General features: G+C 36.1%; 1 protein-coding gene across 1 annotated transcript; it reads left to right on the top strand.

The window, feature by feature from the left end:
- The first annotated feature begins 34,885 nt into the window (after nt 1–34,885).
- Nucleotides 34,886–143,260, top strand: RASGRP1 (RAS guanyl releasing protein 1). The gene is made up of 17 exons (XM_051977053.1): nt 34,886–35,124; nt 44,262–44,443; nt 101,272–101,377; nt 109,019–109,081; nt 109,678–109,809; nt 113,863–114,016; nt 117,140–117,313; nt 118,935–119,051; nt 119,487–119,762; nt 121,740–121,820; nt 124,570–124,674; nt 126,235–126,344; nt 128,421–128,565; nt 130,160–130,196; nt 132,505–132,657; nt 135,583–135,965; nt 140,409–143,260. Exons 1-17 carry the CDS (start codon nt 35,084–35,086, stop codon nt 140,544–140,546), a joined length of 2,397 nt encoding a protein of 798 aa, XP_051833013.1. The 5' UTR covers nt 34,886–35,083; the 3' UTR covers nt 140,547–143,260.
- The last annotated feature ends 919 nt before the right edge of the window (nt 143,261–144,179 follow it).

Below are 144,179 nucleotides of genomic sequence, written 5' to 3'. Positions count from 1 at the left end.
GTCGATTATTGATGTTTAATATTGCCCAATTGGTTTTATGGCTGTTACTACAACCATAGTAGACTAAGGAAAATAAGGGATGAGAAGAGAAAAAAAGGCAACAAAAAGATTATTTTCTTTTAACTAAATCTGATGCTAAACAGGAAATAATATCTTCTTTTAAATGGCAGCTGACCTACCTACAGAACTATTTGTGTTTCAGGTAACATTGTTCTGTAGATTTCTCCCTTTTGAATAACACTGGTTTAATGAGGGTGAAACTCAGAACTGTAGGGAGTGAAAGGGGGCAATGTGTTAAACAATCTTTTGAAATCTTAATTTCCTTTAGTCCTTCTTATTATTCATGCCGCTCAACAATGGCTTACTGTTCCATGGCATCGTCATCTGCCAAAAAAGAATCACGTCACCACTAAATCTCAGGAGAGATCTTACAGGGCTTGAATTACTTATAACCTGGCAATAGTTGAGCCATCATAGAATACCAGGACTGAAATGAACCTGAAAAGATCCAACCCCTTCCTCCAAATGGAAAGTTGTGGAAGCCAATTTATCATGATCACTAATGAACAACCATTCTTATTAGTATTGAAAATGAGGTAGGATGGGATGAAAAGCCATCATAAGCTTTTATGGAAAAGCCTGAAAACCACACACACACACACACACACACACACACACACACACCTTAAAACAAATAACCACAGAAGATTGGTAATAAAACATCTTACTTTTCTTGTTTAGTCCATGGAATCTTATTTCTTAACAAAAAAGCATATAGGTATTCTTGGATTTTTAAACATATAGTTACTTCTATTATTCATTGTCAATGATAGTATTTCTAGGGTTTAATTTATAATGTAGGTAATAGTCTGGGTTGAGGGCATTCCAGCTTATAGCTAAGTCAAAATAAGTTGTTTTTAATTTAACAAGAGAGAAAATATAAAGTAGAACTAGGACATTATGATCAAAGAACAGGAGAAAATGAAGAGAGGAGAATAAATGGATGAGCATTTAGAAGTCTGCTGCTGAGGGAACTGCCTGGAATGCCATTCATTCTGTTTCCAGGTAAAAGAAAACAGAAAGTGGTCTGAGGAATCAATAAGTAATTGTTTTCTGTTTTCTCAAATGTTTTCTATTTTCTCAGATCTACTTAAGGGATGCCCTACCTAGTGCTATGGGGAAACCACAGTATATTGAGACAGAAAATAACAATTTCTCAGATAGAAAGAAGGGAAGGATCTGAGCCAGAAATTTCAGGACTTAGATGCCTGGGTAGAGGGAAGACAATTCCTAAGCTGTAAACATTTACATTTTTAAATTTTTCTACACCTAAAAACTAAGCACTCTTAAAAGTCACCTATTGACAATTAATAATTGTTGTGATCAAGATGAGATTTTCTTATCAAAGATACTGAAGTGGTCTGTCATTTCTTTCTCCAGCTAATTTTACAAATAAGGCAACTGAGGCAAGTGGGCTAAGTAATTTGCCTAGGGTCACTCAATTAGTAACTGAGGTCTGAACTCAGGTCTTTTTAACTCTGGGCCTGTACTCCATCCACTGTGCTACCAACTGCCTCAATACATGTATAGACTCTATTCATAAGAATATTTGGGATAGATTGGAAAATGGATATACAGATGAGTAATCAGCAGTGTTCTCTCAGTTGATTTGTTTTGGTAGTAAAAAGGCATATGTTTATTTGACTTTTTTCCCTATGCCTTTAATATGCTTTTGAAGAACTTGTAAATCAATTCAACAGTCTCAAAATTGTCATCTCCACTGAGTATACTGAATGTAATCTAACAACTTTTCTCATCTGTGTTTTCTTCAGTGGTATTTCTACTTTTCCATATAGTATGTTTGAACCTAGGATGTCTAAACATTGTGTCTTCATGGTCCTTGATGGTAAAGTTTGCCTGATTTTTTAATCTTTATGGATATTTTCTATTTTCAAAAATATTTTATTTTTTGCTATTGTGAACTTGACAAACATCTACATATAAAGAACAGAAATTGAGGATTTCATATGAAATTTGTTTTTAAAAATCTCTATTACATTCAGCTTGTGTGTTTTAAGGATATAATATATTCATTGTGTTAGTTTCAAAGCTATCCTGCTTGTCTCTCTCTCCTTCTGAGCTCCCTTCCGCTCTTTTGGTAGTTTATTTTTTAAATAACGAAATAATATTTAAAAAACAAATAGCTAAATAATTCTCTTTTCTTACTTTTTTTTTTGGGGGGGGGGGGAGAGAATCACTAGTTCCTCTTTCCCCTAACCCTCTCCCCTCAAATTAAAAAAAAGAAACATATATTCTAACAAATAAGCATAGTCAATCAAAACAAATGTACACAGTAAACCATTTCCCAAAATGGTTTCTGTACCTATAGTCTATCACTTCTCTGTCAGGATGTGATAACGTGCTTCAATATCAATCTTATAGAGGTATAAGTAGTCATTGCAATGATAGTTACTACATTTTTGAAAATTGTTTTTCTTTATAATGTTATAGTCATTATATAAGCTGTTCTCCTGGTTCTGCTTACTCATCTCTGCATTTGTTTAAATGTCTTCTCAACTTTCTCTGAATCCATCCCTATACTCATTTTTATGGTGCAATATTATTCACACATTCATATACCATAACTTTTCAGCTGTTTCCCCAAACCCTAGTTTGGGACTTATTTCTACAACAAAAACTGCTGCTAAATTTTGGTACAGATGGAGCCTCTCCCTCTCTCTTTGATCTTTTTTGGGAAATATGAGTAGAAATGATATCACTGAGTCAAAGAGTATACATAATTAGTGACTTTGGGAAAATTGTTCTAAATTGCCTCCCAGAATGTCTGATAATTCACAACTCAACCAACATTGTAGTACTGTGTTTATCCTCTCATAACTCTTCCACAACTGTAATTTCCTTTTTGCCACCTTTGCAAGGGGTGTATGTGTGTGTGTGTGTGTGTGTGTGTGTATTTGTGTGTGTGTGTGAGTGTGTGTGTGTGTGTGTGTGTGTGTGTGTGTGTGTGTGTTAGAATTAAGCCCTATTTGGTTCTCAATTCAACTACCTGGGCTTCTGCCACTGATTTGTACCTACTTTGGTGTATTTGTGCCCAGAAGACTAGCAGATTTCATATGAGTTCAGAGTACTTTGGTCTTCGGGGTCCTGAATTATTTCAGATTAGATTGTTCATCATGGATGATGAGATTATTCCATCCCTAAACCAAAGGTAGATAGGACACAGTACTGACATCTCTATAGTCAAAGTACTGAGGACTTCCTATCTCCCTGATCCTTTCTCCCTATCTCCCTTTCTCATCCAAGAATTCTAGAACTTCTCTCCCATCTCCTTCCTGCAGAATACTTCAGGCTTCTCGTGGTCCTGGAGCATTTCTAATTTGATTGCTGGCAGACTTCCAATTTATTTACATATAATAATCCTTGTTTTCTTTATGGAGGTATCCTACAGTTTCTAGCTGTTTTTTGTGCCATTCTAGGTTTCAAAGGGGCATTAATTTTTCTAAATTCTACTCAGACTAATTTTTCATTTTATTTGCCCAGAACAAACTATGCAATCATCTGTTTAAACACCAAAGAATTGTAATATATGCATTAGTATAGAGACTGATTACAGTTTTGGAATCAAAGACATTTTGATTGTGAATATAAATATTGAGGATAGGAAATAAATAATGGGATAGAACTATATCTCTAAGGATACAACCCATAGGAAAAAGTACCCAGATTAGAAACCCTTGCTCTAGAAACTGTCTATACTTCAACTTCTAAATAATTTCAAGGTTTCAAAAGAGAAGGCATCAGGAAAATAACACCTTGTGATTATTAAAACATCTAAAGAATTCATTTCATTCCGTTGCTACATCCATCACTACAGTGTTTTTCAGCTACATTAACACAGCCAAAATAGTTTAACCATTATCCCTCCTCTGGCCCAGGAAATGAAAACAAAGCATTTAGTCTAAATACTGCATTTACATAGCCATCTGTTAAGTTTACCGGGCATTTTTCAGAGATAGAAATCTTTCCACTCTCAGAAGTTGTATAAGGCAAAACCCATTAGCTGATCTACCATGAAAATGATTTTGAGAGACTTGAGAGTATTTCTCCTAACCATTCGTAATCAAAAAACATGATTTGAGGAAAATACCTAGGGCATCTTCAAAGAGAAAACTGATTAACATCACCTTCTACTGCCCACTTCTACTGCCACAGCCCAAGGGACCAGCAGCTGGTATAATGGATCAGGAGTTAGGATTCAAATCATATGTGAAGTGTTCAAATAGATACTATCTGTATGTTCCTGGGCAAATCTGTAAAATGAGAGGCTTCACTAGAAAGTTCCCTTCCAGAATTTATGACCAAAGAAGAACTAGAGATCATTACTGATCACAAAATAGAAAATTTTGATTATATCAAATTGAAAAGTTTTTGTACAAACAAAACTAATGCAGACAAGATTAGAAGGAAAACAATAAACTGGGAAAACATTTTTACAGTCAAAGATTCTGATAAAGGCCTCATTTCCAAAATATATAGAGAATTGACTCTAATTTATAAGAAATCAAACCATTCTCCAATTGATAAATGATCAAAGGATATGAACAGACAATTCTCAGACAAAGAAATTGAAACTATTTATAAACATATGAAAATATGCTCCAAATCATTATTAACCAGAGAAATGCAAATTAAGACAACTCTAAGATACCACTACACACCTGTCAGATTGGCTAAAATGACAGGGAAAGATAATGCAGAATATTGGAGGGGATGTGGGAAAACAGGGACACTGATACATTGTTGGTGGAATTGTTGGTGAATATATCCAATCATTCTGGAGAGCAATTTGGAACTATACTCAAAAAGTTATCAAACTGTGCATACCCTTTGATCCACTACTACTGGGCTTATGCCCCAAAGAGATCTTAAAGAAGGGAAAGGGACCTGTATGTGCAAGAATGTTTGTGGCAGCCCTGTTTGTAGTGTCCAGAAACTGGAACCTGAGTGAATGCCCATCAATTGGAGAATGGCTGAATAAACTGTGGCATATGAATATTATGGAATATTATTGTTCGGTAAGAAAGGATCAGCAGGATGATTTCAGAAAGGCCTGGAGAGACTTACATGAACTGATGCTGAGTGAAATGAGCAGGACCAGGAGATCAACAACAATATTATATGATGATCAATTCTGATGGATGTGGCCATCTTCAACAATGAGATGAAACAAATCAGTTCCAATAGAGCAGGAATGAACTGAACCAGCTACACCCAGCAAAAGAATTCTGGGAGATGTCTATGAACAGAATTCCCAATCCCTCTATTTTTGTCCTCCTGCATTTTTGATTTCCTTCACAGGTTAATTGTACACTATTTCAAAGTCTGATTCTTTTTGTGCAGCAAAATAACTGTATGGACATGTCTACATATATTATATTTAACTTATATTTTAACATGTTTAACATGTATTGGTCATCCTGCCATCTGGGGGAGAGGATGAGGGGAAGGTGGGGAAAAATTGGAACAAAAAGTTTTGCAATTGTCAATGCTAAAAAAATACCCATGCATATATCTTGTAAATAAAAAGCTATAATAATAATAATAAAAAAGAAAGTTCCCTTCCAGATCTACATCTATGATCCTTAAAGGATCTCTTGCTAGGATTCTGTGACCAAAACTTTGTTCCCTTTCTCCTGTTTTGTATCCTTAGAAACCTTGCCCCACCTTTTTTTTAGTGACATTGACACTATCAGAGGAAAAAACCTGATAAATAGAAATATGTATAGAATAATTATATATGTGTGTGCATCTGTGTACATATATATATGTATATATATATACATGTGTGTGTACCCATTTATGTCAAAAGGTAGCTATCTCTAGGACAGAGTGCAGGGAGGATAGAAAAAAAGGAGAAAAAAAGAAATTTACATTATAATTTTGCTGTATATTTGAAAAGAATAGCAAGTTATGCATAGTAGATTTGTAGCTTCATATACAATCTTTTTTATTAGACAATAATATGGAAATGCTTATTTTATTCCATAAATATGTATTATTGTAATAAAAAAATAAAAAAGGGAAAAAGACAGTAGAGAAGTTTAAAGTCTCTGTTCTTTATCTGTACAGCAAAGCTAAGTAATAAAAATCCAAGAACTCTTTTTTCCTTCACTGCCTCCCTTTCCCTCCTTCCCTCCAAAATGGACTTGTGTCAGTGCCTGGGAAATGGCATGAAATAAATTTCATACTTGGAAACTACTCTCCCATTGTGCTTAATACTAAGAGCCTTCCAGGTTACAACCCACCTCATCCACTCTTTTCTGATTCCTCTAGTGCCAGACCACTGCTGGGGAGTTTTGGACATGTTGGCCAGCCTCTCCTCCAGGCACTGACTATTTCTCCATTTGCTGGCAACAAGTGGCTCTGTGGTACAGCTTTTTAGATAGGGACAAGTTTAGAAACAGAAAAAGCAAAAATAGCCTATCCATTGCATATCCGTGTATATAAATTGAATAAGAGAAATGTTTTTTGAAGAGGGTTGGAAGGAAGAGGAAATAAAGATTTGTTAACTAAAAAGGAAAAATTATAAAATGAAAAGAAAAATGTTTATTAGTTCATAAAACATAATCAAGATAAACAATGTAAAGACAAGCAAAGCAAGAAAAACAAAAAATTCAGTCAATCTCTCCTCTTGCTTCATTTTTTATAACTGTTTTGCTTTTTCCCCTGCTTTGTTTAAAACAGGAGAGAGTGAAAGAGATTACCCCAGTCTCCTCAATCTTTTGATTTTCTTCATATCTCTTCTTTAATTTCTTTGCTTTGAGCTCACAAACTTTATTTTGGGGGCTGTATGAATGGGCACCTGAAAACAGCACCCTAACTAATTGTTTAAGTCAATGGTTCCTTGTAGTCACAGAAAAAAAGATGCATCTCAATTGATTCTTGTGGTAAACTCTAGTTTTCAGTTTTGGTTTGTAATGACTGCTTTTCAAATTTTCTAATTTCTCAACAATGACCTCCCAAAATACCCAACTTTTTTTTTTAACCACCTGTTTACAGAATATTCAAAGTACATAAAGATTGGCTAGTCTAAAAAGAACATACATTCAGATTAGCAAAAGGTACGGAGACAGTGTGCTAGACTTGGAATCAAGAAGGATCTGTTTAACTTCTGTCTCAAATATTTATTTATTTGACCTTGGGAGAGTGATTTAATCTTTCTGAGCATCAGGGTCTCCATCTATAAAATGGAGACAACAATAACACCTACTTCACACTGTCATTGTTAAGATCAAATGAAATCATGTATTTGAAGCATCATGAAAATCTTATAAATTTGAGCTATAATTATTGAGCTATAATCTCCCTGATTTACAATCAACAACCCAGACAATAATATTGGTTATGTGCTTTATTGTTATTTAGTTCTGTTCAATTCTTTGTGATACCATGTGGGTTTAAGATGGTTTTTTTTTGGTGGGGGATAAGAAAAGGGGGAGATGTTTGGTTTTTGCAAAGATACTAGAGTAGTTTGCCATTTCCTTCTCCTGTGGATTAAGGCAAACAGGTTAAGTGACTTATCCATGGTCACATAGCTAGTGTCTGAGGACATATTTGAATTCCGATTTTCCTGACTCCAGGCCCAGCACTCTATTCAGTGAGCCAGCTAATTGCCTTTTTATGTCCTTAAATTTTTATTGTTCAGGACATTGGTTTGGCAAGTATTCTTTGAGCTTGCTATCCCAAAATCAGATTGCTACCCCAAACCTGAAAAGTTCTAGAGGACCCCAGAAGAGTTAGAATATTTCTTTTCTAATGCCATTGGCTTGAGCACCTACTGGTTATACTTTCGCTACTGTTTTTTATCAGTAGCATCTCAGTTCCATTTAGCCAATTAATATCAATTAGCTTTTTCAAAGGAATATTTATTTTTGAAAACAGTGAGAGCAAATATATAAACATTTCCCTCTTCCCAACACTTTGAAGGCATGTACTCATCTTGATCTCTAGGAAAAGAAAACTGAGCCTTACCACAGTTTCTACTAGCATTGCTGTCATCACATTCACATCCAAATGTGATATCACAGCTGGATGATATCAGCTATTTATATTCCCTCCTTAATTCTTGGGAAATTGATTCTAGGCTAGCTGCAAAGCCTGATGTGGATTCTATTTCTATATTACATTCCTAACTCCCAGACTCCCAGAAGTTTTCTCTTCTGATCTTTTGAAATTCCCAAGGTGAGAACTTCCCTATTAATCTCTTTTATTTAAAATGAAAGAACAGAAGCTGAGGCAATCAAGGAACCAATATCATAAAACCACAGGTCCAGTCTTAGAGAAAAAGGGTCCAGGGCCTCTCCCTAACAACAGTGTCTTTTACCAGACAGCATCTTTGAAGTTATCAAACCCAGAGAGAGATCCAACCAAACTGTGGTTAAACTAAACTCTTTTGAAGGTACGTTCATTTCAGTTCCAAAACTGTAGTCAATCAAAGAGACTGCCATTTGTTAAATGATTAGCAAATAGGAACCAGACCAGAACCATTTACTACAAAGTGCTATAAAGCACTTCCATTGTACACCATCATGACTATCCTGGAAGCAGGTCCCTTACCCTCTTCCACATAAGGAATGGCCTCTGCCGGACTCATTGATGCACTCTGTACAATCTTGTAGGAACTGAACTCAATGGACAATTCTCAGTTTAATGGGAAAAGAGTATGGAAAGTCCTATAATATCTGCATCAGTTTCTGTAAGTAAGTTGATATGAAAGCTATAAAGTTAAGGGCTAAAGTAGTCTATCTGTTCATGCTTTCTTTTCAGAATGACTTGAAAAGTGACCCTGTGGTGAAACTCTAAGACAGTGATTTGCATCTCCACTTTTCAGAATTATTTCCTGTTTACAGCACACATCTATTTATACCACTAGCTTCTGATTATTTGTTTCTCTTCAAAGATGTATGATTTCAATGACATTTGTTTGAACCTAAACAAGGAAGTCCTGAATAGGTCATGGATCTACCATGGAATGGAAGATATATATAGATATATATAATCTTATTTTATAATTTATATATATAATTTATTTATAAAAATATTTTATAGATATTTATACATATATACACACATATATATGTATATGTATATATGTATATATATGTATATACATATATATATATAAAATCTTCCTCTGAAGAGTTCTTCAAGGGTGGGGACTGTCTTTTCTTGTTTTTTTTTTTTTTTTAAATATCCCCAATACTTATCACAGTGCCTGAAAAATAGTATGTCCATAACAAATGCTTACTGGCTGACTACACAATAAATTAGGCTACTAAGATTTAAATAATTGAATAATACTAATGTTTTCCCATTCCCCAAGTGTTTTGTAGAGGTTGAATAGAAATTGTTGATGGATTGAAATGATTTTAATTTTTAAGTTATTGCTCTTCCTTGGTGGCAATATCATTCTTGTGAAAGGTGGCTTCACTGGGAGAGTATGGAGTGCTAATTTCCATTTTTTTTTTTTGCAGGTATACATTTTAAGTCTCCAGAAGAAAAGTTGAATAGAGTTGTTAATTTATTAACAAAATGACTGAAATAAAGAGCTTTACCTCACTAGAGACTACTGGAACTTTGTAAATCATTTCAGGCCCAGTAAATGCTTTCTGGATAGCTTGGGGATGTGGTGTATAGAGGACAAGCACTCAGAGTTAAGAAGACTCATCTTTCTGAGTTAAAATCAGGCACTTACTAGTTGTGTAATACTGAAAAAGTCATTTAACCCTTTTTTGCCTTGATTTCCTCTTTTGTAAAATGAGCTAGAGGGAAAAAAAAAGACTCATTATTTTGTTGCTCATTACATTTACTAAAATCCCAAATGGAATCATGAAGAGTCAGACACAACTGAAAATAACTGACCAACAACAATCTTTTTGTAGAGGTAGCAAGGTGTAAAAGACAAAGAATTAGTTTTAGAATCAGAAACCTGACTGAATTCAAGCCTTGCCTCTGAAGCATTCTCACTGAATGATAGCAACAAAAACAATACATATATATATATCACTTTAAGTTTTGCAATGTGCAGTTATCTCATTTTGTCCTTGAAACAACCCTGTGAGATAGGGCCTCTTACTGTGACCATTTTACAAAGGAAGAAACTGAGGCTTGATTTGTCCAGGGTCACATAACAAATTTCTGAGATGAATTTGAATTCTGGTCTTCTTGACTTCACATCAATAATTCTTACACACTGCACCACCTATTATGAGCAGTCTTATAAGCTCTTGGTGTCCTAGGCAAACATCCCTAAGACTACAATTTAAGAAGTAGGTAGAAAAAACTAAGCAGAATCAATTTATGTCTTGTACTTGGGTGCCTCATAAGTGTGTTGCTTGAATGAAATTAGATGGCATTTCCCTGGACAAACAAGGTAGAAAATTCTACATCATACCTGAAAATTTGCTTTATGTATTATATAATTTAGTGCAAGTTCCTAAGAGTGCAGGAAATTATATTACATCTGGATCAAATTGATTCACCTCAATCTTACATCATAGAAACCACATTTAAATATAAATATAAATGCCCTAAATATCTATGTATACATATATACATATATGGCAAAGCTCAATCATTTGCTGAGTAGTTTCATTAGAAAGCAAGTCTCTCCTAGGCTTTTTACTGTAATCACAATGGAACACCAAGCATGTTCCCTATGTCAAAACTCATTAGGAAAATTTTCTCAAAGGGCCAGTCTTAAACAGAGGAGATTTCCCTTAGGAAGGGAAAGCTCTGATTGAGATATTACAAAGACGTACAGGAATGAATTGTCATATTCAGACTGAGTGGTTCCAAATCTTTAGATATTTGTTTGGTGGATCTGCAATCACATTTAAATATGGGTGATACCATCCCAGTAGGCAACACATCCACATTGTCTATTTGATGCTTCTGTTGTCATTCCATAAATCTTATATGGGAGCTTTGGAGGTACCCCCATCATAATGTGACCCTCTCCTAAGTTTGCTGACATTTCAAGAATATTACTAGCACACAAAGTTGCCAAATGGTTATTCCTCATATTTACTACATGGCCAACTACCTCCTCCCTTTCCCTGCCATGTTCTTTTTCTCTTTTCTGCTCAGACATGTCTGACGAAATCCTTTACATACAATTCTTCCCTATCATATTTTGCAGTTTGCTGACACATGCTCTGTACCTTTCTGTTGCCCTTTGGATAACATTCAATTTTAATTCTTCAGAAACATGTATTTCGTGTCATAGCAATAGAGCATGTCTAAAAAATATTTTTTGTTTATTTGTTTGTTTTCATTCTAATCTGCAATTTTATTGGAACTACTGATGTGGAAGCTACCTGTACCAATATTGATCAGAAACTAGGACACTGAAGTTGGTCAGTACAAATTTTCAAATCTAGAGCATCTAGAGAATTTTATGGGCAACTAGGTGGCACAGCAGATAGAGTACCAGGCCTGAAATTGGGAAGACCTGAGTTCAAATTTGACCTCAAAAACTTATTAGCTGTGTGACTCAGGGCAAGTCATTTCCCTCTGTTTTTCTCAGTTTTCTCATTTATAAAATGAGTTGGAGAAGGAAACAACAGCATACCCCTCCAATATTTCTGCCAAAAAAACTCCAAATTGGGTCATAAAGAGTCAGATATGGCTAAAACAGCTGAATAACAACTAAATTGACTTTTCAGTCAATTGTGATTCTAAAGACATAATCTGTTGAAAAAAACACTATTCAGCTTTACAGAAAAGATCTAAGAAAACTGGGTCTGCTTATTTAGAAATAAACATATTGAAGTTCCTCCATTTATAAGTTTGGCAGCATTACTACTAAGAGCTATACCTTACCCCTGTGGTTTTAGAAACAAAACTTAATAATTTAAAATAATGAGGTCAATTTTCTCTTTGGAGACAAGGATTATGCTACAGAGTATATAATGAATCTTTTTGTCTTCTTAATCTGCCTTCATTTTTTTTTTCACTCTTGCTTCATTCTACTATAATCTTCAATGGTCCTCTGCTTGCCTATAATAAGGCTCAGAGGCATAGTTAGGACCAAGTTACTTACTTCAGAGATTCAGAAGTAGTATTCTCTCTTTCCATTAATGCCCATTTGAAATTTTACTTCCCAAATGACCTTAAATAGATCTTTTCAAGCACTGATGGGTCAACACTATAGTGGATGACTTGGCCAAGATCTTTAATTTACCTTTCTGAAAGGAAAATGCCCTATGATGGAAAGAGCATGTTTTTTTTTTAAAGTCATAGGAATTAAATTCAGATCTGACACCTCTGGTGTTTACCGTGTCACTTTGGGCAAATCATTTAATATACCTGGGCCTCAGTTTCCCCAACTGTAAAATGAGGGAGTAAATCCTCTAATCAATTCTGATTAACAGAAGATTCCTCTAAAGTCCCATCCAGCCCCAGATTGGCTATCCTAGGATTCTACATGGTTCTTCACTTAGTGAACCCAAGTAGGTATAAAAAACCTCCTTTGGAGATTCTACAGGGAAGACAAGATGGCAGGTAGATTCTGTTTCCTATATTACTTTAGTTCTCAGTAGCTAATTTCCCCTCACTTAATATGTTTGAGTATATTGTGGCAATATAAATATATATGTATATTATGTATATATATATATAGTATGTGTATATAATGTGTTATTTATGTGTATATATGTGCATCATATATACACACATGTGTATATTATGTGTTATTTACACAAACATAGAATGTGTGTATTATAGATAAGTCTACCTACCAAAAGAACTATAATTAGAGTCAGAAGGACTTAAAATCTGACCTCAGACACTTCACCTCTTGCTTGTCTGCCTCAGTTTTCTCATCTATAAAGTAAGAATAATAATAGCATCTATCTCTCAGAATTGTTGTTGTGAAGAACAAATGAGGTCATAAATATGTATGTGAAGTACATGTATATAATTGGTATTCATTTTTTTTGAAGCAGATCAATGACATCTTGACTTGCTAATGAATTGGATTTAAGTGAGACAGTTACAAAAAGTCATCAGTCTCAATCTCTCTTCTAGAATCATTGCAGTCTAGTGGAAAGACAAAGTCAAGATGACAGGCAATGCTCACAAACTCTAAGCCCTTCTTCAGCTGCCTTCATGGCCATTGGAACAAATTGTCCTTATTCACCCATTCCACTGATTGGAGTAGACATCCTCCTAACTTACTACTGAGTTTCAGGCCCATAGTTAAACTCCAAGCTGGTTTAGCCTGTCCACTAGGACAGTTTATCAGGGTGTAGCCACTACACACACTACAGTTTCTTGGAGCCACAGGTGAGTTATGTCACCAAACATGGATGAGCAGCCCTCAAAGCAGAAAATTTGTAATCATATGTAAAGTGTTTTACAGATCCTAAAGCTCTCTATAAAAGCAGCTGGTATTATTTATATTATTATTTTATGTAATCCTATGCTTATCCAATCTGTGATCTCCTTAGTATTACTATATCCTTCATTGGAACAGACTAAATTTTTACAGGTCTTCTCATCCCACTTGATTCCATAAATTTTCCATAGAGGTCCCATCCATTATGCCAGAGATTTCCCTCTAATTCTTTTAATATTTTAGAAGCTAGTTCCTTTAGAAGTATGTCAATTAGTTGGCAAAGATTGGATAAGGACCACAAGATGAATGTCAATGGTTAAACTAATATTTTCAGATAGTCTAAGAACTGAGAAATTCTTAGAGTACCACAACTCAACAGCCTAGAAAAATGGAAGAATTCTGGATTTGGTTTTAAAGTTTGGGGTCAAATTCTGTCTTTTCTACTATAGTCTTGGGGAAATCACTTAATCTCTCTAGGCCTCAGTTCCTTATCAGTAAAAATAAGAGAATTGGGATAGATAGACACCAAAATACATTCACACTATGACATGTTTTCTCTTAGTCTGACCCCCATCACTGGGGAAATAGGATATTATAGAGAACTGACATTTTAAAGTTTTTTAGTTTTTCCCATAGAAATTAGAGGAAAATCTCTGGCATAAGGGATGGGACCTCTATGGAAAATGTATGGAATCAAGTGGGATGAGAAGACCTGGAAAGAAAGAAAGAAAGAAAGAAAGAAAGAAAGAAAGAAAGAAAGAAAGAAAGAAAGAAAGAAAGAAAGAAAGAAAGAAAGAAAGAAAGAAAGAAAGAAAGAAAGAAAGAAAGAAAGAAAGAAGAAGAAGAAAAGAAAGAGAGAGAGAAGAAGAAGAAGAAGAAGAAGAAGAAGAAGAAGAAGAAGAAGAAGAAGAAGAAGAAGAAGAAGGAGGAGGAGGAGGAGGAGGAGGAGGAGGAGGAGGAGGAGGAAGAGGAAGGAAGGAAGGAAGGAAGGAAAGAAAGTGAGAAAGAGAGAAAGAAAGAAGGAAGGAAGAAAAGAAAGCAAGAAAGAGAGAAAGAAGGAAGAAAGGAAGGAAGGAAAGAGGAAGGAAGGAAGGAAAGAGGAAGGAAGGAAGGAAAGAGGAAGGAAGGGAGGGAGGGAGGAAGAAAGGAAGGAGGAAATCAAGAAAGAAAAAATAATTTCCTAGTAGCCCAAATTTTGAACTAAACAGTTAATTGAAAAACTATTCAATTTTTAGTGACTATTTAGTGAAAAACACTAATTGAAAAGTGTTTAAGTATTTACTACATATAAAGTACTATGCTAAGCCCTGGGGGACAAATACAGTTAAGTCCAAAGACAACCTTTGTCTTCTAAGACCTGACATTCTATTAGAGGAAAATGACACATATAATGCACAAAAGTTAGATATGGCTAAGAAGCCCAGAATCTGTAAGCTTGGTAAAAATTCACTGATCAAACCTTGGGGTGCCAAGGGGCTTAGTGTACATTCTACATGGGAAGAGAGAGAGGAAACTAGAAGGCAGGCAGCAGAGTTTAGAGATGGACAGGAATGGTATATGACAGTGACTGAGCCTCCTCATAATTAGCAAGAGAGTCAGCTGGTGGCAAAGTAGATACAGTGCCAGGCCTGAAATCAGAAAGAATTTGTTTTCTGATCTTAGACACTATGCTGACCCTGGGCAAGTGATTTCACCCTATTTGCTTCAGTTTTTTCATCTGGAAAATGATCTAGAGAAGGAAATAGCAAACCATGTTAGTATCTTTGCCAAGGAAACCCCAAATGGAAACACAAAGAGTCAGACAAGAAAGCTTATTGCTAATTTCACTTGTAATCATTTTTTTTTTTAGTTCTATGAAGTCATCACAATGAGTTGATGACTGAAATGACTCAACAACAGTTGTCAATCAATAAACATTTATCATTTGCCAGGCACTGTGCTAAGTACTGGAGTTACAAAGAGGTCAAAAATAATCCCTTCACTCAAGGAGGAGACTATATATATACATATATACACACATGCGCACTCACATACACAAAGACAAAGACAGAGACAGACAGACATAGATACAAAGAGAGACAGAAACAGAGATGGATGGACAGACAGTGTGACATATAGAGACAGAGAGAGAGAGAGAGAGAGAGAGAGAGAGAGAGAGATGGAGAGAGGTTGGGAGAGGGAGGGAGAAAGCTATAGACAGGTTAAATAGGAAATAACAGAGAGAAGGCACTAGAATTAAGAGGGTTTGGGAAAAACTTGCTGTGAAAACTGGGATTTTAGATGAGATTTAAAGGAAGCTAGGGAGGTTAGTAATTAGAGATGAAGAGACAGAACATTCCAGAGATGAGGGACAGCCAAAGAAAATACATGATTACCTCAATGTCAAATGAGACTTTAAGAATGAGAATTTGTAGAAGTCACATAATCATATTTAAGTTAAATGATTATAATAGCTAATTGCTGTTGAGTAAATAAGTAGTTTTTTTTTTTTTTCCTGGTGTTCTTCCAAATAATTTTATATTCAGAGAATAGTAGATCAAGGGGAAAATCAAATGTTAGAGTAGAGGCAGAGGACAGAAAGAGAATAAGAAAACATAAATGCAAGAAAGTTGTAGAAGAGATATGAATCTCAAATAGAAATCAAAAGATTTCAGCTGAACTCTCAGTCTAGACCAGGATCAAAATCAGAGTGAAATCAGAGGGAGAAAGTAGATTTTTAAGAAAACTAGAAGAGTGGACTCTGCACAGCAAATTGGTCTGTAGTCAAAAAAGAGACAACCAGACTCATGGAATTTAGTAGAGCTAAATGAACCCATATTCTTGATTCATATAAGTCTCTGCCTTTATGTGTAGATTCTTATTTGGATAGGGTTTCCAAAATTAGAAAAAATATTCTATGCAATGATCAGTTGAAGAAACTGGAAACTTTTTTTTCTACATAGAAGACTTAGGAGGAGTATAATAGCCATCATAAAGTATTTGAAGGGTTGTCTGTCATTTGGAAGAAGATTCGATTATTTTCCCTGCTGGGCCCCAACTATCAGAATTAAGAACAATGGGCAAGAGTTACAGTAAGGCAGATTGAGTTTCCAGATAAAGAAAAGCTTCCTAGCATTTAAAACAGGCTTGAAGTGAGACAAACTAACAATTAAACAGCTCTGTAAAACACTCCACAAATTTTATCTCATTTGATCCTCATAACAATTCTGTAAGGTAGTTACAATTATGATCAGGAATCCATTTTACAGATGAGAAAACTGAGGCAAAGAGGGTTAAGTCCCTTACCCAGGGTCGTAAAATTTACTAAGTATGTGAAGCCAGATTTGAACTTCTGGCTCCAAGTCCAATGCCCTATCCGCTAGGTTACCTATTTTCTAGTTTCCCTACAACAAAGGTTTTTAAGTTGGGGTTAGTTGTTCATCTGTCAGGAATTAATAGATGGAATTCCTCCTCAGATAGAGGATAAACTAAATTACTTTTGAAGTTACCTCTAACTGGGATTCTTTGATTCTGCATCTATCTTTTCCATCACAGAAAAGACATAATTGGGGATTTATAATAAGGAAAAGATCAGAAAATAAGTGGGTAACCAAATCCTTGTTTTAGAAAAGCCTTCTTCAAAGAGAGTGATTTTCTTTTCTTTTTTTATTATAGCTTTTTATTGACAAAACATGTGCATGGGTAATTTTTCAACATTGACCCTTGCAAAAACTTCTGTTTCATTTTTTCTCCTCCTTCCCTCCACCCCTTCCCCTAGATGGCAGGTAGTCCCATACATGTTAAATATGTTAAAGTATATGTTAAATACAATGTATGTATACATATTTATACAGTTATCTTGCTACACAAGAAAAATCAGATTTAGAAAGAAGGTAAAAATAACCTGAGAAGAAAAAGAAAAATGCAAGCAAACAATAACAGGAAGAGTGGAAATGCTATGTTATGGTCCACACTCATTTAGCAGTGTTCTTTCACTGGGCGTAGCTGGTTCTGTTCATTACTGATTAATTGGATCTGATTTGGATCCTCTCATTGTTGAAGATAGCCACTTTCATCAGAATTGATCATCATATAGTATTATTGTTGAAGTGTATAATGATCTCCTGGTCCTGCTCATTTCACTTAGTATCAGCTCATGTAAGTCTCTCCAAGCCTCTATATTCATCCTGCTGATTATTTCTTACAGAATAATAATATTCCATAACATTCATATACCACAATTTATTCAGCCATTCTCCAATTGATGGGCATCCATCCAATTTCCAGTTTCTAGCCACTATGAAAAGGGCTGTCACAAATATTTTGGCACATACAGGTCCCTTTCTCTTCTTTAATATCTCTTTGGGATATAAGCCCAGTAGTAACATGACTGGATCAAAGGGTATGCACAGTTTGATAATTTTTTGAGTATAGTTCCAAATTGCTCTCTAGAATGTTAGATCCATTCACAACTCCACCAACATGCATCAGTGTCCCCCATTTTCCCACATCCTCTCCAACAGTTGTCATTATCTTTTCCTGTCATCTTAGCCAATCTGAGAAGTATGTAATGGTATCTCAGAGTTGTCATAATTTGCATTTCTCTGATCAATAATGATTTGGAACATCTTTTCACATGAGTAGAAATAATTTCAATTTCTTCATCCAATAATTTTCTTTTCCTATCCTTTGACCATTTATAAATGGGAGAATAGCTGATTTCTTATGAATTAGATTCAATTCTCTATATATTTTGGAAATGAGACCTTTATCAGAACCTTTGACTGTACAAAAGTTTTCCCAATTTATTCCTTCCCTTCTAATCTAGTCTACATTAATTTTGTTTGTACAAAAGCTTTTTAATTTGATATAATCAAATTTTTTTTATTTTGTGATCAATAATGATCTCTAGTTCTTCTTTGGTCATAAATTCCTTCCCCCTCCACAGGTCTAAGAGATAAACTATCCTGTGCTCTTCTGATTTATTTACAAGCTTATTCTTTATGCCTAGACCATGAACCCATTTTGATCTTACCTTGGTGTATGATGTTAAGTATGGGTCAATGCTTAGTTTCTGCCATACTAATTTCCAATTTTCCCAACAGTTTTTGTCAAATAGTATAATTCTTATCAAAAAGTTGGAGTCTTTGGGTTTGTCAAACACTAAATTGCTATTCACTATTTTTTCCTGTGATCTTAACCTATTCCACTGATCAACTAGTCTATGTCTTAGCCAATACCAAATGGTTTTGGTGATAGCTCCTTTATAATATAATTTTATATCTGGTACAGCCAGGCCACCTTCATTTGACTTTTTTTCATTAGTTCTCTTGAAATTCTTGACCTTTTATTCTTCCAGATGAATTTTGTTGTTATTTTTTCTAGGTTGTTAAAATAGTTTCTTTGGAATCTGATTGGTATAGCATTAAATAAAAAGATTAGTTTAAGTAGTATTGTCATTATTATATTTGCTCGACCCATCCAAGAGCACTTAATATTTTTCCAATTGTTTAGATCTGACTTGATTTGTATGGAAAGTGTTTTGTAGTTTTGCTCATATAGTTCCTGATTTTCCTTTGGGAAATAGATTCCCAAATATTTTATACTATTGACAGTTATTTTAAATAGAATTTCTCTTTGTACCTATTGTTGTTGGATTTTGTTAGTGTTGTATAAAAATACTGATGATTTATGTGGATTTATTTTGTATCTTGCAACTCTACTAAAGTTGTGGATTATTGGAAGCCAAGATGGTGGAGAGGACACATGCTTCATTCTGAGTTTCCTTCTACCCTTGCTACTGATCACCAAATTCAGCCTCTGAAATAGTGCTTAACTGGTAGAATCCATGAATATTGGGAGTACAACAAATTACGAGCAGAAGATAATCTGGAAGATCCACAGAAAAGATCTGTCTTGATTGGGTGGGAGGAGGCCAGCACAGACAGGGAGGCAGAACACAGAGGTTACCATATGCTGAGTGGACCATAGGTGGGGTGCAGTCTCCATAGATGGAGAATTTGCAGGAAGGACTCTACCACAAGTTGGCTGCTCTGATTTGGTTGCAAAGCACTTGATCAGCAGAGAAGTTACATAAATGTCAAAAGTAGAGTGTACCCCCAAAAGCCAGAGTTTCACAGGACCTGGCCACACCCACCCAGCACTGAAGTGACTCAGCACAATCACAGCACAGCTGCATTCTGCAGATCGGAGATCTACACAGGACAGTCACACTTCTGCTGCTCAGCCGCTTGATCCAGGCCAGCTGCTGTTCCCCACAACAGGGCATTGCCAAGGGCAGTCACACTTCTGCAGCGCTGGGCTCTTCCCAGGGCAATGGTAATTCCACAGTGCAGGATCTCTTCACAGCCTGTTTGCAGGACAACTACTGTCCATCCCTGTTCTGTAGAGGAAGCTAGGAAACTCCTTGCCCTGAAGGCAGACCCCAAGGGCTTAAAAAAAAATGAGTAAAAAAGCAAAGCGAACTCTAAATATAGACAGCTTCTATACAGAAAGAGAGCAGACTTCCAATCCTGAGGAGACTAATAGCAGACAGTCTCCAGACAAAAACCCAAAGGGGGATATAACCTGGTCCCCATCACAAAAGGCTCCCCTAGAAGAAATTATAAAAGATCTTAAAAGAGAGCTAGAAGAAAAATGGGGAAAGGAAAGTGAAGCTCTGCAAGAGAATATGGAAAAGGCATATAACTCATTAAAAGAAAGATTTCATAAAGTGGAAAATGAAGACAACTTCCTAAAATGTGAATTGGAAAAGGTAAAGAACCCCCAGGAAAGTAGGATATGTGAATTGGAAAAAGAAAATAATTCATTAAAAAAAAAATTAGTGAAATGGAAAAAAATTCCATAGAGCAAAACAACTCATTTAAAAACTCAATTGAACATATACAAACAGAAGTTTTTTAAAAAGTTAATGAAGAAAATCACTCATTAAAAATCAGAACTGAACAAATGGAAATGAATGATTCATTGAGACATCAAGAATAAGTCAAGCAAAACCAAAAAAAAAAAAAAAAAAAAAAAAAGGAAAAATAGGAAAAAAATGTTAAATATCTACTTGGAAAAACAACAGACCTGGAAAATAGATCTAGGAGAGATAATCTGAGGATTATTGGACTTCCTGAAAATTATGATGAGAAAAAGAGCCTAGATACTAGTTTACAGGAAATTATCAAAGAGAACTGCCCAGATGTGATAGACTCAGAAGGTAAAATAGGCATTGAAAGAATTCATCAAACAGCTTCTGAAAGAGACCTCAAAATAAAAACTCCAAGGAATATTGTGGCTAAATTTCAGAATTATCAGACTAAGGGAAAAAATATCACAAGCAGCCAGAATAAGCAATACAAATACTGAGGCACCATAATAAGGATCAGTCAGGATCTAGCAGCTTCCACATTAAAAGATTGAAGGTCTTGGAACCTGATATTCTGAAAGGCAAAAGAACTTGGAATGCAGCCAAGATTAGACTACCCAGCTAAGCTGAGCATTTTCTCCCAGGAAAGAAGATGGACATTTAGTATCTCTTTGGGGTATAAGCCCAGTAATAGCACTGCTGGATCAAAGGGTATGCATAGTTTGAGAACTTTTTGAGCATAGTTCCAAATAAGCATAATATATTCTGCTCCAGTCTTTTACTTTTACTCTTTATGTATCGCCCTGCTTTAAAATGTGTTTCCTGTAAACAACATATTGTAGGATTCAGGCTTTTGATCCAGTCTATCTGCCTCCGCTTTAAGGAGAGTTCATCCCATTCACATTTATGGTTAAACTACTAGTTTTGTATTTCCTGCCATCTTATTATCCCCAGATTATACTTTTCTAAAGAAGGGAAAGGGACCTGTATGCACCAAAATGTTTGTGGCAACCCTGTTGGTAGTAGCTAGAAACTGGAAAATGAATGGATGCCCATCAATTGGAGAATAGTTGGGTACATTGTATATATGAATGTTATGGAATACTATTGTTCTGTAAGCAATGACCAGCAGGATGAATACAGAGAGGCTTGGAGAGACTTGCATGAACTGATGTTAAGTGAAATGAGCAGAACCAGGAGATCATTATACACTTCAACAACAATACTGTATGAGGATATATTCTGATGGAAGTGGATTTCTTTGACATAGAGAAGACCTAACTCAGTTCCAATTGATCAATGATGGACAGAAGTAACTACACTCAAAGAAAGAACGCTGGGAAATAAATGTAAACTGTTTGCATTTTTGTTTTTCTTCCCGGATTATTTTTATCTTCTGAATCCAATTCTTCCTGTGCAAGAAGAGAACTGTTCAGTTCTACACACATATATTGTATCTAGAATATACTGTGACATATTTAAGATGTATAAGACTGTTTGCCATATAAGAGAGGGGGTGGAGAGAGGAAGGGGAACAGTTGGAACAGAAGTGAGTGCAAGGGATAATGTTGTAAAAAATTACCCAGGCATGGGTTCTGTCAATCAAAAGTTATAATTATGAAAAAAAAAAAAGAATCTATTATGCTTCAGGTGAAATAAAAAAAGCAGTGGTAGCCTTCCTTATCTCAGATCAAGCAAAAGCAAAATTTGATCTAATTAAAAGGAAGGAAAGGAAACTATCTTGCTAAAGGATAACATAGACAAAGAATCAGTATCAATACTAAACATATATGCACCAAATGGCATAGCATCTAAATTCCTAAAGGAGAAGCTAAGAGAGTTGCAAGAAGAAATAGACAGCAAAACTATAATAGTGGGAGATCTCAATCTTGCACTCTCAGAATAAGATAAATCAAACTACAAAACAAATAAGAAGTTAAAGAGGTAAGTAGAATATTAGAAAAGTTAGGTATTATAGATCTTTGGAGAAAACTGAGTGGAGACAGAAAGGAGTACATTTTCTTCTCAGCAGTTCATGGAACCTATGCAAAAATTGACCATAAAATTGACATAAAGACCTCAAATTCAAATGCAGAAAGGTAGAAATAGCAAATGCATTCTTTTCAGATCATGATGCAATAAAAACTACATTCAACAAAAAACTAGGGAGAAATAGACCAAAAAGTAATTGGAAACTAAATAATCTCATCCTAAAGAATGAATGGGTGAAACAGCAAATCATAGACACAATTAATAATTTCACCCAAGAGAATGACAACAATGAGACAACATACCAAAATTTGTGGGATACAGATAAAGCAGTAATAAGGGGAAATTTTATATCTCTACAGGTTTATTTGAATAAAATAGAGAAAGAGAAGACCAATGAATTGGACTTGCAACTTAAAAAGCTAAAAAAAGAGCAAATTAACCCTCCCCCCCAATCAAACACTAAATTTGAAATTCTAAAATTAAAAGGAGAGATTAATAAAATTGAAAGTAAAAAAAAACCTATTGAATTAATAAATAAAACTAAGAGTTGGTTTTATGAAAAAAAAAGATAAACCTTTGGTAAATCTGATTAGAAAAAGGAAAGAGGAAAATCAAATTGTTAGTCTTAAAAACAAAAAGGGAGAATTTTCCACTAATGAAGAGGAAATTAGAGCAATAATTAGGAGTTACTTTACCCAACTTTATGCCAATAAATTTGATAACCAAAGTGAAATGGATGACTATCTTCAAAAATATAGGCTGCCCAGATTAACAGAGGAGAAAATAAATTGCTTAAATAGTCCCGTTTTGGAAAAACAAATAGAACAAGCTATTATCAACTCCCTAAGAAAAAATCCCCAGGACCAGATGGATTTACATGAGTATTCTACCAAACATTTAAAGAACAATTAACTCCAATGTTATATAAACTATTCGAAAAAATAGGGAATGAAGGACTTGTACTAAATTCCTTTTATGACACAGACGTGTTACTGAAACCTAAACTAGGTGGATTGAAAACAGAGAAAGAAAATTATAGACCAATCTCCCTAATGAATATTGATGCAAAAAATCTTAAATAAAATATTAGCAAAGAGATTACAGAAAATCATCCCCAGGATAATACACCATGACCAAGTAGTATTTATACCAGGAATGGAGAGCTGGTTCAATATTAGGAAAACTATAAGCATAATTGATTATATCAATAACCAAATTATCAAAAACCATATAATTATCTCAATAGATGCAGAAAAAGCATTTGATAAAATCCAATACCCATTCCTATTAAAAACACTAGACAATATAGGAGCAAATGGACTTTTCCTTAAAACAGTCAGCAGCATCTATTTAAAACCAACATCAAGCATCATATGTAATGGTGATTGAATGGAACCATTCCCAATAAGATCAGGAGGTGAAACAAGGTTGCACACTATCACCATTACTATTCAATATTGTATTAGAAATGCTAGCTTTGGCAATAAGAGAAGAAAAAGAGATTAGAGGAATTAGATTAGGTAATGAGGAAACCAAATTATCACTCTTTGCAGATGATATGATAGAATACTTAGAGAACCTAGAGAATCAACTAAAAACTATTAGAAGTCATCCACAACTTTAGCAAAGTTGCAGGATACAAAATAAATCCATATAAATCATCAGCATTCTTATACATCACTAACAAAATCCAGTAACCAGAGATACAAAGAGAAATTCCATTTTAAATAACTATTGAAAGGATAAAATATTTGGAAATCTATCTGTCGAGGGAAAGTCAGGAACTATATGAGCAAAACTACAAAACACTTTCTACACAAATCAAGTCAGATCTAAACAATTGGAAAAATATTAAGTGCTCTTGGATAGGTCGAACAAACATAATGAAGATTAGTTTCTACCTAACTACTTAACCTAATCTATTTATTTAGTGCTATACCAATCAGACTCCCAAAAAACTGTTTTAATGACCTAGAAAAAAAAATAACAACAAAATTCATCTGTAGGAACAAAAGGTCAAGACTTTCAAGGGAAATAATGAAAAAAATCAGATGAAGGCCTAGCTGTATCTGATCTAAAATTATATTATAAAGTAGTGGTCACCAAAACCATTTGGTATTAGCTAAGAAATAGACTAGTTGACCAGTGGAATAGGTTAGGTTCACAGGACAAAATAGCCAATAACTATAATAATCTAGTGTTTGACAAACCCAAAGACCCCAGCTTTCGGGATAATAATTCACTGTTTGACAAAAACAGCTGGGAAAATTGGAAATTAGTATGGCAAAAACTAGGCATTAACCCACACTTAACACTACATACCAAGATAAGGTCAAAATGGGTTTGTAATCTAGGCATAAAGAATGAGATTATAAATAAATTAGAAGAACATAGACTTGTGGAGGAGGAAGGAATTTGTGACCAAAAAAGAACTAGAGGTCATTATTGATCAGAAAATAGAAAAATTTGATTATATCAATTTCAAAAGCTTTTGTCCAAACAAAGCTAATGCAGACAAGATTAGAAGGGAAGTGATAAACTGGGAAAACATTTTTACGGTAAAAGGTTCTGATAAAGGTCTCATTTCCAAAATATATAGAGAACTGATTCTAAGGATATGAACAGACAATTTTCAGATGAAGAAATGGAAACTATTTCTAGCCATATGAAAAGATGCTCCAAATCATTGTTAATCAGAGAAATGCAAATTAAAACAACTCTGACATACCACTACACATCTCTCAGATTGGCTAGGATAACAGGAAAAGATAATGCTGAATGCTGGAGGGAATGTGGGAAAACTGGAACACTGATACATTGTTGGTGGAATTGTGAATGCATCCAAACATTCTGGAGAGCAATTTGGAACTATGCTCAAAAAGTTATCAAACTGTACATATCCTTTGATGCAGCAGTGTTACCACTGGGCTTATATTCCAAAGAGATCTTAAAGAAAAGAAAGGGACCTGTATATGTCAAAATGTTTGTGGCAGCCCTTTTTGTAGTGGCTAGAAACTGGAAATTGAATGGATGCCCATCAATTGGGGAATGGCTGGGTAAATTCTGGTATATGAATGTTGTGGAATATTATTGTTCTGTAAGTGACCAGCAGCATGATTTCAGAAAGGCCTGGAGAGACTTACATGAGCTGATGCTGAATGAAATGAGCAGGACCAGGAGATCATTATATACTGCAACAACAATATTATATGGTGATCAGTTCTGATGGATGTGACTCTCTTCAGCAATGAGTTGAACCAAATCAGTTCCATTTGTTCAATAATGAATAGAACCAGCTACACCCAGCAAAAGTAATATGGGAAATGAGTGTGAACTATAACATAGTATTTCCACTCCTTCTGTTTTTGTCCATTTGCATTTTTTATTTCCTTCTAGGGTTATTTTTACCTTATTTCTAAGTCCGATTTTTCTTGTGCAGCAAAATAACTGTGTGTGTGTGTGTGTGTGTTTGTATGTGTGTATATATATATATATATATATATATATATATACATACATACATACATACATATATTTTAACATATTTAACATGTATTGGTCTACCTGCCATCTAGGAAAGGGGGTGGGGGAAAGAGGGGGAAAGTTGGAACAGAAGATTTTGCAAGAGTCAATGCTGAAAAATTACTCATGCGTATATCTTATAAATAAAAAACTATAATAATTTTTTTAAAATTAAAGTTGTGGATTATTTCTAATAGCTTATTAGTAGAATCTCTGGGGTTCTCTAAGTATACCATCATATCATCTGCAAAGACTGATAATTTGGTTTCCTCATTACTTACTCTAATTCCTTTCATCTTTTTTTCATCTCTTATTGCCAAAGCTAGCATTTCTACCACAATATTGAATAGTAATGGTGATAGTGGCAACCTTGTTTCACTCCTGATTTTATTGAGAATGGTTCCATTTGATGCCCATCAATTGGAGAATGGCTGGGTAATTTGTGGTATATGAATGTTATGGAATATTATTGTTCTGTAAGAAATGACCAGCAGGATGAATACAGAGAGGACTGGCGAGACTTACATGAACTGATGCTAAGTGAAATGAGCAGAACCAGGAGATCATTATACACTTCGACAACGATATTGTATGAGGACATATTTTGATGGAAGTGGATTTCTTTGACAAAGAGACCTGAGTTTCAATTGATAAATGACAGACAAAAGCACCTACACCCAAAGAAAGAACACTGGGAAACGAATGTGAACTATCTGCATTTTTGTTTTTCTTCCCGGGTTATTTATACCTTCTGAATCCAATTCTCCCTATGCAACAAGAGAACTGTTCGGTTCTGCAAACATATATTGTATCTAGGATATACTGCAACATATCCAACATATAAAGGATTGCTTGCCATTTAGGGGAGGGGGTGGAGGGAGGGAGGGAAAAAAATTGGAACAGAAACGAGTGTCAATATAAAGTAATTATTAAATAAAAATTAAAAAAAAAAGAGAGAATGGTTCCATTTTATCACCATTATATATGATGCAACCAACTATTTTAAGGAAAAGTCCATTTATTCCTATATTATCTAGTGTTTTTAATAGGAATGGGTATTGGATTTTATCAAATGCTTTTTCTGCATCTATTGAGATGATCATATGGTTTTTGTTAATTTGGTTATTGATATAGTCAATTACGTTAATAATTTTCCTAATATTGAACCAGCCCTCCATTCCTGGTATAAATACTATTTGGTCATGGTGTATTACCCTTGGGATGATTTTCTGTAATCTTTTTGCTAATATTTTATTTAAAATTTTTGCATCAATGTTCATTAGACAAATTGATCTATAATTTTCTTTCTCTGTTTTCAAGCTATCTGGTTTAGGTATCAATACTATGTCTATGTAATAAAAGGAATTTGGTAGGACTCCTTCAATCCCTATTTTTTCAAATAATTTATATAGCATTGGAGTTAATTGTTCTTTAAATGTTTGGCAGAAATCTCATGTAAATCCATCTGGTCCTGGGGATTTTTTCTTAGGGAGTTGATTAATAACTTGTTCTATTTCTTTTTCTAAAATGGAACTATTTAACCAATTTACTTCCTCTGTTAATCTGGGCAGCCTATATTTTTGAAGGTAGTCATCCATTCCATTTAAGTTATCAAATTTATTGTCATAAAGTTGGGCAAAGTAACTCCTAATTATTGCTCTAATTTCCTCTTCATTAGTGGAAAGTTTTCCCTTTTTATTTTTTCCCCTTTCATTTTTAAGACTAACAATTTGATTTTCCTCTTTCCTTTTTCTAATCAAATTTACCAAGAGTTTATCTATTTTGTTGGTTTTTTCATAGAACCAATTCTTAGTTTTATTTATTCATTCAATACTTTTTAACTTTCAATCTTATTAATCTCTCTTTTATTTTTAAAATTTCAAGTTTAGCGTTTGGGGTTTTTTAAATTTGCCCTTTTTCTAGCTTTTTTAGTTGCAAGCCTAATTCATTGATTTTCTCTCTCTCTGTTTTATGCAAGTAGGCCTCTAGAGAAATAAAATTTCCCCTTATTACCACTTTGGCTGCATCCCACAAATTTTGGTATGTTGTCTCATTGTCATTCTCTTGGGTGAAATTATTAATTGTGTCTATGATTTGCTATTTCACTCATTCATTCTTTAGGATGAGATTATTTAATTTCCAATTACTTTTTGCTCTATTTTCCCCTGGTTTTTTATTGAATGTAATTTTTATTGCATTGTGATCTGAAAAGGATGCATTTGCTATTTCTACCTTTCTGCATTTGAATTTGAGGTCTTTATGTCAATTTTATGGTCAATTTTTGCATAGGTTCCATGAACTGCTGAGAAGAAAGTATACTCCTTTCTGTCTCCATTCAGTTTTCTCTAAAGATCTATCATACCTAACTTTTCCAGTATTGTATTTACTTCTTTAACTTCTTTCTTATTTGTTTTGTGGTATGATGTATATAATTCTGAGAGTGCAAGGTTGAGATTTCCCATTATTATACTTTTGCTGTCTACTTCTTTTTGCAGCTCTCTTAACTTTTCCTTTAGGAATTTAGATGCTATACCACTTGGTGCATATATATTTAACATTGATATTGCTTCATTATCGATGCTACCCATTAGCAAGATATAGTGCCCTTTCTTATCTTTTTAATTAGATCAATTTTTGCTTTTGCTTGATCTGCGATGAGGATGGCTATCCCTGCTTTTTTGACTTCACCTGAAGCATAGTAGATTCTGCTTCAGACTTTTGCCTTTACTCTGTATGTATCGCCCTGCTTCAAGTGTATTTCTTGTAAACAACATATTGTAGGATTCTGGCTATTAATCCAATCTGCTATCCATTTCTGCTTTATGGGGGAATTTACCCCATTCACATTTCTGGTTAAAACTACTAATTCTGTAGTTCCTGCCATCTTGTTTTGCTTTTCTCTTTCTTTCTCCCCTGTCTACCCCTCCCCAGTATTAAACTTATGAGTACCACTTGCCTCATGCAGCACTTCCTCTTTTGAACCCCTCCCTTCTCCCTTAGAATCCTTTCCCTTTTTTTAACCTTTCCCTTATAATTTATGTATTCCCTTCTATTTAGCCTACCCCTTCCCTTTTTCATTTTTCCCCTCTCACTTTTTAATGAGGTGGGAAAAGTTTCAAAGAGAGTGATTTTCAAAAGAATAACCAAGGTTGATTCATCTACATCTCTATTTGGTATACTCCTGTTTCACACTTTGAAAACCATCTTCAAATCGAGAAAGAGGCTTCCTACTGTGGAAAAGAGAGTGAGCTAGGTACTAGGGAAATCAGATAGAAGAAAAATACATAGTTTCTTGCTCTCAATTATTTTTTTATCCTGATCTGTGATTTCATTTGTTTAAGATACTCCTAGGGAGAAAATTTCCTTTACCAATGCATTCTAGCAATTTAAATAATGTACAGTCTTAGAAAATTCCTTGGAGTACTGTAAGATTAAGAAAGTTACTTGATTTCTTACCTGTAAAAATAAAAATAATAACAGCACCTGCCTCACTGAGTTAACTCAAATAGCTAAGTGGTACAGTGGATGGATCACCGAGGATCAAAAATTCAAATCTTTAGACACTTTTTAGCTATGTGACTTTAGGCAAGCCATTTAATTCTGTTTGCTCCAGTTTCCTCATATGTAAAATGAGTTGGAGAAGGAAATAACAAATCACTCTATGGTCACAAAGAATTGATAATGACTAAACAACAACAAAGGCAGGGTTGTGAGGATCAGAGATTGACATACATATATGTGGATGCATAGTGATTTGCTAACCTTAAAACTGATATATAAACATTAATTGGTGGTTTTTAAAAAGTACTCCTTAGGACTTTTTTGCATATGTTTTTAAACCCTGCCAAGGATCACTTGAAAGAAAAATAAAAAGTGTTTCATCTATTCTGCTAAATGTCAGCTCTTGTGTTGATGTAGAAGTAGCTCTGAATTCTCAAAAACTATGACAAAGACCCACAAGGTCTTCCAAAATTGAAAGTTTTTGTGAGGTTTTATGTTTCTCTCATGAAAGGGAAGTCGAAGCCAGAAAGATTCAGCTCAAGAAGGTTTGTCACTAAGTTGTTTTTATTTTTGTTTTTTGTTTTTCTCTTTGATCTTTTTACCATAGGAATTAGTGATAGCTCAAGAGGAATTAAACTACTTAAGTCTCATAGTTCTTTTTCTTTTCCATTCTAATTATTAGTTTTTTATTATAAAAATACATTTTATTAAGCAATACACATATTTTAAAGCTATCTTTCCAAAAAATGTTAAGACCTCTGAGCAAAATATAGACTTTAAAGATTTCTCTCCCATGCATATATTAAAATTATACAAGATTCTTTAGTAAATAGAACCATAAAGATAACTTTCATCAATAATCCTATATTGACCAGCATCATTTGAAGCCTAAAATGGAAGTATACTCAACAAAGATGTCTACCATTGTTACAGAAAATGTCATTTGCAGAGGGGATTTCTAGAAATGGAGAGTACTAAATTATCTTGTTTGTGAATGGCAGTGTGTTGATTGTATCAAGCCAAGAATACCATGGGGCCTCTTCAATTATATAAAAAAACTACTTTCAAAAAGAAAATTTTAAAAAACCTATATGATTTCTTAAACCTAAGCAATCACATAGAAAAAACAAAAATTGTGAAAAATGCTTATTTTTTCAGACCAAGCCATGTAGTTTGTATGGGCAACCCATTGTCTTAGTATACATGTATTCATATCTTCTCAGATAGGCAGTATTTTCAATAATCCTGAGTTATTCTCTAATAGAAAAAATCAATTTTTGCATCAATATTCTCTTGTTGATGCTGACTAGCTATGAATCATAGGAATCAGCATAAAAAATCAAAATTAAAAATAATTCAAAGGATAATGGAGAGATACAAAACAGACATTAATGGAATGCAGCATATTGCCTACAATTTTTTTGTGAAAAGTAATATAAAATATATGAATAACATGATTAGAAAAGTGCTTGGCCCTAAAACATACTGAGGGATAATGGATTGGTTGAATGATATACAGATTTCTTTGGGATTAAAAGAACTTAAGTTCATTGGGTAAGCCTTGACTTCATTAGGTAGGTGCTCTAGGGGGGATTAGCATAAAGATATAAATCACAGAGGTTAAAAAGATAGAGATGTAATGATGAAGAAAGACCTAAATTAGTGAGTTTGTGACTCCAATAAATTAATGACATGTTGATGTTCTTAGTGGGAAGTCATGGTATCTTTACTTTTTGCTTCTGTATGGGATTGCTGATTTTATTTTGCTTAGTCTGCTAGATAAGCATTGTTCTTCAAATTGAAATATGCGATGCATCTTCAGAAATCCAAGACTTGGTGAAGTATCAGGGCAAAAGATTCCATATAGATGTTATGTATTGTTCATGGCCATAACAATAATGTAGCTTACCAAAATTGAATAGCATTTTTGCTTCTGATTCTTATCCTGCACTTGAAAATATTTTGATTCATCCTGACAACACCACACCTATATACTTTATACAATTTAAATATTGATAGCTGAGTTTTTTTAACTTTTTCCATCAACAGAATAGTGGTTTTATGCCTATACCATTGGAGCACAAGTTCATGAAATTTTCATCATTCCAAAGACACCAAATTATTTCTTCTTTTTTCCCCACTCTAAATCAAATGATTCCCTTTTCATTTTTTTCATGTTTTCTGCATTCAATGAAAGAACATATTCCAGTCCTATTATCATAGACTACTCTTGTTGCCTTTACACCCTTTCTTCTTTAGAGCCAATATTAGTTTGATACTTGTGAAAAAGTTGTCAAAACATATATGATAAGAACACTTTCCTTATTCCAAAGAACATCAGCAAAGTTCATTACTAATTACCCACCTAAACCAAGATCATGATTTTTATGTGCTTTTAGGACTGGTTCAGGCTGATAAAGTTTAAACCAAATAAAATAACCTCAGATAAATACTCCACACTACATTTTATAATTAGTTCTATTAATAAGTCTACTATTTAAGAATTGGTCACTATCAAACAGTCATACATCAATTTATCAACACAGCAATATTCCTCCAAAGGAGTATATGAGGGGAAATTTTTATTCATTTGATCTAGAAGAGGCCTCAATTATAGTAAACTTGTCTGATTGATCTAGATAATTGTTATCTGCAAAGCAGGTATGAAAATACTAATTCAAACATTTCTCTCCTAATTGTATTGCTAATAAAGTCTGTTCTTTATCTGAAATCTCCTAATACATTCCTCTCTTGGGATGACAAATACATACACTCAAAAGGAGAATACCAAAACACCCTATTTTTTATACTATAACTTCCAAAGTGACATTTTTGTGAGAAGCATAATAATTTGTTCCATCAACAATTATCAAAATAGTTTTGTCATCAAAAAGTAATTCAAAGAACTCCACTGGATTTAGTTTCTCACTTTTGAGATTCAAAATTCCAGAATCCAATGCTGACCAGCTGGGAAAATTGGGCTGAATAATTCCTTTGATCCATTTCTTCTCTATAACAGCAGTTACTTTCTGCTTTTTTTCTGGCAGGGTATGACTCAACTTTATCTTCTTCATCAACATCAGAATCACCAGAAAATGTGAGACCTTGTAGCAACTCACTCTTATTTTCTCTTTTTCTTCCCTATGATTATGTTAGAAATATGCTACAAAAATAAAAAGGACTCAAGAGTATATGAAGTAAGTTGGTTTATTTATGGTTCTTGCAAGAAATGGTTGATCCACAAAGGGGCAGTCCCTGGATAGATTGAAGCTCATAAATCTAGGAATGAGCCTTTTATTTCCTATCCTGAGGTGCAAGATCCCTCCCTCATTGCCCCAGTTGACTGGGAATGATGAAATTAACAGACCTCTTAGTCCTCCCATTGCATGTTCATTCTTGATATATTCTCCCTCCATCATACAACTCATCTTCAAAAATAGAAAAACTCCTCCTTTGAGCAGAAGTTAATATTAACTCATTAAGCATACAAACTTTGCTTGCAGTTACCTTTCACTTCTTGTTTTGGGATGATTTTTATCACTTTATCAGTTCAGTGGCTCAATATCTTGTTTTGTTCAACTAACTTGGTCAGCTGACATCCCCTATATGGAAATACAACTCTATAGGTTTCTCACAGTGTCACCTGCAGTATATTCCATTGATGAGATGTATATTCTAGATTCTAAGATTATGGTCTTTAAGATCATTGAAAAAAAATCATTTTTTCCAGCTTGTTCAGAAGGGCCAACAAGGAACTGAGGTGAATAATCTCTTCTGAGTGCACTAGAGACCTCTTCCTGTGTGTATGCATCTTTAGAAATTTTTTGCTTTGGATGCAATATTCTATATTTAATCATGATCTCTCCAGTAAGCAAACCAAAGTTCCTAAAAGTTTTCAGCACCCCCTTCTCATTTCTTTTCTTCTGAGTTGCGTCAAAATATTGCCACTCTTCTGAAACAAGGAACTAATCTCCTCAGTCTTCAATGATGTCTTGGATTGAGGAGAATTAAAACGATACAATTGCCTACTCTCTGAGGAGTTCCCCCAGTGATGAGAAAAACTTACAAAACAGGGATAGCATTAACTTATAGAGGATAGAAATCCTGAGATTTACATTTCACTGTGACTCTTGGGATGCTCCCTGATGCTCTGTCTCCTATGAGAAATCAAATTTACTGTCCAGGTTGATTTGGTTGTTGCTCCAATTCCACCAATATAGTGATTATTTCCTCTCTGTTTTGTAGGAAACATGTCTCCTCCCAAGCCTGGGGATAGAGTAGTCAAAAATTATTCCAGCACCAACTCCATAATCTTGCTCCTTTGTATATAGTTCAGTCCTCAGCCACTAATAGCAAGTACTCATTGTTGGCTCAAAGCTTCTGGGGGCCTGGTTGTTTTGGGGTAGCAAAACTGTCTGAAACACTGCCAAAAGATCTCCTGGGTAAGGCAATTGTTTTCTGGTTGGCTGGATTCCTGTTCCTAAGTATGGTCTTCTTTCACTTTCAAAATGTCCTTCTGCTCCTCTGGAATTGGGACAGAAAAACCTTGACATCTTGAGATTGAATATCACAAACCCTCCAAAGGGTATTGTTCATTGAAGAAGCTTTCTAATTTGTATTTCAAATTAAATCAAAAAGAATTTTTTAAAGTGCTTTTAAGTCCAGAAGACCTGGGATAAATCTTGGTTGTATCACCCTGAGCAAATTATTTACTCAGTAACCATCCATTCAACTCTGTGGCTGGAAGTTGCAAAACAATTGCCCACTTGTATAAGTGGAGGGAATTTCCTTGCTGGGAATTACCCACACATATTGACTCACAGGTGAAGACCACCAACAATAAAAAGTGACCATCTTAGAACTAATTGCTGGAGTCTGAGAGACAGTGGAGTATAGGGCCTCAAGACAAGTGGAAGACAGGCTCTTTGAAGGAGTTTGCAATCTATATTTGAAAAACACACAGGCCCGTGGGAGACTCATACTGCAGTCTGAGGAAGAGAAGCGGGGCATGTTTCTGGTGATCTGGAGTGAAGTTTCCTTTGAAAAATTAGGTATCAGAGGAACCCTATCTTCCCCTTTCCCCAGCAGCAAGAAGGGGGAAGAGGAAAAGAGAGAACTCTGTATGTGTGCATATGTGTGAGAGAGATCAGCCAGGCTAGGCCGCAATACCGGGGAACTTAAAGAGGTTTCACAGAATCAAGAGTGGAGCAGCTACTTCGTACGGGAGAGATAACATCACTGTGTGTCTGGTGGTGTGGTGACAGGGAGGGGGGCGGGAGTAGAGGAGAGAGAGAGAGAGAGAGAGAGAGAGAGAGAGAGAGAGAGAGAGAGAGAGAGAGAGAGAGAGAGAGAGAGAGAGAGAGAGAGAGAGAGGAGAGAGAGAGAGAGAGAGAGAGAGAGGAGAGAGAGAAGAGAGAGAGAGAGAGAGAGAGAGAGGAGAGAGAGAGAGAGAGAGAGAGAGAGAGAGAGAGAGAGAGAGAGAGAGAGAGAGAAGAGAGAAGAGAGAAGAGAGAGAAGAGAGAGAAGAGAGAGAGAGAGAGAAGAGAAAAGAGAGAGAGAGAGAGAGAGAGAGAGAGAGAGAGAGGAGAGAGAGAGAGAGAGAGAGAGAGAGTCTGTAAGTCCTTCTGTTCTGCAGTTTCCTTAGACAGCGGGAGGAGTGAGGGGCGGTACGGCACTGCCCAGAGAGGAGGAGAGAGAAGGAGGCGGTGGCATGGCGTGGAGGCAGCTATGCACCGCGCCCCGCGCCTCCCTGCCCCCGCCTCGCTAGGTGAGCCGGGCAGCCAAGCGCCAGGACCATGGCCATGGGCACCTTGGGGAAGGCGAGAGAAACTCCGCGGTAAGTGTGAGGCCTCTGGATAGCTGGACTGAGGTGGGCGAGACACCCCTTTCCAGTCCTCCCGCTACATCCCCCCGACAGTCCTCCCGCCGCGTGCTTAAATGCATCCAAGTCTGGCACTCAACTTTCTTGCTTCGGGCCCCCTTGCCGGCTCCCTGTAATCTGGGTCTACGATCAGCCCTTCTGTCTCTTTCCCCGCGCTCCGCTGTCACCTATCCTTACCCGAGCTTTGGGGAAGATGCTTCATGGGAGTGGTGGGCACAAGGAGTGGGCGCGACATTTGTCCTAAAGTCCTGGGAGTTGGGGAGACTAGGACACAGAAAGCTCGCGAAAAGCGAAAAATCGTCTTCAACTCCCGCTGCCCCACTCAGGTATCGATGGGGAAGAAGGAGCCTTTTGGGGTGGCGGGATGGAGGCAGAGAATAAAACTTAGCCGAAACACACTTTACTTTTTCTGCAAGTGTCAAGATCATAGCTACGGACTACTGAGTTTATCTTTGATCTCGCCCATCCCCTGTCCGCACTGTCCTTTGCTCCTCGTCCTTCCTTCTTTCCCCGGGCACTTAGGGAACTAACTGAGCTCCCTTCCCGGCTCCCACCCAGCCAAGTTTCCGTGGACCGCACCTGCAGCACTTGCAAGGTCCAAACGTCGCCATCTGGCGGCAACTAGCGAATAAGAATGACCTGGAACTGGGGTCCAGAAACCTATCTTAGAACAAATAACTTTTAGAATCTTTGGGGTTCGTGCAGCAGTATAGGAGACCTGGCCCCTTCGCTCTGAACCCTAATTACAAAACTCAATCAGATCTGATGAAGGGAGACTAAGAAACTTTGGCGGAAACCTTCGACCTTTACCTATCAACTAACAACTACTCAGATCTGCTTACTGTGAAAAGGTTTTAAAGCTTGGAAGGATGAAAGGATGACTGTGAATAGGTGTGAATATGTATGTGAGGGTGACCTGGCTTGGAGACTGGGTGCAGAGTGGTGACACATGACATAAAACCCATAGTGCAGACAACTTAAGCTGCTGCAGGTATCACTTTTACCAACAGCCCTCCAGTTCTGGAACACTGATCCTGGGAGTACAAAAAGTAAAACAATCCCTAAGAGAAGGACTTAGAAGATCTTCACTATCCATTGAAAATAAAATTGTGGGCATTTTTCAATTTTCTCATTCTAGCCCATCTCCCGGATTCCCGGGCTGTAGTTCAGACAAAAAGGTATGCCATCCAAACTAACTCCATTCCAGAGAGTTGATCTATATTGATTCAGAACTGAAAGGAACCACAGAGACTACTGAGCCTAACCCCTCCTTTAACACATAAGGCTTGGGGAAAGTTAATAACTAGTCCATGATTACTTACACAGGAAATCTGAGTAAACTGAGTAAATGTAGGTGTTTTATTCCAAAGTCGAAGGTGTGAACTCACTGACCAATAAACTGTTCATTTTTTAGTGTGAGCATTTGAGCATTTGCACTTTTGAGCTTGATTTACTGTTTTATTGGTCCTCTCCAGCTAGAGAATGTTAATGCAGATTAAACTTAAACCTGCGTCCTGCAAGAGAGTTAAAATTTGAGGAATATACCACACTTTCCAAATTGTTTTTAAGCTATATTAATATGTTGGGAAGGAAAGGAGGTAAGGCATTCTAAGTACCAGCATAATTTGAATTTTACTCCTTGTGTGTTCAGAAATTATCTCTTTGCCTATATTTAGTAGGTTAACGACACAGTGCCTTACATGGCACCATTTAAAAACATTCTGTAAATTCTCATAAAAATATTGTTATCTACAGTCACATCAAAGAAAGGGAACATAGAGAAACAGAAAAATCCAGGGATTTGTCATGAGGCCATAAATGGGAGTGAGTCAGTGACAAGAGAACCCATGTTTCTTGATTCATAGTGAAAGGAACTCATTACTTGTCAATTTTCCCAGATTTTTTTTCCTCCTGGTCCCTAATTGAGTTTTGTAATTAGGGTCTATTATTTCTTTTTGCTGTACCTCATGCTTAAAACTTGGTTTCTTTAGCTTCTACAGATCTATATTTGCCTGACATTTCCCTCTATTTCACTTTTCATCTTTCATCTTCAAAAAATATTGGATTTGAAATCAGAGTACCATTTAAATTCAAATCTTAGTTAAGCAACTTATAATTTGTAGTTAAGTGACTTAATCTTTCTGGGCCTAAGTTTCTTTATTTGTAAAATGACAAGTTGGACTCAGTACCTCCTAAGACCTCTTCCAGCTCTAAATTGATAACTAAAAAATGACTGAAGATCCTCCTCTCCCTAAATATTTTGAGTTCCTAGTTTTTTTCCTCTTTTGATGCTTCCCAGTCCTTGGACCTTTATGCCTTTTCTGATTTTCTCCCATTAATGACTTTTGAGAACATTGCTAGATTGAGATTGTGAGGCCATAAAATAGAACCTTAACTAGAGCTCTCTATTTTCCTAATGTTTTCATATGGAAAACAGGATAAGAATTAGGGAAAGCTATCGCTTCTTCTATTACTTTGGCTGACTAGTCTTACTTTTTTCTCATTGTACTAAACATGTGGGAGGAAGAAACATTGCATCCAGCTTTCAGTTATCTGGGGATGAGATGGCTTAAGAATGAGATGCTATAAAGAAAAAATAAATAGCAAGTACCTACAGATAATCCAAAGTGAGTAGCAAAGACAGTCACTTTTCATTTCTTTCATCCTAATAGAATTGTGTTAAGACATAGGGAATTCCCAAATCACTCCTACTTAGCTTTGTGATATACTATGTGATTCTACTTGAATCCTAATCAATTTGCCATCTGAATTATATTCTATTGAGGAAAATGTTGTGTTCTTTTCTTGAGAATTCTTTGATAGTGAGATGGTAGCTCAGGCATCTATTGGGTATCATGAAGACTACAATCCAGGATGATAATTTTTCATTGTGTAATTCACAGGTAACAGAGTTATGGAGTCAACTATAAGCAATTGTAGGCCAACCCTCAATTAGCCTTATTACCATTTACATTCTTCATCACCTTAAATTCCAGTGTAATCCACAGATATTTTTGTATATTTTGGCAAAATTTCAACTTCTTTTATCCATCAGTTATCTCAGAATCCCTATCCTGTTAATTATATATTATTTAATAAACTTGAGAAAACTCTCCATAAAGTCACTTTTATCTTTATTTAAAAATCCCTAATCTCCTAGGATTAAAATCACAGCCTATATAATTTACTAACAATGCAATCAATAAGAACACAAAGACATAAAAATTGTTTGCAGTGTTTTATCTGTGAGAAAGCTTGAAGTCAGAATCATCTCCTGGAAACAGGTTCAGTAGTCAGTTCACTCAGCATACCAAGTCAAGTCAAGTCTCTTCTTAAGAATGCTCTTTTCTCTCTTCAGAAGATAAATATTGAGACAATTCTGTGAGGAAAGAAGTACTCTCCATTCTGTTCTTTGTCTTCTCTAGCTTCTCTCCATCCATGACAGGAAAATAACTTCTTCAGCTTGCAGTAAGTCATTACTCAACCATCACCCTCCAAATTTATTTCTTATAAAACTCCTTTTATATTTCTTTGTAAAGTAACAGCCAAGAAATGCCTCCAAGGCAAGTTTTTCCTTATTGTCTTTTTGTTGTTATTATCATCGTACTTCATCTCAAACCATCTTCATTAGCTTTTTTTCTCACCAGTTGAAGTACTATCATGAGTGGCTAATCAAATATGTAGAAACTAAGATTTAATGGGCAGAAATCCTGTATCTTTTCAGTGGTATAGTAGATAAAGTACTGGGCCTGGAGACAAGAAGATTTGAATTCAAATCCACTGTATGACACAGGGCAAGAAATTCAAGAATTTCTGGGCCTCGTTTATAAAAATGAAAGGGTTGGATTATTGCCTTTCAGCTCTAATTATACGTGAGGGTACTTTTTTCCACCATTCTGCAAAGCATTTGGCAAAGAATGAGCACAAAGAATGTGCTAAATGAATGATGATCCCAAAATTAACCATAATTCTTAGTTTTCTCTTCTAGCCAACCTTCTACCAAGAATTGCTCACAAGACACAAAGTAATTTGACTTGCATTTTTTCTTTCCCTCACTCCACAAGGAATTGATCTACAATGACATAGCCAAAAAGAAGGAGGTGAAAAACAGGGAGGCCCAATTGGAAATAGATAGCTCTGGAAGATCAAAAATTGATTATAATTTCCCCAAAGACCATTGTTTCATACATGTAATCTGAACAATTTTCCCCTTCTCTCATATTATTTTGAAAATTGAAGGATCCATAGGACTCAGTGAGTTGAATTCTTTAACTGACATATGGAGAAAATAAGGGCAGAGAGGCAGAATACCTCATCTGAAATTATGTAATTCATTAATGTTAAGGCTGAGATTAGAACTCTGTCTGCTTGAATCACAGTCCTGTGCTCATGTGATTTTAGATTCATTCAGATCTCTGAATTGGAAGATTCCTTATCACTTAATTCTGACTCTTGCATCACTCCCTTCTAAAATATCCCTGAAAGGGAACTTGTAGCCTCCCTATATCTGTTTCATCTGCTATCAGAATCTCCTGGTCAAAGAGAGCACCTTAAGGGTTCTTCACATCTTACCTATGTAAGATCTTAGGGAGGAAAGGGGGAGATCAAATCAGGAGTTTCAAAGCCCACCCACTTTAATTAGCTGCCCGTGTACTTAGTGAGTTGGCTAGGATGAAATTTCTAACATTATTTTTTCACATTCCTTTATATCAAATCCTGAGGGAAAACAATACTTGAAAAAAATTGATCTACTGAATGGCCTTTTTCAAAAGTAGCAGGAATGAGAAGCAAATGGAAAATAGGTTAGGCCACTCTTTTCTTGCGTATCTATTCTCTTCCCTATTTCTTCCTGCTACTTCATAATCAGCAGTTTCTTATTTCTCTCCTTTTGGACCCTGCTTCCTTTTCATTGTGTTAAATAAGTGGATAAAGAACACTTCAGTCAACTCTCAGTCATCTAGGTCCATGAAGAGGATAGGATGAGAAATTGTATGAGATGGAATGGGATCAGATAGTGGTAAGAATATGTGACACCTACAAGTAATATAAATCATATCATTGATGCAATTACTTTTTATTTCTTCCACACTAATGAAAGTAAGCTGAGGCTCTGGGATTTCCCATTTCTATTAAACTTTGAAATGTAGAGTGAATGTAAAATGTAGAATTTTTACTCCTATCCTTTCCACTACTGCCTCCCTCCCTGAAAGATTTATCTTCTTAATCATATTCTACTTATAATGACATTATATTACACTAAAATATTAGTTGATGATGGAGAAGTAGCCCAGATATCTTCTGCATGTCAGGAAGAAGTCAGTTAAGGAAAGATTTTCTTTTTAAAAAATTTTAATAATAGTTTTTTATCCTCTTTTGTTTTAAAAATAGCTTTTTTATTTTCAAAATACATGCAAAGATAGTTTTCAACATTCATCCTTGCAAACCCTGTGTTCCAAATTTTTCTCCTTCCCTTTTCCCCATCCCCTCTCCTAGAGAGCAAATATTCCAATATGTGTTAAACATGTGCATTTCTTCTATACATATTTCCATATTTATCATACTGTATAAGAAAAATTAGATCAAAAGAGAAAAAATGAGAAATAAAAAAGCAAGCAAACAACAACAAAAAGGTGAAAATACTGTGTTATGATGCACACTCAGTCCCCACAGTCCTCTTTCTGGGAGCAGATGGCTCCATCACAAGATTATTGGAATTGACCCAAATCACCTTATTGTTGGAAAGATCCAAATCCATCAGAGTTGACCATCACATAATCTTGTTGTTACTATGTACAATATTCTCTTGATTCTACTCATTTCACTTAGCGTTAGTTCATGCAAGTCTCTCCAGTCTTTTCTGAAATCATCCTGTTTGTCGTTTCTTATAGAACAACAATATTCCATTACATTCATATACTATAATTTATTCAGCCATTCCCTAACTGATGGACATCCACTCAGTTAAGGAGAGATTTCAAGCTGTGAGTGGACTCAGAAGAGGAATGGCTATAAATCTGACTGAATACCTCAAAACTAATATTATTTTGCTAAGATCTTTCACACTTTCACATTGCAAAGTTGGAAACAATTCATAACAATGCCCTGTAAACTGAGGGTGTTTGTAAATAATTATTGATTTTTATTTGACTGAATGGTTCCTAGCCTGAGCCACTCACAATAACATAAGTTCTGGGTTGTGTTAGAACCAGGTTCAACCAACTTTTGAGAACCATTTGATAAATTTTCAGTGTGAGCGTTTACATCTTGTTATTTAGGCATGTCCAACTCTTCATGATTCCATTTCAAATTTTCTTTGCAAAGATACTAAGTGGTTTGCCATTTCCTTTTTCAGTTCATTTTACAGATAAGGAAACTGAGGCAAGAAGGGTGATGTGACTTGCCTAAGACCACATAGCTAGAAAGTATCTGAGACAAGATTTGACCTCAGGAAGATGAGGCTTCCTGATTTCAGACCCAGCACTACAACACCTTGGAAATCACAAATCAGGACTTGATTTACTCTCCAGACTTAAGAAAGTAATGAAGAAAATGTAGATGATACAAATTAAATTTAAAAGTATATTGTGTATATATTTCTCCACCTCCAGAAAACTGGTTAAATGTTTACCAACATACCGATGCAGAGGCTCTATGTCAGTCTTTTTCCTTGCCTTGAAGTCTAAATGAAATATACAGATATCCTCAGATTTTGTTTTTTTCTATATTACTAGTTGTAAATGACCATGATTATGCTACATGTGTGTTAAAAGAGACAAAAATCCCAACCTTTCCAGTAGGCTCCTTCAGACTACTTTAACTGGAAATTTTTCTTTCTCTTTGGTGTTTTGGCTCTTCTTCCATTATTTATCTTCTCATGTATGCAAATGCTTTATTTCTTAGTCTAGATTATATGGACCTTAGAAGCCTTCAAGTCTAATCCCCTCATTTTACAAATGAGGAAACTGAGGCAGAGAGAGGTTAATTGGATTTGCCCAGGGTCACACAGCTACTATGTGTCTAAGGTAATATTTGAATTAAAGTCTTCCTGACTTCAAATCTAGTACTCTATCCATCTAGATACTTTAAATTGTAACCTCCTCTAGAAGAAAAAGTTGGTTATCCTTTTTTTTTTTAATCTTCCTCAAGCCTACCACATAGAGTAAGATGCAATAAATACTTGTTGCTAGTCCTTCCTCCTCCATTTACTTTTTACCAGTGCTCATAACAAGTAACAAGTTATCAAGGTAAAAGCTTAAGATTTCATTTCTTTTTTCCCCCTCTCTCTTCCCTTTCATTGGTTTCATTATAATAACAATAATTACTTCACAGAATTGTTGGGAGGATCAAATGATAATATTGGCAAAGTGGTCTGTCACATAGCCTGGCACATAGTAGGTGCTTAATTAATGTTTTCTTCCTTCCTAAATGATAATAACATCTTGCAGGTCTCCTGCTCTTTTTCCCAAACAAGTCTCTTATAACAAAATATATATCTTTTGTGGGGATGACAATTTTGAAAAACTAAGAGAAAATAAAAACAAACTATCCACATTGGACCTTGCCTCTCTCCACAATGAACTATGGTCCTTTTATGGTTAAGGCTAAAACTAAGGGATTGAATCATCAAAATAAAAAAGGACGACCAAGAGCCCCTGAGTAGTCCAGATTCACTTTATAATATGACACATAATTCTGGGGGAAATCTCTAAAGTTCTGGAGCCTAGAACCTCATTTGTGTCATGTAATTCTTTAGCAGTTGGGTGAAGCCTATGGACTCTCTAAGGACAATGTTTGTAAATGCATAAATCAAGGCAAATCAGCTTAATATTTAATATTTAAATGTTAAATACATACTATGTGCCAGGGAACAGTCAAACTCTGGGAATACAAAGAAAAGAGTGGGGGGGAGGAATCCCTGCCCTCGAGGATTTTACCATCTAATTGCCGGAACAAGTTGCAAACAACTATGTACAAATAAAATATCTACAGAATAAATTGGAAGTAATCTCAGAGTGAAGACACTGATGAAAAAAAGTCTGAGAAAAGCTTCTTGGAGAAGGGTTTTTAACAGTTAACAATTTAAAAAAAAGTTCATGGATTTCAATTAAGCACTTCTAAGAAGTTAATGAAAATAAAAGTGTGATTTAAAAAACTTTTTCCCCCCACTCAAATTCAGAGCCTCAATGAAATCGATCCAGACATGATCCATGGATCTCAGGCTTTAAGTCTAGTACCATTCCTTTTTTTAATACAGTGAAGCTAAATACTACAGTTTTTTTTTTTTTTGTTTTTGTTTTTGTTTTTGTTTTTTTTTTTTTTTGATGGAACATCTTTTTAGTAATAAAATAGCCAGGAATGATTTGTTGCGCTACCAATAATAAGAAAGGGCATGTTAGAACCTGTGAATCCTTATGAAAAATCTAGTCCCAAATCTCGTCTGATACCAACCATCTACATCTATTTCTCCCCCTTTTACCCTTCTTCTCCTCCACCAAGCTCTTTAACTTAAAAAAAAAAAAAAATCTTTCTGCAGGCTAAAGGTTTTACTAGAACATCCAGATTTTGTACGACCTCTGTGGCATGACCTTTAGCTAAATCCAGCAGTTTCTGGGAAAGATAAGGAAAAGGAAAACAGCTTAAAACTCAAGTGAGGGACATGGGGACTAAAACGGGAAAAATCTCCTTTTGGTACCTTACCGAAGAAAAGTAGAGAAATCGCTTCACCCCTGCTCTCTCTCTATCTCTCCACTCCTCCTTTGGGAATTAGGATCATCCCCAGGTAAATAGAAGCAGACTGGACCTGAAAGTGGCAAGCCTCAGGTCGGAATTCAAAGCTCCTCAAAACTCCAACCTTCCCATTTGTCTGAGCAATGTCTCTTTAACAGCCCGCGGTTGTTTGGTGCATTTGCCAAGTGGGAGGGTTATGCCTTCTCCCAGCCCAACTCCCGGGATTTAATTGTCTTATCTCTCCCCACTTTTCTTTCCAACCTGCCTGCGGAGCTAGCAGTTCCTTCCCTCCTTCCCCAGGCTTCCTTTTTTTTTTTTCCTTCTTTAAGATCCATACTTACTGGTTTGTCCCCCTTTCCATTTAGGAAGCCTCCCCATGGCTGCAATGCTCCCCCAAAAGCAAGACTAGAGGTGAAAACAAGCAATCCTCTCCCCTCTCATCCCAACTTGGCCCAGATCGCTCAGTTCCGAATGATGATGTCGCTGGGACATTTAGCTAAAGGAGCTAGCCTGGACGATCTCATTGAGACGTGCATCCAGTCTTTCGGTAAGTTTTTCCATCTAGGATGAATGTGTCCGTGTGTAAGAAGCTGTGTACGATTCAAATGCACAACTATCTTATTTTCATTTTAGAACATTTTATTTGGAAGAGTAACTCTTTTTGATTTACATATGTATAAATTACAAAATTGGGGGGGGGCTTATAATATAAGCTTTTGAAACAGTCTTTGGAATGTTTTAAATTCTCTTCCCCGTACATATTGCATATGAATATGTGGGGGTGATGCTTCGTGATGAGAGGTGTGAGAGGAAGTGAAAAAAGTTATCCCTAAGGGAGTTATGTTTTTCTTGAGATTGGGTTTTTTTGCTGTTGATAGATTTCTGTGAAATTGTACTAAAAAAAAAAAAAAAAAAAAAAAAAGCCTGAAGAGCTTTTCTTTTCTTATGTATTGTGGAGTCCAAGGACATTTTGAGAAATACTGATAGCATATTACCATCTGACAGAAAGTCAGAAAACTTTGAATTATTTGGGTAAATGGTCTGTTAATCTTTGGAATCAGGAGGGCAGTTTTGATAAACCAAGAAAATGAGTAGGTAAAGGCAAAATGCTTGGGCTTGAGTTACAAGAGGTTCAATCAGCCCTTTTATTAAGAGTAGAAAATTTAAGAAATAAGTATCTTCTGCTACATACATATTACCCAGTGAATTATTCATGATTTTCTCTTTTCCAATGCATTGCCTAAAAAGCCTCCACATTAGGGGATGCAAAACTGAATAACAGCAGTCAAGCTCTTTTCTTAGGAGTGGCCCTATTTTTATTTCATTCAGTAAATGATGGGTTATTTTTTTCTTATTATTTAGCCGAAAAGTTCTCAAAATTTGCCCTCCCCTTCTTCCCACCAAAAGGAAAGACTGTAATCTGAATGAAGATTGCAGAATGTTCCCCTGACACCTTTCTTTCTTTGTTGGAAAATCTCCTCCCCCACAGTCTTTCCTAAAGGTCCCCTGTATTCCTTTCTTTTCCTTTGTGAGGCCGCATGGCTCCATGAATTGAGAGCCAGCCTTGGAGGTGGGAGGATGTGTGTTTGCTTTAAACTGGCACTGGCTGTGTGACTCTGGGTAAGTCATTTACCTCTCTGTTTTATAGACAACTCTTTTATGACATAAAATGCCACCCTGCATTAGTAGAGATTTTCTATGTCAATGAAAGCCCTATATCTTCCTTTTGTGAGCCATATAGCTGAAGGTGCTCAAGTGCCATGGAAGATCCTACCTAAAAAAATGGAGAGCAAAAACATAGTAAGCAAGAAGGAAGTTGGATAATAAAACAGGCATGGGTCCTAAATTTTTAGACCTTTTTAAGCATGAGAATGAAGGGATACATTTGGCAATTTTACTGATGACATCTCAGTTTTCACCTTCATTTTAATTCTCCCTTTATGCTAGAAACTTTAAGGATTCTTTTAAAGAGAGAACTGGGGAACAGAATAAAAGGGATTATCTTTCTGAAAATGATTTATTTTGCAAAAACAAAAACAAACAAACAACAGCCAAAGAGTCAGAAGAAAAAATTTGTTTTTATTGGAAAGTCATCAGTGAAAGCTTTTCTTTCACCTTTCTTTTAGAAAGATCAAAGCTGTTGATAAAAGTGTTCTTAGATTGGTTTTCAGATTGGAAATGGGAGCTGTTTAAGAAAGTGACCTCTGCATTTTACAGAAACATTTGCAGCACAAAATAGTTACATTCAGTGATTTAATTCTCTTCCCCATAGGCTATTTCCTTTCTCCCTCCTCCTGACCCCACCTTCCATGTAAGTGGTTCTGACATTCTAGAAACAGATCTAGAATCAGTTAAAAGGGACCTCATTCCCTTGTTCTATAAATCAGGAAATGAAAGCCTAGGGAAGCAAACTTGACTTGACTTTTGTCCATGGTCACAAAGGCAGCTAGATGATGCATTGGATAGAGTGCTGGCCTTGAGTCAAGAAGACCTAAATTCAAATGTGGCCTGAGACACTTACTAGCTGTGTGACCCTGGGCAAGTCACTTAATCCTGTTTGCCTCAATTTCCTCATCTGTAAAATGAGCTGGAGAAAGAAATAGTGAAGCACTCACTCCTGTATCTCTGCCAAGAAAACCCCAAAAAGGATCACAAAGAGTCAGACATGACTGGAATGACTGGACAATGAAAATTTTTGACAGCAGAACCAGTATTTCCACTGGATCTAGCTTGTTGCCTTATAGACTGTAAGATTATAAGGAATCTTCAAGCAACATTCAGGCTAACTGCCTTATTTCCCAGATGAGGAATCAGTTTCTAAGTAAAGTGACTTAGACAAGATCACACATTCAGGAGATAACAAAGGCATGACTCAAATCAGGCTTTCTGACTCAAAATCCAATGATCTTATGTGTCTAGAGATGACTTCTCAATCCTCACTATGTTAAATCTTAAAAGAAACATGTCCAGATCTGAACATGAGACCTTCTAAGAAATAATGTGCTCAATTCAACTCCCCTAAATAATATTTTCTTAGGCAAAAGACATGAGTTTGTCACATTTCAGAAACCAGTATGATATGACCTGAAAAACCTGAAAACTATAAAAAGTCCATGAAACATCATTATCATCATGATGTTAATAACTTGCATTTATGTAATGTTTTAAGGTTTGCAAAGCCCTTCATATTATATGTATATATAATATTATATATATAAAATCTCATTTCTTCCTAATAATTCTGAGAAATAGGTGCTATTATTCTTCTTGTCTTATACATGATGAAATTGAGGCAGTCACATTAAATGACTTGCTCAGGATCATACAGCCAAAATATATCTGAGATCCTGTGCTCTATCTACTGCTCCACATGGTTGCTTTTATAATTCACAGTAATTGTCACCAAAAAAGTATGTATTCATCAATTCATTTTTGCTGCCCAGTAGTGTCTAATGAACATTGGGCAGGTATAGGTGTTTCCATGTAAGAGCTTAAAGTATAAAACAGAAACATACCAATCTACAGCCAAAGACAAGTATTAAACTAAGCTGAGAATGAACAGTAAAGCAGTCTACATTCCATATGTTTCTAGTGAAATAAATGAATTTTAGAATAGGGAGCAAGGAGGGAAGAATTGGTCAATAAACTTTTCTTAAATTTCTTTTTTTTAATATTTTCTTTTCTTTTTAAAAATTATTTAATATTTTATTTTTACCTCATAGGATTGATGCAAGGAAAATATTTTGTAATTCTAAATACCATATAACCATGAATTAGTATTCGTTTTCAACAGAGGATTTAAATTTAAAGTTGAGGAGTCCTTCAGGGCCCTGAATCTTTTCATTTTTAAAATGAGAGGTCTCTCATCTCTTATTTCTGAGGGTCTTTTCCCTTAGTATTTTATTTTCCCCAGTTACATGTAAAAGCAATTTTTAAAATTGGTTTTTAAAACTGTGAGTTCCATATTTTCTTCCTTCCTATTTCCTCACTTCCATTGAGAAGGCACATGTGAAGTCATGCAAAACATTTCATAATAATAGTCATGTTGTAAAAGAAAATTTAGACAAAAAAAAAGAAAAATAAAGAAAAAAGTATGTTTTAATCAGTAAGCATTTTTTAGAAGTAATTACTTAAGGCAAGCATGGTACATGCTGGAGATACAAAGAAAGATAAAAGCAATTCCTGCTATCAAAAATGACAGCCTGAAAATAACTGTCTATAAATAAGCTACCTATAGGATAAATAATTAACAGAGGGAAAGGAATTGGCTTTAATGGAGATAGTCAAAGACTTCCTGAGGAAGGTGAGATTTTAGCTAGGACTGGAAGGAATTCTGAAGTTAGAGATGAGAAGGTTAAAAATTCCAGGATTATAGACTTGCCAGAGGAAATGTCCCCACTGGGAAGATATGCTTCTTGTTGGAGGATTGCAAGGAAGCTGATGTCTGCCCCTAGATTACAGAGTGGGGGGAGGGGAAGGGCAATGTTAGGCCTAAAAACACTGAAAAAATAGAGTGGGTCAGGACCAGATTATGAATGGCTTTTAATGCCAAAAGATTACATATTCCATTTTGGAGGTGATTTTGCAGTTTATCCAATCGGACAGCAGTAACATAGGAGGAAAATCTCTTTGACAGTTGAATGAAGAATGAACTAGAGTAGGGAGAGACTTGTAGCAATCAGACCAACTAGCAGGCTAAAATAAAAATTCAATAAATGCTTATTAAATTGATTGATCTTCTAGTGCCTCGATTTCTTTATGTGTAAGTTGGAGAGGTTGTACAAGACAGCTTTTGAGTTCTCTTTCAGTCCAAGATTTCTGATTACATGAATTCAAGCCTTAGATTAATGAAGGTTTGAATCCTTAAATGCTTCAACCACTATTTACTATGGCTTTAGGAAACAAAGTCAATTCTTCTGGACCTCGGACTCTTCATCTGCACTATGAGGAGATTAGGAAGACAGCTTTAAATTGATGATCTCCCAAATTCCTTTGAGCTTCTAACATTCTATATTTCTGTGAAATTCTGTAGAATGGTTAAAGGCTTTTTTCACTTGGAAGGGTGAATGATAAACCTGTCTTCCAGGTTACAAGAGCTGGTGAGTTTTTTTTTTTTTCATTAAGTGCTGGGAGTTTCTTTTCATAGGAGCATTTACATGAAAGAGGCATTAAAGAATAGAACATTTTGTGTCTGAGAGAGAATGGATGACAGCAGTTCTCTTTCTGTGATTTGCTTTCCTCTTTGCTTTTAAATCTGTGTAATATACCTTTGGGGAGAGAAAATCAGTTTTCTTGATAGTTTGAAAGTCATGTTACTTCTTAGTAGGGGTGGGGGAGGGAAGATGGATTCTATATTTCTTCCTCTTCTTTGGCTGTCCTCTCTGTCCCCTCCTTCCTCCCTATTCCTCAGTCCAAATTGCCATATATTTTTGACTGTGCACCTCCAGGTATAGAGGAGCCCACACTTAGCATAGAAAAAGACCTGCCCAACTTGGCCTATCCATTGTAATCCTGGGTTTTTAATATAAAGGTTTCTATTTGGGGATATGGCAAAATTACTTGTCATTCAGCTGAAGTGTTTTGATGTCCTGTCATCTGAACAGATCTTATTTTTTGTTGCATATTAAGGCTACAGGTACTTTCCCCATCCATTATTTCATTTGTCCCCAATCCTGTGAGACTAGTCAAATTATTCTAGCTTCCCTGAAATTTAGTGATTTACCTCAACTAAATGAAAGTTCAGCCTTAAGGCCAGGTATCATAGTTCAGCTCAAATGCCACTAACTGCTGACCTGAAATCTTTCTTCATACCTGCTTAACTTCTTCCTTCCTCATCCTTCCTCTCATCACCACAAATAATATTTCCCTCATCAAAAAAAATTGTCTCATATATGTTGTTGTTCAATCATATCCAGCTCTTCAGGACTCCTTTTGGAGTTTTCTTGGCAGAAATACTAGAGTGGTTTACCATTTCCTTCTCAAGCTCATTTTTAGATAAGGAAACTAAGGCAGAATTAAGTGATTTGCCCAGGATAATAAGGAAGTATCTGAGACCAGAATTGTAACCAGAATGATGAGTCTTCCTGTCCCCAAGTCCAATGCTCTATCCATTGTACCATTTAGCTGTCTTGAGTCAAAGGAACTGAGTTCAAATTCTGCCTCTTATACTTCCTTTGTGACCTTGGATAAGACATTTAATTTCCTTAGAGTTCGGTTTCCTCATTTGTAAAATGAGAATATGCATTTCTGAGGTCCTTTCCAGCTTTAGAACTGAGATCCTATGTGTATTATGTGCTATTTTCCCATTATAGAATAGAAGCTTCTGAAGGACTAAGAGTTTTTCATCTTTGTCTTTCTACCCTTAGCAACCCAGCACAGAGGCTGGCATTTAGTAAGTGCTTAATAAATGTTTGTTGGTTGATTGATTCTGACTTCCAACTCATATCCTCTATTTGCTGTTCAAAGTCCTTTATAATCTGTCAGTTTTCCTGTACCTTACTGAATACTCCATCTCCTGCCCGAGCATTTTCCCTGGCTGTCTCCCTGGTCTGGAATATCTCTCTTCTATTCTTATCTTCCCTAGTTTCCTTCAGGCCCCAGCAAAATCCTGCCTTCCATGGAAGCCTTTTTCAGTCCCCTTAATGCTAGTGCTCCCCTTCTATTGATTTTCTCTAATGTATCCCGTCTGTAATTCTTGTATGCATTTGTTACCTGTTGTCTCTTCCATTAGACTAAGAACTCCTTGATAGCAAGGGTTGTCTTGTGATTGGTGCTTAGGATAGTTTGTTGTAGCTATGTCATTTCATTTATTTCTGAGTTTTCATGATCCCATTTTGAGATTTTTTTTTTTTTTGGCAAAAATACTGGAGCAATTTGCCATTTCCTTCACTAGCTCATTTTACAGATGAGGAAACTGAGGCAGACAAGCCTAAATGATTTGTCCAGGATCACACAATTAAGGCGTATCTGAGGCCAGATTTTAGTTCACAGAGATGAATCTTCCTGACTCCATCCTGGCACTCTGTGCATTATGTCACCCAGCACATTACTATGTGCCAAATACTGCACTAAAGTGAAGACCCGCGCCCAAGCCCTTTCCAAACAAATTAAAGAGTACAGAGGCAGCTAGGTGGCACAGTGGTTAGAGCACCAGCTCTGAAGTCAGGAGGATCCAAGTTCAAATCTGGCCTCAGACACTTAATTCCTAGCTATGTGACCCTGGGCTAGTAACTTAACCCTGATTGCCTCGGCAAAAAAAAAAAAAAAAAAAAAAGTACAGATGCAGGTATTACAGGATGCTGGGGAATCTGAACTGTGTAGCTCATGAAAGGCTGCTCAATCATTATTCATTAATAATTCATTCAACTAATAATTAGTTGCCTGATCGACCCTTAGTTTCCTCATTTATAAAATGAAGAGAGGTTAGCCAAGATAATCTCTAATGGACCCCACTTAGTAAAAATTATATGAGGCTGAGACTCAGTTTCCTCATCTATAAAATGAACTGAAAAGGGATTTCTTTTTTGGACAAGAATACCTTAAATGGGGTCACAAAGAATTGAATGTGACTGAAAAATAATAAATAAACTGCAGCTAACAGGGTTAAGTGACTTAATCAAGATCACACGACTATGAAGTGCCTGAGGCTGAATTGGAACTCAGGTTTTCTGGCCTTGACTCCAAGTCTGGTGCATCACTTAGCTGTCCTGGTAGGTAAATGCTACACTCATTTTACAAATGAGGAAACTAAGACAGACAAAAATAAAATGACTTGCCCAGGGTCATATAGCTAATAAATAATAGGAGCAGGATTTGAACATGGGTCCGGTGCCTCTGAGCCACTGTGAATGTCCCTGAGAATGCATCCGCGACTCTTTAGCATTAAGCATTAATGAGAACTTTTCACTCTCCTCTGAAACAGGGTTGAACACTGTGCTTTGGTGACTGGATGACCCGCACCCAGTCATGCACAGGTCCTAAGCTCTCCACTTGCAACGTACAGGGTTGCCTGCTTATGGACAGACACCTGAGGGAGCAGCCCTGAGTCCCAGAGTTCTCCCTTCGCCAGCCCCCTCCCACTACCTCTTTTCATCCGAGGGCATGCACGTTCTGCGCCCTGCTTACAATAATGCTATTTAATCCAGTCTTCAGCTGAGCCTAATTAGGCCAGGCAACACAAGGCAGCACATTTGATGTCAAATGTGAGTGAATCACACCATCTGTATCAGAGACAGACAGGGCCTATGAGAGATCACGGAGGCTGTTTTTTCCCTCTAACAGGCCCTGTTCGCGCAGCCTGGAAGACAGCTTCTGGACCTGCACTTGTGTAGGGTTCGAGTCTAGATCTGTGCCGTTAGCTGTATCCTTTGAGGGGGAGGCAAGTGGGGCTTGGCCCAGGGTCACGGAGCTAATAAACATCTGAGGCCAGATTTGAGCCCAGGAAGATCACCCGATCCACTGTGCAGTTAGCTATATTTTCTTTTTGGGTAGAGGAAACTGGGGCTAAGTGACTTGTCCAGGGTCACACAGCTAATAAGTTTCTGAGGCCAAATTTGAATTCAGGCCCTGACTTCAAGCCTGGTGCTCTATCCACTGCACCATTTAGCTGCTCCTAGCTCTATCCTCCATTGAATAAGATCCGTTTTCTCAGTGGTTAAGATCAGGAAACAGATATCTCTAAGGTCAATGCTATATATGTCTGAGCTATTTATTTGAGAATCTACACTAATCTGTGGGATTTCCACCTCAATCTAAAGATAGCTGACACATTTATCACTTTAGGGGCAGTCAGATGGCACGGTGCCAGGCTTGGAGTCAGGAGGACTTGAGTTCAAATCTGGCCTCAGACATTTACTGGCTGTGTGACTCTGAGCAAGTCATTCACTCATTTTTATCTCAGTTTCCTCATCTATAGAATAGGATGGAGAAAGAAATGGAAAACCTCTCTAGTATCTGCCTAGAAAAGCCCAAATGACATCATGAAGAATTGGACATGGATAGAAAGCATCTCAATGACAATAAAGGATGTAAAAAATACTTTGGAAATCCATTCATCTTCATGATGTTCTTCCTTTCTTCCCTTTGAGTGAAATCCAGAGGGGTGCTTTCTGAGTCATGTGGTATTCTCATCTTTCTTCAGTACCTCCTGCAGCTTCTGGTACCAGCATAATGTAATGGGCCAAGTATTGGTCAAGAGCAGGGGTCCTCAAACTACTGCCCGTGGGCCAGATGCGGCAGCTGAGGACGTTTATCCCCCTCACCCAGGTCTATGAAGTTTCTTTATTTAAAGGCCCACAAAACAAAGTTTTTGTTTTGTATAGTCTGGCCCTCCAACAGTTTGAAGGACAGTGAACTGGCCCCCTATTTAAAAAGTTTGAGGACCCCTGGATAGAGGAAGAAAAGCTGAGTTCTGGTCTTCAATCTGCCTTTTACTGCACAAAATTAGAGAACCTACTCCACATGCTCATTTATTTATTTATTATTTATTAATTATATTAGTTAATACATGTATTAATAAATTAATTAAATTTTAAGTGACATAGTTAGTTAATACATGTATTAATAAATTAATTAAATTTTAAGTGACATAGTTCTTTGTGGCTTTGGGAACCTCTGCTCAAATCTTCTACCATGGTCGTCTCTGTTAGGAATCTCCTTGAACCACAGCCAGGTTTATGAATCACAGAATCTCAGAAATCAGCTAGTACAAGAGGCTATCCAGTCACTGCTTGAAGATATGCAATGGCAGGAGACTACCTTTCCCTGGACTGCCCCCCTACATACCACCCTTCTCTCTCCCACCGGTTTGGTTCCCTTTTACGAGTTGTCTTCCTCTATTAGAGCATAAGCCCCCTGAAAGCAAGGGCTATCTTTCTGCTTATCCACCACTGGGTGAATTCTCACCTAAGTCTCCAAAAAGTTGTATAATGGGCAGTGGCTACATTCTGGTAAACTGACCGTCGTGGCAGATGGACTAACTCAGATGGGGGTTAACAGCCAGACCTCAAACCCTTCAGTGAGTTAGAGGGGGACTTCCCCAAGCATACAGAGATTTCCCTCAGGAGAATGGATGGATGAAGGCAATTCTTTCCAAAGACCATGAAGGCAGCTTAGAGTTTGGTAAGACAAAGGTCATCCACTGCCTCCTGGGCTGGCATCAGTCATTTTGACTTTTGTATTGCCACTAGACTTTTGAAGACTCTGGAAGAGAGAGTGAAGCTGATGATTTTACTCAGTTCTGCCTAACTTAAATCCAATCCACATGCAAGTCAAGACATCTTGTCAAAGACATTGGTCTTTGAAAGTGAAGGATGAACAACAATTTGTATTCCTGGTACAGTGCCTTCTTCATTGCTGTTCAATCACATGTGACTCTTTTGTTACCAATGTTGTCCATGGAATTTTCTTGGCAGAATGGTTTCCTCTTTCACTTTCTAGTGGATTAAGGCAAACAGATATTAAGTCAACTGCTCAGGATCACCAATTAGTAAGTATCTGGGGCTAGATTTGAACTCAGGTCTTCCTGACTCTGGGCTCAGTGCTCCATTATTGATCAACCCAACTGTCTCTGTCAAAGTAAGGGCTAAATAAATGTCCATCAAAAAGATTCCATATGTGCAAAAATGTAGCATTTTTTGTGGTGGTAAAGAGCTAGAAACTGAGTGGATGCCCATCAGTTGGAGAATGGCTGAATAAATTGTGGTATATGAATATTATGGAATATTATTGTTCTGTAAGAAATGATCAGCAGGATGATTTTAGAAAATCCTGGAGAGACTTACATGAACTGATGCTAAGAGAAGTGAGTAGAACTAAGAGAACATTGTACATGGCAACAATAAGATTATACTATAATCAATTCTGATGGACGTGGCTCTTTTCAACAGCAAGGTGATTCAGGTCAGTTCCAATGATCTTGTGAAAGAGAGAGCCATCTGCACCCCAAGAGAGGACTGTGGGGACTGAGTATGGATCACAACATAGCATTTTCACTTCTTTTGTTGTTGTTCTCTTGCATTTTGTTTTATTTCTCATTTTTCCTTTTTGATCTGATTTTTCTTGTGCAGTATGATAATTGTGGAAATATGTATAGAAGAATTGTACCTGTTTAACATATTGGATTACTTGACTTCTAGGAGATGGGATGGGGGGAAGGGAGGGAGAAAAAAATTTGGAACACAAGGTTTTGAAAGGGTGAATTTTTAAAACTGTCTATGCATGTGTTTTGAAAATAAAAAGCTTTGTAAAAATAAATTTTAAAATGACCATTGCCTGACTGAGCAACGCTTATCCTTTTTTATATCTCTTATAGTTATGAATAAATGAGTTGCTGATTTTTATTTATGGAGGGGCTTCCTACAATAATGAAGTCACTAGTCTGAACTAGCTAAAAAGCATGTTAGGAGAATTTCCTTTCTCTAATGCTGAAATCTGTCAACTTGAAACTTATATGCATTCCTCTTCATTTTTCCTTTTGAGGACACGAAGAACAGATTGAATCTCTGTTCCATATGTCAGCAGTCCAACTATCTAACTAAAGACAGGCATTATATTTCCCCTCTGTCTTCTCATCTCAGGATGATATACCCAGTTTTTTGATCAATCTTTTTTCAAAAAGTTATTTATAAGTTTTCAATTCTTGCTTTTATAATATTTTGATATCCATTTTTTTCTCCTTCTCTCTCTCCTCTTCCCCCTTCTCCAAGATGGCAATCAATCTAATATAGCTTATGTATGTTTTTTGATCAATTCTTAAACAACATGGTCTTCAGTTCCCTTGACAACTCAATCAAATGACACCTTTACTGGACACATTCTAATTTGTCTGTACCCTTTTTGTCCTTTTGGATCCAAGTCTATATTTTTCACTGATATGGAACTATCTGGGAGAGCAAAGGTGTTAAACTCTTCACCAGTGGTCCACATGTGGCCAGAACCAAATGAAAATGTAATTGTAAATGTTTAACATTACTGAAAATGCAATAAAACATAAATAATGTTAATTTGTGGTTTTCTAAGTCAATATGAGGCCAGCAGGGATCTGTTTCTATTTAAGTATCATCATTGGGCTATACCACTTTGTAATTTGGTGCTATTTTGATGCTCAAATCTCAATTGTCTGGTCTATTTGCAGGCAATTTTCAATTTGACATGTTTAGTATTTCTATTTTGCTATTTCCTTTTCACCTTTCTCTCTGTGCTATCATCACACTATTGTTGATCCACACCTTTTACAGCAGAAATATACCTGGGATGCAGGTGATATGCTGGTCATCATTTGGTAAAGCTATAATCAGAGTTTCCAACCTTTTAAAATTTCTGTAACCACTGATTTTCAATAAACCTATTCATATCTTGTATTCAATATGAAAAAAAAATTTCTAAAATTCACTATTTATATGAACATCAGAAATAAGAGAGATCAATTTAAATAGATTAATATAATTATTTACCAAATATTCCCTATATCCCATGACTAGTTTCTCTATCCCTTAGGAGTATGTATTTCTCAGATTGGGTACAGTTGAGATAGAAAGGGATGGAAACCATTCAGAGGCATTTGTGAAATATGATTAAGATTAGAAAAAGTAAGTTTCTAGCCATGAATCTTGAAATCAAGGGTGGGTGGGCCATCTGCTATTTATCATCAGGCCTTCCTGAAGAAATTAGAGAAAGATCAAATCTAATCAATACTAATTGTTTCCTACTCTCCAGTTACCTTAACTAGCCTATTACCTTTCCTTTCCTCTCCCCCTCAAATTTCTCTATCACTCTCCCTCCAAATTTATAAGCCAAGTTTGCCATTGTTTCTATCTTGTTCCTGCCCTTCCCCGGCTCTTTTGTTCAGTATGTCTATCTACTCCTCTGGGGTCCCATTAACCATACCTATTACTCTATCAAAGTGCCCCTCTCTGACCATCACTTCCCTTTGGGTATTGTCTCTTTAATGAGAATATCAGGTCCTTGAGGGCAGTGATTGCCTTTGCTTTTTGCATTTCTGTCTCCAACTCTTATCACTTAGGTCTGTGCTAGATCCTAGTAAGTGCTTGATAGATATTTTTTATTCAATCCCCTGATGGGTATATTGCTTTAACTGGAGCAGAAAATAGCATTTAAGCAGAGCTGGGTGGGGAATTTTTATCAAATGGGCATTTAATATTTTAAAGGAAAAATGACTCCATCTTGCCTTCTTGCCCTTCGAAAACTTATCAGTGGGAAATCTTATTATTCTGAAAGATTGCAGAGTATTTTCCCCATTTCCCCCCAGCTACTATGCTTTTGGACTACATCATCCTTCCCCACCCCCACCCTCCAAGTACTTCCATTTCCCCTTTACTCCATATGTCTTCTTCCATTAATGGAAAATAAGCTTCTGGAGGACAAGGACTATGTTAAAATTTGTATTGCCAGTACTTGGTATGTAGTAAGCCTTTAATAAGACTACTATTAGTGGAAAGGAAATTTTGTTTTTATATAGTGCTTACCACATATCAGGCACTATGCTAAGCATTTGGCAAATACTATCTCATTTTATTCTCATACCAACCCAGAAGATAGATGCTATTATACTCCCTATTTTGTAATTGAGAATATTAAGACAGACACAGACTGTTACTTTCTCAGGGTCATATAGCTAATAAGTGTTCAAATTTGAACTCAAATATTCCTAACTCCAGAACTAGGGCTCTATCCACTTTATAATCTAACTGGGTCATTATTTTTTCTTTGAATTTTTCTTTATTTTTAATACTATTTTATTTTTCCAAATATAGGCAAAGATAGTTTTCAACAGTGACCTTTGCAAAACCTTATGTTCCAAATTTTTCTCCCTCTCTCTCCACTTTCCCTTCCCCCTCCCCAACACAGCAAGCTATCCTAGATAAATTAAATATGTGCAATTCTTCTAAACATATTTCCATATTCGTTGTGCTGTGCAAAAAAAAAAAATCAGATCAAAAGGGAAAAATTAGATGAATATAATTTCATATATACACACATATATATGTGTGTGTATATCTATTTATTTATCTATATATACACATATGTATATGTGTGTGTGTGTGTGTTCTTGATCTGGTAATTTCTAGTTAAATATTTTGAATCATTCCTGATATTTTGTTGGGCACATGACAATGTTCTCTTTTGTTTCATTTTGTTTTGTATTCCTTTTCTGTTTTCCTTTTTTTCTAATTCTGTTTTTTTAAACTAAAACAAGCTTTAAAAAAGGAAACGAGAAAAGAAAAAAAGCAAGCAAACAACAACAAAGGTGAAAGGTCCACCAGAACCCAAAGTGATGTCTAATGCCATGATGAAGAACCAGAAGAAGATTTCAGTAGATGCCCTTATTATAAGATAGCAGAATAATTAAAGAGAATACAGGTATCATCTCACAGACTGTTTAAAAGTGTTGCAGGATCTTAGGATCAAAAGTTTAGAGTTAGAAAGGCTCTTAAGCACCAAATCCAACCAGCAGAACAGAGGTCTATCCTTTGTACTACCTGTTTGTATATAGCCATCTGCATGTAGTTTAACAACCTCCGTGATTGTAGACTTGTATCTCAGAGTTTGGAAAACAGTCTGTACTTTCAGACTTCCCTTGACATCTTGTTCAATTCTGTTGTCACGAACTCCTTTGACAATGGTGGATACTACAGACCCCTTCTGGGAATAATTTTTTTTTTAATGAATAAGACAAAACACATAGAACTGCAAAGAAAATCAATTACATTGTAATACAATTGTCAAAATATTTTTTTTTAAAATCATGGACTTGGGCAACTAGGTAATGCAGTAGGATAACCATAGAGTCAATATGACATGAGTTCAAATCCAGCCTTAGATACTTCTTAGTTATGTGTCCCTGGATAAGTTAATTTACTCCAGTTGTCTCTTTTCCACACACACATCCCCAAATGGGACTTCCTGAAAACTACCTATAGATTCAAATTAAGAACTCTTGTTCTAAATCTTCCTAGACATGAGTTCATTAACTTAAATCAGTATCATAGTTTACAAATGGAAGAAAGAAAAGTTAGTGAAACGCTGGCATAGCACATAGATTGCTAGACTTGCAGATGGGAAAATCTAGGTAACTCGTGCCAGACATACACATTCCTTGTGACAACCTGTCTCAGTCTTCTCAACTGTAAAATGGAGATAATAGTAACATCTGCTTGTCTTAGATACTTGCTATTTCTGCTATCCTGGACAAATCAATCAAATTCTCTTATCCTCAGTTTCCTCATCTGCAAAATGAATTGGGAAAGTGAATTAAATATCCCCCAAATGCCCTTCCAACTTTAAAACTGAGTCATTGTAAAGCAGCGTGAAAATTTTAATGTGCTATGTAAATGTTACATATTATTTTTAAGGCCACAGAGAATTAGAGGTAAAGTGAGGTTAAGGCATTCAGGGAAATTAAATAAATCCAAGAGACTGCACAGAATTTGGAGGTTGCCTTTAGGTACTGTGGACAAAAAGTCCCACAGCCACCTCAACAGGAAGCCAATCAGCATAAACCATGGACCAGAGATGTGTACACCTCCAGGCACACAAAATCACACCCATAATGGAGTATTTTAAGCAAAGCTCCCTTCCATCCCCTCCATCCCAACCAATCCCCTATTTCCCCACTCCCTCTAACTCTGTGCAGGAGGTGGCAATCAGCCAGCCCACTGAGCACAACTTTGAGACTCTTCTCTTAGAAAACCTGGATAGCTGCAGCCGGGCTTTGAAAAGGAAAGGATGATGGTATAGGGCTTGCTCTAGCAGCTCCTTCTTGCAAAGGATGAAAACATGATTGCTCCTAGCACAGTGAACTAGGGTCAGGACATGCAGTTTGACAGGAAATGACTGATTCTGAGAAATATTTCTGCCACAGCACTGATAGGTAGGTCTCATACTGTACATAATGCCTTTGGCACTGCTGTTTTAGCCCGAGCATATTTTCTAGTTTAACACCTGCATCATTACAGTGAAGAAAGAAAAACCTATTTACTCTTTAAAATATATATGTTTATATTTAAATATATGATAGATTATATATTTAGTGGTTTACCAAAATATCTTGTTCTTCTATTGGTCATTTCCCAATGAATGTATCCTACACACACACACACACACACACACACACACACACACACAGAGAGAGAGAGAGAGAGACAGACAGACAGACACTTTCCCTGTAACAAAGAAAATCAACTAAGCAAAACTGACCTAGCAATCTATATGACAAGGAATACAACATCCCACACTTACACTCTCCCATCTCTCTACCAATACAAAGGAGATTTATTTTTCATGTTTATAAATTTAGATCTGGAAGAGAATTTAAAGATCATAGACATATAGCTTGATTTCTCTTTGTCATTGAATTAGACCAGAAAGGGACCCAGAAGGGTCAATTAGTCTAAGCACCTCACTTTATAGAAGAGAAGATTAAGTCCAAAGGAAATTCAGTGACTTGTGCAATGTTACACAAAAAAGTTGTTACTATTCAATTATTCTTAGTTATATCTGTCATTCTGTGGCCCTCATTTGGGATTTTCTTGGCAAGATACTGGAGGGGTTTGCTATTCCCTCTCCAGCTCATTTTACAGATGACAAAACTGAGGCAAATAGGATTAAGTGACTAGTCCAGAGTCACACAGCTGCTGAGTATTTAAGATCAGATTTGAACTCAGAAAGATGAGTTTTATTGAACCTAAACCTGGCACTCTTATCTAGCTGCCCTTATACAAAAATACTACAGATCAAAAGAGGGATTTGAACTCAGATCCTCTAATTCTAGAATTACCCCTTTTCGCATTGGTTTCATTTATACTACTAGAGAGATAGTATATACCCAAACTTCCCAAACTGTGGATTTCAACCCACATGATGTTGTGTAACTGAAGGTAGGAGTTGCAAAGTTGCAAAAAATTTGGCAAGGGGAAAGATATGAAATATTTCACTAAGATTTAATTTTTCATATAAAAGTAAAAAAGCACATCCAACTCATTAGTATGCAGATTTGTTTTTGTCATTAGTAAATGGTAACATTATATATATATATATATATATATATATACATATATATATACATCAGAGAATTGTTTTAAAATAAATTTCTTTATGATTTATTATCAGTAAATGTTTTATTTGTATACCTATTTTACATACCTATATATCCAGGGTTGTGTAAAAATCTCAGGTAAAAAGGGATTAAAACTGTAAAAAGTTTAAGAAGTCCTAGTGTATACTGTCCTTCTGATTCTGTATACTTTGTTTCAGTTCATACAACTCTTCTCATGGTTCTCTGAATTCTTCATATTCATTGTTTATTGCTGTGTAATTACATTTAAATATTTGTTATGTACATACTAATTATAAACATATAATTGTATTTACATTCATGTACTATAACCATTAGACAAGCAGTAAGGTTTTCCATTTTTTACAACCACAAAAAAAGCTGCTATTACCATGATTGATACTGTACTTTTCTCTCTGACTTCTCTTTGATCTCTATCTTGACATTCCCCAATACAATGTAAGCTCCTTCAGGTCAGAAAGTATCTTTTCTTTTTGCATGTATTTATATTTCCAGAGCTTTGATATTAGTAAGTACTTCTTGTTATTTGAGCTCCTTTGGTGTATTTACTGAGTTGTGGCTCTCTGGGTGAAAGGCTAAGAATAGTTTTGTTACTTGTCATTAGTAATAATAATTAAACTATTGGTTCTCTTGTGCTAAGAAGAAAACTATCTGCTCTGCTAAGATGGTTCCCGGTTTGGGGATCGGAATTTGCCTCCTGATTCCCAGTGGACACCAGCACAATGCAGGGAAGAAGGAGCAATTTGGAAACAATTTGGAAATTGTTTATGAAATCATAAAATCAAATTATGACTCAGGTCTTCTGGTTATTGATATTTAACTACCTCATCAGAAAATAGTAGTGAGCTTTGTTCTTAGAATTTTCTTTTAAGCTTCTTTTTAAAAATTCTCATAATTTTGCCCTTAAAAATCAAAGAAGGGTGCAAATTCTTATATGAAAATAAATATAGTGTCCTTTCTCTTCTACATCAGGGCCAGTAGGCTTTTCTTTTGTATAGGCCAAAATCTTGAATAAATGTGGAATTGGTTTTTTAATTCAATTCAATAGCCATTAATTAAGTATTTACTATGTGTAAGGCAAGGCAGCGAGGTAGCACCCTGGAAAGAGTCCTGGATCTGGAGTCAGGAAGACCTGAATTGAAATTTAGCCTCAGACACTTATACTGTGTGACTCTGGCTAAGTCACAACTCTGTTGCATCATTTTCCTCATTTGTAAAATGAACTAGAGAAGGAAATGGCAAACCACTTCAGTATCTTTGTTTAAAAAAAAAAAATTCTCTCCCCAAAAAAGAGAATCATAAAGAGTTCGATGTGACTAAACAACAATAACAATGTTCAAAGGTCTGTCCTAAAATATTAAAGTTATGAAGAAAAAAATACAAGTCTTTGTACTTACGGAGCTTACATTCTCTAAGGGTGCAAAAGTGAAATATGACAGTTATAATAGAAAATAAATACAAGGTAATTTCATGAGGGAAAGGATGGAGCACTAGCAACCGGGAATATCATAAAGTTCTCATAAAAGGTGACATCTGAATACAGCCTCGAAGGAAATTAGAGATTTTTAGAGATAGCATTGAGGAGGAAGTGTATTCCAGACATAGTGTATAGAAAGCCAGAGGAAAAATGGAAGATGTCTTGTTAGATTTGGGATATAACTCGTAGGCCCAGTTGACTGACATATAGAGTGGGTGAAAAGAAGTCATGGAAAATAAGTGGAAATGTAGGTGGGACAGATTGTGGGAAATTTTAAATGACAGACTAAGGATTTTTTTTTCCTTTAGGAAATGGGAAGTTACTAGAAATTTTTTGAGCTGAGTTGTTTTGAGAAAAATCAGAGATAAGATCTGAGAAATTCAGATTGCATAGGGAAGGAATTTTTGAGTCTGTGTAAAATCAGGAATTCAATTTGGATGTTAAAATATCTCTGCAAATAAGATTGTCCCCACATTAGCCCCGAAGGCATATTCACACCAATGATATGGTCCTGTTTCTATCACTTGTTAAATGAAAATGGATTTTCAAATTCCATCCAAATTTGTGATTGGTTAATCTATTGGCTAATTGTGAATTGTACAAAACTCCACTTTCTTTGTCAGGAAATATTCAGGTTATAGATGGATGTCTGTAATTGTAATCAGGTGACATTCATGCTTGTATTATCTGCAACATCAAAGGCTTCAACTAGAACTATCTACCCTTTTTCCCTTAGATAAGAGGCCTACCAAAAAAAAAGTAACAATTGCTAAATTCATTGCTTTGTACCATAATTACCATGAGATTTTGGTTATGCCCAATTTTGAGATTTGGGGTCCAATTCAATTCAATCAGCATTTATTAAGTGCTTAATATATGCACTGGGAATACAAAAGCAATATACCTGTCCATTGGACATATGTAACATAGAATCTAGATTTACATACATGTTTATAAATATATTTCTATATAGACACATGATCACAAGATATGTGAAATATAATATGACATGGATATATTATATAGATGTATCTATTATATCTAGATGTCATATATCTAGACATATATGTGTGCATAAATATATGACTATATAGATAGATGTAAATTATGATATATGCATATATGTGACATAAATATATAGGCATATATGTAGTTGTGTGTAAAATTTTAACTGATCCTGACAACCCTGTGAATTAGATATTATCATCCTTTTTACAGATGAGAAAACTGAGGCTGAGAGAGGTTATAGGACTTGGCTAGTAATCATCTCAGGCAAGGTGAGAATCCAAATCTTCTTGACTCCAAATCTACTATTACACTTGACTACGTAATTAACCCTCAGTTCTGTAAATCTGTTAAGCAGAGAAAAAAGCAAGTATTTTAAAAGCCCCTGTGATGTGTAAGTCACATTTTACACACTGATTTAATTTGATCCTTACAACAACTGTGGGAGGTAAATGCTATTATTATTTTGATATTACAGTTGAGGAAATAGAGGCAGAAAGGTTAAATGATTTGCCCAGGATCTCACAACTGGTCGATGTCTGAGACTGGATTTGAACTCAGGTTTCCTGACTATAGGCCCAGTGCTCTTGTCACTTCCACAGGCTAGGTTTGCTGCCAGTGTGTAAATTATGCTTATATTATTCATGGTTTGTATGTTGTCTACATGTCTCTGATTTGTTTTATGTCATGCATTCCCATTACATTGTAACTTTCTTTGCAATCATGATAACAACTGACTGGTCTTTTTTGTAAAGCTTGCATTTTGAGAGGTGATAACAGATCACCTTTATATAATGTGCATTAGAAGGAGGGAGGTGACTCAGTGGGTAGAGCATGGGAGTCCAGAAAACTGAGTTCAAATTCAGCCTTAGACGCTTAATAGCTGTGTGATCTTGGACAAACCACTTCACCTTTGCCTCAATTTCCTCAACTGTAAAATGAGGATAATAATGGCATCTAAATTCTCATGGTTTTGTGAGAATCAAATGAAATATGATTTATAAAGTATTTAGCATAACACCTGACAAATACTAAATGCTTTAAATATTCATTTTTTTGCCATTGTTATTATTTACTCACATCAAATCTATTTTTTAAAGATTTTTATTTTCAAAACATATGCATGGATAATTTTTCAACATTGACCCTTGTTTAGCCTTGTGTTTCAAATTTTCCCCTCCTTCCTCTCAGTCCTTCCCCCAGACGGCAAGCAATCCAATATATGTTATACATGTTAAAATATATCACGTCAAATCTATATCCTGGCCATTTTATGCATATGGAAAGTTGGGAATCAGAAAGAGTAAGTGATTTTTGCTCAGGTAGACCCAAAGTATTGGAGCTACAATTCAGCAATTCTTCTGAAGTGCTTGCTGATGATGCTGTTGAGTAGCGAGAGAGCTAGAGTTTTATTCCTGAATTTGATTGTTAAGTTATTGAGTGCTTTCTCTTTTCCCCGACAAATTAGTTTGATAATCTAATTATTATTTCTGAGATAAGCCATGAAAATTCCTATAAAAGGGCTGTTATGAGACTGACATGATTAATGTGAGATATTAACACATTTGCAGGATACGGATGGATGTTTGTGTTCTATAGTTTTTTTATTCCTTGCATGGCTAGTCAGCATGCTTCCCCATCATGTATACCTTCATGCAAATACTCACTTTTTTTGTTTTTGTTTTTATGAGGATGTCTTCTATTCAAGGAGCTCATGTTCCATCTGAAGTACTAAGATTTTTCTAAAGGGAGAGGAGGGGGAAGGGTGAGGGGAGGAGAAAACCAGTCAACTATGTACCTATGAGTAAATTACTAGACTTGAGTTTCACATCAAAAGATAATGACGTACTGTGGTAGTCAGTGCATCTGCAAACGGTGAGTCTGCTTTCATTTTTTACCTTTTGTTTTTAGATTCATTTGTAAAGTATATTTTGCCTTCCCTAATGGAGTAATTCATTTTTTTAAAAAACAAAAATTGAAAAGGAATATGGTACTCAAAGAAGTAGCCAAATACATTTTATGGAGCACTGGCCTCCAGTCAAGAACGCTTGAGTTCTTGAGAAATGTGGGTTGGGTGACTCTGGACTAATCATTTAACTTCTTAATGCCCTTCAGAAACTCTCAGAGTGGCTGGATTCCAGAGTAGATGCAAATCTACATTGGTAGAGGGAATTTCCTGACTGGGAGATTTGTATCAATGAAATTAGGGAGCATTGATGCTCCCATTCTGTAGCATTGGTTGTTCTTCTAGGGTTGTCACTTTGTATTCAAAAGGATTGGTCTTTAGGGTTTTTTTTGTTTGTTTTGAGTGTGTACTGGCACAATTCCTTCAAATATAGTGTATAAACTTGAATATTGCTTGGCAACAGAAATGATGTTAATGAGAAATTAATGACATTACAAAAAAGAGTAGGGTTATGAAGGCCCTTCAGATTGTTTAGTGCTAATTGAATTAACAAGAACTGATTTCAATTGTGATAGTAAATGGGAAAAGGCTAAAGCTTGCCCAATATTCTTTGTGGGAACCTTTATTCTTTGAGTATGGAAATTTTCAAATGATATTTGTCAGAAGCGGGGAGACAAATAAATATTTCATTCAGAAAATCCTTTAAATTGGTTCATATATAACGGGTTTCATATTTCTTATCTGTTCAATGGGTAAGGGAGGGGGTGTAGAGAAGGAGAGCATTTAGAACTGAAAATAAATACATTTAAATAGATAAATAAAATAGATAGATTGATTGCCCCATAGTATCAAGTCTAAATTTTATAATTTGGCCTAACTTTTATTTTCCTGAAAACTGTTAGCAGTACCAACCAAGAAAGGCATATTGATAGATCTTCAGATTGCCATAATTTAGTCCATCTGGGATTCCTAGATGAAAAGAAATAAAGTGAAATAAAGGAGTTCTGTGGTTTAGAATTGTGTCTTCCAAACTGGAGCTAGAAATCCTGGAATTTAAAAGATGTTGTTAGGATGGTGCTGAAGTAGAAGAAAAATTGGTGTGTAATGTAGAGATAGAATGCCAGAGAACAGAGACTACAAGGAATGCTGTTATTGTTTTTAATAAATTTTAACTCACTTTTTAATTAAAAAAATACATACTATATATCACTTTAAAGAGATGTGAAGGTTTGAGGGGCTAAGTCGTCAGAAAGTTGAGAGAATAACTATAATATGGTAGAGGAAAAGCCTTGTCTTTAGTCAGAGGAGTCAGAATTCAAATCTCATTTCCGTTGTTTATATTTGGGTGACCTTGGGCAACACATTAAAATTCCTGGGGCCTCAGTTTCTTTATCTCTAAAATGAGAAAATTAGACCAGACAGTGTCTGAAATGTTTTCTACTGTAGAACTGTGAGTCTGTGAACTCAAGAGGATTCAGTTCAACAGACTAGACCAGATGGTTTCTGAAGTTCTTTCTACTATAGGACTAAATCTGTGAAACCAAGAGGATTCAGTTCAACAAATATCACATGCCTGCTATGTTTCAGGTATTAAGCTAGGCTAGTTCTTGCTCCCTCAGGATTTATATTTTACTAAAACCCTTAAAAGGAAAAAAAGATCAGGCAGTGACTATTGTTTGTGGTCAGAGATAAGAGGAAAAGAGGTCAGGAGTGCAAAAAATGTTGGTTTTGAATATTTATTACTTACTAAGGGAAAAGTGGACTTCAAAATGGAAACTGATTCATATTTAGAGAAATAACAGAATCATTAACAAAAGGAAATTAGAAAACTACTGGAATAAAGCAAAGGCAAATCATATTAGAAATGTTTCTGTGCTAGAAGAAGAGGGAATTTAATTATATGACTGGTTACCACCAACTAAATTTACAGTTACTAATTAATCCAAAACAACTAGTATGGTTACATAATTTCATGAAAAGTCAGGTAGTTACAGCTCTACTAATCTATTTGTTCATACATACTAGCTAGTTAGATTCAAAAATTGCTAAGAATCTTAGGCAACATTTTGAGGTGAGGAAGGACATGCTATTATATATTAGATGTTGAGGTCTACGAGATGAAGCAACCAAAAATAGTTTATTAGTTTTCCCCCATCATTATCTAACTAAGTACCTACCCATCAATACTTTTTGTTGAATATTATAGGGACCAAGAAAGGATTGGTTTTGCCTTTTATGGGCTTTCAGCCTATAGGCTTTAAAGTTGCAAGGCTCCTTAAAAATCATTGCTTCCAATCCCTTCATTCTATATGTGAGAAAACTCAGACTAAGAGCTGGAATTTGAACCTATGTCCTCTGATTATTCATCTATTGCCCTTTTTTTTTTTTTTACTACACCATGCTGTCAATCTAAGATTTATATATGTATACTAAATATCAGTTTAATTGATGACTGAACGTTTAAGTTGTTTTAATGAAATATAGTCAATAGCCAATGACAGTCTCTCACCTAACTTTTCTATCATTAAATAAGGTCATTTTCTTTCTACTTCAGAGAAAGGAGTATATGTAAAATAAATTAACTGATATACTATATTTGTCTAGAAGAGAACACGCATAACACATTGTATAAAGAAATGAATATATTATTCACTATTATATATGAGCACATCACAATATAACCAACTTCATGACATAGTTTCCTATGATAATATTTTGTTCACACAAATAATAGCAATAGAAATATATATATATATATAGTTAAAAAAAACCACAGCTGGGGCAGCTAGGTGGGCACCAGCCCTGAAGTCAGGAGGACTTGACTTAAAATTTGACCTCAAACACTTAACACTTCCTAGCTGTGTGACTCTGGGCAAGACACAACCCCAATTGCCTCAGCAAACACAGCAACATACCAGTATCCATTGGTGTCAAGTAAGCAGGAAGGATAAGAAGTGAGATGAAGTTAGAATGGAAAGACAGTCATTCTACAGAACCTAACAGTTCTGGACTGAGAGTTTGTCACTGGATCTTCATATATGATGGTGCAATGGATTCCTACACAAAGGGTGGGGTTGTCAGTGACAGTGACATGGGGAGACTCTTTGATTTACAAGGGGGTTGACATTGACCAAGACTCTTTGAGAAAGCTATTATAGTTCATGTAGAAATCCTCAAAGAGAACACATGCTGCCGGATAGTTTAAGAGTAAAAGGAAAATAGAGATAGGAAATAAAGATTAAAAGGAATATTCTTTTAAAAATAGACAATTTTAGAAAATATTACAAAACAAACTGTTACAAACTGTTTTACACATGTGGGTCTTATTCCCTCCCTTATGATCTCTGGGATACAGATCCAGTAGAGACACGCTGGATCACCACACAGTTTGATAGCCCTTTGGGCTCAAATTGCTCTCCAGAATGGTTGGATCCCCGTTAACAACTCCACCAACAATGCATCAATGTCCCAGTTTTCTCGCATCCCCTCCAACATTCATCATTATCTTTTCCTGTCACTAGCCAATCTGACAGGTGTGTAGTGGTATATCAGTGTTGTCTTAATTTGCATTTCTCTGATCAATAATGATTTAGAATACCTTTTCATATGACTAAAAATGGTTTCAATTTCTTCATCTGAAAATTGTCTGTTCATATCCTTTGACCATTTATTAATTGGAGAATGGCTTGAATTCTTATAAATTTGAGTCAGTTATTTATATTATTTAGAAATGAGGTCTTTATCAGAACCTAAAAGGAATATTCTTAAGGAAGAAAAGTAAAAGATGACAATTACTTACAGTAAAGGAGAAGGAAAAAAAAGTGTAATCCATCATCTAGAGTGAAAGAAGAAAGAGAAAGGAGGAATAAGGGCCTGAAAATGTGTCCTAGATAGCCATTGCTAGGCAGTATACATTTCAAGGATTGGAAGTGAGTGGGCAGCTAAGTGGTGCAGTGGCTAGAACACCAACCCTGAAGTCAGGAAGACCTGAGTTCAAATCTGGCCTCAGACACTTAACACTTCCTAGCTGTGTGATCCTGGACAAATCACTTAACCCCAATTGGCTTGGCCAAAAAAAAAAAAAAAAAAAAAAAAGGATTGGAAGTTAGGCAAGAGAAATTGTTGTTGTTTTGTCCATTTCTGCCACATTAATGTATCTAAGCACCATATTGATTCTATATCTTTGAAGGAGTCCAGATTAAGAAAAAAATGGAAAGAGAAGGTCCTTAATCTTATATCTGCCACTGTTACAGTACCGTACTAATAGCTAATGTAATACACATTATTTTATCTGATCCTCATCACAATTTTCTAAGATAGGTAGGAGTATATATTAAAATATAAATCACATTCTACATAGCAACCTTAAGTGTAATGATTATAATTTTAGTTCATGTTTTACTCATTTATTATTCATTGCTAATAACACTAGGGTTCTCTTCCCCCATATTTCTAAGAGTTCTGTTCCCAGAATGATTTCATCTGGAGGAGGGGAAGGGTCTATATTCTGCCACAGATAATGTCTTTAATGGAAAAAATACTGGGTTTGGAGTTGGAAAATCTGAATTCATATCCCAGCTCTATTTACTTGCCACCTTCTGTGATCCTGGGCAAATATTAACCTTTCTGGACCTCAGTTTGATTGGACAAGATAATCTGTTAAGTTCTGTCCCTTCTAGTTCTTCGTATTCTGATCCCGTGATCTCAGGATTCTTTAATTCCAGATCCAAGGGAAGACAGCCAGCTATTTAGAGTAAGACAAAGTGTCCCTTCAAGGCCGGTCTCTGACATGGCCCATTCTGTCTGCTTCCAGGAAGAGAGCTGTGTCATACCACACACCCACAAGCTGGTCCTTCTGCTGTGTTTTCTGTTTGTTTGTTAGTTGCCACATGGATCTGAGCTCTGGTCCCACTATAACTCACTTTGAGTTTCCTTTTCAATAACCCCCACTGTGAGTCTTCTCTCCACTCGTGATAATTCCCTTGTTTTGTCCTGCTTTTATAGTCCCCATTATCAGAGACTTCTATTAACCTCAGTCAGGCATATGGCACTCTATGGTGAGAGTTAGTGCTTGTCTATTGTATTTAGTGATCTCCTTTTGAATCTTACCATACTTCTTTAAAAAAAAAAAAAAAGGTCAATAAATGAAGAAAATACTTTAAAATTCAAACTAATCCTTGCATTGCAAGATGCCCAAAATTCAGTATTTTAAGCAGGTGAACATTCCAGGGAGTCATTGGATTGTTTGCCTATTGGTTTTGCTCATGTTGATAAAGATTGTCTATGGCCATGGAAGATAGAAAGAAGATAAAATAGAAATGGGGTTATTCACATGCACTCAAGGGGCATGTATGGTTGAACTATGTTACCTGTGATTTCTTGTGCTTGGTGGCACAATTATAGTGAAATAATACTCAAAATGTTGGATTTTACTTTTAAAAAATCATTGGTAGAATAGTAGAATAATGTTAAAGTTTCAGGGTTCTCAGAAACCTTCCACTTCTATCCTGTTAGTGGTCCATTTAAAGAGAGTTATATTGGTGTGGTTATGTGGACTGGAACTTGAAGTACTTAAATGAGAATGTAAATTCCCCTTATCAGTAAGATCACAATTTTAGTAGATGAGAGAAATACATCATGTATTTTTTCATTGACATTTGTCTAAGGCTCTTACAATAGTAAGCTTCTTTAAAAAAAAAAAAAAAAACTATCACATCTGACTCTTCTTAACCCCATTTGGGTTTGCTTGGAAAAGTTGTTGGAGTGTTTTGACATTTCCATTTCATTTTACAGGGGAAGAAAGTGAGACAAACAGAATTAACTGAGTTGCCTAAGGTCCCATAGTTAGTAAAGCTGGATTTGAACTCATGAAAATGAGCTTTTTTGACTCCAGGCCCAGTTTTCTATCCATCTGGCTGTCCCTAGTAAACTCAGGATCCCAGACACCTAAGATCTCATGCTTCTTTTCTGTAGCTCATGTATGTGTGAAGAAGTCACTATGTCTTGATAAATTCTGATTTTAGCATCTGTAAGTCAGTGTATTGAAACAGATGATCTCTAAAATCCCTTCCAGCTTGTTATAAATGTATGACCTTCAGAACAAGATGAAGAAATGTGGCCAGTGACAATATATTTAATAAAGATATTCTATAGGGCCAGTTCTCATCCTATTATCCCATTATCATTAACTTGGATGAAAGCATAGAAGGCATGATCTCTAATTCACAAGTAATAAAATGATTGGAAGATAATTAGATTATAGATTTAGAAGTCTCCTTACAGGTCATATAGACTTCCCATTTTAATGTTTAGGAACTAAGGTCCAGAGAGATTAAGAGAACTGTGATTTGGCCTTCTGGTACTAAATTCATAAATCTTCCATTTTGCCATATTGGATAGTAAACATGCTATAATTTATACTTCAAATTCAAAAAAATTTTGATAAGCTTGAACAGTGGACTAAAACATAATGAAATTTAACTGAATGGGGAATGGCTAAATAAGCTATGGTGTATGGTTGTAATGGAATAGTATTGTGGTATAAAAAATGACATGCAGAATGATTTCAAAAAAACCTGGATAGACTAACATGAACTGATGGAAAGTGAAGTGAACAGAACTAGGAGAATGCTGTTCACAATTATAGTAACATTGTACTATAAAGAACTGTGAATGATTTAGTTATTCTCAGCAATTCAATGATCTAAAACAATTCTAAAGAACTAATGATGTATACTTTAACATTTTTGACATGTATGGGACTACCTGACATCTAGGGGAGGGGGTGGGAGGAAGGAGGGGAAAAGTTGGAATAGAAGGTTTTGCAAGGGTCAATGTTGAAAAATTTTGTATTTTGTAAATTTTTTGTAAATAAAAAACTATAACAATAAAAAGGACTAATGATGAAGTATAACTATGCACCTCAAGAGAAAGAACTGATATGATTAAATTCAGTCTGAAGCATGCTATTTTTCACTTTCTTTTTTTCATTTTTTTCTTATATTTGAGTCATATGAAATGACTAATATGGAAATGTTTTACATAATTGCATATGTATAACTTATATCTGATTGCTTACCATCTCAGGGAAGGAGGGGGAAAGAGAAAGAGGGATAGAATTTAGAAGTTAAAACTTTAATTTTAAATGTTTTCAAAAATTGGGGGAAAAATAAATTTAACTGGAATTAATGCATAGCTTTTGTTTCATTGAATTCAGTCTTGATTGAGTTCCTATAAATGCAAACCTTTGTAACAGACATTGTAGAAGATGTAAAAATAAGTCGAACAGGATCTCTGGCCTTGAGGAAATGAGATATAAAAATAATTGTGCTTTAATGTTTAGCAAAATTAATTATTAATTTGGTAGATTTGTAGATGTTAGTTAGTGGTATCATTATTTACAATAACATATCATTATTGTATATTACTAACAAAACATATTAAAATGTTTTTATAGGTCAAGAAGGAATATGTATGTGTGTGTGTGTGTGTGTGTGTGTGTGTGTGTGTGTGTGTATTTTTTTTTTTTAATCAGTCATACAAGTACCGGATGAGGGTGACCTAGCTTTACACTAAAATGTTGGGTGGAAACTTAAGACTATAGAGCTACAAGCTCTTTACAAGCCAGCAGTATGACCTGAATGAAAAAAAAAAAGGCTAATGCTGTCTTAAGATGCATTAATAGAAATTATGGCTTATGATATGATGAAGGAACTTACCATTCCATTGTTCATATCGTAACTACAATATTAACTAAAGCAATGGGTGACATTATTCAAGAAAGATATATTATTTCAGAAAATGTTAGTTAACTATTATTCTATTACATCTCCAGTAAAAAATATCCACTTAAATGTTATAGTAGACACAAATATTGCAAAATATTATTTTTGAAATAATGGAAAAATATTTAAAATTCTAATATTCAAATGCTATCTTGTATGATTTTGAGATATATTAAAGACTTTAATTAAGAAGAAGCAAAAAGTAATTACATGTTTTAAAAAAATCTAGACCTTTCTTTTCCCTGATTTAGGGAAGTTCCAGTAAGAAAACACTTTCTATAAGTCTTCCAAAGTTGACTAGGGTACTTAAGAGATTTAATGACTAGCCCAGGATCACAGGACCAATATGTATCAGAAATGGGGCCTGAATCTCTGTCTTTCTGACTGTAGCTTGTCTCCACCCCACCCTGCCTCTCACTTCCTTATATTTAGCTTAGGCCAAACCTTAACTAGAACTTTTTTTTTCCTCCACTACTTTGTGATTTCATTGCCCTAGAAAACTTATGGTGAGGAAGTATTCTTTGAGTGATCACTACCCTGCAACTAAAACAATGATGATGATGATGATGATGATGATTGTAACAAAAATAGCAGCCACTTCTATACCACTTTAATGTTTTCACATTTATTATCTTATTTGAAACATATCTTTAAAAGTCCATAGGCCTAATTTTGCTGTGCCCATTTTATAGAGACTTAGAGAAATGTACAAATATATAACATGGTTAATAGTAAGAACTAAAATCCAAGCTTTCTAACTCCTAATTTATGTACCTATATATATGTACACATAATATGTGTATATTTTTTATGTGTGTGTGTGTGTACTGAGTGTATGAGAGATGTACCATATCTATATGTAGTTTATATGTATATATGTATAGTCAGCCAAGGTGAAATCCCTGCCCTCAATAAGCTTCCAGTCTAATATTATCAGTTGTTTTCCATCTCATGAGAATCCAATCGAACATAAGGAATGTTTCCTCAATTAAGACAATTAAGTAACACAACAGTCTCTAAAGAGGAAGAGCAGAAACTTTTATATTTGAAATAGAACCAAAGTCTTTTGGGCTTTGTCACCCATCAAGTATGGCTACTATGGATCAACAAACCTGTGGAGGAGAAAGTTCTCTGCTTATTCTTTTGTTTAAACAGGTGGTGACCTTTGTACTTTTGAGGGAAAAGGCGGGTGAGGGCAGAAGTCTGTGGGAGAACATATGGGGTGACTCAGGTCCTAGAAGCCCTGTTCCAATGAGTCAAAAGGGTTGATTAAATAAATCCTGGCTAGGAAAGGGTCTTTCTCTTCCAACCATATTCTCTAGTTGCTCCTGTTAAATGGTATCAAATTTGGTATTTCCAAGGTCCAAAAAGATGAAATCATAATTAGATTAAAAGATAAGATGTGAGCAGTCTCTTAGAGACAATGTGTAATTGTATAGAGACTGGGTAGCATGAATAATTGAAATACAAGAGCCCCAAAAGCCTCATTTTGATCACCCGATGTATCTCTCCCGTCTTCCACTTTTACAAAGCTGCTAAATGACTCTGTAATTAGAGGATAAGAAACTAGCACTGTATTTTCAGTGGTGTTAGGGAACTTTCAAGTGAAAGGCACAGGTACTGTGCTTGGTATTGGGGATACAAATTTTAATAAATTTTAAAACTCTTTTCTCATGGGGCTTATGTTCTAGTGAGAAGATCATAATCTATTATTCCTATCTAATATCTTTGTAAACCCCTTTGCATGTTTTATATTCGAGAGAAACTGAATTATTGATTGTCCCCCATTTTGGTACACGTCTCCCATCTCTGCACCTTTGCTTCTTGTATGTCCCCTGCCTAGAATGGGCCCTTTCATATGTCCATCTCTGTCCGTTCAAAATCCTTCCTTCTTTACTTCAAGACCCAACATCACTTCAATAATGAAAACTTTCTGACATACCCATCCTATCTCCAGTGAAATTTTTCTCTCTTCCAATTTTTCATAGTACTTTGTGCTCTTCAGCACTAATCACATCTTCCTTTCATTCATAGGGTTACAGGATTTAGAGCCAGAAAGAAAGTAATAAATCAGATAGATTAACCCACTTACTATTTTTTTCAGAGGAAATAGGCCCCCAAAAGTAAAGTGAGTTACCGAGGGTCACACAATCAAGCTAGAATTCAAACCAAAGTATCACAAATAATAATATTAAAAACCATTTCCCAATAGATATGATCAGTTGATTCATAGCAAAGACTATGAACATCTGGTTTTCAAAAAGAGAAGAAGCAATACAAATGTTTGAGAATCATATCAGGGGGAAAAACATCTCAAATCATTAGCAAGAAGTTCTCTGAGAAGCTCAGATCACCATGTTTGGATTCCCAATATCTCAGAATTCGGGTAGTTCAGGTTCTGAGTCTATGAGGACAATTAGAACTTTTCTGTATTTTTAGGAGATTGTTTTTTGAGCTAATTTTAAATCTTCCCATAGGTCTAAAAGGACAATGGCAACAAATGAAATTCAAACTAATCTTGCCCAAAGCCACCCAACCTCAACATGTAAAATATGAGCCATAAAGGAATGAGGGCACATTATCAGCTCATTGGTTGTGTTTATGTTGCAAGAGTTAGCCAGAGAGACGTACATGGCTATACATAGGAGCCATACCTGGGAGAAAAGTAAGGGACCAGTAATGAGTTACTCAGGTGTTCTCAGTTAGGCATGGAAAATTGAAACACCTTGTCTACAAATTACTGAACCCAGTAACACAATAACACTGAAATAGTGCCCTAAATTTAAAAGACTGGGAAAAAATGGGTCAAATTGTCAAAGAGGATAAAAGATAGAAAAAGCCAAAGCGAGCAGTACTGCAGGAAGTCAGACACATGTATAATTTCAGCAGAGATGTGAATTGGTCCAACCTTAACTTCTCTATGCTCTACACCAGGGCTTTTTCCATTTATGATCCTTTGTGTTCAAGAAATTTTTACACAACTCCAGTTATAAAGGCATATAAAATAGGTATATAAATCAAACATTTACTGATAACAAATCACAAAGAAATTTATTTTAAAACAATTCTTTAATGAGATGAAATTGCATTACTAAAAGACATTGCATACATTACATATACTAGGGTTTGTGTTAGTAGGGCAACCAAAAGTATCTCAAATCATTCTGTGTCTGAGGAAAGTTAAAAAGAGAAGTCAGAGAGTGGTAAATGATACTGGAGTGTGGCATGAGTTAGCTTCCCAAGGTCCAAAGTCCCTTGATATTTTATACAGTCTCATTTAGAGAAGTAATATTTCATCACTGAAACCACAGAGGCTGGGACTCTGGATAACCCTCTAGTCCCACAAAGTCAAAAAAAAGTAAAAACTTCCCTTGGAAAAGTTGCCCACTTATAACCTTTATTTCTTTTCACTGAACTCCAGTGATTTTTTCCCCCTCTCAATAGTATTTTATTTTTCCAAATACATGTAAAGATAACGTTCATTTTTGTAATATTTTGTATTCCAATTTTCCCCCTCCCTCTGTTGTCTTCCTCCTTCCAAAGACAGCAAGCAATTTGATATAGGTTATACATGTACGATGCTTTTAAACATATTTCTATAAATGTCAAGTTATGCAAAAAAAATCACACCAAAAGGGAAAAAACCATGAGAAAGAAAAGCTTTGATCCACATTCAGTCTTCATACTTCTCTCTCTGGATGCAGATAGTTTTTTTCATCCCCAGTCTATAAGAAATTGTCTTGGTTCACTGTATTGCTGAGAACTAAGTCTATCATTGCTGATCATCATATAATCTGTTGGCAAATATTTATTTTTACTGGGTGAAAGAGACTTTTTTGCCTCAATTTCTACTTCGCCTTAATCACTAAATAGATGTTACTTTAGTCATACTGAGACCTGCTGAAAATCTTAGCTTAAAAAGGCTAACTCCATTGCATTTAGGGCCATCTTCACTTATCAAGATGTATATCTGGTCACTGGACTCAGATGGCTGTGGAAGGGAAAGTGAAGCAGGTAATCTTGCACAGCTCTCTCTCACTTAAATCCAATTCACTTGCATGTCATAGCATCACCTCTGTGACATCTTGGCCCTCTTGGAGAGCAAAGGACAAACAACTTTTTAAAAAATAACAAATGACTCCCCATCTTTACCACAGTTGAGTACATCTAGTGCAGTCAATGAATAAACATTATTAAACATGTACTCCGTGCCAACCCCTATGCTAAGCACTAGGGATAAAAATAATGGGAGAAAAAACAGTCCCTGCCCTCAAGGAGTTCATGATCTAATGGGGGAAAGGGAGAACATAGAAGAACCATGAACCAAGAAGCTATATAAGACAACAGAAGTAAGGGAAATTGGGAAAGTCTTGTAGTAGGTAGGACTTTAGCAGAGATTTAATAAAAGTTAAGGCAGCCAGGAGACAGAGCTGAGGAGGAAGAGCATTCTGGACTTGAGGGGCAACCAGAGACAGTGCCCAGAATCAAGAGATAAGGTTCTTGTTCAAGAAACAGCTACAGGAGATATAAGGTATAAAAAGAGTTCCTGGAGGAGGGGAATAGGGATAGGTTATGGAGAGCTTTGGACATCGAACGGGAGATTTTATATTTGATCCTAAAAGTTAAAGTTATTGGAGTTTTGTGGAATTAAAGGGTGACATGGTAGAATCTGGGCTTCAAGAAAATCACTTTGACAGCTAATGTAGCTTATCAGGATTTTCAAGATATCAAAAAAGTGAGGAAAGAGTCAGGAAATGACAAATTAGCACCAGAATTTTCTCCTGTGAAGGCCAGTACTGGTGAAGTTTTTAAATTTTTCTTGGCACTTTTGACTTGGTTCAACAGTAACAATTACATTGATTAAAATATGACACAGTGAAAATAACATTGAATTTGAAGTCAGAGGACCTGGGTTCAAATTCTGAGACTGCTATTTTTGTTGCTGATGTTTAGGGCATCTAGGTAGTACAATGGATAGAGCACCTGGTCTGAAGTCAAGAGAAACTGAGTCAAAATCTGACCTCAGGCACTTAATACCTGTGTGATCCTAAGTCCCTTATTTCTATTTGCCTCAGCTTCCTCATCTGTAAAATGAATTGGAGAAGGACTGTTATTTATCACTCTTTTAATCTTATATGTCACTTCCCTTTTCCTGGCCTCATTTATTTCATCCATAAAATAAAGGAGCTAGACTAGGTGATCTTTTAATCTCTACACTGATCTTGTACCCTGGAGTGAATTATGCCATAAGAGTAAAACCTCTCTTAATTGATCATGCAGAATTGTTATTCTATGGGTTATATTGGTCAGATCAATAAAGATTTTTAGATATAGTTTGGAAGTAGCCAACTATGGAATGGCTCTCAAAATATGGATTTAGTCCTAAGCTGTTAAGTATTTTTATTTGTGATTTGAATAAAGGCATAGACAGCAAAATAATCAAATGTATAAATAAAACAGCAAAGAAGGAGAGTTAATATATTAGGTGACAGAGTTGTTGTATTGGAACTTCTAGTCATGTATTATAAGATGAGGTCTAATATGGATTAATGCAATGTGTTACACTTGGGTTCAAAAACATGAAAGTCACAAGTACAAGATGAAGAGGAAATTTGGCTAAATAGCAATTTCATTAAAAAAAAAAAAAAAGACGGGAGCAGTAGTAGACTTCAAGCTGTTGTGTCCAACTCTTCATGACCCTATTTGGGGTTTCTTTGCTAAGATACTGGGATAGCTTGCTATTTTTTTCTTCAGCTTATTTTACAAATGAGAAAACTGAAGTAAAGGGAGCTAAATGACTTGTACAAAGTCACACAACCAGATTTGAACTCAGGAAGATGAATCTTCTTGACTACAGGCCTGGTACTTTATCCACTGTGCCACCTAATTACTCTGCACCACCTAGCCATAAATTTAACATTAATCAAAACTATAACCCACTCCCCAAAAAATGTTAATGTGATTTTAGGCTTCATTAAAAGAAGAATAGATCATCTAATCAAACTCTTCCACCTTTCACTTTACAATTTCAGAAAACTGAGGGGAAAGGAAAAGTTGAGGAATTAATCCAAGGTCATACAATCTCCTAATTAGGAAGCCATGAGTCTTGGTAGCTTTGGCTGAATAGCTTCACTTAAATTTTCCTATGTTTGAAAAACATTGACCAGATTCAAGAAGTTTGGTGAATGCAAATTCAAAGTAAAAGAAAAATGCTAATGCTAATGATTGACCTTTTTAAAAATAGCATAATTCAGCAAAAGCAAACCCAGGTGGGAGATCTCATTAACCCTTCTTCCCACCTCCAGCATCTTTTTTACTGTAAAATGACCTAACCATACCCCAGACACTCACTATATTTGGTTCAATTGAGTATTTGCTTGGTGGTTTGACTCTGCAGGGGGTATGTGGTTAGTTCTAGATATGCAAGTAGAAATGCTAAAAAGGTCTCAGAAATGACTTGAGGTGCCTATAGCCTTGGGGCATTTGTTATATTACAATATCATGACATTCCTTGCCAGCTTTTGCTGAAATGTTTCACCTGAAATATTTTTAGCAAAAAAAAAAAAAAGTTTCTGAGGTTAGTAACTTGCTTTTGGTGTTTTCTTTCTCCTTCCCTCTCTCCCTCCTTTCCTCCCTAGCTTTCTTCCTCACTCCTCCCTCCCTCCCTTCCTCCCTCCCTTCCTTCCTTCCTTCCTTCTTTCTTTCTTTCCTTCCTTTCTTTCTTCCTTCCCCATATACAGAGTCCCAGAATTTAGGGCAAAATGGACACATAGATTGTGACTAAATTTTTTAGCTTCATGGAACGTCCACCTTTTCTTTCAGATATGAAATATTGAATCAGTTATTGAATACCTACAGTGTACATGGCACTTCTTAAGGCACTATCTTAGTGATCTTTCACATTTATTTCACCTCAATTCAGTGCAACTCAATCCAACAAACATTTATTGTGTCTGCCATGTCCAAGGTCCTGAACAAGGCTCCATGCTAAGAACTGAGTATTAGATGAAAGGTGCACAAATATGGTACTTCATTAGCACAAAGAGGTCATGCAACACTGCCCCTTTGGAATATGCAATATTGAGGATAGATTTGTGCTGATTAATCCATATTCTCATGGGTGACCAATTATGGACATTTGCAAGGTAACTAACTGAAATTATGGTGAAAGAGATCAAAGCTCATTGGCCCATATAAAGATGAATTCTTGACATTGGTCTCATTAGTCTTCCAATTTCATAATATAAATGTTTCTGCTAGCCCTCTGCAGTATAGCCAATCTGGCCTTCCTTACATTCAGCACTCCATTTCCTATTTCTATACCTTTGCATTGGCTATCTCCAAAGCTTGAAATGCATTCCTTCCTTAAATCTGCCTCTCAGAATTCCTCGTTTCCTTCAAGATGTGGTTCAAGTACTATGTCCTGCATTAAGTCTTTTTTTAATCTGTATTTTCTCATTCTATGGCCCCATAACAGCTAGTTCCCTCTCCTCAGTAAGTAAGCATTTATTAGCACCTACTGTGTACTGGTCACTTTAATATTTACAATATGTTTTACACATGTTATGCATTAGATCTTTCTAACTATTCTATGAGATAGAGGTGCTTTTATTACAGCCATTTTACAAATGGGGGAAATTAAGTTTGAAAGAGGTCAAGTGACTTGCCCAGTATCACACAGTCAGTAAGTGTCCAAGGCAGGATTCAAACTAAGGTCTTCTTGACTCTAAGTCCAGGATTGTATTCACTATGCCACCCAGCTGCCTTGTTTAGTGTATTGGATTTCTGCAGTTATTGGAGTAGCCATAAGGTTATCTGTAATTCCTTTTTCTCTTCATTTGGTCCAATATTCTGCAGATCTTAATCCTTTTTAAAAATTTAAGCAACCCCAAAATGAGTATTTTCATATATAGTGTAGAACAGAAGAGGATTGTCCATGAATTTATGAATCTCTACAACATAAAGCTTACTTTTCTAGTAGGTAGTAAATTCAACACATAACTCCCTTTCAAATAAAAAAAAATCTATTAACATTTATTTTCTTTCTCTCCTACCTGCCCTCAATTTAAAAGAAAAAAAAACCTTATGACAAATAGTCTATCAAAACCAGTGTCTGAAAATATACCTCATTCTGCATCATAAGCACATCAACTTTCTTTCAAAAGGCTCGTGCATCATTGGGCCCTTGGAATTATGATTGGTCATTCCATTGTTCAGTCAATCAATCAATAAATATCTACTATGTTCCAAACGTTATGTTAAACCCTGGTGATAAAAAAAAAAGTACAAAAGACAGTATTTCCTTTCCTTTCCCTTCCTTCCAGGAGTTCATAGTATAATGAAGGATACAACATGCAAACATGAATGTATAAACAAGTAATATGTTAGATAAATTGGAAATAATCAATAGAAAGGAGGCATTAGATTTAAGAGGGATTACATTGATCATCATTTTAAGTCTTTCCATGTTGTTTGCCTTTACAATGTTGTTATGGCATAATGGTATATAATTTGTTCCCCTGGTTCTACTAACTTTACTCTCCATGAGTGAAAGACATATGAGTCTTTCCAAATTTTATTTGAAATTTGTGATTTCTTATGGCACAAAATTATTCTACTCCATTCATATACCATACTTTGTTCAGCCTTTCTTCAATCGATAACCATCCTTGAGCTATCCTGCTTGTCTGGGATTCCTCCTTCCCTTTTGTTCTCTTCTGATTTTAGGGGTAAGACAATGGAAATCCTATCCCTATCTTTTTTTTCCTCTCATCACCCCTCAAATCCTTTTTGTTTGTTTGCTTATTCTTTATTCATTTTTTTTTATTTTCAGTTCCAAATTCTCTCTTTTTCTCCATCCTCATTCCCTCCCATCCATTGAGAAAGCAAAGTATAAAATCCATTATACATATGAAGTCATGTAAAATTTTTCTACATTAGCCATGTTCCAAAAACAAGAAAAAAGGAAATGGTTAAAAAAAAGGGGGGGGGCTTCCATCAGCTTTCTTGGATCATCAGTTCTATATCTAGAGATGGAGAACATTTTATATCACAAGTTTTTTGGAGTTGTGGTAGATCATGGTACTAATCAGAATGACTAAATCTTTCACAGTTGTTTCTCTTTACAATATTGCTATTGTCATATAAATTGTTCTCCTAGTTCTGCTTACTTCACTTCTATCAGTTCATATAAGTCTTCCCATATTTTTCTTATTCAGTCTTTCCCCAATTAATGGAGATCCCTTTTGTTTCCAATTCTTTGTCACTACACACACACACATACACACACACATGCATATACGCACACGCACATACCAAAATTAAGTTGTTAGAGAGATTTTTGTACATATGGCTCCTCAATCCTTTTCAAAGCATATTTTACCTTCTTTTATTTTGGAGGTATAGAACTATGATTTACAGTGCCATATCTGTATATACTCAGGATTGATGTGCTACTTTTTTCTTTTCTTTTTTACAAGAGATGACTGCCTGGGAAGGGATCAACTGAGAAATGAATGTGATATTAAAAACAACAACAACAACAACAACAACAACAACAACAATCAAAATACAACAGATTTCTTATAAAATCCCAAATGGAGAAATGGAAATATCATTAGACTCCATTCTACAGATGGATAAAATGAACAAGACCTGTCTTGGGTCACACAGGGGAGTCAATGACCAAAACTAGAATGCCAGGCTTCTTGCTTCGGTATTTCATATCCCTCCCAATTCCAAGTATTTTTCTTCTGTCTCTCTCCCTCTGTCTCTCACTATCTCTTTCTCTCCTTTGGACCCCATCCCCCATCCTATCTCATTGCCATTTCCCAACTAGAAAGAACATTTTCTTTTGCCAGTGATGCCTGTCAGATGCTATTGTCAGAAGATGAACACACAGTGCCAGTTGGTAGCTTTGGATGTTTTGAAATATACTACTTCTGTGACTCTTAAGTGATGATTCATTTACCAAGGCTTTTTTTGCAGCAAATTTATAATCTCTTCACTTTAGACTTGTGTGGTTCTGATATTTCCTTCTAGAATGGTGGCCCAGATCTACATACAGTTCAGTTTTCTCTGTGTTGAGAATTTCAGTCCTTGGAATCTAGGAGCAGAAGAGCCCTCAAAAAATTATCAGATCCAAACTCCTGCCTTTGGATGGTGCTAGGGGGTATTTGGCTATAGGTCAAAAACTATTATGACAAAATTCAATTAGAAAATCTTTTTCAGTGCAAGTGGGATTCAGTTATAATGAATTATATCTCTCTAAAAAACTAATCTAATATAAAAATCTATTATAAAAATTATAGGCACAGTGGATCAATTCAGTTCAATGAACATTTATTAAGCACCTGCTATGTGCTAGATATTGTGCTTAGTGTTGGGGATATAAATAAAAAGAGGAAGATGGTTCCTACCCTCAAAGAGCTTATTATCTAATGGTGGAAGATAATACATAAAAAGAAACTGGAAAATCAGGAAGTGTGATTAAGGAAAACTGAGGGCAGGAGGAACCAAGGAGTTTTATACTTCCCTGGAAAATCAAGAACTCTGCAGATAGAATGTGAAGAGTTATCTATGTTCTATTTAAAAAAAAAAGTGTTGGGGGGAACTGCTCCATCTTCCATCCTTTTAATCAGAAGGGAGAGACAACTGAAGGAGCTAGAAAGTGTTGAATATCAAAAACTGATGAGAATGGTAAAGTGCTGAAGTCTGAAGTCAGAAAGATCTGGATTGAAATCTAGCCTCAGACACTTAATAGACACTTAATAAAGTTCAAATACAGCTTCAGATACTGTGTGATCCTAATAAGTCACTTAATCCTGTTTGCCTCAGTTTCTGCATTTGTAAAATAAGCTAGAGAAGGAAATAGCAAATCACTCCAGTATCTTTTCCAAGAAAATCCCCAAAAATAGTTTTTTTCTTGGAAAATTAAAAATAATAATTTTCTTGGAAAAGATAATCCCCAAAAAATTATTCATGAAGAGTAGGACACAATGGAAAGATCAAACAGTCACAAATCAAAAACTGAGTCAATCAACATGGCAATGAGATTTCAGATGTTATCCTGGGTGAGGCATGATGTTCCATGCAGTTCAAACCAAGCAAAACTTCTGAAGGAAAATGAAGAGTTACTTAGTATTTAATAAAAAGTTAACAAAAAGGGAAAAAATAGAGTACACCATTCTAAAAACTAAAATATAAGGGTTACAAATAAGAAGAATTTATTTTGCAAGACTAATTATAATCCTACAGAGAGAAAATATACCTTTAGTTGAATACAGAATTTCCAAATATGCTGTATAAAAGGATTACTAGAAGTGAGTAGAAATTCTGAAACCAAACACAGCAGTCAAGAGAATCTAAAAGCAAAATTACATTTTAGTATGTGAAAGAGACTGAACAATGCTTTTAAATAAAGTGGTAAATGCTGTTCAGAATCCTTCTATCTTCAAGGATTATATAAGAAGTTTAAAAACATATAAATTCAAGAAAAAGAGTAAGGAAAGGAAATCGGGAAATAATGAGGGAGGAGCCTAACTCTTTTACATAAGTGATGTCCATAACAAGAAGAGCATACAAATCTGGAAGAAATGGATAGAGAGTCAGGAATTCAATAATTTTCACTCTTTTATGAATTCCACAAAGGGCAATTGATACACACAGAGAAAGTTTGGTATAGAAATGCATGAAAACTCAACAAGGAAGCATGCATGAACAGAGAAGGAAGAGAGGGGTTTTTTTTAAGAAGAAACACAGAACATGAAGGAAACATAATAAAAACCAATTACCAGCTTCAGAGGGCAGATAATAAAATGGCAATCAAAAAGAGAAAAAGTAAGTAGAGAAACAAATCAAGTTATAGGACTACTGAAAAGAGAAGAGGCTGAGAGTTAGAAACAAAACAATTCAATTACAAAACACTAGTGTTAATCATATTCTTTCTCTTTCTCTACTTCCTCCTTTGAAAAGGGGTTCAAGTGAAAAAGAGAAAGTATAAGAAGATACAATAGAGGGAAATACCAAATTAGCAATCATAACTGCAAAAGTGAATGGGGTGAACTCAAAAAGAAAGATGATAAAAGAATCTAACAATATGTTATTTTCAAGAAACACGTGAAACAAAAAGATTCACATAGAGTTCAAATAAAAGGTTGAAGTAGATTTGCTTCAGGCAATTTCTAAAAAAAATAGGAATAGCAATCATGATCTCAGACAAGGCAAGATAAAATTATACGGTTTAAAAAGATGAGGTTAAAAAAACATATTTTGCTTAAATTCCACAATAGACAGTGAAACAGTATCAGTGCTTTATAGATATGTACCAAATGGCATAATACCTAAATACTTAAAACAAAATTCAACTGCAGCTGGAGACCTCAATGTGCTTCTTTTAGAACTAGATAAATCTAATAGAGATAGAAAAGAAAAAAGTAAAAGACTTTAATAAAATTTTAGATCTAGGGCAGATCTCTAGCAATTATTCAATGGGAAAACAAAAAGAATCCATATATTTTTCAGTTGTGACACCTGCTCAGCATGGCATCTTTGCAATACGCTAGGACCAAGAGACCCAAAATGGGTGTTGCAATAGCCTCACAGGAGTGCTGTTGGATGTTTTAAATTTTTGAGGGAACCATAGCAATAACTCACAAAATACTAGCATGACATAGACTATGCTTCATTCCTTTCAATAAAATTCTTGATTGTTTTAGATGTTTTTATTTGTCTATAATTTTAACTACTCTCTCAGCAATTGCTGTGATAAAAAATGAAGTACCAAGTACAAATCAATGTGGAACAGGAAATGAAGATGAGAGCGTGTACATGGCTCATCCCATTAGTAACTGTGATTATTTAAGAATGAAATTAATTTTTTTTCAATTGGTGTGTATTATTTTTTTGAAACAGCTACCAAGTTGACAGAACATATATATTTATTAAGTTGTTTGGACTCAATTACTAAATAAATAGAACTGCTAGGTATTTTGGGGGGTCTAGAAGTGGGTTATAATTATTAGGGTTGTCCATTGGAGCAAGATCCAGAAATCATGCTTACCATAATGCCTGACACACAGTAGATACTTAATAAGTGTTTATTGAATAAATGAATGAATGAATCAAACTTCATTGGATATTTGAGGTTCATTCATGGCAAAAATGACTAGATTTAATCAATTACAATAATAGCTGACATTTACATAGTGTTTACTATATGTTACACACTATACTAAGCACTTTATAATTATTATCCCATTTGATCCCCACAACAAATCTGGAAAGCAAGTGATATTATTATCCCCATTTTACAGATGAGGAAACTGAGACTGAGTTTAAGAGACATCCCCAGAACCACATAGCTAGTAAGTGTCTGAAACTGGATTTGAACTCTGGTCTCCCTGATTCTATGCCCAGTACTCCATCCACTGGCTGTAACTCCAGCGCCCTCTCTTTCGTTTTCACTTTATCCCCAGAGCCTACAGAGTGAGATTTTAATGTACAAAATTGGAAGGGACAGTTTGTATTAAGTACTTTCTCAAAGCCCCCTGTTTCTTTAGAGGCAGCAAGTTAGCGGTGAATAAGATCTCCAGGGAGAAACAAGAAACCCAGGCACCTTACTCAGTAGAAGCAATGCAGCTAAAAGCCCTTTTTCTCAGCAGGCAGCTTGTGTTCTCAGTTAGACATTTATAGATTGTGATCTTTCATCCAAAAAAAAAATACAAAACACAAAAAAAAAACCCAGAACTAGGTCATTCTTTACATAAAGCTTCATGCTTCATAAGAAAAATCATGCTCAGAAATAAATGTATATGTACCTGTGTGCACAGACTCATACATGTGTCTGGCACTGCCAAGGGAAGGAGTAGAATTCACAAAAACAGAAAATCTAGTAGAGAGAAGATGGTGTGGGCCAACGTGGAAGGCTCCTCAGGTTTCAGGGGAATTAGCATTAATGCCATACCGGATTCTGCCAATGACTCAACTGTGTGATTTTTACAAAAGCATCTCTTTGGGCTTCAGTTGACTAGAAGAGGGCTAATCGTTTCTAGCCATTTCTCATCTCCCTAGGTTATTGTTAAGAGAAGAATGAAAAGTGAGTCTATTAAATGATTTAAGTTGTGTGTGAAAAGTACCACTAGGGAGTTGTTGATTTAAAGGTCATATTTGCAGCAGTCATTATGAGAGTCTTTCTTAGTGGATTTGGTTGTTTCTTTTAGGATAAAGGAGAGATATTATGGGGAAATAGAGACTTGCTTTGCCAGAGGTCATGTTGTTGCTGGGTAGCATAGATGGCTGAAAACTATCCTCAGTCAGGGAGGCGACATTTCCTCATGGATGCTGTCCAGGTCACTGAGGGAAGCCCAGTAGAAAAGGAAGCACATGTGATTAGACAATAGAAGACCTGACTTTGAATGCTAGTCCCCCTATTCACTACCTGTATGATCTGTCTGGATCTGATTTTTACAAAATAAAGGATTTAGACTAGACAACTTTATGTAACTCTAAAAGTTATGAATGGGAGGCAGCTATCTAGTTGCAGTTGGTACAGTTGATAGAGTACCAGCTCTGAAATCAAATCCAGCCTCAGATACTTAATACTTACTTGCTGTGTGACCCTGTGTAAGTCATTTAATCCCAATTGCTTCATTTAAAAAATAAATAAATAAAGCCTATGAATAGTGAGAGGAAGTTGCCCCAGGCTTTCACTAGCCTGGTCTCTCAAAAGCATCAATTTCCAGGAAGGCTTTTACAGAGGTGTAACACAAAATTTCCCATAGCATGAAAACATGAAATTAGCTTCATTCTTTCCTGCCTCCCTTCTCATCACTGCCCAGTCCTCTCACAAGAGAAAAACACAGAGACTCAAGATAAGTAGCACAGAGGAAAAGAGAGGATACAAACAACTTTGGCTGTTTCCTAAGGCAGTATTTTCTGGTAAAATGGAAAATAGCAATAGAAATCAGGTGACCTCGGTTCAAATTCTGGCTCTGTAACTTCTTGTAAGCAAATCGTTTAACTTTTCTAAACTTATTTTACTCATCTGAAAAATGGAATTTTTGTGAATTTCTGGGGAAGGAAAAAAAGGAAGAGATGTGTGTTCCTTCATCAGTAAAGAAACTTTTAATTTGGGCCCTGAGAGATTAAAAGACTTAATTATGGTCACATACCTAGGTCTTATTGTTTTTAAGGCAATCAGGGTTGCATGTCTTACCCAGGGTCTCACAGCTAATGTCTAAGTCTAGATTTGAATTTCGCTCTCCTGACTGCAGGATCAGCACTCTATCCACTGTGCAACCTAGCTGTTCCTACCCAGGTTATTTCTGAAACAAAACTTGAATTCAGTTCTATCTTATTCCAAGTCCTGCCCTCAACAACAACAACAAATAATTCTTAGTCTGATAGATCATGTGGCATATGGGTATTATACTGTCTTATCAGCTTGAGAATTTTTTTTAAAACCAAACCTATGATTTATTGATATAAGCATTTCCAGCAACCCCTAGCCTTGAAACTTGCAAACTTTAATGTGCTACATAAGTGACTTCATTCAAAATAAAGTGAACCCCATTATCCAAAGCCTAGAGAACCAAGATGTAGATTCTATTTAGGCATTTCTATTTAACCATTTGTTTTCTATTTGCCAAAGATAGGAACCAAGAAAAGATTGAGGCATGGGATAGTAGAAAATTCAATACACTAAACTTGCATTCTCAGCCTATGTCTGCCACTAACTTAACATTGGACAAATTATTTTTCATCTCTGAGACTTTTTCTTCTTCTGAAAAATGAGGCTATTAAGCCAGATGATCTCTAAGAGCCTAAATTAGGCCATTTTCTTTCATGGTAGTAGACCTACTTAAACTTTATGTTGGGGAAAAAGTTGAATTTACAGCTAATGGCTAAATTGAGGTGTAGAGATGATCTGTGACACTGTGTCCCTATTTGCCACAAATAAGTAGAATCATAAAAACGTTCCGCCTGGGTACGTGCCCTCGTCACCAAAGCAGTCAGCTTCCTAATTCTCCTTTCTATATTTAGACATCCTGGTTTGCCAAGAGAGGTGATTCAGTGCAAAGAGCAATGCAGACCTCAGATAGAAGTGGGTGTTGCTGAAAGGTTCCAGCCCCAAACCATCTTCTGCACTAGTTTGTCATTGCAACAATTAGAAATTCAGTCTTTTGGGTTTAAGCCCTTAGAAAAGATTAAAGAGTTATCTAAATGCTCTTTATGATGATGATGACAGTCAAGCCTTCAATGGGCTCCTATCACTTCTAAGACAAAATACAAACTGATCTTGACATTTCAAGCCCTTTATAATCTCACTCCCAGCCTATATGACCTGCCTTATTTTTTCTTTGTTTTACTTTTAAATTTTATTTTTATTGAATTTGTGAATAAAATAAAATCTTCCATAAGGTAGTATAATAAAAAGATGATTGCACATGAAACTGCAAATCTATTATGTGCAACTTGCTATTTCTTTTAAACATATCATAAAGTTATCATGTAATTTTCTTTTTTTCTTCCCTCCCCCCTAAAAATGGCCATCATTAGACACAAATAAATAAATATTTTGATGTATATATATGTATATATATATATTATATGCTGTAAATACATATGTGCATAAATGTATATATATATGTGCATGTGTATATACACATATGTAAAATTATTCTATGAATACTTCTATTTATCAGTTCTTTCTATGGATGCAATCATGTCCTACCTAACCAGTCTCATTTCATATTTTCTCCCCTTACCTAGGGATTTCCTGAACTTGATCTCCACCTCCAGCCTTCATCCTTCACAGAAACTATCTTCTAGCTCCATCCGTGGAAATTTTGAATACTCTCTCCTTATCTCTGTTCAAATTCTCTTCCTTTAGGGCTCAACTCAGTTACACATTCCCCTAGATTACTGTTGTTCAATCATATCTAACTCTTCATGACTTCATTTGGAAAACACTAGGATGGTTTACCATTTTCTTTCCAAGTTCATTTTATAGATGAGAAAACTGAGGCAAATAGGCTTATATTTGCCAGTCACATAGCCAGTAAGTATGGGAGGCTAGATTGAACTCAAGTCTCCCTAACTCTTATGTTGCACCACCTGGCTGCCAGTAATCTGCACAGCTAAAAGCATTCACTTACTTCTAAACATTACCTGAATCTGCTGTGAACTTTTTTGGTTGTTTAATCTATTTTGACAATTGTCCTTCAAATATAGTCGATTCCTTTGTAATCCTATGTATTTTATTTTCTTTATCTAAAAATATTATTCTGAGAAGGGATCCCATAGGCTTCCCAGACTGCCAAAGTAATGTCAAAATAAATAAGAACCTATGGCCTGGGGCAGCTAAGTGGCTGTGGGTAGAAAACCAGACCTGGAGTCTGGAAGATCTGAGTTCAAATCCAGCCTTAGACATTTACTAGTTATGTGACCCTGGACAAATCACTTTAGCCTGATTGGGAAGAGAGAAAGAGAGGAATGAAGGAGGAAATGAGAGGAGGAAGAAAGGAATGAAGGAAGGAGGGAGAGAGGGAAGGAAAGAAGAAAGGAGGAAGGGAAGGAACGAAGGAAAGAGGGAAGGCAGAAAAAAGGAAAGGAAGGAAAAAAGAGTGAGAGGAGGAAAGAAGGAAGGAAGGAGAGAAGAGGGAATGAGAAAAGGAGAAAGAAAGAAGGAAATAAGGAGTGAGAAAAGGAAGAAAGAAGGAAAAGAAGGGAGGTAGGGAGAAAGGGAGAAAGAGAGAAAGAAAGAAAGAAGGAGGGAGGGAAAAAAAGAGGCCTACAGTAAAGATGTCAAGCAGACCTGGATCACAATCACATAACATTCCTTAAATGTCTGAACCAGATGAAAATGTTATTAGGAAATGTTTAACAAAATATGTAAAAATCCAATAGAACATCAAAGATGTTGGTATGTGGTTTTCTAAGTCAATATGCACTCTTCAGAGATTATTATGTGTGGCTTGGTAGCCCCAATTTCTCCTTGAGTTTGACAGCTCTAGCTCAGAACACTGAGTCTCCTGGAAAGGGGCACCTTTACCACCCTATTCCACCTTGTATGATCCTTATCTGAGTAGGTATTCTATCTCCCCTAGCATTTAAGCTCCCAGGGGGGCAAAAACACATTGTTTTTCAATCTGTGTTCCCAGATCCAAGCACAGTGCAGAATACTTCAGAATAGTTACTTAATTGTTTGTTGGATGGAATTACTGACCCTCCTGAAAGGCCTGACACATTAAGTTATTATTGACCATTAATACCTGAGGGAAGAATTGCTCCATCAGATTAGTGAACCAGTCATGTAGTAGCTCCTAATGAAATGAAACAGGAGACTGGCCGAGAGAAATCCAGGACAAATCAAGAACTGGGGAGCCGCAGAGGAGAGCTCTGGGTGCCTGGCGACAGGGAAGTTGGAAGAGAAGAGGAGTCAGATCTGACCCAACAGTGTTACCCCAATGACCCAGCCTGAATAAGACCAGCCATTGGAATTTCAGTAATTTGGAATTTAAATCTTTTATTAGAGCTGGAAGTAACCCCAGAGACCATCAGTTCCAACCCCTTCACTTTACAAATGAGCAACTGAAGCTCAGAGAAGTTGCCCCAAGGTTTCACAGGTCTAAATGGAACAGGTCCCCTGAGGCCAGACCCAGTTCTCTTTTCCACTGTGTTACATTTAGCCGAACCCACAGCAAATAACAATTACTTCTAGCAATAATCCAGAATTTTCTAGTTCACAAATTTTTCCCTTGCCATGACTTTTTTGGAGAACAAATATTTTTGTTCTGATTTTACAGGTGAGGAAACTGAGATTTGCTTATTCTGAAAATTTTTTAAACTAGCATTTATCTAGTCCTTTAAGGTTAACATTTCATTCTCACAATAACCTAAGACCTATCTATATAACTCCTACTTTTACAGTTGAAGCCGCTGAGTCAGGTAGAGGTTAAGTGACTTGCACAGTCCCATAATTATTAAGTGTCTAAAGGATTTGAACTCTGGTTTTCTTGTCTCCCTTCATTGCAACATCTAGCTGCTAATATAGGTCCTTTCCTCTATACACTAATACCTTTTCCTGCTTTTATTCTTTCCTGGCCATGATTTTTCCTGGAGATGTCCTGGAAGGATGACTAGGATAATGCTAGTCACAATTTCTCCAGCAATTTATATGAAGTGAAACAATTTATATGAGTTGCAAGTATTATCTCAAAATTTTTCTTTGTGTGTATTGCTGACCCAGCCCCAGCTACCATAAGCTAAGGATTTATTTTCAACTTACCATTTCCCCCCCACACTTCTCAAGAAAGATCCAACTGTCATATTTTGGCCCTGGTTTCAGAAAGAATTTGTAGGATTGGAATATTCTGAAGATGGCAGGGTGATATACTGTAAAAAGCACCAAACTTGGAGATCTAAATCTAATTTCTGGATATGTTGTTAGTTCAGTGACTTAATGCAAGTTGATTGTTCTTCCCAGAACCTGCTTCGCTATCTGTAAATGGAAATAATAATACTCAACCCCCTTATTTATCTCATATGGTTGTTGTGAGAATTAAACAGCATAAGATATGCTATTATAAGTATCAAATACTTTTTAACATGATTTCTCCTTCTACATGCAGTATCCCCCAGAGAATAAGTGCCCTTTGATGTCACTGTAAGAGACAAAATCCCCCAGCTTTATAGATCATGGATATGATGTGGTATTGTGACTTTTTTCCCTTGTTATATAGCCTTGAGAAACATGAACCTCTTTTTTTCATATGGAAAAACCTATGTCAGGTAAAATACTAGGAAACCTAGCAAGATTCTAAGGAGTCTTAGCAAATATTCCATTTTCATATGCTACCTTGTGCCTTCTTCCCCACTGCCTTCTCCTGCTCCCCTATCACCCTAGAGAACCTAAGCTTCATCCCACACATTTCCACAGATTTCCATGGAAACTAAACAAAAAAGGGAGAGGCAGAGAATATTAAGCTCCCAGGTTTCTCTCAGGTGGGCATGCATGTGTATTTTCATGTTTGCCTTTACAATTGGTAATTTTAATCTTCCTCAGAGCATGGAATTCCAGCTTTAGAGAAAGAAGAGATTGTCAAGGTCATTTAATTAAAATTCCTCATTTTTCAGTGAAGGAAACTGAGGTCCAGGGAAGTTAATAAGTGATTTTTTTGAAGTTAATAAGAGTTTTTGACCACAAGCAAAGTGCAAAGACCCCAGACAAATCCAGTGCTTTTAATGGTGGGTAGATCATGACATAAGAATCTTGGATCTTTTCACATACCTGTATCTCTTCCTAGGGGAAAATAAAGGAGTTGATTACACATATCTCTTGTTGAATAAGGCGGAAGAAAATCAGCTACATATAAGGAAGTACCCAAGAGTTTTGGAGCTCAACCCATTTTCATCTGATTCCCATAGGGTCCTGATTGGCAGGAAACATTTCAGAGCAGATGGAGGGGAACAGCTCTGTCAAGATTCAGCCAAATGAGGAAGTGACTAGAAGGCCTGTTTGGAGGTAGAGGGTGATGAAACATCTCAGTATTTAAGTGGGCTTTCCTGGACTGGACAAATAGGGAAGCAGAAAATAAGGGCCATGCAGGAGTATGTCTGAAGAGCAGCAGAGATATAGAAGGATAGCCATGAACAAAACTTGATTATTGCTCTCAAAGGGATGACAGAACATTTGCCAATAGGGAATAGTCTCATTATATGGCCCCCATTGCCCTTATCTGAAGGCAGCAGGTAGTGATATTAAAGCCATGCAACAGCTTTTGAATACTAGGAAGAGGTTCAGAGTACATCAAGGCTCAAGTTAACATAGAGTTTTATTGGGGCGGGGGGGAGAGAGTTGCTATTTTTTATTGAAATTTTTTATTTTCAAAATACATGCAAGGATAATTTTTTCAACATTGAGCCTTGAAAAACATTGTGTTCCAATTTTTTTCAACTTCTTCCCAACCCCTCCCCTAGATGGTATGTAATTCAATATATAACATAGGGTTTTAGACAAAGAACTGACTGGTACTAATAGGAGATTACCCTGGTACCAACAGGAATGGATGAGACTGGAGAAATAAGAGTATTTCTAAATTGCCTCATAAACAGTAAAGAAGGAGGAGGAGGAGGGAGGAAGAATCTAACTATTATCTAGCAAGAGGCTGGGGGTAGGTGGAAGGAGAGTTATGCTGGTTTCTAGGGTTTATTGTCCTTACCATAGATGCATCCCCCAGGAGACTGGGCCATACTAATCAGAATGGTTTTGTCTGGTTAACAATGGCCGAGCTCAATCTTCATTTCTTCTTGTCTGACCAATCCAAATACAGTTAAATCTATAGTCAGGAAGACCTGACTTCAAATCCATCCTCAGACACTTATTAGTTCTTTGACTCTGGATAAATCATTTCACCTCTGCCTGCCTCAGTTTCCTCATCTGTAAAATGGGGAAAACAATACTACCTGCCTCCTAGGATTTTTTGGAAGGATCAAATGAGATAATGTTTTGAAGTTCTTTGTAAACTTTAAAACATGATATAAACACTAATCATTATCATTAATAGATTCAGAAAAGAGCAGACTCTCAAGGATATTTAATCCTACTTGATTATTTTACAGATGAGAACACTGATCTTCAGGACTTATTTTTTGCCTTTGACCTCTTCTGGTCACTGCTTGGTATCATACGAGAGGGATCCTTTCATGTGAAATGTCTTCCCTCTCTAAATGGATTTCAAGCTAGACTTTTGTCTCTAGGAACATGAAGCAAAGAACTATAGAGTATAAGAATATGACATTTCTATGCTTCACTGAGCTTCAAACTCTTTTTAAAAATAATTCTTTCTCTGGAGTATGGCAGGGATTGGCTGGTATTTGAGACAGGCAGGTACATTTTGCTGTTACATTTTTTATTTATTAAATCTTTAATATGATACACCACGTTAAAATAAGCCTGGGGATGCAAAAATTGTAATAATTCATTGAAATACTTAAATCGTCTAGCATCAGTAATAACAATATATCCAAATAAAGATGAGTAGTTTGGACAGTGTTTCTTCTAAACAGAATAAGCCAGTTTGAAAACCTAGTGTTTTCCTTCAAAGAACATAAATTTTGTAGGATGATAATAGAAGAAAGGACGGAAACAACCATTTATTAAGTATCTACTATGTGCCAGGCACTGTGCTAAGAGCTTTACAAACATTTCATTTAATCTTCATAATGAGCCTGGAATACCTTCTATTATTCCTATTTCATAGTTGAGGAAACTGAAGTAAAGTAACTTGCCTAGGATCACATAGCTGTAAGTCTGGAGCTTAATTTAAACTAATTTCAGCCTGATTCCATGCCCAGAGCACTATCTGTTGAGCTACCTAGTTGCCTGATGGAGTGGTATTATATCTTTGCCCCTATAAGTATAGAATACATACAATGCCCAGAGACAGAAGCTAAATTATTGAGAGTCAGTGGAATGGGCTAGCCTTTCTCTTTAACAAGGTTAAGCACCTGAATTTGTGCCCTTCTCATATGCTCTCATCTCCTTCAGGAGTGCTCTCTTTGTCTCACCTTCATTCTCTCCCCATTTATTGCTTCTGTCCCCTTCTAAACATATTCCATTCTATCAATTTTAGAGCAAATTCACAGACAAAAACCCTTCCCATGTGGAAAACAATATGATATAGTGAAAATTACCGGAGAGAAGACCTGAGTTTGAAATCCAACTCTGCCACTTTTTTATGTCCTATGTGACTTTAAGCAAGACACTTAATCTCTCCAAGAGCATTTCTTCATCATGAATGAAAAAAAAAAGCATTTATTAAATGCTTGCTATATGCAAAGCACTGTGTTAAGTTTTGAGGACACAATTTTAAAACAATAAGTCCTCATCTCAAAGAGCACAAATTCTAATAGGGGAGAAAACACAGGATTTAGTTGGAAGTCTGATAAAGAAGTTCACGGTCCACAAGGAACATCAGCCAAGTGTTGGTCATATGTCTTCTTGAATTTCACCTCCAATTGATATCTCTCTTTGAAATTTTCAGATTCCTTCCAGTTATAGGACTGTGATTTTATGATCCTATGTTGGAAAATAGGAGATTGGAGTACAGAAACAAACTGGCAAGGAATCTGAATTGGCTTATTTTCTTTCCCTCTTTCCCTTCTTCTATGAGTAAATAATTTCTCAGTGCCTAGCCATTTAAAACCACTTCACTCCCACAAAGAAAGTGTGAGGATTCACAGGATGAGTTGTGCTGAAACTCTTTGGTAAGAAACGTGTAAGGTAAAAGTTTAAAAAAAAATTTAGTCGTGCTCACTCTGGACTTAGCTTCTGGAGGACTTTCATATGTGTTTATTTTTCTCTAGTTAGCCAGAAGATATAGTCAATTTAAAGCAAAGACATTTGATGAAATTAAAATCGTGCAAAAAATTTTGTAATGGAAAATTCCCCTCTTGTAAGGCATCTCACAGATATGTGTGTACACACACACACACACACACACACACGCACGCACGCACATCTATCTATCTCTCTCTCCCTGTAGGATATACACATACACATAGCCTATATAGAGATCATGAATGAGGGATTCACACATGAGAAATAGACAATCATGAGTAACCTTTGAGAGAATGTTTTCATATGAAAGATGGGGTTCAAAGACAGATTGAAAAAACTTCAGAAGAGGATGGATGGTGAGGAGCAAAGAGACAAGTGTAGACTGCTCTTTCTAAGAGTCTTGAAGTAAAAGATGCAACAATAGTTTGAAAGAATAGGGACACATCTTGTAAAAACTTTTTTAAGGATATAGAGAATTAGATGGTATTAGGCAATGAGGAAAGAACCAGTAAATGAGGAGAGATTGAAGAGGAGAAAAAGAGAGTGTTTCAAAGGAGATGGGATGAAGGGCACAAATAGAGGGATATAGTCTTGTTAAAGAGAAGAGATACTTGATCCCAAGACTAAAGCAAAACAGGAGAGAATGACTTAAAATAGAGATTTTTGAGTTGTGGAATAAAAGAAAGAAATTAGCATTAATGAAGTGCCAACTATATATCAGACACTGTGCTGAATGCTTTACATTTTACAAGTGAAGAAACTGAAGGAGACAAAGGTTAACTGATTTCCCAGGATTACATGGCTAGTTCTGAGGTTAGATTCAAATTCAAATCTTCCTGATTCCAGGACTGGTGCTCTATTGATTGCATCACCTTGCTGCCTCTAACTGATAGAAGATATGAGATAAAATAGGTAAGAAAAAAATTATTTTTCTCAGTGAAATAGATAAGTTTATCTGCTAAGAGAAAGAGGGTATAAAGATGGAAGGCTCCTAAAGGTTAAAAAAAAAAAAAAAGGTAGAAAATTTGGACTTGTGGGAATGTGAATGATGATTGGAAAGGACTAAAAAAGTTGACCTGCAAAAGGGATTAGGTAACATAAATTTGGGGTGGACTGAGGCTGCAGAGTTTCATGACTTCTTCTAGCACCTTTCTTCAATTCAAGAGTTGGGACATTATTCCAATAGATTTATGATAGAGAGAGCCACCTGCATCTCAGAAAAAGGACCATAGAGACTGAATGTGAATCACAACATAGTTTTCATTTTTTTTGCTGTTGTTTGCTTGTTTTTTTTTCCTTTTTGATCTAATTTTTCTTGTGCAGTATAATAAATGTGGAAATACATTTAGAAGAATTATACATGTTCATTATTTGCTTCCTAGGGGAGAGGGTAGGTGAAAAGAAGAAAGAAAAATTTGGAACACAAGATTTTGCAAGGGTGAATGTTGCAAACTATCTTTGCATGTATTTTGAAAAATTAAAAAGCTGTTATTAAAACTAAAAATTAAAATTAAACATAAAGATCTAGAAAAATAAAAAAGGAAAAAAAAAGAATTGGGATAAGGAAGGCAAATGGTTGACATTGTCTGGGGTTGAGGATGATAGGTCATGAATTCTGGAAAGACAGGGAGTAAGGAGTTGAGGATAGTAGAGAAGATAGTGACTTTTTAAACTGATTCTCTTGAGCCTGAAGAATGGAAAGTTGCATCCAGAACAGGAGTAATGGATTAGGAAACACAACAGTGAAGGCACTAGAAATCATGGGAAGCAGGAAGAATAATCTTAGGAAGTGCCTGGAAGGAACAACAAGGCAGGTGGAAAAGTGGAAACAGAGGATTATGGTCAGTGAGGCAATTTTCCTATGATCATTGAAATAAAACAGTTTAGAGTTATGATTAAATCTAAGGTATAGTCACCCCTGTTTCCTGTGATGGAATGGAAATGAATGAATGAACATCTTTTGAGTGTTTACTATATACAAAGCACTGGTGGGGCTGGGGTCAAGGAAATTGGGGGGAGGGCCTACAAATAGAAAGTGGAAATAGACCCTGTTCTCAAGGGACCCACATTCTAATGGGGGCTAGCATATACAAGAGGTCTCAGTTGCAAATCAGATGGAAAGGTCCCATCTCCTAAGGGTACAGAAGCAAAGCAGATGGTGAATGCAACATATTTAATATCATAGCCACTAATAAAAATCATACCTTTTTCTCATATTGAACCCTTCTATCATGCTAAGGACTCTGTTGTTCTACATTTTTCTGAGCCTTCAGTTGCTGCAGAAATAGCTGCCAGGTCCATAACAGAAGGATTGTGTTCCAAGATGATGGTTATAGGCACCTAGGAAGGCTGGGGAATGGGGGAAGGGGGGGTCTGACCCTGAAAAAGCTCTTGAACTTGTTGTTATTGTCGTTTGTCCTTCATTCTCAAAGAGAACCATGACATCGGGACAATTATTCCATGACATACAAGTGAATTGGATTGAAGTAGAAGAGGGTTGTGCAAAGTCACCAACCTAACTTTCTTCTCCAGAGCCATCTGGGTCCAATGGCAACATATGGATCAGGATTGATGGCAGTTGGTGGTGGAAAGGACAGTGGCCTTTTTTTCCATAGTTACTGCTTCCCCTCAATGATGGCCATGGGGTCCAAGAGTTGAGAAGGCTGATGAATTTGGAAATTAGGCTGTTCAAAGGAATACCTAGCTGAGTATGGAAGTCATTGAGGATGAAAGCAGGGATAGGTTAGAGAGAGGAAGACTGTAAGCTAAGTAATGTTGGTAACAAAAGTGGGACAAAAGAGACATGGACAAAAGAGTTGGTGGCAAAAGAGACAGTAATTGATAGCAACAAGGAACTTGACAAGCAGATGAAGATGTATAGCGTGAACTTCAATGGAAAAGAGGTGCATGATCATTAAAAAGTAAAGTTCCAGAAATGGTACTGGAGAGTAAGAGTTATACCAATTCTTGGCCCAGTATATCCAGTGGAGAAGATAGCAAGAGATTAAATGATTTTAGCAAAAGTTAGAGGTTAGAAGAGTATAAGAGGAACAATAATAATAATGATAATCACATTTATATACAAGGTACTTTTATAGGATGAAGGGACATTTGTTAACAGTGACATGGAAAGGAAGAAAGAGATGGAGAAAAGGATGAAGAAGAATATGGCTAGGATGGATAAGGATGAGAGTAAACAGAGATTGCAGGAGTGATACAACAAGGGCAAAAGAAAATATGGAGAATCTTATGGACTCAATTGTGTCCTGGCTTCCAGTTAGAATTCTAGGGTAAAAGTTTCAATTGGCTGAAATAAGGAATACAAGGGAAAATGTATGTATTACAAAGGAATACAAAGGAAAATCATATGGTGAAAGAGATCTAAGTGGTTTGTTGTTTCTACATCTAGATGGAGCTGGTAATAGTAACTGAGAAAATTAGGTAAAAGCATGTAGTCTTCTACAACATGTAGCAGGGAATTATATTCCTTAACATTCTCCATTTCAGTCCTTTGTTGGTCTGAGACTTTGGGGGCATTACCCAATGGATGTTTTCCTTCAGAGTCCCATTGTTTTCCATGGGCATCAATTGTTATCCTGAAATATATGCTCAATGAAAGCAGAGACTCCTCGTACCTAAGCACGTAGGGGACATAGTGAATAGAAGACTAGACTTGGAGTTGGAAAGAGCTGAATTCAAATTCTGCCTCAGGTATAAAAGTCATTTAACTTTTCTGTATTTCTGTATTTAACTTTTACCTAATTAATCTGTAAGGTACCTTTCAGCTCTAAATATATGATCTTATGACCTTATATGGTGCTCTGAACATAGCATTAAATTTTGAAGTGAATTGAAATTTATTTATTCTATTTCTGTAGTTCAAAATAAGTAATGAAGGATTTGCAAAAATGATATGCAATTTTATTTAATTTTACATAAATTTATTCCATGTGAATACTCAAGAAAAATACTCATATTTTGGTATTTTTGAGAGTGACCCAGGAAGAATAAAATACATATATTAACTAATCAATGATCCACAATCCACAAATTGTTCAAGATCTTAATAAAAAAGTTGGTGATGAAAACAGATCTAACAGGTATTAAATTGAACTCAAACTCCTTCGTCACTTGGTGAAATTTGGAAAATGATCTTTTCTTTATTTCTGAAATGACTTTGAATGAAATCTGGAAGGGAATGTCAGACTCTTTACATAAAATTAGGTGCTCCTATGCTCCATTTCAGCCAATCATCAGATTGAGCCTCCTTTTCTAAACCAGTATACGGAATTCTAGTGCAGAATGCAGTCCCAAATTGTATGAGGAATGCTGAAAAAGATGCCGTCAGTCCTCAGCTGTGTATGTTGTTGGAGATTTGACAGACCATAGGTTAGCGGATTCCACAAATAACCCCCATTTCCCACATTTACCATCAGCCTCACCCTCCTCCCTCACCAGCCATCTGGTGACGAAGGCCAAAAATGGATTGATGAGAGTTTCCTTCTTCTCCCTGCCTCTTGTCACCTTCAGAAAGAGATTTTTATAAGCAGTGAAACACTCCAAATGATGTGTGTTACAAAGGCTAAGTAAGGGGCAGGGAGAAGGACAGACAAGAGGAGGAAAGGAGGGGGTGGAGTGGGAAGGCACACAGAGGCTCCAAATAATTTAAAAACTTGAAAAAAATCATGCCCTGATATCTAGCTTGTATTTCTGTTGGGTTACCTCTCTCCTGCCAATGCCTAATGCATATGCTTCAATTTATTTTTCTAGATACAGATGGCAATCTGTGTCGGAGTAACCAGCTGCTACAAGTGATGCTAACAATGCACCGTCTCCTCATCTCCTCTACCGACTTGCTCCAAAAACTCATCGCATTATATCCTTTATCATTGTAACTTGTATTTTTGAACAGGGCAGAAATGGAAGAAGAAGAAGAGAGAGGAAAGGGAATAAACATTTATGTAGTATCTACTGTAGAGACAACTTGGTGGCTCAATGGATATTACATGGGGCCAGTAGTCAGGAGGACCAGCCTCAGATACTTCTTAAGTGTGCATCCCTGGGCAAGCCATTTAACTTGTGATTGTCTAACAAAATGGATCCACTATAAAATGGCACATCACTCCAGTATCTTTCCCCCAAAAAAACCAAATAGGGTCATGAAGAGTGAGACATGACTAAAATAGCCAAACTGCAATAAGAGTCTACTATGTGCAAGGTACAATGCTAAGACCTTTGAATAAATTACTGCAGGAAGCAATAATGATGTAACATTATATAGGACACAAATCAAAGAAAAATAGGAGACTTTTCTGCATTTAAGTCTATCCATCTTGGTATCTCATTATTGTTGTTGTTTAGCCTCTCTTGCCAAGAAGTCACCTAGGAGCACCAGAAGGTTCCCTGAGACTTCCACAATCTAAAGATTAGCTCCTGAGAACACAAGTGGAGTTTGTAATGAAGTTAGTTGGATTATGTGTCTAAAACATAGTGGGAGACATTATTTAGGTTAGGGGTTCTTAAATTTTTCCCCCTCGTAATTCCTTTTTGCCTCAGAAATTTTTACATGACTTTAGGTATAAAGATATATAAAATAAGGATACAAATCAAACATTTATTTAGAATAGATCATAAAGAAATTTATTTTTAAACAATTCTTTGATATATACATATATATATATAATTTTACCATGTATTAAAGATAAAAGTAAGTTTATATATTAATGAGATGAAGTGTTTATTTTTATATAAAGAATTAAATCTTAGTGGAATATTTGATACCTTTTACTGTTGCCAAATTTTTCATGACTCTCACATTCTTTTACACAGTCCCATGTAGGATTGCAATTCACAGTTTAAAAAACTTTGATCTATGTCATCTATGATCTGATGGCTAAGATGAATAAACTACTGCTTTCTAACTGGCAAAGACTTAATTCTCCTTTACCTCATCTATACAGATGGACTCTAGAAGATCATAGCACTCAACTTCATCTAATCCACAGCTGTCATTTTACAGATGAGAAAATTGAGGCCCTGGAAATTTAAGATATTTGCCCAAAGTCACAGAGGTAGAAAGTGTCAGTGGTGGGATTAGGTCCTCTGACTCCAGAGTATCTGTTCTGCCATATCTTTTTACCTCTTCTTGTTCATTCAGAAATTACTGGTTCAATAGAAGGGACAGTGGCCCTAGAGACTGCAGAGGTGCAGATCTCACTTCTGATCTTCACTACCTGTCTTACCTTGGGCAACAGGTGACAAATCATTTGTCTTCCCTCAGCTTCTTCATCTGTCAAATGAAAGGGAGTGGATTAAATGGACTCCAAGCTTGCATCCAACTCTAGAGCTATGATCTACTGCTTAGGACAGTGCCTAGCACATAGTAGCCCCTTAATAAATTCTTGCTGATGAGTTGGTTGATGATGATGGTAATAATAATAATGATATCTTGGGTGCATCTCCAGGTTTAATCATTATTACTTCCCAGCAGACCAAGGAAACTAATTTCATTAAGGTATTCATAATATCAGATTTCAGTAGATCCTCATAGACAATAGCACTGTCAATGAAAATTTCTTGGAGAATATTTAAAAGCCTTGCCCATTTTGGAGCGTACACCTTAAACTTTGAAGGTCATGAAAATTCTCACTTGCCATTGTTATCTAAGTAAATGTAGCTGCAGAAATCCAACAGCAATCACCGGACCTTCTCATGCACTTGGATACTGAAAGAAATGAAAGATTTCTTTTCTATTATCTCAGCCAAAATTCTTACACAACACAAGGAAGTAGATGAGAAGATGTGAGAAGATGATATTTGAGAGATATTTCCATTTCTCAGATGGTGGATTTCTATAGTGTGCCTGTCCTGTATTTTCCCATTAATTTAGGAAGGCTGAAACTCTGAAGAAAGCTTGCAGATGTCACTAGCTTTTGAAGCAACAGCTTGTATCGTGCGGGCACATGCAGGAAGGCTGGCAAGTAGCCAAAATGGCCTTGTTTATTTCTTCTCTCTCTTTTTTTTTTGAAGGTGAGGAGTGTGAAACTAATAGATTTAGGAGATCTTCTTATATTCTCTCTACCCCACTCCCTAACCCCACCCTTATATGCTTCATTTGCAAGATATGGTCCCTGAAGAAGATAAAGGGCGATAAGGGTTTGAGTAAAGGAGAACAGCTGCCTCAGAACCTGAGGAACTCAAGTGAACTACTTGGTAGCCAAGAATGGACCCCAGATGTATTGATAGAGAGAAACCCTTCAGAGTTATTCCCATGTAGCAAGTGCTTAATTTGGAGACAGGTAGACTAAGTTAAAGTTTTGTTTCTAGGTAAATGATCATGGGCAAATCACTTATCTCTGCTGTCTCTCAGTTTCCTCACCTGAAAAATAGGGTTGATACATTTAATATCTACATTACAGGGTTGTTGTGAGACTCAGATGATATATGTATCAAGTGCTCTGCACACCTCAAAATACTACATGATCATGTTTTGTCCTATGTTCTAGCATGCTATGCTCTAGTGTGCCAGTTTTCATCATGGCATGTCCCTCTGGAAGAGGGATTAGATTAATAACACCTGCCACACCAAGAGAAACTTAAGATGGCCACGAAAAATGTTTATCTTTATGTAGGATGTTTCCAAATTCAGTTCTTACTTGAAAAATACAAGAATTTTTCGCTCAATTAGTCCAGTTCATTTTTTTCATTATGAAAAATAATATCAAGACTTCACATAGTTCAAATGCCTGAAGACTCCATGTGGAACATTTGGAAACTGAACTAAGAGTGAACATGGAAAGAGGGGAAAAGCTTAGGAAGGTGAAGTCTCTGAGCCACAGAAAACTGAGTTAGGGGCCTGGAGCACCCACATTCTGCCACTTCTCTGGCAAATATCCCTTTCCTCACTGATTCTGTTGACTACACAATGGCCCTAAGGTGACTCAAAAAGTTTAAAAGCTATATTCCCTCATGTCTTGGGTTTTTGTTTTATTCTGGCTTGGGACCCAATTGAGATTGTGACTTCAGGAGATCTCTAAATTAGCAGTTCTCAAACTTTTTGGTCTCAGGTCCTTTTACACTATTTAAAGTTGTTGATGCTCCTCATCTCAAGAGCTTTTATTTAATCTATGTAATCCAGCAATATTTATTGTATTAGAAATTTAAAAGGTTTAGCATTACAATGAGTTTTGACCTTGAAGATACCTGGACCAGACTCTGAGAACTTCTAAGCTAAGCCAATAGCTCAGGAAGAAATAAGTTCCAGACAGGCAAAGAATTTACTCAAAGTCATACATATAGAAAGAGAGTTGGTTTTAGTACATGAGTCTTTTTATGAAAGTTGAGATTAAGGGAGGGCAAACTAGTAAGCCACCCAAAATAAAATAAATGAGATGATCCTTTTAAATATTACTTCTTATAAATTCACATATGTACATTATATATAAAATATTCCTTAATGGTAGTTAAATTTTTTTCCAATTATATGTAAAAGCAATTTTCAACATTTCATCATTTCAAGTCAGATGTTTTAAAGTTAAATGGTCAGAATTCCATGTTAGATCTTTGTGATTACTACCAGTTCTTTTAGGAGACATTCTCCAAGAATCAGAGGTAAACTCACTGGCTTGCTGTTTCCAGAGTTCATTCTCTTTCTCCTTCATAAAATCAGAATATCTGTCCTTTCCAGTTCTGGGCCTTCTCTCTTATTCTCCAGAATCTCTTTGAAAGCACTGAAAATGTCTCAGAAATCTTATCTGCTAGTTCTTTTGTAAGCAGAGGATGTAATTCATCGACTTAAATTCTTTTTTATGTTTTTATTATTTTTGTAATTTTATTTTCCCTCTTTATGTATAAAGAAATTTTTTAAATTTGTTTTTAAATTTTTGAATTATAAATTCTTACCTTTTCTTCCTACTGCTTCCCCCATTAAGAAGGCCCATATGAAGTTGTGCAAAACATTTCCATAAAAGTCATGTTGCAAAAGAAAACATAGATCTTCATCTTCTTCCAGAAAAAAAAAACCCTCAAGAAAAAAAAACTTAAAAGTATGCTTCAGTCTGATAATTCTTTCCCTGGGTATGGCTAGCATTTTTCATCATAAATTCTTCAGAATAATCTTGGATCATTGTATTGCTAAGAATGGCAAAGTCATTCACAGCTGATTATCACACAATTTTGCTATTACTATGTAAAAAATACATTTTGCTTTGCTTGAACTCACAGAAGAATTCCCAGTTTTTCTAATAGCAACTTCTAAATCATTTCTTATAGAACAAAAACATTCCTTCATAATCACATACCACAATTTATTTAGCCATTCTCTATAATCAGGGGTCCTCAAACTACAGCCCACGGGCCAGATTCGGCAGCTGAAGACGTTTATCCCCTCACCCAGGGCTGTGAAGTTTCTTTATTTAAAGGCCCACAAAACAAAGTTTTTGTTTTTACTATAGTCTGGCCCTCCAACAGTCTGAGGGACAGTGAACTGGCCCCCTATTTAAAAGTTTGAGGACCCCTGCAAACTGATGGGCATCCCCTCAACTTCCAATTCTTTGTCCTGAGAAAAGAGCTGCTATAAATATTTTATACATATAGGTTTTCCTTTTTAAAAAAATCTCTTAGGGGGGCAGCTAAGAGGTGCAGTGCATAGAGCACCAGTCCTGAAGTCAGGAGGACCTGAGTTCAAATGTGGCCTCAAACATTTAACACATCCTGGCTGTGTGACCCAGAGCAAGTCACTTTACCCAAATTGCCTCAACCAGAAAAAAAAAAATCTTAGGATTCATGTCTAGTAGTAGTATTGCTAACTCAAAGAATATGCATGATTTTATAACATTTTGGGTATAGATCATATCTTTTGATCATTTATCAACTGAGGAATGGCTCTTTTTTTTTCTATAAATTTGATTCAGTTCCATATACATTTGAGAAATGAAGTCTTCATTTGCTGATGACTAAAATTCTTAAAGGAGATTTAGGTACTTTATCTCCTATTTATCTATGTATAGACATTTTGGCTGTTCTTTTTAATCCAAATATCATTCTTTCCTTGGCAGGAAAAAAAAAAAAGCAAAAAGCAGTGTTGAGCTTGGAATTCTCTCTATCATTTATAATCATCTTCCACTCCATCCTGAGTGAAAAATTTGTCCCTTCTTTGATCCTATTCTTTTTCCTTAGTATAGTTTTTTTTCTTTTTCTTTTTCTTTTTCTTTTTCTTTTTCTTAAGCTTTGCTTGGCTGCCTCAGCACACTGAGGTTTAGCGCTCCTAATCCCATTCTTACAGCATTATGTTACATTTTCCAACCTTTCTTTCCTCTTTTTAAATTCAGAACAAGTCACTTAACCTCTTTCCCCTTCAGTTTCTTTAATTGTAAAATGAGGATAATATTAGTATCCACTTCACAGAATTGTTGTGAGCATCAAATCAAATGAGATAATATTTGTAAAGTGCTCAGCATAATGCCCCAGCACTGTTACTTTCTTCTCTCCTTTGTTCCTTTTCCCTAATAATTCCTTGAACGACTAGCCTATCTCTTCCCTATTTATTGTCAAACTTCACCTGAGAAGAGTTATTATATGTGCTTCCTCATCTTCAATTCAAGCTTTAACTTCCATTAGATAGTTCCTTGAAAGTAAGGATGATCTTTTGCTCCTTTTTGTATCTCTAACATTTAGCACAATGCCTGGACATTTTGCTAGGAACATTTTTGAGAAGTAATAATATTGCTATTTTGAAAGGTAATAATATTTTGATTACTCTCTTTGTATTTTCTATCCTTCCAAATTTGATTTTTTTTATCATTTCCCCAAACATGCCTTGTATTTTTCTGCCTCCATCATCTTGCTTATGTCATTTCCTCCTTGAAGCATTGCCCTCCCTGCCCCAACTCCACTTTTTAACTTATAAAAATTCTATTTATATGATGATAAAATTTAGACTTAGAACTGGGAAGAATCTTAGAGTTCACCTAGCACAATCCTCTTGCTCATTTTACAGAAGAAGCAGAGATCCTGAACTTTAAGGCCCCATTCAAATCCTCCATGATTCTCCATGAAACTTCTGTCATACCTCCAGCACAGAATGATTAACAAAGGGTGACCTCCTTCCATTCCCATACCATCTTTACTTTTTCTTGAAGGTGGAAGGTGTCAAGATTTATGATTTCATTGCTATAGGAAATCCCTCTAATAATACAGATTACACTTAAAGTGTCATGGGAATGCTGTGGGTTAAGTAATTTACCCTGGTTCATATGATATGTACCAGAGGCAGGATTTGAATCCAATGCTTCCTTAACTAAGTCTGGCTCTTCATTAACCATACTACTTCTCTTATCCCTTGTGTAGCCCTTAATTCTTTTTAATTCCACAATACTAATGTGCATCTATTTTAAACCATCTCTTATCTTCATCCTTATACTGTCATGACCCACCACATCCCCTGTGACACAGAGCAGACTTTCAGTAAATTGAAATGGATACAAAGCATGGGTTTAAATCCTGCCTATTCGTACTTGTGGGACTATGAACAAGTAATAATTTCTTTGGGCCTGTTTCTACAGATGGGGTTGACTAGATGATTTCGGAGGCCACTTCCAGTTTTAAATCTATGACCCATAGACTCTTCTTGAGCCTCAATTTCCTTATCTGAAAAAATGGGACTGGAATATAAGGCCACAAAGACTTATGATCCTCTGACCTGAAAATGCTACAGATTTTCCCTATAATTCATTTAAGTTAGAATATTCTTTTTTTGGAATGACTAGTATGGATTAGGGGCAGCTAGGAGGAGCAGTGGACAAAGCACTAGGCCTAAAGTCAGAAAAACTCATCTTCCTGAATTCAAATCCAGCCTCAGATAGTTACTAGCTATGGAATCTTGTACAAATCACTTGACTCTATTTGCCTTATTTCCCTCATTGGTAAAATGAACTAGGAAATGGCAAATCCATCTACTATCTTTGCCATGAAAACCTCAAGTGGGGTCGTAAAGAATTGGATACAGCTAAACAAGAAACTATGGGATAGACAAAAAATGAATCACTATTATATGATATAAAGAAAATTGCTTTAGTATTTTTACCTTTTCATTGTTATTATTTGATTGTTGTTTTTTCTTTCTCATTTTTTGCCTTTTGACCTGATTTTTCTTGTGTAGCATGACAAACATGGTAATATATTTAGAAGAATTGTACATTTAACCTATATTGGTTTGCTTATGTATCTTATGGAGAGGAAGAGGGAGAAAAATTGGAGCACAAGGTTTTGCAGAGGTGAAGGTTGAAAACTATCTTTGCATGTATTTGGAAAAATAAACTACTATTTGAAAAAGGAAATGTTTTTCAGTGTTTGCATACTATAGAGAGGCAGAAAGAGTAGATGGAGGAAATGATGATATGTAGTGTTTGGATATGATAAAAGATATTTTGTAAGGACTTGTACCTCTCAATAAGAAGAAGACATATTTTATGTTAATGTAATGAGCAAAGGCTTCTTTTTTCCTTAACCCAGTCCCTACATATAAGGATGCTTTGGCCAAGAATTCACCTGGCCTTTGTTTGAAGATCTGCTATTTTGTAAGGTAAGGTTTCTATTTTAAGGCAGTGATTTTCCAGAATTAGAAGAAATGAAGTCAGTATACAGGAAAAGGGAGAGAGTGATATTCAGTCTTTCTTTCTCAGGAGGCCTCCACCTTTTCTCTCTCATTCCATGCATGAGATATTTCATGCATATATCTCCCAGAATTGGAATGTAAATGACAGAATGTTTACCCTGGAAATTCATACTAATTTTCTCTTCCATGTGACTTGAACTTATTAACTCCACTGCTTTTAACCACCACAAGAAAGTATGCAAATTCATTCTTGAATCCTCTTGACTATTTGACATAGAGTATAAGTGGAGGTGTCAAAAGATGATAAAGGATTCCTTCAATTTTAACACACATTCATCTGAATTTCATGTGCTTTTGTGCACAGAGCCAAGGGAGTGTCAGTGACTTTAATTTTTTTCAGTTACTAAAACCAAAAATGAATAAAAGCCAAACTCCATCTTTTTTCCATTTAAGACCTCTTTATTAAGTCACTTACCTGCTATTACTACTCTTGGGAATCCAAAGGGGAAAAGCCATTCTTCCTTACACTCCGAACTGATTGGTTTTTAATCTCTTCCTCGTAGATATTGGATAACAGAATTCTGGGTCATGTTTAAATTGGATGCCAGCTTGACAAACACTATGGAGGAGTTTCAGGAATTGGTCAAAGCTAATGGTGAGGAGTTACACTGCCGCCTAATTGATACAACTCAAATGTGAGTGTCAAGTTTGGAGTAATCTTTCAAAGTCACGTTGCTTCTGTTATATAGTCATAGTGAAACTGCCACAGCAGCAGCTGCTGCTGCTAACTGCTGTGAGCTAACTTGTTCAAAGAAGCCCACCTCTCTGTCAGGATGACTCACATCACTTTATGAAAAGTTTTCACTTTTGGAAAAGCCTGATTCTTTAACTAGGAGAGAAGAAGAAAAACAGTACAGTACAGTACTGGTACAGTAGCTGGAAATGAATCCCAGGGCCAAAGATAGAAATGGGTCTTAATTTAAAAACTAAACAGGCTAAGGAATACTGACTTTTCATAGATATTAATTTAGAAAGTATAACCATGGGCAAGTCATAACCTTTTTGAGCCCCAGTTTACTCATTTATAGAATGAATGCTCTTAATATAATACCTTTTTTATGGATTTGTTATGAGGTTCAAATGAAGAAAACATATATAAATCTTTTTTGCAAAATGTAAAATATGTTTTATAAATTTCACTTATGATGACAGTGATGGTGATGACAGTGGTAATGGTGTTATCAGGAGGCAATAGGAAATGGAGAATGACAAGCATTTATTAATGTGTACCAGGCACAGGACTAAATGCTTTATCTTATTTAACAAACACATCATAGAGCCATAGATTTAGCTTTATACCTGGAAAGGATTTGAGGACCTCAAAGTCAACTAGCATAATCCCCTCAGTTTTTTTCAGATGAGGAAACTAAGGTACAGAAAAGTAAAATTATTTGTCCCTAGGCCATATAGGAAATAAGCAGATGAGCTGAGATTTGAACTCAGAAGAATTAATCAGAGTTCCTCAGATCCATCCTCATAGGTTACTCATCTGCAAGTTTGACTAACCCATTCTGGGAAAATTGGAGTATTTTTCCTGTTTTCAGATTCCTCTTGGGGGAAAAAAAAGAGATTACTTCCTCATTACCCATTACCCTTCTCCAGCAGGGTTCTTTTGTTATTTTCTCATTAGTATTTATGACCCTGTAGACCATGGTCTCCATGGACTTTTCTTGTCAAAAAATAGTGGAATGATTTGCTATTTCCTTCTCTCCTAGATTAAGGCAAACAGGGTTAAATGGTTTGCCCAGAGTCACACAGCTAGTAAGTGCCTGAGGCTGGATTTGAATTCAGATCTTTTCTGATTCCAGGCCCAGTGCCCTATCCACTGAACCATCTAGTTAGCCCAATCCAGGGGAGTACATATTGTGTAATAAAATACCACAGGTTGTTGACTTTTGACATTTACAGAATATTAAGAGTTGGAAAAGACCTAAAAATCATTGTTAGGAACTTTTTCCTTAAACCAAGCAAAATATTTCTCTGCAGCTTTACCCATCACTCCTAGTTCTATCCCCTGGAACCAAGCAGAATAAATCCCATGACTAGCTTTTATGGTTCATTGGTCCTGATCTATGGTAGTTGACTGCCCTAAGAATGGGATAGTGGAAAGGACATTGAACAAAATAACAAGCAAGGATTTTCTTTGTGGAAGGAATAAAATCATAGTAGAATGAATGTGCAAAAACAAATGGATAAGAATATTAAGGGGCACCCTGTAAGGGGTAGAAAAGAAATGGGACCAGGTGATCTTGTATCCCCAGAATTTAAAGCATATTACTAAGTAGGTATAAAAAACAATCGGGTACTAAAGCAACATGTATATATGGGACTCAAAATAACAGACATTCAAACAAGTACAGACAAATGATTAGTGTTTGATATAGTTATGGAAAATAAAAATTGGAGAAATGTTTCACTATTTAACAAAGATACTTGAAGAACTTGAATAGCAATTTGGTAGAAAATTGATTCAATACCATATCTCACACCATATAACAATGAATTCTACCTGAATGATAGACAAAGATAAAAACAAATACTAAAAATGAAAAATGAAAGACAGAATGGTAATTCACTTATTTTAATTATGGAGTAATTCAGCCAAGTAATGAAATAGAATAAATTAAAAATCAATAATAGTATGTTATTGTGAAAAATATGTAGGATTTGGAATCTCTGGACCTAGGTTCAAATACTGGTTCTGCTGCACATTGCCTCTGTGTTCAGGTCAAGTTACCTAATCTCTCTCCATCTCAGCTTCTCATCTGTAAGGGATCTGAGGTCCCCTGAATCTCTAAGTAATGTAAAGAAATCTGCAAAACCCTTTATGAAATTATACTGAGTGAAAAAAACAGGAATAAAAGAATAGGATACATATTATGACTAAATAACAGGAGTAATAAATAAGAATGAGTAGGCAGTTAAGTAACTCAATGAATAGATACTAGGGTTGGAATCAGGAAAATTCATTTTCCTAAGTTCAAATGTGACCTCAGATACTAGCTGTGTGATCCTAGATAAATCATTTAAGCCCTGTTTGTACGATGAGGTTGAGAAGGAAATGGAAAACCACTTCAGTAGCTTTGCCAAAGGAAAAAAAAAAAAAAAGCCCAAAGTGGGTCATGGAGCATTGGATATGACTGAAACTATTGACCAACAATAAGCCTGGGTTGGTCTAATTCCCTTGGTTGCCTTAGGAATCCAAGGGAATTTCTACAGCATTGGATGAAATGCAAAAGCAACCCTCTGCATATTTATTTAGGACAGCATGTGGTTCCCACAAAGCTGTTATTTTATATGATGGGAGTAGGGGTGCTCAAAGAAAAACCTTAATGCTAGCAAAACTTCTAAAAATGTGAAATAGAAAATACTGTATTTATCAAAAATACTTATATGTGCCAAGTTTTCACTAGAAATAACAACTTTATTTCTTTTGTAGTCTTTCCATTTTTGGGGGGTGGGATGAGTAGAAGAAGTAACAGAGTTGCTCTATACCCTAGACTAGTATTTGAGTTCTATCACTATACTGCATTTCCCAAAGTGTTCAATAGTGATATTTTTTGAAAAAGACTATACTAGTGAATGGAATTTTTTTTTCTTTCCAGGGGGAAAAAGCCAAGTAAAGATGCTATCTCATTGTTCTTATTTTTACACATCTCTCTATTACATCTAAGGTTAAAAAAAAAAAAAAAAAAGATCCAATATCATAGAAATCATTAATTAGATGGGGAGTGTTGGAGTGCTTTGGAAGAGGAGGAGAAAAGTAGGCTATACAACATACTTATACAAAAGAACTAGTAATAAGGTATCTGAAACAATGACTAGTTTTTGTTATTAGGCTCTTCCATTAGCTTGAAGTAAACTTGCTTTACTCTGGAACATATTTGAAGTACTTATTGAAAACCAATAAAATTTCTTGCTTGCAATCATCTGAAAGTCATCTCCAATGACTTGGAGAATTCTGAGGCTATGTTGTTCTGGCCAAATAAATGTTATCTATATTCTTGTGGGAAATATTAATAGATTTCTTTTTTCTTTTTCCCTCCCTTCTTTCCTCCTTCCCTATCTGCCTCCTTCCCTTCCTTCCTCATTTCTTTCTTTCTTCCTTCCTTCTTCCCTCCCTCCCTCTCTTTCTTTTTTCTTTCTTTGTTTCTTGCTTGCTTGCTTTCTTCTTTCCTTCCTTTTTGTTTTTACAAAATCTAACTTTGACTTATGTGTCTTTTTCCTCCCTCTCTCTCATCTTTCTTTCTCTTTACTTTCTCTCACCATTGTCTCCTGACTCTTGTCTTTTTCTCTCTCCATCGTCTCCTATTCCTGTATTGTCTTCTTCATTTCCTCCTGTCTTTTTTCTCTCTCCTCCTCCTCCTATCTTCTTCTTTACTTCACCATGTCCTCCTGTCTGTCTCTTTGTGTGTCTCTCTGCCTCTCTCTGTCTCTACCTCTCTCTTTCTCTCCCTCCTCCTTCTCCTTTCTCTCTCTTTTTCTGTTTCTCTCTCTCTCCATCTTCTCTTGTCTCTTTCTTTTTCTTGCTTTTTCTTTCTCCTGTCTCTGTGTGTTTCTTTCTGTCTCTGTCTGTATGTCTGTCTTCCTCTTCCTCCTTCCCTCTCTCTTTTTCTCCATCTCTTCCTTTCTCTTTATCTTCTGGGTCTATCTGCCCATCTATCTACCTTGAACTCACACAACAAAAGCAATGCTCGAGACTGGTCTAGGAAGCTTACTCAACGGATAAAGCCCAACACCAGTAAGAAACGGAAAGTCTCACTTCTCTTTGACCATCTAGAGCCAGGAGAGCTGTCTGAACACCTGACTTACCTTGAATTCAAATCCTTCCGAAGGATCTCGGTATGTTTTGGAGACTGGTGAATGCTTTGGGGCTTCTGAGAAAAACACATAGCTGAGATTTAAGATCTGTGAATGCTGAGACGCAAGCAAAGGGGCAGGGAATAAACCATCAAGGAACAAGGGGTGGTTATATATGCCTGTTGCCACTCACTCATGGCAGATTGAAAAGAGCTCTATAGTTAAGGGACTTGGGTTCAAATCCCTTCACTCAGGCATTCCCTACCCAAAAACAGAAGGAGCTGCCTCAAACAAATGGCAAGCTACTGATGCCCCCTACTAACAGGGAACAAGCCCTCCAAGCAGTCACACTAAAGAGAAGCTGAAAAGGGAAGTTTATCACCCCTGGAAATATGAACTGGCAGTGCCTTCTCAATCAAAGCTACTAAAGATCTGTTTGATGCCAGTGGTCAGACAAATTGTGGGGGAAGTAAGAAATCATTGTAAAAGTGAGTTGATATTTTCCTTGGCACACTCTGGTGATAACTGCTTTGCATTCATTCTTTCAACAAGCATTTATTAAACTCCTGGTATGTGTCAGGCACTGTTCCAGTAACTGGGAATACAAAGGAAAATTTTTTAAATGAGAAGAAAAAGCCAGTCCCTACCTTCAAGATTCAACTTTCTTTCCTCTATGATAGGGCAACTGCTTCATAGAAGATTTCTCTAAGAATGTCTGTGTTTTATCTAGGCAATTTTTAGAAAATATATCATCTGGCATATAAGGTTGGATGGAGGAGGAACACAAGAGGTCAAGTCCTCTATCCTCTTGTTGGAAATAGATTATGAAGTTTATAGTTTCCTTTTTAATATTATTCCACTAAGAGGGAAAAAGAAATAAATTATATATGTGTATATATATACTAGAGAGAAAGCCACTGAGAGATGCTATCACTGCTATTGATGTGGTTTAAATCCTAAATTCCAAAGTCTCAAATTTGTAGGTGTCCCAGATCTAGTAGCCATGCATGTGCATGAGTCATGGGTCTTTTTTCCTATAGTCAATGACATTTTACAAAATTTTACCTGTGAAGTCCTGCCAAAAATGCAATACTTAATTGCCTCTGGTCACATACCAGCAATAACAGTACTTAGAAACCTTGTATATGTGATATGTAAGGCAGCTAGGTGGTGTAGTGGATAAAGTGCCAGACCTGGAATCAGGAAGATCAGTGTTTAAATCCAGCATCATTTACTTACTGGCTATGTGATCCTGAGAAAGTTACTTAATCCTATGTGCCTCAATTTCCTCATCTTTAAAATGAGCTGGAGAAGGAAATGGAAACCATTCCAGTATATAATGTATGAATACCTTAGAAAAGTTATTGGTTATGCTAGAGAAAGTAAAAACCCTGCCTTCTATTGATGGTACTGATTTAGCAGGGGCACCTTTGTGTTAGGGAGTCACATAGCAAACTGGGATATACACTTAAGCCTCAAATATTTACTATGACATTTGTTTTCAAGCAGGTAAATAATTATAGGCTCATAAGATCATTGATTTAGAACACTAAGGAAATTTGAGACTATTGAGCCCACCCCCTTCCCTTGCCAAACTCATACACATACACACAATTTTACAAATGGGGGAAATGAGAAATGAAAGTTAAGTGGCTTGCCTTATTGAGGCTCCCATACCTTTATTTCTCTCCATTGTATCAAATTTATTTTGGTTCATCAAAGAGTTATAGCATTTACTATGTATCAAACACTGTGGCAGCATTAGTGTTACAAAGATAAGAAGGAAACAGTCTCTGTCCTTAAAAAAAATGATACTTATGCTGAGAGAGAAAAATACCATGTATATAGATAAGTTTCAAAAAATATATAAAGATAATTATATAGACAATAAAGAGAAAAAGATATATATATAGGCAACTGTGTATAAATACACACATACATATATATTATATACATATAATATATATATATACATATATATGTACTTTGAAAAAGAGAGAAGAAGGAAAAGGGGATGGGAGAGGAAGAGAGGGAGGGAAAAAGACAGAAGAAGAGACAGAGACAGAAAGGAGAGGTAGAGAAGAGAGAGAAAGAAACAGAGAGAAATTTCAGGGAGCACTAATATTTGGGGGAACCAAGAAGAGCCTGGAGGGGATACATAGTTTATAGTCACAATATTGATAATTATCTCTATCCTGGATAATTATTTTTCAGGGTAGATTATTGCTCAGTTATGCAATGGACTGGATGACCTCAGAGGTCCTTTCCTACTGAGATTCTGTTATTCTCTGTTTCTATGGGAGGTAGTATCATATAGTGGTAAGAGCTGGAAGTGTCCCTCCAGTGATAAGCATACTACCCTTAGTCAAGAGACCTGGGTTCTAGTCCTTAAGAGAAGTAATAGTTGTGTGACCAGGATCAACCGATTTAATTCCTTTGAGTATGACTTTCCTCATTTGTAAAATGGGGACAATGATACTAATACTACCTACTTCAAAGAACTGGGCAAATCCCAGAAAAGTCCACTGTAAACATTTAAAAGTCTAAATGAACGGGAGCCATTGTTATGAACTTGGAGTCAAAGTGAAATAGGTTTTGTTCCTATAGTACATAGTGATAATAATAATAACTAGTATTTTTTATAGTTATATAAGATTTATAAAGCACTTTATATAAATTATATCTCATTTGATCCTCACAACAATCTTATGATGTTGATGATATTGTGATGTTGAGGCTATTATTAGCCCCATTTTAGAGATAAGGACTGTGAGGTTGAGGTCAAGTGACTTGTTCAGAGTTATACAACTAGTAGTAAGTATCTAAATCAGGATTTGAACTCAGGTTTTGGAGTCAGGTTTTAGTCCAAGACCAGTGTACTCTCCACTGTTCCACTTAGCTGAATACTTGAAAGAACAAACAATTTGGTGTCATGTGATTTGGGGCAAGTGGTTTAACCTCTCTGAAGTTCAGTATCTGCATCTGTAATTTGGGGAGATGATGTGTATTACTGACCCCTCCTCCCACAACCATTGTGAGGAAAAGCTTTGGTAACTATAAAACACTTTACAAATCTGATTATTGGCAGAGCATGTCCAATCAAATGCAACACAATGTTTCCTAAAAATAGGACAACCCTTCTGATTCCTCTATTTCTCTTGTCAGTTCTCAGATTATCAAAATTACATTGTGAATAGCTGTGTGAAAGAGAATCCAACCATGGAGCGGTCCATTGCCTTATGCAATGGCATTTCCCAATGGGTACAACTGATGGTACTCAGTCGTCCCACCCCACAGCTCCGGGCTGAAGTCTTCATCAAGTTCATCAAGGTGGCTCAGGTAAGTGATTACTCAAGTCCTTGACCTTGGTCTCTGAATTGACCAGTCCTCCTAGTTTTCTCCTAAGATGTACTTTCCATAAAGGTTGGGGCCCAGGGAGGAGCAGGACATAAAGTCTCAGGAAAGCAAGATCCAGTATACTTCCTTCTTAGTTGAGAGATGATTATTACTGTGATATTCAAATCCAGTTGATCTCTGGATTGGTTGTACTTCATTATTTCCTTTTGATACAAGGGATTAGGGACAGGTAAATTTGGAAATGGATATATTGTGAAAAACAAACAGCATCAATAAAACTTGTTAAGCCCAAAAACTTTAATAGCTATTGTTATTTAGTTGTTTAGTCTTGCTTGACTTTTCATGATCCCATTTGGGGTTTTCTTGGCACAGATATTGGAATGCTCATTTTACAGATGAGGAAACTAAGGCAAACACAGTTAAATCTCTTGCCCAGTATCAAAAAAACGAGTAAGTGTCTGAGGCTGGATTTGAACTAGATCTTCCTCCCTCCATGCCTGTGTGCTATCTGCTGCATCACCTAGCTGCCACTTTGATGACTACTTTAATGCTAATGAACCCTACCCTATTCAATAAATCATTAGAGTGGTGGCTTTGCTCCTGCCCTCAGTAATTCTGAACAACCTACTTTAATTCTCAGGAAAACTTAAGACAGATTTCAACCAATTAAAAACGTTTTTTTTTTTTTCCCCCAAAAGATACATATTAGGCTAGAGGGATCTACCCCATCCTTTGTAAATGGTCTTTTATGTACCTTCCACCTTCTGAATCCACATTCTTCTGATATCTTAAGAAAGGTGAATCTGGTTTATTTCAAAGCCTTGAAACTCTGTTCATGTTTGTTCAATAAATTCAACACAGTAAATCTTTGGTGCGAGTCTATTTTGTGGCAGAAACTGTATTAACTATTTGAGCTGTGATTTCATTGGGTTAGGAAACTTCCAGAAGAATTAGAGTTGGCACTCATCTCTATAATTTCTAGTCTTAGATAATCATCTAGAGTATTAAGAGATTTCCTAAGGTCACACAGCCAGTATCTGTCAATAGTGGAAACCTGATCTCCCAGGCTTTGAGACAATTCTTCACTTTCCATGTAACTGGGAATTCAAAGATGTTTTTTAATACCATTGTCATCTTTAAGGAACTAGCAAGTTTTAAGGTATGTGGTGATATGTGTAGGTGATGTAAATTGGGGCTAGGGGTCATTTAATCAAAGAGATTGCATCCTGACCATCTGTATCCCCCCTCCCCAGGAGACACTCCAGTTTGAGTCCAAATGAAGCAGTAAGAGAAACTGTTAGGGGACTCTGGTGGTTGTCAGGTCAAGCCAAACTTGACTCCAAAAAGCCAATTGCCATTGGAAATCCCAACATACATTTTAGAAATATAGTCTTAGTTCCATATCCCAGAGTCTTAAATAAGATTTGAGGAGGGAAATACAGAGGAGTTTGTAAATGGATTCTTAGTGTTCATTTTGTGTAAAAATAATTTGTGGCAACAGTGGGAGAGAGGGGAGAAGGAAGCAGCCTGGCTCTCCTCACACTGAGTGATGGATGGATAAGGGCCACTAACCACTACCTTTTCTATTGGGATTGTACTACAGAAACTCCATCAGCTGCAGAACTTTAACACATTGATGGCCGTGATTGGAGGACTGTGTCACAGCTCCATCTCCAGGCTGAAGGAGACAAGTTCCTATGTCCCCCATGAAATCAACAAGGTCAGTGTCACCTTCTTCACACCACAGGTGCTTGGCAGGAGGCCCAGAACAGAACATTGCCCCAAGCTTTCTTCCATTGGTATCAGAATTGACTTCCCAACTCAATCCAGAAAAGGGATGAGGATCCCTTTTTACATAGGGATCCAAAGGAAGCCAAATGATACAGGATAAGGTAATTCAATAAGCACTTATTAGGCACTTACTATATGCTAGGCATTGTGCTAAGTACCCAGGTATACAAAGAAAAGCTTACTAGGATCCTTGCCCTAAAATAACTCACATTCTAATCCCTCTCTTATTTTTCTTGTCTCTCAGTCCCTTCCTCCTCATTAAATAATCATTTTATGTACTGGTCCTTCCCAATTATAACACAACATTTGTCTCTCTCCCCCATGCAACTGATCTGAGCAGATTTTGATGTTCATGTCTCCCTAGGTACTTAGTGAAATGACTGAGCTACTGTCCTCCTGTAGAAATTATGACAACTACCGGCGAGCCTATGGGGAGTGCACCCACTTCAAGATTCCTATCCTAGGTGTACACCTTAAAGACTTGATCTCCCTGCATGAAGCCATGCCTGACTACCTAGAAGACAGGAAGGTGAATTTTCACAAAATGCTGGCCCTCTACAACCACATCAATGAACTGGTCCAACTGCAGGAGGTAGCGCCACCCCTGGAAGCCAATAAGGACTTGGTGCACTTGCTAACGGTGAGGATGCCCAATCATTATCATTGCAGTAATTATAATTAGTATTTATATAGCTCTATAAAGTTTGCAAAGCAATTGATAACTCTTATCTCATTTTCTCTTCACACCAACTAATGTTTATACAGGTGAGAAGACTGAGGTAGATGGGGTTTAAGTAACTTGCCCAGTGGCAAGTAAGTAAGGCCAGATTTGAACTCAGGTTCTCACATCTAGCACTCTATCCACTGAACCATACAACAGTCTTTAAAATTAGATGGGAAGGAACAGCTAGGTGATGCAGTAGATAGAGCATTTTGGAGACCTGAATTCAAATCTGATCTCAGACACTTAACACGTCCTAGCTGTGTGACCTGGACAAGTCACTTAACCTCAATTTCCTCAGCCAAAAAAAAAAAAAAGATTAGATGGGGTAAAAACAAAGTGGGTGTTCCCCATATACACGGGAAGTCCTAAGACTTAGGGAACAGCCAGATAACAAACTAGGACAGAAAATGTCAATGTCACCTTATCAATCAGTGAAAATTTATTAAGCTCTTGGTGTATGCCAGTCTGTGTCCTAGCATAGAAAATAACCAGATCAAAAACTGTCTCTGGTCTCAGGGAGAATATATAGATGCAAAGTGGCTTTTGTAGCAGCTGGAATTCTAAGAGGAGAAGATTCGTTGTGAGACCTGAGTTCTTAAGTCCCTTCTCTGCCATTAATGTATTATGTGGCAGAGTCAGGGAGTAGAGGAGGTGCTGAACCTGGAGCAAGAAAAGCTGAGTTCAAATCTAGTCTCAGATACTTACTAAACAAGTGAACTTAAGCAACTCACTTAACCTCTAATCTGTCTCAATTTGCTCATCTGTAAAAAAAAAAAAAAAAAAAATTAATAAAAAATTAAAAATAGCACTTATTTCCCAGGGCTGTTATGAGGAACAAATGAGATAATATTTGTAAAGCTCTTAGCACAGTGCCAGTAAGTACTATATAAATGTTAGTTATTATTGTTGTTATTTTTGTCCAACTGTAGATAAATCATTTAACTGCCTCAGTTTCTCCAGATTGTCACATGAGTTAGAAGGAAATAACAAATCCCTCTAGCATCTTTGCCAAGAAAATGGCAAATTGGATTGGGAAGAGTTAGATACTATTAAAATAATTGAATAACAAAAAAGAACCCTTAACTCCTGAAATGAGTAGAACTGTCTGTATTTTTATATCTTTATCTAAGAATGATCACCCCAACTTGGTGAATAGAAAGAATGCAAGGTTAGGAGCCAATCAATCAATCAACATTTATCAAGCTCTAGGCAATATGATAAGCACTGAGATTATAGAAGAAGGCAAAAGATAGTGCCTGCCCTCAAAAAGCTTACAATTTAATGGAGTCAGATTTAATGGACTAGATTCAAAAACTGTCCCACCCTACTCCTTATAAACCTGGGCAAGTCACAGTCTCTGTACTGGGCCTTAGTTGCTTTATCTGCAAAAATGGAAAGGCTGATCTAGATGACTTGTAAGATCCCTTTCTCGCTAAGTACTTTAAGAGTATAATAGGAAAAACCCAGAGTGGGCATCAGAAGGCCTATATCCTAATCTTTGCTCTGCCACCTTCTTTATCTGTAAGATTGGATTCAATGTTCTCAAAGACCTAATCCAAGTCTAAAACACTACTCAAAGTGTGAGAGTTAACATATTGCTGTTTATAAATTCCTAAACTTTTAGTTCCCAATATGTAAAAGCTGTTCACAAGCTGAACCCCACCCATTGGGAGTGGGGATCAACTATTCTAAGCAACTATTTGCTTGGATGAATGAACACCACCAGATTGGATCATAGCACATCTATAGTCATAGTTGTTAAAAAAAATCTAATGCATTGTGCCAATAAGCCTCATAAGGAAGAGTAGACTAAGAACAGAAAAGTTATGTAAACTCTAAAGGAAAAAGACAAAAGGAATATCAGAGGTTAATCTGACTTTGTTTGATATGCAGCTATCCCTGGATCTCTACTACACTGAAGATGAAATCTATGAGCTTTCATATGCCCGAGAACCAAGAAATCACAAAGCCCCAGTAAGTTTTTTCAATATACTGATTGACTCCTTACTCCCCATTAATATGTATTAATGCAATACAGGCCGGTCTTAGAGCAGTCATTGTAAAGTTCAAACTTTGGTTGCTAATGCAGTTCAGTTTAACAAGTCTTTATCAAATCCATGGGGCATAACTTTTATGTCAAGGAAGCTTTGTGTGATGAAGAAAAGGAGGTAGGAGAAGGTCTCATTCCTCTGGAAAGAACCTTAGGCCAGAACTTATTGATAGAAATGAAGGAAGACATGTGAAGTCCAAGTTAACTACCTTGGGGTCATTTTTTCTATATAGAGAGAGCTCAAGTTCATTATTCCTGTTGGGCAGGAAGGGGACATCCACAGAAGAAAAAGCCACTTCAGAATCTCAAAGTGTACAAATTGGTGGGATACTTTGTCAGAAAGAGATTTAAAGGATTGTTTTCCTTATTTTTTATTAATGTTTGGGGATGTATATTAAGGTTTTTAAAATACTTTTAATTTATGGAATAAAAGAAATTTTATAACATGGTATAATAATTTTTTAAAAGATGATCTTACATATACATATATATATGTATATACATATATACATATATATATATATATACACACATATATTTGTATCTAATGGTAGCCATCTCTAGGGTGGGGATAGAAGGCAAAGGGGGAAAAAGGAAGAAAAAAAGAAATTTATATGTTTTGGGTTTTGTTTTTCTAATATTAAGATTAATAAAGCTAGCATTTCCATAACAATACAATTTTAATACACATTACATGTAAAAGAAAAAAAATAATTTAAAAGATTATATATATATAATTTTAAAGGTAATGTGTATTGTGTGTATACATATATGTAAATTATTTGCATCTAATTTTAGCTATCTCTAGGGAAGGAGGAGAAGGAAAAAAGAAGAAAGTAAAAATTAAATTTTCATATTTGGGGGAATTTTTTAGCATAAATTTTTATTTTTATTCATTTTTTATTTTTTTAATTTTTATTCAATTTTTAATTTATGTAATAAAATAAGCATTTCCATAACATTATATATATATATGTACATATATATATATTTTTTAAATTGTATACATATATATTTACATCTAATGGTACCTATTTCTAGAGTGCTGGGGCAAGAGTTGGGGGAAAGGAGGAGGAAAAGAAATGTATGAATTCTTAAGTTTTTTTTTTAATATTAAGCTTTTAAATTTGGGGAATAAAACAAGCATTTCTGTAACACAGTATAATTTTTTTAAAGCTGATATATACATATTTATGTCTACTAGTAGCCATCTCTGGGGTGGGAGGAAGGGAAAGGACAAAAAAATAGAAAAAAAAAGAAATTTATATGTTTTGACTTTTATTTTTCTAATATTAAGATTTTAACATCTTATTTTTAATTTATGGAATACAATAAGCATTTTCATAATAGTGTGATTTTTAAAAGATTATATATAAAAAAAACTTAAAAGCTTATATATAAATATAAATTTTAAAATGTAAAAAGGCTATATATAAAAATTTTTTAAAGATTATATATATGTATGTAATTATTTTAAAAGATAACATATGTATATTTGTGTTTAATGGGGCCATCTTGTGGGAGAAGAGGGGGGAAAGGGGAGGGAAAAAGAAATTTACATATTTAAATTAGAATCAACATGCCTTTGTTCTACTTCTCTCCTGCTTCTTTGTGTTCCCCAGTTTGAACAGGAGTCAAAAACTTCAAACCAATCCATATTACTTCTTTTGATGATTCTGAAGTTGAATAGGTTAAAATTATACTAACCTGTATGAAACACTTCGTTCATAATGCATGGATAGAGAGCTATCTTCAGAAGTAGAAGATCTGAATTCAGATCTAGCCTCTGATGCATACTAACTGTGTGATCTTGGGCAAGCCCCTTAACATCTTAGTATGCTACAACTCTCTAAAATGGAGATTTGCAGAGAAAGTGCCAACTTGTATTTATGGAGGGAGTTTCCACATCAAGAAATTCTCAGGGCTGATAAAATAATAGGTCTAGTCTCCATCCTTTTCCTCACAGTTTTGTGAGGTAGATAAGGAAAGTTACTATAATCCCCATTTTACAAATGACAAAGCTATGAAACTACATAACATTAATGAATTTTCTTAAAGTTATACAGTTAGTAAATGGAAAATCCAAAATTCCGACCCAGGGGTTGATTCTAAGATCAGTATAATTTTAAATTCTACCTTGTCATCCAGATAATGTTTGGCCTTTAGTCTACATAAGACATATATGTTCTCCTTACTATCTATACCAGGGATTGCCAAATTGATTCAAGGACTCAGTCTGGTCCTCTACTTGTTTTTGTACTTTTAAGAACTAAGAATGTTTTATACATTTTTTTCTCGTGGAGGTAATTAGGATTAAGTGACTGGCCCAGGATCATATAGTTAGTAAGTAGCTGAGGCCATATTTGAACTCAGGTCCTCCTGACTCTGGGTGCCAGTGCTCCATCCACTGCACCACCTAGTTGCTTCACATTTTTAAATACAACAAAAAATTAATATAGAAAAGCAAAAGACATTCTTAGCTCCCGGGCTATAGAAAAATGAGCAATAACTTACCAGCTCTTGCTCTCACACTGAAGATAATTAAGAGTTAGCTGTGAATTGGTATCAATCCATGTGTGTAGGGTAAGAGTTGGTAGAGCAGTGATGAGAACTTCTAATTACAACTTTGTCTCATAGTGAACAGTGGTATTCTCTCTAAATGTTTTACTCTAGCCTCTAACACCTTCGAAGCCTCCTGTTGTAGTAGATTGGGCATCAGGAATATCTCCCAAACCTGATCCAAAGACCATCAGCAAACACGTGCAGAGAATGGTAGATGTAAGTATAAAACTTTTCCTATGGAGGAAATCCTGAAGCAAGAGCAAGCCATGGGGAACTTCCTGGTCTTGGAGAAGAGGGAAAAGGAGATGTGGTGGTTATTTTGGAACTCATGAGAATGAGTTTATGGAATAAAACAAGCATTTCCATAATATAATGTAATAATATTTTTTAAAGCTATATACATATTTGTGTATAATGGTAGCAATCTCTGGGGTTGAGAGAGGGGAGAAAAAAGAAATATATGTTTTTAATAATTTTTAAGTTTTTAAGTTTTTTGTTTTTAAGTTTTAAATTTGAGCTGTTTCCTTCTTTGTTAGGGTTTCCTGATTTAAAAAATAATAAACAGAAAGGTTAGGAAGCTCACTAGTCCTTATTATTCCTTGTTGATGGTTCTGATAGAAGATAGGTTGAAATCATAGTAACATGTAGAAAATACTTTCTTCACAATGAAAGGCAATGGATTGAAAGCCATTCTCAGGATTAAGAATGAGAATGAACTGAGGAAATGACTCCAAAATTCAGGAGCTATGTTCATTCAGTGTTCTTTAGCCCTGAGTGTAGAGAAAGATGTATCTCTCTCTCACACCCTGCACCGAGATACATATTATGGCAAGGAACAAATACAGGCAAAGAAATCTCCCCAAATATCTTAAGTCATTTATTGTATTAAGTTATTTACATAATATTATATATGTTATATATTAAGTAATCAAATTATCAAATATCTTAGTTATTTGAGAGCTTTTTCCTGGGGGAGGAATGAGAGATAACAAAGGAGATGAAAAAAAGAGATTAAATGAGGAAAACCTAAATTTAATCATTTTTGAACAATACAACTGGGTATTTAATAAATCACTGTTGCTTAATCAATACAAAGTGATTGGGGCATGCATATAAATTGATTACTTGCTATGTTCAAGATGCTTGCCTTAATGTAGAAAGGCATATAAAGAAGAGTAAGATATGGCCTCTTCCTTCCAAGATCTTGTAATTAGAGTTGCAAAAAATTGATAGAAAGATAGGTCAACAGAGCTATAGATAGATAGATAGATAGATAGATAGATAGATAGATAAATAGATAGACAGACCCCACCCATCCCCAATGTTACAATATGAAACACTGAATAAAAAGATCTAGTCAGTAAGGACAGAAAATATTCTTGGAATTCTGTGGTAGGAGGGATCCCCTTGTGGCCGAGGGTGGTAAGTTTTTGAGCTATGTTTTGATGGATGGCTTGGCTAGGCAGAAGGAAAAAGGCTTTTCCCTCGATAATGACCAAAGAGGGCAAAGTAGCCAGAGGTTAAGCATGTATTAGATACCTTGGTAGGATTGGGTACACATGCCAGATATAAAACCAGATATAAAAAAGATAAAGCCATGACCCACACATCTACTCTGTTGATGATTGAGGAACAAGGTTCCATATCCCCCTATTTGAGTAATGAGAAGTTTTCATCTGGGTACTCTTGATCATTGGTCTTTTAGTTAACATGAGAAATTATCAGTGGCTCTTTGAGAGTCATAAATTAATTCCCTTTTCCTATTTTTTCTTCCAGTCTGTTTTCAAGAACTATGATCTTGATCAAGATGGATATATTTCACAGGAAGAATTTGAAAAGATTGCTGCCAGCTTCCCCTTCTCCTTTTGTGTGATGGATAAAGACAGGTGAAGCTTTGGGTGGGTGTTCATGGTACATAGATGCAAGTCTCAGGCGATGAGAACAATGTGATACAAGGAGAATATGTATTTACAAGAGAATATGTATATATCACAATTTTATACTGAATTGGAAGGCTAGAAGGAGACTCTAGTCAGTTGTCTTCTAAGACTCCCTGGTATATCACATGAACAACAAGATAGAGGAATAGACATTTTCTTGAATTCTAATGACCTTTCAGACTACTCCAAAACAGAAATTACCTGCCAAAGCAACTTCAGTTGTCTCTGTGGTCTAAGATACCCAGAATTCAAAAGAAGGTTAAAAACAAGTCCAGAATTGACACTCAGTGATCTTGGGCTCATTCAGCTATCCTTCCCTACTTCCCATGCTACCAAAAGCAATAGTGCAATAGTAGATTCAAGAACTAACACAGACTTACAACAAAATCCACCCCCCATCGTAGCCCTTTCTCCCTTCTTCCATTAGCACAGAGACCCTGTCTCCAGGCTGTGAAAATTTGCACCAAATAGATAAAATCCACAATCTTATAGAGTCAGTGCTACAAAGCTCTCAACTGATGGTGCTAGGATGGAAAGCCCCATAGTTCTTTGAGCTGCCCAAGCCAGGCCAGAGACCTAAGGAACAAAGAAAATGGGAAAGGACACCAGGATAGGACACTATATATGAAGGTAATACTTCACTAAACCTGAGGAAAAGAGCACAGCATCCATCTGAGACCCATTCTGACTATTTAAAAGTCATCTGGGGCAAAGATCTAGGCTGCTAAACTGTAAATTACCCATCTAGGAAGAGGCTGAGCCACTCTGAAATCCAAAATAGGGGAAAATTGGGGGAAAGGGGAAGACTGAAATTACCAAATAGCTCAGGAAGAAAAAGGCTCAAAGATCCTGAATATAAGCAGATAAATCAATAGGGTACACATCTGTAACAAAGGGTAATATGGTCTCAAGAGCAAGTAAATGAGTTCAGGCATCCATGAATAAATACTGCAGAACAAAGGAAACTCTTGCTACACATGATAAAACAGAGAACCCTGTGGAATGTGAGGAGAACATGAAACCACAACTGAGTGGTTTAAAAGAGATTAGGAGGAAAGCATGTCATGTTTTTTTAAGATTTCAGGAAGAAATTTCATTGAATACTTTAATAATTTACATTTCAATAAGAGGAAATCCTTCCTTATAAACAATTTAAGCTTTTCGTGCTGCAACATATCACTCTTTTCGCCTATAAGAAATAAAGGGAAAAGCTAGTACTTAACATCTTCTCATATCTTGGTTCCTTCTCCACCTAGTTTTCTAGGTAAATAATTCTATTATAATTATATATATATATATATATATATATACATATACACATACACATACACATATATATACAGAGAGAGAGAGAGAGAGAAACTCAACATCACAAAGAGCTTTGTGCCATGGAATCAATAATGTCTCTCTTTCAACCATGACTCTGTCTCCCCGTCCTGATAACTGAGTTCTCTAGAATGATTGGGTTCATGGACAGAAAATGAGTCTAAGTCTAAAAAATATTGGTTGCCATTGGAGGAAAAATTCTTAACTCAGGATCCATAGACTTGTTTTTTTTTTAATATTTTGACAATTGTATCACTATAATTGGTTTTCTCTGTAACCCTATTTTATCTTTTTGACCTTTTATTATTTTTCTAGTATATTTATTTTTAATATACATCAGTTTATGAATCATGTTGGGAGAGAAAAATCAGAGCAAAAGGGAAGACCATGGGAGAAAATAAAAAACAGAAAAAAAAGAAGTGAATATAGCATGTGTTGACTCTATTTTATTTTATGATTTATGAAAACATGATTCCAAGAAGCAGTTCATAGCTTTCATTCACCAGTTGCCAAAGAGGTCCAGGACATACACAAAGATAAAAACCACTGCACTATGAGATTCTCCTTATGGAGATGCCAAGGGCCAGCAGGGGAAGGGAGTTTCTCTAGCATAGCCATGGTCATACCTCTCCACAGTCAATCCCCCAGCCTCCACACTCACATCCTCATCCCTTTTCTTCTTTGGTCTGCTAACAGGGAAGGCTTGATCAGTCGGGATGAAATTACTGCCTACTTCATGAGGGCCAGTTCGATCTATTCCAAGCTGGGTCTCGGCTTTCCTCATAACTTCCAGGAGACAACTTACTTAAAGCCTACCTTCTGTGACAACTGTGCTGGATTTGTGAGTTTTCTTTATGGAGCTTCAGGGTTGGAAAGGGGAGATTAAGATGTGGAAAGTGAGGACAGAAAAGGTATAGAATAAGAGAGCAAAAGGATGACTAGTTATTGCTCATTGTTACTCACGAGCACACAGACATCGATTCTAAGAACCTAATAGCAGTTATTTCAATTATGTCTGACTCTTTGTAACCCGTTTTTATTTTCTTGACAAAAGTACTAGAATGATTTGCCATTTCCTTCTCCAACTTGTTTTACAAACAAGGAGAATGACATAAACAGGATTAAATGACTTTCCTAGAATCACATAGCTAAATTTGAACTCAGGACTTCCTGACTCAAAGTCTGGCATTCTAACCACCTAACTGTCCTGAACAACAACAATAAGGACAATTACAGCTACAATTAATATAGAACTTTAAGGCTTACAAAACAATTTACATGTTACCTCATTGGTCCCCACAGCATGCTGTGAGATTGGTACTATTGTTTTCCCCCTTTTATAGATGTAGACAAGGATGACAAAGCTTAAGTGACTTTCTATGGTCATACAACTAGTCAGTATCTGAGATAGAATTTGAATTCTGACCTAAGCCTAGGAACAGTATAGTGCAGTGAAATGAAAACTTATTCTGAAATTAGAAGCAATAGATTCAAATCCCAACTCTGACATGTATCACTTCTGTGACTGGGAACAATTCACTCAATTTCACTTTTCCTCAGTCTCCTTATCTGCGAAGTGAATCAGCTACATAGCCTCCAAGGTCCCCTTCTGTTATAAATCTGTGACTTTATGATCTTGTGAATAGGTAGACATCAGATTCTGATTTCCTTGCTATAATTTATCACTTCTCCCAAAGCATTTGCCTCTAAAAATAGTTTAGTTTTCGACTTCTGGGGGATGAGACCTTGGGGAAATATGGTGGGCAGGTGCTTTGATAGGAGACAAAAAAAAAGTAGATGAAATGGGGGGGGGAATGAAATCTGAGCTGAAAGGAGTCCACATAAAAGAAAAATTGAGTGGGCTGTCATCCACCCAGTCCCTGAGTATCTGAAAGGCCAAGGCAGTCTGTTCTAGGACTTTTAGTACCTTGATTCCAAAAAAAGCACTATTACTCCACAATCAACTTTCTTTGCAAACTTTGGTCTCTGAACCAATGTGAGCTTCCTTGTTGACTATTCAGGGAGATGAGGAGTAAATCATCTGGGAAATGATGAATCTCTCCCTGAGGTCATCTTCACAAATCTTAATCTGATGCCTCTTTTCTCTGTGGAAAGAAGCTGTATTGTCTAAACCTATTTTTATATTTCCTGATCTCTGGCAAGTTCTATCCACATTAGGAAGACTTTGAGCATAATGTCAGCAGTAACATATCTGCTTTACAAAGACCAATCTAACTAAATATGAAGAGTCTTATCACCAGCAGCCTGGCCACTTGATGACAAATTCTTTGGCTGTGGCAAATCAGAAAATAAAAATACAAAGAGGGAGAAACGGAATCAGGTCCCAAAATGCTTAAAATCAACCAAGAATGGATGAAGTGAACTACTGTTGTTAAAGGAAGTTTTCTAACATGTCTCTTGTTTGCCTTTTATAGCTCTGGGGAGTGATAAAACAAGGTTATCGGTGCAAAGGTAAATTCCAGCTTTCTATATTGTTTTATGTGCTGATCAATGAATTAGTGACTTTAGTGACTTAAATGGTGTCAATTTATGTAGACCCTCATGTCATCTTCTAAGGAGACAAGTCCTTTTGGCAGTCACTCATTCATTTCTACACCTTTCAAATTTGCCTCCTTCTCTATTCCATTCTATTCTATTGAAATTGATAACCACCATGTTCTGGAGAACAGTTGTATCTGTATCTATATTATATATATATGTGTGTGCATGTATATACACACACATATGTATACAATTATCCATTCAATATCACAGGGATTAGGGACACAGGACCCCCCACGATCTAGAAAATCTGCACAAAATTTTGTCCCCCCTTCTTACTAAAGAAGTCTGATTTTTTTTCTTTTATGAGATGTTTACAGTATTAAAAGATAAAAGATGTTGATATTATACAATGCCATATATGTATATTTTATGCACTAAATTTTTTGTGTCATCTGCTGGCTCTAGTATGTCATCTGCATTTTTCTCAGATGCCCCCCCCCAAAATTCCCATTTAATTACCTAAGACAATTCACAATATATTGAAACCACAGGGGGTAAGTCATGATATGGAAGAGATAACTATGTGTATGTATGTATGTATATATGTGTGTATATTTGTGTATGTGAGTGATAACTTTGTGTATATAGATATACCTATACATGTATATATTTATGTATACCTATATATACATATATGTATGTGTGTATGTACATGCATATGTAAGTATATAGATGGAGATATCTCTTCCCCACGTAGACTCTGGGCATGGCAAAAGACCTTGCCCTCTGCTTCTTTTATAGCCAACATGGATAGAGAAACCTTCCAGTTCCAATGGAAGAACCACACCAATACAACAGGAAGTTACTGCTTTAAAAAGCTAGTCCAATGTTTGCATTGTTAGAAACCTAGGATACAGAAAAAGAGAAGACATAATCCCCTCACAGCCTGTGCTGTGGGGATACTTATCTGGAGTATACTCAGTTTCATCCTGAGCACCACATTTTAGAAGGGACATCAGTAAAACAGGACCAATCCAAAGAAAGGTGACTATGAGAGAGAACTTGAACCCATGACTATGATGATCATTTGAAGGAAGTGATGCTATTTAGCCTAGAGGAAAAACTTAAGTTGAACATAATTTCTGTCTTCATATATTGGAAGGATTTGAATCAAAGGCATTTAATGACAGAAACATTAAATTTAATTTGCTTGACCCTAAAAGACAGAGCTTTGATCCAAGGGCAAGAAAAATTCTAGAGAGGCAGATTTCAGCTGAGTCTGAGGAAGAACGATCTAGTAATTAAAGGTGTGTGCAAATGGAATGGGTATGTGAAATAGATCATTGTCAGGATATGTATATCCCAAGTAGGGAGCTGCCCCATCTCATCTCAGAATGAGTAGGGACCATAGAGATCACAAACGATAAAGTTTGGGGTCTTCCCTTAAAATCATAGAATTTCAGTATTGGAAGTGATGGCCCCAAACCCTGGTTAGCACATTAATATTCGACATACCCAAGACAGAATCCTGAATGCAGGTATCAAAGGTGTTCAGAAGTAAGGAACAAGAGATGGTGGCTGAAATCTCCGGACACTCCCCTCACATCTTGCCTCTAATCTCCTAACTTGAGAAAAGTCAAAACAATCTTTGATATGGAGACCCAAAACACCTGCTTGATGATTAGCTCATTAAGAATGTCCCTTGCTACTTATACCAATGAGACCCAAAGGGTCCAGATTTTCCACATGAAAAGAATGTGCAGTTTTCTAGCCTCAGAAAGAATAGAAAAAGGAGTTTGGAAAAGCTTGACACCAATCAAGAGTTATTTAATTCTCATTCCTGTTCCTTGTAGTTGGTCCCTAACCTCACACTCCTGCTTCCCTGCATTTGTACAGACTGCTCCTCATGCCTAGAACGTGCTTCCTTCTCATATCTACCTCAGAATAACTAACTTTTCAAATTTCAGTTCAGCTACTAACTCTCCCATGAAGTCTTCACTGGTTCTATCACCTCTTCCCCAGCCTCCCTCCCATTATTCTCTTCCTCAGTGTCCCATGCATTATGCCATTTTGTACCTGTAACGTGTATAATATGTATACAAATTTATTTCTGTAAGACTATAAACTCCTTGAGGACAGAGACTATTTCATTTTTGTCTTTATGTACCCAGAAACTAACACAGTGACATGCACATAGAAGGTATTTATTAACTATTGAATTAAATTGGATGAAAGGAAGGAAAATTAAATCACTGACTCCAACTTTTGTTTACAGATTGTGGGATGAACTGCCACAAACAATGCAAGGATCTGGTTGTGTTTGAGTGCAAGAAGAGATCCAAGAGCCCAGCTTTGCCTGCAGAGAACAGCACTTCTGCAGGGCTAGCATCTACCCTCTGCCCTCTAGGGATCAAAGATCCACAACATGGTAAGTGGATAAGACTTTGATCTTGAGATCTGGAAAATGGGAGATGGAAAAGGCAGGAAGGACAGGCAAGGTCCTATCAAGCACCACCCATGATGGGTATAGTTTCATCCAAGAACCAGGTTGTCTTTGAAAGTTAATGGCATAGTGTATCTAGGATATACTGTAACCTATTTAACATGTATAGGACTGCTTGCCATCTGGGGAAGGGGGTAGAGGAAGGGAGGGGAAAAATCGGAACAGAAGTGAATGCAAGGGATAATGCTGTAAAAAATTACCCTGGCATGAGCTCTGTCAATAAAAAGTTATTAAAAAAGAAAGAAAGAAAGAAAGAAAGAAAGAAAGAAAGAAAGAAAGAAAGAAAGAAGGAAGGAAGGAAGGAAGGAAGGAAGGAAGGAAGGAAGGAAGGAAGGAAGGAAGGAAGAAGGAAGGAAGGAAGGAAGGAAGGAAGGAAGGAAGAAAGAAAGAAAGAAAGAAAGAAAGAAAGAAAGAAAGAAAAACAGCTATGTTTGAGTTACTGCTGAATTGAATTTTAACCAAGACCAAGACTGACATCCCCCCAATCCCATGCCAAAGACTCTACTAAACTATCAAATCTAATCGTACTGGAATAGGGGGAGAGCAGGTTGTATACATCAATCAGCTACCAAATATTTCATAATATTTCAGGACTATGATCCAGTTTGTAGAAATAATAGACCCTGGGTCCTGGAGATACCTGGAAGGCGTAGCACATATCTCTAGTGCCTGCTGCATCAGAGCTGAAGCTAGAGGATCAAGCCAAGTTTGGGAGTGAGTTCTAAAATATATTGAGCTAAAGTTGATCAGGTGTTCACACTAAGTCCAACACCAATATGGTGATCCCCTGACAGTGGAGGGTCCCCAGACCAGATAGGAATGGGTCCTGGTCAAAAAAACAGAGCAGGTTAAAGATTCTTTACTGATTGGTCTTAAAATTGGACCTTTGAGTGACTTCTCTACTTCTATCCTAAGTGAGTTAGGAAGACCTAACTCTCTCAGAAAGGAGAAAAAAAAAATGTTGGTGATAGATCTACTCAGAAAATCAAAAATAACCATGAGCTATTTTCATAGTAAGTGCCAATGGAGGGCTTTGTACTTAGCAAAGGGAATCATCCTTGTGGGGAGAAGCCAAGAAGGCTTCCCCAGATGTGGGGGCGGTTAGGTAGTAATAGTAGGTAAGACACAGAGAAGTGGGGAGAAGCATTCTGGGCAGGGAGAACTGTGCCAACAAGGACAAGCACAAACCACACTCGGGAGGCAATGAGTAGGCCAGGCTACAGTTAAGGATTATTTTTGAAATCCATGAAATATGTTGGAGCAGAGTAGTGACATAGTTTTGGTATCACAGGGAAATATTCTTAATTGTCTCCCTGGCTTGTAGTCTGGGCTTCATGATGGGACACTAAGCTCTCATGGTGTCCTAAGGATATTTCAGGTTCAAGTATAAATTATAAATTGCTTTTTTTTTCATCTTTTATTCCCAGTGCACTGTGTACACAGTGAATATCTAATAAGTGTTTGTTGAATTGATTATTAATGTGCCACAGTGCCACATGGTGCAAATCTACCGTAGTCTAGATTGCACTGTTTGTTCCAAAAACAAATTGAAATGGTCTTGGTATCTATAAAAGCTTACATTTTACTGGGAGAGCATAGGAAGGATATAATTGGAGACAGGTAAATACAAAACCTAAGGGACTACTTTGGTAGGAGGAATTACAGGATGAAAAAACTTCATCAGAGTTTCTTATGATTTAATTAACTTGTCCAGAATCCCATAGCCAATATCTTTGGAGGTGGTTGAAATCAGGTCTTTCTGGCTTCAAGATGTGTTCCCTATGCGTATAATTTAAAACCTGCAAAAAATGAATACGAAGTAATTTGGAATAGTCTGCTTTGGTTAGAATTTAATATTACAACTTTTTTAGTTGTGTGACTAATATGCAGCACTGTTGAATGAAGCTTATTGCCATCCACTTCAAAGTAGCATAAACATTTCTAAAAAGAAATTATATCGGAGAGATCTTTATTAAGATTTTAGCTCTTTAGGATACTATCAAAAAAAGCACATTTATATTAGACAATACCCAATGATGTGCTGGAAAGTCCTTCATGAGCTCAAGCAAAGTGAAATTTGCTGTTGTACATTACGATAATAGTAAAGTTGTGGGATGATCAGCTCTGAATGACTTTGCTATTCTCAGCAATATACTGATCCAATACTACTATGAATGACTTATGATGAAAAATGCTATTCATACCCAGAGGAAGAATTAATTGAGTTTGAATATAGATTGAAGCATATTTATTTTTTACTTTTTTTTTTTGAGGGGGAATGGAGATCTATGTTTTCTTTTACAACAGAACTTTTATGGAAATGTTTTGCTAATTTCACATGTGCCTCCTCAATTGCAGGGGGGGAGGTAGGGTAGAGAGCAAGGGAGAGAATCTGGAATTCAAAGTTTTTTTTTTTAATTGTTTCACATGTAACTGGGAAAAATAAAAATAAAGCCAAAAAAAAATTCTAGCTCTCTCATTTCTGCAATTAATCCATCAACCTTGAATCAAGGGTCATAAATAGCAAAGGATAATTGGAGTACTAGCCCAAGCTACCAAAATTTAGAAACTGCTACCACTTGCAGTCTTTAAGCTTAGAATCATGCGGACCCCTTGTTAGCAATACTTAATTATTATTTGTTATATTTCATATTATATATAAGATATATAAACATATATAAATAGTTATTTATGGCTAATCTTTCTCTCGGAAGTGTCCCAGAATCTGATTCCCACTATGAGCAGTGTCCTAGTCTCTCCTATTTCCTCAAATGAATTAGTCTTTAAAAATTGATTTCAGGGATCTTTGTTTACACAAAACAAACTGCTATGTTCTATGTCTTCTCTTAGGACCCGAGGAAGGACCTTTCCTAGTGAATGGGGAGACAGTGGAGCACAATGAAGAGAGCAAAGATCGGACAATCATGCTGATGGGTGTGTCTGCTCAGAAGATTTCTGTCAGACTGAAACGGGCCATGGCTCACAAAGGCACACAGACAGAATCAGTCTCTTGGATTGGCCATGAAAGTTCTACTGGCTCATACCTACTGTCTTCCCCAAGAAAGACAACCCAGGACACTCTTTATTTGCTGCCCAGCTCCATGTCTCCCTGTCCCAGCCCGGTCTTGGTCCGCAAGCGGGCTTTTGTGAAGTGGGAGAATAAGGAATCCATCACAAAATCAAAGGAGGATCTCCGACACCTCCGACTCCCCACCTACCAGGATCTGGAGCAGGTACTCCTCTCCCCACACTCTCTTCCCTTGAACTTTTCCTGATAAAGAAGGTAGGGGAGGGGGGAGATTGTGAGGAGAGGAAGCTGAAGATAGCTCAGGAATAGTGTCTTGTTAAGAGAGTCACCAGACAGATATGGTGAAGAAGTGAGGAAATGAAGCTACTTTTGGTGTGTGAAAAGAGCAGAAAACCTTTGTTGGATCCCATCACTGTTACTTACCTTGGGCAAGCTGATCCCAAGCAAGTCATATAGCCTTCCTAAGCCCGTTTCCATAATACTTGCCTGTCTACCTTATTAGAATGTTTTGGATTGTTTTTAATGTTTTAATTAAAAATATTTATTTATTATTTCTCCCACTTTCTTTCCACTTATACCATTTTCATTGAAACAAACAAACAAAAACAACTCATAATGAAGGTGCAGTCAACCAAAACAAATTTCCACACTGGCCATGTTTCATCCTGTCCCTTCTCTCCATCACCCCTCTGAAAAGAGGTAGATAGTATGTTTCATTAGTACTCCTTTGGAATCAGGGTTAGTCATTGCATTGTTCAAAGTTTTTAAGTTTTTCAAAATTGTTTCTTTTTGTAATGTTGATGTTTTATTCAGAATCAATTTCACACAGGTCTTCCTCTGTTTTTCTGAATAAGATCCCTTTCATAATTCCTTACTGGATGACACAATAGAGTCCTGGATCAGGAAATAAGAAAGACCTGAATTCAAATACAGCATCAGACATGTATTAGTAGTGTGATCTGAACAAGTCACTTAAGCTCTTGTCAGGTTCCTCATGTGTAAAAAGGGGGGATAATAATATAACGTACTTCACAGAGTTATTGTGAAGATTAAATGAGATATTGTTTGTAAAGAACTTAGTATAAAGTCTAACAAATAATAGGTGTTTAATAAATTAATGTTTCTTCTCCCAAACTACTTAAGGCATAATAGTACTGTCTGATATTCATATAATTCATTTAGCCATTTCCCAATTGATGTATACACTCAGTTTCTAGTTCTTTGCCTCTACAAAGAGTGGCTACAAATATTTTTGTATATGTGAGTCCTTTTGTTTCTTTGATCTTTATGAGATGTAAGACTAACAGTGGTATTACTGGATAAGTATAACTTTAGGGGCATATTTTCAAATTGATTTCTAGAATGGTTGGACCAATTCATGGCTCCATCAACAGTGCAATCAAAGTCTCACTGGATTGCCCTGAGACTCAAATGTGTGCAGGCGCGTGCGCACACACACACACACACACACACACACACACACACACACACGTTTGTTGATAGTCTTTAGTATACAGAAGTTTGGGGCCTGCTATCTCTTAGGGCCTGTATCACTTTTCAAGGTTTTTGTAAAGATCATATAGGATCCCTGAGCCTAAAGTTGCCTAATCCTATATCCAAATTATTTCAGAATATCAACTGTACTAGTCAAGAGTGGGTAAAGCTCTAATCCCACCTAGCTTCTTTTTTTTAAATCCCTAAAATTGATATTGTTGTTGTCATTGTTCAATTGTTTTCAGCCATATCTGACTCTTTGTGACCCAACTGGGATTTTCCAACTCATCATCATCAAAGATAAGGAAACTGAGATAAACAGTTAGGTAACTTGCTGAAGTTGCTAGTTATTACTCCTATTAGTTGCTGCCCAAATAACTAGTTCACACAGCTAGTAAATGTCTGAGGCCAGCTTTGAACTCACAAAGATGAGTCTTCCTGACTCCAGGCCTGGCATTGTTCCATTTAACTGCCCAAGAGTTTGCATTAGCCAAATGAAATCTCCTTTCATGTGCCCAGCACTCTCCCCTTGGCAGAAGCTAAGTCTGCCCAGTTCCTCCCTTGCTTCTGCTCTTGCTGTTCAGGAAATAGCATGATATGGTACAAAAAGAGGATCAGAGTTGGAATTAGTGAGTTGGAATTTTTTACTTATCCTTAAGCAAACCATTTGACCCCTCTGAGTCTCAATTTTCTCATCTGGAAAGGTTTGGACCAGGATCATAAATTTAGAATTGGAAAGAATTTCAGAGATCATCTAGTCTAATTAGTCTAACTCATTTATTTCTAAGGGGAAAACCAAAAAAAAGAGAAAAAACTGAGGCCCAGGGAAGCTAATGAATTTTCCCAAAGTTACACAGGTAGCAAACTTCAAGGGTTGGGGTTTGAACCTTGATTCCAGAGTCAGTGCTCTTTCCATCATATTCCGCTGTCACCCACTAGGCAGACTAGAATAAATTCATCCCTTGAGGTTCCTTTTAGCTTGAAATCCCTCCTAGATACCTGGGCCTCCCCCAGGCAAGAAAGTGGGTGGGTTAGGTTGGGATGAGTGTGTGTGTGTCTATAAGTGTGGGTGCATGTATATGTCTGTCTGAAGTAGAGAAGGTCTCCCTCCAGGCGTGATAGTAAATGGCAACATTGATCTGTCCTCACATATCAGGATATACGTCCATCTAGAATGTGCTTGAGGGGATATGCTAGTGTGATTGGCTCAACACCAACAATCAAGAATATATCTGAATTTATAAGATTAAGTTGTGTCAAACATGAATCTATTACATGTCACAGCTGAGCCAGGAAGAACATTCATTAGGATACAAATGGCCTGACTATGAAGTGACCTTTGAAGTCTGAAAGGATAGTAGCAAGTATGTCAAGGGAAGGAGAACTGGGAGGGAGAGCAGACAGGGACTTTAACAAAGATCCAATTAGGATTTGGGGGTTAGAGCAAAGAGATCAGGTAATCAAGAGCTGGGGAAAAGAGGCAAAGATGATTCTTCTTTAACTGGTAACAACTGTCAAAATTGATGGTTTTTTAAGGGGCTTTGGGGGTACATTGCTCAGGTGAGCTAGGGGATGACTTCATTCAATAGACACCCTTTCTATAACATTCCCTGCTAACCTTTCATTTCTGGGTTACCACCTATCTTTTCCAGACAGAGAAACAAGGGCTGTACATATCCCCATTAGCCAGGGTTTAACATCTGAGGGAACTGCTGATGGGATCTGCCTCTTTTCCCACAGCACTGAGGTTGGAAGGTCTTTTCGGAAACCAGGCATTGCAAATAACAAATAAGGAAAAGGTTCACAACTTTATTGGATCATAGTTTTCATGCTAGAAGGGATGTCAGAAATTGAGTCCCATCCGCTCATTTTACAAATGAGGAAACTAAGGTCCAGAGAGATCAAATCATTTGCCCAGGGAACATAGCTAGTTAAGTATCTGAGGTGACACTTGAATCCAGATCTTCCTCACTTCAAGTCCAATGCCTTGTTCACTATTCCCTGTTGCCTTTCTACCATGTTTGTCTGATAGGGTTACTGAAGCCATTCTTCAGCCTTTTGGGTATTAGCTTGGCACTAAGAACTAAACTGAAGGAAACTGGAGAAAAACACAGGAAGGGGCAGGTTCCTTGGTGGTATTGGAAAGGAAAGGAATTATTTTGCCTGAATTAAACACACACACACACACACACACACATACACACACACACACACACACACACACACACACACACACACACACACCCCAACTGCATGGTGGGAGGCGGAGGGGAGGAGAGGAAAGGGAAGAGAGAAGTGCTTCATGAGTCATGTCATTTTGGAAAAGGACAAAATAAAGATTTGGGCAAAGGACTTTTTCAGGAGGAAAAAATGTCCAAAAATGACTTTTGAGAATTAGGAATCCTATGGAAAGGAAAATTTAGGGAATATGGCAAATCCACTAAGCATCTGGAATGAATAACCTTCAAATAATCTTCAGGCGTCTTGTCTGCTTCTCAAATAGGAAAAACTTCATTTGGCAGATGCTTCCAGATGAAAAAGGCAGTGGGTAGAAGTGAGATGTAAAATGTGCCTAAGCAATACAGATTATTATCAAGGTGAAGAAAGGGAAGCAGAGTAAAAAACTGCCACAACTGTGATTCTTTCTAGTGACTTTGCTGTCCCCTTTTCCCCCATTCCCACTTTTACTTATTTTCACTCTGTCTGACTAGAGCTGGTTTCCTTCTCCCAATTAAATTCTGAAAAATTTCCTTCTCTAACATGTTTAGGGGTCTCTCATCAATGATCTAGCAATGCTTACTGGAGGATTTGATTGGTGCTTTAGCTATCCTCTGGTCTGTTGACTTGGGAGATTATACCCTCAAGCAGATTGGTCTGGGAAATCCCAGCTTCCAATTATAATGGTTAAAATACCTGGTAGCCAAATGCAGTCATTTGAGTGATGAAACTAAAAACTAATTGTTGTTTACACATGCTAGCTTGATATTTAAGATATTATTTTCTACTCAGTAATAAAAAAAATCTTGAAAATCACTTAATTTTCCCTACGGTGAATGGGATATGTCAGTCAAATACAGGATACTGGGACACCATCAAACTGAATCTGATCTTCATTGCATCTCTTATAACATATATTTTCATTCTTTTTTCTCAGGAAATAAATACTCTGAAGGCAGACAACGAAGTTCTAAGGACTGAACTAAGGTTTGCACAGAAGAAGATCGAGTCCCTTCGGCTTGAAAGAACCAACAACCATGTCCTGAGTCATAGGGAACATCAAGATTGTTCCTAGCCCTGAAGCTAGGAGATCATAGGAGTCACATCATAGAAAAAGGTAGACCTCAACTTTCTCCAGAGCTGCCAAACACAAGGGAAAGATTGTTCATCAAAAAACAGATACCCTCAGCTCTTTTTTCCCCATTCATTTGAGGAGGAAGTATATTTTCAATGGGGTTTTATCCAGAGATGTTCTCTTCCATGTCTCCTGGCTAAAGAAAAAAAAAAAAAAAAAAAAGCTAGATGACATCTGTACTCAGTACAAAAGATCTCCTTCCACCACGATCCTCCCCCTCAGCTCCAATGTCAGTCCAGAGGAGTTTAAAGTCTGGCTACAGGACCTTGACAAGGCTCACAACCCTTATCTGAAATATTGCTCTTATGACCTCAAATGATTTCTGCATCCTTCCAACTAAATTCTAAACTCAGCCCTAAGAAGACTCTTAAAAAAAAAAAAATTATCTTCCCTACTTTACCTGAGAGCAAGATTCATTTTGTTCTACCTATTCAACTTGCTTCCAATCTACAACAGTTCCCTTTCCATCAGATATGATGAAAAAAATCCGTTAATCAATAGACTAGGCTTCTCCTATCCCTTCCTCCTCCAATCCTGGCACCTATAATTTCAGTGGACTATAGGAATCATCTCAACACCATTAATATCATGTCTTTGAAAAAGACTGGGCAACCACTTTGTCTTTGGGTGTCCACAGGTTTCCAGTAGAGTAACCATTCTCTTCCTCTCTCACACTTACAAATCTCACTTCTCAGTCCCTAACATTTTACTGAAAGTGGGCTAATTTGCTCTCATTTTAAAAGCCTGTTACCAAAATATCACTATGTGCAATTGGGAGATCATTATCTCAGCTATCTATCTAGCCTTTATGATAATCATAATCAGAATAGAGATTGTCATCATACTCCATGACTACCGATTTTGTAGAGTGTTCTAAGATTTACAAAGCACAATACATATTACATAAAAATTATTCATCATTACTTTTGGGGTAGAAATGTTAAAACTAGAAGGACCTGAAAGACCATCTTTTCCAGTTCTTTAGTTTTTCAGAGGAAAGAAAACAAGGTTCAGATAGAGAAGTCTTTTTTCAGGATCACACAACATGGTGAACTGTAACTAAAATTGGCTTTCTGTAGGTTTCTTTCCAGTATGCCATATTGGACAAATCTGTAGAATAGATAGCATAAGAATTATGACCTACATTCTACAGATGAAGAAATGGAATCTCAGATTTGACTTCCTTGAAAGTTATATACTTAAAAGTGGCAGGGCCAGATAAAACTTCTAAGTCCATTGCTATCAAATTAAATTCCTGAGATAGATACCCATCATGGCTTAAGTGTAGCTGAAATAAACAAAATACATTGTCTCCATGTATTTTTGCATTTGGTAAGAGCATGGATTTACATCATACTGTAGCTAGAAAATATCTTTTTTTAAAAAGTAATCTTTTCTGTTTAATTTTTAATTCAAGGAAATCTTTGAAAGTTCAGCTAATCATGACAAAATCCCTTCCTTTTTGTTTCAATGTATGTTTTGGGGAAAGAGTATACCTTCTCATTAGTGAAACTGTTTGAGGTATAAGCTAAGTAGATGAATAGTTTCAGTAATGGCTGATATTGTAAATATGTATACTTTGTGTATAGAAAATATGTCTGCATGTGGGCTGTTTTTTTTTTTTTCTGTGTAAAAATGTGAATGTGAAATATGTATAATTTTTGGACATTCTTATATTAATCCCAAACACAGCAAGGTAGTCTGAAATCAGAAAACAGTAAAACATCTTGCACACAGAATTTATAGTTTTGTTACACTTTCATGCAAAGCATGGTAATATACATTTTTATTAAGTTGATTTTAGCAAAAGTTGCATTGATATTGTCCATAATTTTGGAATTTTGTATCATTCAACTTCATTAGTCTGGTTCCTCTGATCAAGGGTTTCCAAATTCCTATTTTGGTTCCTTTTCACTCATCCAAATGAGAATTTGGCTTTATCTTTTATCATGAGATAGCTTTCACTTTTAAACTTTGAATGCTGTTTCCCAAATCCATCCTCATTGGTCAAAGCTAACATTTCCAGATGACATCATTTATTTGAGTACTGGAAAATTAGTTGGATAGGAGGTAACTAATTTACTACATTTTCCCACAACCACTAAGCCTGCAGGGGTTGAATTTTTTTTATCATCTTATCATGTACATCCCTTTAGCAGTAATGGCTGATCCAAAAGACCAATTCTTGGAATAATGTTTCAAAATGAATTAAAATATGGAAACCAATTAAATTGAAATAGTTAAGCAAAATACTTACTTAAAAAAACCTAGTTCATAGGCTAAGGTCAAAATTTCTGTGCAAAGAAAGCTTGGTAGTCTTGTTTACATTAAATCTTATAAAGTTGTGGAAGCTACAGGATTGAAATGTGGAACAACAATTTGGTTAAAACCTGCTTTACCACGATTTAACCACCTCGGGTCTTAAATGTGTGATTATTGTAGATGTTTATTCTCAGAACAGTGTCAGTTAGTAGGTAGTCTCATTTCTCATTGGTATTTGTTAACTCTCCCTTGTTGTAATTTGTAAACCTGTCCAAAATTGTATATGTAAAAGAACTGACAGAAACCAAATGTACAGATTGTAAAGTCTTTTGATACCTAATGTAAGTTTTCTTTGTTTAATATTTATATGATAAACGATATTAGGACCATCATCATGTGTCATTTCTTGTAACTAATGAAAAAACAGAAAAGCTTGACATTTCAACTGCCTGAAAACTACTGGGATGTTGATCTATGGCTTTTAAGAAATGGCCAAATACCAATTCACTAAACAACAAACATGGAAAAATTGAAAAGTGGGCATGTGTGTATTAGAACAAGCTTTTACTTTGTGCTAAGCACTGTGTAAAGTGTGCAATCAGTTAGCACATAACTTTTTAGAAACTGACATGTGGTTAAACCCCTGCCATCAACAGAGATGAGCCTTTCCAAATGTACTTAGTCTGTTAATGGTCAAAACCAAAATCTAGCCCTGTATTTGAAATCTTTCTCTATCTTGGTAGGACCAAAGTTTGTACTTCACTAGCCTAGACTTAGGGAATCCAGTATTATTAAATGATTGAAATTAAGAATTCACTCCAGAACTGAGTTAATTAACATGGGGTAGAAGGCAGATTAGAAAAAAGGCATCTGTGTAGGTTTGATCCAGAGGATGCTTATTCAGTAGGATAGAGGGCTATAATACATGAGTTGAATGACTGGATAGGATGTGAAGCATAGGCCAGTCTGCTAGAACTGTTTAGTTCACCTTCAATAATTAGGACAGCTTAGCCTCAGAATATCTTCAAAGTGGGTGAATTATCTTAAAGGGATATTCTTTAGGTCAGGTCTAGAGGATACTCTCATAGAAAGTTATAGGGTAGTGGCACACTTGGCAAGATGTCACCAGAATAGGGCTTTAGTGGAGTTACAATTTTATACCTTTTAATGCCATAACCAGCCCTGATTAACAGGGAGTTGAGATTGAGAACAAGATATAAAGGGAAAAAACTTTTCCAGGATTTAGGAATGTTAGATTAAAGGTTCAATTTCATTTTGGTTTTGTGTCCCCAACATACTGCAATGGACATA

Source organism: Antechinus flavipes, chromosome 2 (genome assembly GCF_016432865.1).
Source record: "Antechinus flavipes isolate AdamAnt ecotype Samford, QLD, Australia chromosome 2, AdamAnt_v2, whole genome shotgun sequence".
In the NCBI taxonomy this organism is placed as follows: domain Eukaryota; kingdom Metazoa; phylum Chordata; class Mammalia; order Dasyuromorphia; family Dasyuridae; genus Antechinus; species Antechinus flavipes.
This window is presented reverse-complemented; position numbering and strand designations above follow the sequence as displayed.

What these genes read in the sequence shown, in the direction of transcription:
- RASGRP1 (XM_051977053.1), top strand. Translation starts at nt 35,084, where the DNA reads ATGGCCATGGGCACCTTGGGGAAGGCGAGAGAAACTCCGCG. An exon ending in TGTGTGATGGATAAAGACAG is followed by an intron (nt 126,345 to 128,420) that starts GTGAAGCTTTGG and finishes GTCTGCTAACAG; the next exon opens with GGAAGGCTTGATCAGTCGGG. An exon ending in GTGACAACTGTGCTGGATTT is followed by an intron (nt 128,566 to 130,159) that starts GTGAGTTTTCTT and finishes TGCCTTTTATAG; the next exon opens with CTCTGGGGAGTGATAAAACA.